A 138841-nucleotide genomic window follows, 5' to 3' on the forward strand; every position below is an offset into this window, starting at 1 on the left:
TTCATAGCTAGAGAGAAGTCAATGCCTGGCTTCAAAGCTTCAAAGCACAGACTGACTCTCTTGTTAGGAGCTAATGCAGATTGTGACCTAAAGTTGAAGCCAGTGCTCACTTACCATTATGAAAATCCTAGGTGCTTAAGAATTATGCTAAATCTACTCTGCCTGTGCTTTACAAATGGAACAACAAAGCCTAGATGACAACACACCTGTTTTAAGCCCACTGTTGAGACATACTGCTCAGAAAAGAAAGACTTCTTTCAAAATATTCCTGTTCGTTGATAATGCATCTGGTTGGCAAGACCAATGATGAAAATATATAAGATTAATATTGTTTTCAGGCTTATGAACACAGCATCCATTCTGCGTTCCTCTCCCTCAGCCCCTCCCCTCTCACCCCACTCATGCTCTCTTTCACTCTCTCTCAAATGGATAAATAAAATCTTTTAATTATTTTTTTTAAGATTTTATTTATTTATTTGATAGAGAGACACACAGCAAGAAGGAACACAAGCAGGAGGAGTGGGAGAAGCAGGCTTCCCACCAAGCAGGGAGCCTGATTCGGGGTTCGATCCCAGGACCCCGGGATCATGACCTGAGCTGAAAGCAGACGCTTAATGACTGAGCCACCCAGACACCCTTTTCTAGTTTTCTAAAAAAAGATTTCATTTAGGGGCACCTGGGTGGCTCTGTCAGTTAAGTATTTGCCTTCAGCTCAGGTCGTGATCCTGGAGTCCCAGGATGGAGCCCCACATCTTTGGGCTTCCTCCCTCTGCTCCCTCTGCCCCTCCTCCTGCTCCCTCTCTAATTCACTCTCTCTTTCTCAGATAAATAAATAAAATAAAATAAAATAAAATCTTTTATTTATTTATTTGAGAGAGAGAATAAGAGCGCAAGAGAGAGTGAGCAAGCGTGAGCGAGGGGTGGGGGGTGGAGGGAGAATATCATGACTTGAGCCAAAAGTAGATCCTTAACTGACTGAGCCACAGGTGCCCCTCCAGTAAATTTTTAAAGAGGAATTGATTTTATCATTTACAATAGCCAAGATATGGAAGCAATCCAAATGTCCATCAATTGATGAATGGATAAAGAAAATGTGGTATATTTGGGTTATGGACATTGGGGAAGGTATGTTCTATGGTGAGTGCTGTAAAGTGTGTAAGCCTGATGATTCATAGACCTGTACCCCTGGGGCAAATAATACATTATATGTTAATAAAAAGAATTTTAATAAATAAATAAATGGAAATAAAAATTTTTTAAAAAGAAAATGTGTGTACATATATATATATATATATATATAGAGAGAGAGAGAGAGAGAGAGCGAGCAGCATTACTCAGCCACAAAAGAGAAAGAAGTCTTGCTATTTGCAATGACATGTATAGAGCTAGAGGGTATTATGCTAAGTGAAGTCAGAGGAAGACAAATACCATATGATTTCACTCATATGTGGGATTTAAGAAATAAAACAAACAAGCAAAGGGAAAAATAAGAGAAATACAAACCAACAAACAGACTTTTAATTATAGAGAACAAACATGGATGAACCCATGATAGGGATTAAGGGATGTCCTTATCGTGATAAGCACGTTGTATGAAAGTGTTAAATCACTGTATTGTACACCTGAAGCTAATATTACACTGTATGTTAACTAACTTGAATTAAAATTAAAACTTTAAAATGATTAAAAAAAAAGAAAAAGGAATTGATTTAACCAGATCTGTGTTTTTCTGGTGCCTGAATAGAGAATGGCTTGGGGAATGGGAGTCAGGCATGAAGTTACAAAGACCAGAGGGGTTTGTAGTCTTCAAGAGAGAGATGATGGGGGCGCCTGGGTGGCTCAGTGGGTTAAGCCTCTGCCTTCGGCTCAGGTCATGGTCCCGGGGTCCTGAGATCGAACCCCGTGTCAGGCTCTCTGCTCAGCGGGGAGCCTGCTTCCCTTCCTCTCCCTCTGCCTGCCTCTCCCTCTGCCTGCCTCTCTCTCTGCCTGCCTCTCTCTCTGCCTGCCTCTCAGCATACTTGTGATCTCTCTCTGTCAAATAAATAAATAAAATGTTAAAAAAAGAGAGAGAGAGAGATGATGGAATAAATGTCTTCTATTTGTCTCTCTGGATCCGCTCCTCCTAGCTCTCTAGAGCCCTTAGAGATAGACCTACATAGACCACATTAAAGTTCCTATACCGTCTACCCTCTGGTGGTGTTCAGCCAATGGCAGGGGGATAAATGAGAATATGTTGGGTATTTATTGCTCCAGTTCAATTTCATGAGGTCACCCAGGGCTGGTCGGGCCCCTTAACAGAGATCCTGCCAAGACCTCTCTAAGTAATTCTCTGTTTTGCTCAATCTCTTAGCTAGGGAAATGGTAAAAGTTTCCTATCACTAGTCTCAGGGACTACTTAGTCCCTGTATTTTCCTTATACCATGCCCACACCTTTGTAACTAGTTCTTTCATTAGGCTTTTCCCAATTTACCCAGATTTGATGTTCTATCCAGTTTCTACTGGGACCCTGACTAATATGGGTGACAAGGGGCCATTGTTTCAGTATTTACCTTTTTCCCTATGTCACTAAAATTTTTGTTTGATTGCTCTTTTATAATATTTCTGTTACAGAATAGAGGAAACTTGCCCTTCAGTGCCCCAAAGGAGAAAGGAAAGTGCTAACTGGATGTCACCTCTGTCACTCATCTTGGGATATAAAAGGAAGCAGTCACTTCAAAGGGAAGAAGCAGGAAGCTGGTGCAGTTCAGAGTATAGTGAGGAAGAATTTTTCTGTCTAAACATCCTTTAAAGTGTTGAATTGTACCCCTGCAAAAGATACGTTGAAGTCCTAATCCCCCAGTACCTCAGAATATGACCTTATTAGGAAATAAGATTTTTGCAGAAATAATCAAGTTAAAATCATGAGGTCACTGAAACCATAAAACTTCTAGAAGAAAACATAGGCAGTAAGCTCCTTGGCATTTGTCTTGGCAAGGATGTTTTTTGGATTTGACACCAAAAGCAAAGGCAACAAAAGCAAAAGTAAGCAAGTGGGACTCTATCAAACTAAAATCTTCTGCATAGCAAAGGAAACCATCAACAAAGTGAAAAGGCAATCTATGGAATGGAATAAAATATTTGCAAGTCATATCTGACAATGGATTAATACACAAAATATATATAGCATTCCTATAACTTGAGAGCAAAAAACTATGCAAACCATTAAAAAGTGGACAGAAAATCTGAAAGGACCTCTTTTTTCAAAGAAGACATACAAATTACCAAACGGTCCATAAAAGGTGTTCAATATGACTAATCATCACAGAAGTGCACATCAAAACCACAATGAGATATCACTTCACACCAGTGAGAACAGCTAGTTCAAAAAAAAAAAACAACCAAAACCAAAAAAACAGGAAATAACAAGTGTTGGTGAAGATGCGGAGAAAAGGGAACCCTCATGCACCATTGGTGGGAATGTAAATTGGCTCAACTACTGTGGAAAACAGAATGGAAGGAGAAGGGCACCTCCCAGTCCAGAAACATAAAATCTCTCTCCTTTAATCTGAGACTTTCTTAATTTCTCAGCGCGATATTTGTTGTTTCCAGTGTCGGCAGATTTTCTTGAGGCTCTTTGAACAAGGCTTTCTTCTCCCTGGTACTCTGCCCTCTAAATCCCAGCCATTTGCTAGCCTCAAACTCCAGTCTTTATTTTCTCTGCACATTCTATACTTGGGTTCTATACCATGCCTCACAGTTTGAAGTGTCCTCAGGAAGAGGACCATTGTGAATGCGGGGTTCACGTTGTAGGCTTCTGTCTTCAAGAATCATTGCTTGTGGGGCCCCTGGGTGGCTCAGTCAATTAAGCATCTGCCTTTGCCTCAGGTCATGATCCCAGGGTCCTGGGAGGGAGCCCCATGGTAGGCTCCCTGCTCAGTGGGGAGTCTGCTTCTTCCTCTCCCTCTTCCCCTCCCCCACCTCATGCTCGTTCTCTCCTGCTCTCTCTCTCACTTTCTAGGGGGAAAAAAAAGAATCATTGCTTGCATTAGCTACTATCCAGTGCTGCAGCTAACATTGCCTAGTTTTTACAGTTACGAATGGTGAGAAGCTAAGACTTAACACCAGCTACTCCATCACAGATGAATAGTTTAGAAATGTTGCTGTAGCAGCTACTGTCAATGCACTGCCATATCTCTAGGTACTCATTGTTCCTTTTAATGCCAACAGCTTCCTACTGAAAGTCCATGGGCTTCCTCTGGGCACAGAAGCACGCCTATGTCTGTTCAGAAGGTTGATGTGCCAGGGAGTTAGTACTCTAGAAGCATCCTTCATCCAATTTTGACATGGTCTTCCAGAAGTCCCCGGAAGAACTGAACCTGTTTCCCACAGCAACCATTTGCTCATTAATGCATTCTGAAATGGCCTTCTTCTTTTATTTCACTTCTCTGTTTCTCTATAGGTTCTTTTTAGGGATCACTTCCTCATTGAACTACTTGCACTTAAACCTTTGTCTCTTGGACTGCTTCTGAGAGAACCAAAACTATGGCATTTGGTCCTGGAAACAAGCCCGGGAAACAGATCTTCAGGATAGTGTTAACAAATTGTATGCGGACGAATACCCCATTGTTGATGTGAAAGGATGCTTTGTCATGCGGTAGCACCATGATTATACTTGCCTGTAATGAATTGAGATGGAATTCTAGTGGAAGGTAGTGCACTAGCCTAGACAATAGCTTCAGTACTTGGAAGATAAAAGGCAGTTGTAATAATAAGGACCAAGATATTATTTGGCTATTTTTCATTTCTATAGAAGCTCTGAAGAAAGAAAATAACAAGCTCAAGCCAGATAAGCTTTGATACATACAAAAGCCAGAGGGCCTTCTTGGTAGTACCTAAAAAGATCCTCATTTTCTATAGTGAGAGGCCAGACTGTGCTGAAAACCAGACCCATGATTTCGTTAGGTGGAAGAGTTAAAAAGAAGCTAAATTCCTATCTCTGAAAAATCACCTTCACTGAAGTCAGGAACCTTATAGGAAAGGGGTAGACATTAAGATGTAGACATTTAGGGGCACCTGGGTGGCTCAGTGGGTTAAAGCCTCTGCCTTCAGCTCACATCCCAGGGTCCTGGGTTCGAGCATTGGGCTCTCTGCTCAGCGGAGAGCCTGCTTCTTCCTTCTCACTCTGCCTGCCTCCCTGCCTACTTGTGATCTCTGTCCGTCAAATATATAAATAAAATCTTCTAAGAAAAAGACAAAAACAAAAACAAAATTTATATGTTGAAATTCTAACCCACGATATGCTGGTATTAGGAGCCTTTGGGAAGTAGTTAGGTCTTAAGAGCAAAACCCTCATGAACAGGATTAGTGCCCTTATGAGACACCCAGTGAGCTCCTCTGCCCCTTTCACCATGTGAGGACACAGCAAAAAGATAGTCTCCATATATACCATCAGGAACTGAGAGAACATGTCAGAGAATGGACCTTGAGGTTTCTAAACCAGGAAAAGATGACTATTAATTAGGAAAGAGAGGCATCTGAGTGGCTCAATTGGTTAAGTGTCTGCCTTCAGCTCAGGTCATGGTCTCAGGGATGGAGTCCTGCAGTGGGCTTCCTGCTCAACAGGGAATCTACTTCTCCTTCTCCCTCTGCCTCTCCCTGCTTGTGCTCTCCTCAAATAAATAAATAAAATCTTTAAAAAATATATATAGGGAAGAAATTATAGGTAAGAAGGTACTCTCCCATGATTTAGGAGTCAGTATCCTAAAGTCTATCCCACTCATTCCATGGGATCCAGAGAACACATCAACCCCTTCATGAGCATAACTATGACAACTCCCCTCCCTTTCTAGCGCATAAGCTTCCTGAGTTCACCCCTTCCGGGAGCACTCAGGGACTATCTTCCCTGCCTGGCAAATAAATACATTTGGCACTTGTTTTGTTGATCATTGTAATGAACTTTGTTTTCCATCAATGGTTGCCTCGACAAAACTTGGCCATCACTGCCCTAAACACCTTTTTCAGGGGTAGTTGGTGGCCCAACCAACTTTATGAAGTTTGGGGGTTTTTAGATGAGAAAAATAACAGAAGGATGTATTCTGAGGCAGGAATACAGAATGAATTTGTAGGGATGGGTTGAGTGAACAGTAATCAAGAGAGACAATGGCCTAGAAAAAGTGAATGGAACTCGCACCTGTCAGGAGAAAGCTCATCCCTATTTGAGCTAAAATAATTTAGATTCAGGATTCTGGGTGTGTTTGGCATAGTCCTGTGCCTAGAAAACCCGATAACCCCAACTTGTTCTTTTTACTACAATAGCACTATTTTTCAGCCCACTAAATTCTGAAAGAGCCAGGCAATCTCCAGTGGGGATGTTAACTGGACCCTGGTTAATGGCAGTGTACGTCAGGGACACCCTGGGAGCCTAGAAAAATGCAGGCTCTTGGGACCCAATCCTGGGCTCCATTTGATTGGCCAGGTGTGGGGTCCAGGAGTCTGCAATTTTTTTTTTTTTTTGATTCAGAACTTGAACTCACGACTCTGAGATCAAGACCTGGGCTGATATCAAGAGTTGGACGCTTAACCAATTGAGCCACCCAGGCATGTCTGGCAATCTGCAATTTAAACAAACTCTCCAATCAGCTTAATACAAGCATCATGTTTCAGAGAAAATTGCTTTCACATACGAATCAGGCAGTAAGTTGTTCCAGGTTGCTCCAATGTAATCTCATCGAGAGGAAGGAGAAGGTCTTATTGATCCCTGTATCCCAGCCTCCGCACAAGACTTGTCATAGATCAGAACTCTTGAAGAATGTTTGATGAATAAATGAGCTGTGGTCCCTGCTCAGTTAGCCCTAACACCACAGGATTGGCACCAAAACAAGATAGTGCCCAGAGAAAGAGCGTGGGCCCAGGTCTAGCCTCCTTGGACTCAGAGTTCCACTACCTTAGCTGTGCGCCCTTACTTCATACTTCATACTTACTTCATACTTCATACTTTTCATGCCTTGATTTCCTTAAATAGCTTTCCTTAAAAGCAGAGTCAATTAAGAAGAAGCAAATGAGTTACCCTATGAAAACATTACAAATAGTGCCTGACATGACACATAAGTATGTACATTCTAGATGCAAGTATAAATTATTAATATCATGATTAGTACTCTTTCGGCAGCTTCGGCAGGCACCACATATTGGACACCACTTACGTTTCAGGCATCCTGCTAAATGCTTCACATACATTGCCACATATTGTCTTCCTAACCATATGAGGCAGAGATTACTATATCTATTCACCAGTGAGGAAACAGCCTCAGGGGAAATAACTTGTCCACAGTCACATATTGATGGAGACAGACATCTGCCTCATGGCTATGCTATAGCAGCAGTTTTCAAAGTGGCGTTCCTCAATCAGCAGCAGCAGCATCACTGGAAATTTAGAAATACAAACTTGGGGGTCCAACCCATCTCCCCCACCCTCTTCCTTCTAAAACCCTCAGGTTGTTTCCCAGAGTCCATAGTCTCTTATGGTTCGTCTCCCCCTCTCATTTCCCACACCTTTCATTTTTCTCTTCGTTCTCCTGTCCTCCGTGCTATTCCTTATGCTCCACAAGTAAGTGAAACCATATGATAATTGACTTTCTCTGCCTGACTTATTTCACTCAGCATAATCTCCTCCAGTTCCATTCATGTTGATGCAAATGTTGGTTATTCATCCTTTCTGATGGCTGAGTAATATTCCATTGTGTATATAGACCACATCTTCTTTATCCATTCATCTGTTGGAGGGCATCTCGGCTCTTTCCACAGTTTGGCTATTGTGGACGTTGTTGCTCTGAACATTGGCGTGCATATGGCCCTTCTTTCCACTACGTCTGTATCTTTGGGGTAAATATCCAGTAGTGAAAAAAATCTTAAAAGCTTTCTTCAGAAATATTACTAAAAATTTCAAGTAATCTGAATAGGTAACCTTAACTCATTCCATCTGTCAGAAACCAATTTGGTTTCAACTTTTCTTTATAATGGGAGTTTTGCATTATCACACCTGTCTCATGACTAAAATTTTAAAAACAAAAGCTGCAAGATCTCTGTTTCCATATACATGGTTATGCATGTCTGTGTAAGTATGTTATAGATGTGTGATTTATCTATCTCTGGATGGTATTGACAAAATTGATTTGTAGACAGTTCTATTTAATTGACTTAAAGAAAATCAAACATTTATATAAATCAGAAATCTCAGAAATATAGAAAACTAACCCAAATGTTTCTTTCTTTAAATATTTTATTTATTTGAGAGAGAAAGAAAGCACAAGCAGGGTGGAGGGGCAGAGGGAGAGGGATCCTAGGACCCTGAGATCATGACCCAAGCCAAAGTCAGATGGCTAACCGACTGAGCCACCAGTGCCCCTAACCCAAATGTTTTCAAGTTCACATGATCTAGATAACTTTGGGGAGCCTAAACTAGTTTAAATTTGTTGGTTTAGGGGCAACTGGACAGCTCAGTGGGTTAAGCCTCTCCCTTTGGCTCAGGTTATGGTCCTGGGATCGTCATGGTCTTAGGATCTTGGGATGGAGCCCTGCATCGGGCTCTCTGCTCAGCAGGGAGCCTTCTTCCCCTTCTCTCTCTGCCTGCCTCTCTGTCTACATGTGATCTCTCTGTTAAATGAGTAAATAAAATCTTTTAAAAAATGAGTTTGTGGGCGCCTGGGTGGCTCAGTGGGTTAAGCCGCTGCCTTCGGCTCAGGTCATGATCTCAGGGTCCTGGGATCGAGTCCCGCATCGGGCTCTCTGCTCAGCAGGGAGCCTGCTTCCTCCCCTCTCTCTCTCTCTGCCTGCCTCTCTGCCTACTTGTGATCTCTCTCTGTCAAATAAATAAATAAAATATTTAAAAAAAAAAAATGAGTTTGTTGGTTTAATTAAAAGGTATCGCCTTTAGAGTTATGAGCATTAAAAAGAACGTAGACATACAATTTTTATTCCACATAGGCTTACCAAAATCAAATAAGCTCATGTTATCTCTGTTACAGAACTTGTCAGCAAGAAAGATAACTGGGGCACCTGGGTGGCTCCGTTGGTTAAGCAGCCAACTCGGGATTTCAACTCCAGTCGTGATGTCAGGGTTCTGAGATCAAGACCCATTTAAGATCCTCTCTCTGCCTCTTTCCCTGATCCCCAGTCACAGGTGTACACTCTCTCTCTTAAAAAAAAAATTGAAATCCTGCCATTTGCAACATGGATGGAACTACAGTATATAACGCTAAGCAAAACAGGTCAGTCAGAAAGACAAACACTGTATGGTTTCACTCATACCGTGAAATTTAAGAAACAAAATAAACAAAGGAAATTTAAAAGTGAGGGGGGGTGGCAAACCAAGAAAAAGACTCTTAATTTTAAGTAGAGAACAAACTGATGGTTACCAGAGTGGAGGTTGGTGGGGGGATGAGTGAGATAGAGAAATAGGATTAAGAGTATATTTACGATGAGCAGTGAGCAATGTATAGAAATTGTTGAATCACTATACTGTATACCTGAAACTAATTTAACACTGTATATTAACTATACTGGAATTAAAATTTTAAAAATTTAATATAAAATAAGTATCTGGTACAAAATAAGTATTTGGTTTTCTCTCTATTAAAAGAATTAAGTTTTGTGGGACGCCTGGGTGGCTCAGTTGGTTAAGCAGCTGCCTTCGGCTCAGGTCATGATCCCAGCGTCCTGGGATCGAGTCCCACATCGGGCTCCTTGCTCCGCAGGGAGCCTGCTTCTCCCTCTGACTCTGCCTTCCACTCTGTCTGCCTATGCTCGCTCTCGCTCGCTCTCTCTCTGACAAATAAATAAATAAAATCTTAAAAAAAAAAAAAAAAAAAAAAATAAAAGAATTAAGTTTTGTTAGATTATTGGTCTTTAGTAAGAAATCACAGAGGTTTTACTTTTTCTTTTACTTTTTTTTAAAGATTTTATTTATTCATTTGATAGAGATCACAAGCAGGCAGAGAGGCAGGCAGAGAGAGAGGAAGGGAAGCAGGCTCCCCGCAAAGCAGAGAGCCCGACGTGGGGCTCGATCCCAGGACCCCGGGGATCACGACCTGAGCCGAAGGCAGAGGCTTCAACCCACTGAGCCACCCAGGCGCCCTGAGGTTTTTCTTTACCTTTTAAATAAATCTACCTGGGAAACAAAGATTTTGTGTCTTACCAAAATAATTTACTGTGCTTCATGTCATCTCTATCAGGTCTTTGATTACTAAAGAAAACCTAGTTTTCTCAATATTAAAAGAGCTAAGGGTGTTTTTTTTTTATATATAAACAACTATATAACTTTCTGTATTTGCCTTCAAAGTCTTTAATCACCACATTGATTAAATGGATTTTTCTCAAAATAAAGCTTTACTTGGAGTACCTGGGTAGCTCAGTCGGTTGAGCACTGGACTCTTGATTTTGGCTCAGATTATGATCTCTTAGGTCCTGAGATGGAGTCCCCTGTGGGGCCCCACGTTCAGTGGAAGTCTTCCTGAAGATTCTCTCCCTCTGCCCCTCCCCCTCTCCCACTTGCATGCTAGCATATGCTCACTCTCTCTCAAGTCAATAAATAAATAAATCTTTTTTTAAAAATAAAGTTTTACTTATTTAAGTAATCTCTACAACAAAAGTGGGCTCAAACTCATGACCCAGAGATCAAGAGTCACATGTTCCTCTGACTGCGTCAGCCAAGCACCCCTAAAAGGATATTTTTTACAAACTTCCCCCAAATCAAATTCTAAAGGAAGTTTTTTTTTTTTAACTTTGAACTACCTTTGAGAATTTCAGAGTTCCCTAGAACATCTCAAAAGATTTGTTCACTCTTCCTATAACAAGGGAAAATGTTAAACTAGGTTTGATTTATTAAATTACAAAGGAAGAATGCCAAATAGGAAGTGATGTTTAATCTGCTTAGTTTATATTTGTATGGGTATGTTACTAACGTAAGTGTTTTGGAGCTTGTATAAAGTTCCTAAAAATCTGATAAGCCCTGGCTTAATGTTATCAATTGAAATTTCAGGTGTAGGTGCACCTGGGTGGCTCAGTCCATTAAGCATCTGCCTTCAGCTCAGGTCATGATCGCAGAATACTGGGATGTATCCCCATCCCCAGTATCAGGCTCCTGGATCAACAGGGAGTCTGCTTCTTCCTCTCTCTCTGCCCCTCCTCCCTGCTTAAACAACTGAGCCACCCACTCACCTGGGAGCTGTTTTTAAAGGGGGAAGGTAAGGAAGTGTGGCAGCATATGAAATTTTCCCTTTTTTGGTAACTGTGTGTGGTTTTAAGCAGCCCACTGGTTAGTTAGGGCACATGGATATTTTGAGGTGTGTTCTCTGATGGGCCTGTCTGTATTCTGTCAGGGGGTCCCTGTGGTCCCTTTCTATATTCCATTGCTGAAGCCTATTTGCCTAAAAGTGGCCTCTACATTTTATGATTCTTTTCTCCATCTTTTCCCTTCCTCTGACCTGTAAAGGTAATGCCATTGTGCACATATCTCAGGCCATTACAAAGGAGGGTGAATCAGTTGCCGGGTTTGCTATGCTGCTGGTAGTCCTACAGTTCTTTCTGCTTGTGACCCATTTCTTTCTGATGTCCAGTGCCTCAGTTTCTCTGGAACAAGCTTGCTGGATAAACACTTCCTGGGAAGTGGAGACATAGTTACAAAAAATACAACAAAATACATAAACAAGTCAACTGGCTTAAAGAAGTATTCTCAGTATTCTAGTTGGTTTGGATCATGGATATTGTTTTGGGGGTGTTTAAAAGATTTTATTTATTTATTAACAGAGAGAGAGAGAGATCGCAAGTAGGTAGAGCAGCAGGCAGAGAGAAAGGGGGGAAGCAGACTCCCCTCTGGGCAGAGCCACTTCCTGCTGGGTTGAGCCACCAAGGCGCCCCTGATTTTTTTTCTTTTTAAATTCAAGAGGGGGATCAAAAAGGGGAATAGGTGAGGCACCTGGGTGGCTCAGTGTGTTAAACCTCTGCCTTCAGGGGCACCTGGGTGGCTCAGTGGGTTAAGCCGCTGCCTTCAGCTCAGGTCATGATCTCAGGGTCCTGGGATCGAGTCCCGCATCGGGCTCTCTGCTCAGCAGGGAGCCTGCTTCCCTCTCTCTCTCTCTCTCTGCCTGCCTCTCCATCTACTTGTGATTTCTCACTGTCAAATAAATAAATAAATAAATAAAATCTTTAAACAAAACAAAACAAAACAAAAAAAACCTCTGCCTTCAGCTCAGGTCGTGGTCTCAGGGTGCTGGGATCGAGCCCTGCGTCGGGCTCTCTGCTCAGCCGGGAGCCTGCGTCCCTCCCTCTCTCTGCCTGCCTCTCTGCCTACTTGTGATCTCTCTCCTGTGTCAAATAAATAAATAAAATCTTAAAAAAAAGGGGGGGGGGCGCCTGGGTGGCTCAGTGGGTTAAGCCGCTGCCTTCGGCTCAGGTCATGATCTCAGGGTCCCGGGATCGAGCCCCGCATCGGGCTCTCTGCTCAGCAGGGAGCCTGCTTCCCTCTCTCTCTCTCTCTGCCTGCCTCTCCATCTACTTGTGATTTCTCTCTGTAAAATAAAAAAAAATTTTAAAAAAAAACATCTTTAAAAAAAAAGGTGGGGGGAACAGGTGAATAAGTTTTTAGCCCCAAGATAGAGCCATTCCTGACTACCAGGTTAACAAACTGAAACTCAGATAACTTGTAAATGCTCTGCCTGAGCATTTACACAGAAGCTTTAGTCAGCCAATCCCCAAACACCACCCCTGAAAGAGGACTTCAACTCTCTCCATTGTGACCTCAAACTTTCAAATTGATTAAGTTCTTCTTTCTTTTTTTTTTTTTTTAAAGATTTTATTTATTTCTTTGACAGACAGAGATCATAAGTAGGCAGAGACGCAGGCAGAGAGAGAGGAGAAACCAGGACCCTGGGTTCATGACCCGAGCCCAAGGCAGAGGCTTTTAACCCACTGAGCCACCTAGGTGCCCCTAAATTCTTTCTAGCTTATTTCTTAACTTTCAAGCAAAAGATCTTGAGGACAAAGTATCAGATGGTGGGAACTGAAACTATCTCCTCAAGCCATGATGACTGCCCTAGCCAGCCAGACCCCCACCCATGACAATGATTGACCACACCTTTACTGTCTTAGGTACCCACTGACCTTTGTCCTACATTTCCTTTATATAAACCTGGAAGTATATTTTTTTGGCATTTTGGAGAGTCTTTGAGATGTTAGTCGGCGGTCTTCCCTGTGTTGGCCTCGCTGAAACGAATTCCTCTCCAGTTTCGCTACCACTGTTGCTCTGCCTTTGGATTTTGTCAGCAGGGAGTGGCTGATCCTAGTCTGGGACCAGCAGAGTCTGGCGCTCTTGCATCCCTATGCCCTGGCTACAAGCCAACTCCAGGCTCTATACTTATTTCCCTGTTCCTTATTCATTTTCGATTTTTCTCTCTTCCTATAAAAGCGTCCTGTCTCCCGCCCCATTTTGCAGTTCTTTCAAACTTTGGACCAGAGACTGCCTGCTTCAGGAGGTATTAAGTAGAGTTTGGTTTTTTAATCACCTGTTAAAAAGAAACAACAGGCCCCAAATGGGGTCACTTTCGCTAGGCACCTTCAAGACTTAAAACCTAACCTAGCTGCAGTTTCAGCCTCTCCCAGGAGTGTAATTTTAAACCAATTATTTAGGAATTTCCTGATTAGCACTAGTGAGGTAATCTGCACTTCAATAAAAATCCCTGTTTCCCCTACGGAAAGGTAAACTAATGAATGATCCAGTCTTCTAAACTTGTCTCACCTTCCCACCATAAAATCCTTCCATTTTGTACAGTTTTCCAGAGCTCCTTTCTATTTGCTACCTGGGATGCTGCTGGGTTCATGAACAGTTGATTAAAGTCAAATCTACTTGAATTTTCCTGAACACACCCATACTGACTTAAAAAAAAAAAATCTTAACCCTACTAATCTTTTAGAGATAAATACTGAAATATTCACAGATGAAATAATGAGATTTGCTTTAAAATTATTCTACTGGCTGAGGTAAAGACTGATGAAGATAGATTGGCATATGTTGAAATTTACTAACGTATGCATGAGGGGGTCATTATACTATTCTCTCCACTTTTGTGAATTTTTGAAATGTTCCAATAACAAAAAAGAAAAATATGGTGCTTTTCAATCACAGAATTTCTACAGAAATTCTCCCGTTTCCTTCTTTGATAACACAGGTTTACTATAAGAGTACTATAATCATAGGGATGTTGTAAGGAGCAGTGTAAAAAAAAAGTGCCTTATGAAATGCTATTTTATTTTTACTTACTATTATTACTACGATTGCCGACACTAATTAGTTGCCTCCAAGCGTTCCCTTCTTCTCTCCCCGTAATGGTTTATTCCACTCTTCCTCCGGTTATTTCCCATAGTTTCTTCCTCCTAGTTCCTGCACTAACACCCCTCCCGCAGTCCAATGGTTTAGCCCGGCTTCCCCAGGGGAAACCCCGAGGGGCGGAGCAAGAGTTATCTGCTAGTGGCCCCAGCTCCCTCTCCCCGGACCATTTGGATCGCTCCACATTTGGGGGTGGGCCGGTAATCACGGGGCAGGGCGCGAGTCCCGTGCTCCGATTGGTCAGGGCCGAAGTAAACATCCGGTAGGGTGGGGCGGGGCCGGAAGTGGAAAGGGAAGGCGGTGGCTGAGGCTGTTCCGGAGGTTCCGGACTCAGAGTCGGTACTCCAGGTGCCATGGGCAGGGCTGGAGCGCGCTGAGGGAGACTTCGGGTGCTGAAGGGGACGTGGGGTTGGGCCATGGCGGGTGCTAGGGCCGCCGCCGCCTCGTCGGCGGGGCCGTCGGCTTCTTCGGGCAACCCGCCGCCGCAGGAGCCGGGGCTCGGGGAGCTGCTAGAGGAGTTCTCCCGGACTCAGTACCGGGCCAAGGACTGCAGCGGGACGGGCGGCTCTAAGGTGAGTTTGGAGTTGAAATGAGCACAAAGATAACTCCTTGGCTTGAAAAGTTACGGAAGAAAGGCGGAGATCAGGGGTTAGAGAAAGGAGAGAGGGAAGTTTCCAGGGTCTGGACCCAAAGAGTAAGGGTCGGGTTCAAGAACCGAAAAAGTAAGAACTAAGGTCCGAATGAGCCAAGAAAGGACGTCTTTTGGTTTGAGACAAGGCGTTTGGAGGTCAAGGATCAGAGCTGAGAGTCCATGTTCAGACAGTAGAGAGGGGAAGCTGAGAAGGGTTATTCCCGTGCATCAGGTTGTGGGTACAAAACCCCCCAGGTTGAGATGATTAAAAAAAAAAAAAAGTCTAGAGGATTGCTCTAGGTCAGAAGTCAGAATGGAACCAAGACATGGACTGAATGTGTTGCTTCCTTCCACAGTGTGAGTGTGACTTTAGACTAGGCCCATCTCTTTTCTTCCCCTACAGATCAGGAAAAGAGCCCACATCTCCCTCTATTCCTTTATCAAAAGCAGGTCTTAGTTCCCGTCAGTCTCCTTATTGCTACACCTGGAAGGCATCCAGCCTGGTAAGACCATTCCCTAGGCACTGTTTGGCAGTCAAATGGGAATCTTGCGGATCCTCCTATTTCTTATTCCCCATGTGCTTTTGGCAGGTTTAGCATCAGGCTTTCCAGTGGGATTCTTTTCCGTTCTGGGCCATGAAACTCTGGTTTGGCTCCAGGGGATACTTGCTGGAACATAACTGCAGTTGGCATCCTGCTACTCTCTGGAGTAACCTAGGGAAGACTTCAGTAATGATGGGATTTCCCCACTCTCCAAACAGCCAAGTGATTTTCAGATCTTAGCCTGAGGACCACTGTTTCAGCATTGTCTGGGATGCTTGTTAAAAATAAAGGTTCCTTCATCCCATCCAGTTCTACTGAGTCAGAATTTCTGAGGTTGGGAACCTGAAATTTGTATTTTTTAATAGGCTTCTTAATGACATTCATGCATCTTAAAATTTGAGAATTCCTAGTTTAAGCCACTATGAGTTTTTTTCCTCTCCATTGGTCTTTTGAGTGGCTGTGAAGGGTTTGCTGATATCCTCTTCCATCTTACACCCCTGAAGATTAGGGTTGTCTTAAGTTATAGCTGACTTTCACTGTAGCCAGCTTTAAAGCCTCTCCAGGCTTCCTGATCTCTTGTAGATTTCTCAAGATATTACACGTCTTATGCCTTTTTTCTAGTGGACCTTTCCCTGAATTGTGAACCAAATACGAGCAATGTTAAGGGGAGTTCATCCTTTTATTTGATAAATAAATGGAGTGTGGGGAGACAGCCTTGTCTGCATCTTTTACTCATTACACTAACTAGAGTGTCTGGGTATTTGTGACTAGAGAATGGGGAGTAATCTGGAGCCAGGGGAAGATAATGGATTAATCTAGAGCAAGAATTCATAATATTTTATGGATTGTGGACTGCCTTGAAAATATATTGAAACTTGTAGCCCTTTCCTTCAAGTGCTTAACAGTTCACTGCAACACTGAGGGGTTCAGAGACCTCCCAAAACATACTGCATATAGATTAATAAAGTACACATCTAGGGCCTGTGTCCCAGCAACGTGTCTCTTCCTAGCATTGCATAATAATCACAGAGGCCCATGTCATTGCCAGTGACCTCTGCAGGTCACAAACTGCCTAATTCTCATACTCAGAATCCCAGAATCTTCTTTATGCTCAGGTCTCCTCCTCTGTGCAGGTTGAGCGCATTGAGAAGAGATGTCTGGAGCTGTTTGGCCGAGACTACTGTTACAGTGTGATCCAAAATGTGAATGGGGATATCTGTGGCCACTACCCCCAGCACATCGTGTTCCTGGAGTATGAAAGTTCTGAGAAGGAGAAAGACACGTGAGCATCTTGTAACTAGAGTGTGCCTGTCTGGGGAGGCTCTGACAGCTCATCCCCAGAGTCAGGAAGTCTGCAACTGGGTGGGAAACTGGGTGGGGTAGACTCATTTTCCCCAGGTGTGAAACCTTATCAGACTTTTTGTTTCATTCAGGGTTTGATAAGTTAGATTGACAAAGTAGCCTGGCCCGTAGAATGAGCGGTTGGAAATCACTATCCTGGACTTCTGTTTCTCCCCTACCCTAGGGTTCACTTACCTAAGACAGCTTACTTTACATCTCACCATTCTGAACCTTAGTGCCCTTTTTTAAGAGAGTGGGGTGGGAGCTATGCTATGTTGTTGACATCTTATAATCACCTAACCATTTATAGGGCTTAAGAGCCTGATGTCTGGAGTCAGACTGCTTTGAGTAACTTGGGCAAATTATGTAATCTCTTTGTCTTTTGGTTATCTCATTGGTCAGTCTCTGTCTCTGTTTAGAAAAGTGGCTAGTGTAATTCCAGATGATAAGTGGGGCTATTACAAGCCTGGCGTGGGTACTGTAAGATAGAAGTAAGAGCTACCATTTATGGAGGCCCTCCTAAGGCCCAAGTATTTTCTCTGGGTAACAACAGGTCATATACGAGAATATATATGGATACAACTCAAAGGTAGTCAGTAAATGGTGGCAGTTGTTTGACACTAATAAATCATCACAGCATGGAGGCTCCAGGCGATGCTTTATGTTGATTTCAAAGTTTGTTCCCTTAGTCTCCATGCTTGCTGGTGATTTTAAGAGAACCCAGGAGCTGTTGTCCACAGTGTCTGTGAAAGCACGGCCCTGGGATGTGATATTAAGATGAGTGCAGTAGGCCCTCACAGTTGAAGTATGCCCATCCGGAACCAGCTAGAGATTCTGAATCTCTGGCTCCAGAACCACTGAATCAAAATCACAGCCTAACACAATGCCCTAGTGATTCATATGTACATTAAGGTTTAAGAAGCGCTGCTACAGACAAACCAGGGAGAATGGTTAATTCTGCTTGGAGTGTGTGCGTTTAGAAGAGCCTGTGGTAGAGGTCCTCTTCAGCTGGAACTGGAAGGATGAGTAGCAGTCCTGACATGTCCTAAAAGACCAGTTTGTACATGGTCTTGATCATTAGGCCAAGGAGTGTGGACTTGTGGGTGTCAGTGGTTTTATTGTGCTAGTATCCCCTGAGCATTCATTAAAATCACAGATCTTAGGACTGCTGAAGCAGAATTTCCAGAATCTACATTCTTAGAGAGCTCTCTAGATGAGTCTTAACCTATAGTATAGCCTGAGGACCACTGCTATAGGCCAGAGGGAGCCAGAGAAGGCTTTGAAGCAGAGGAATAACCAGATGAGAGGAGTGTAAGAACTAAGCCTTGGATACCTTATCTGTAAAATGTAATCTCTGGAAGTGTGCCATCTCATGAGGTTGTGGTGGGGTTCACTGAGAAAAAGAAAGGGATTAGAAAAACAAATTGTATGTGGATCATAGAAATTATATCATATCCTCAATCATATAACTTAAGAACTCCTGAGATCTCTAACCCTAAAGATTTGGGGTTTGTTATACCTCCGTTATATATGGTTTCTAGCTCTTCCTGACTTCTTCCCAAATTAGGTAGACTCAGCATCTGTAAGCCCTTAAATAAAGTTTCTGAAAAAGATCTCTTCTTCCTTGCCCTTGCCCTCCTCTCCACCCTGTTCAGTGCTGGCTGATGGTTTTATGTTGGTGCCCTGAAGGCATTCTGATACTAAGCTCAGCTGTAGTTAAGATGGTGCTGCTTCAGCTAGACTATGAGTGAATCACCTGTGTTTTAGTGACAAAACAAAATCTGACTCAGTAGGTCTGGAGTGGGGCCCGAGCTTCTGCATTTTCTCACAAGCTCCCTGGTGCTGCCACCCCAACCTATAGTAGAAGTACATTAATGGACTCGGTCTTGGTTGCCCCACAGAAGCTTTTCCTGGAAGGAAACCAGCTCAGTGCTGATGCAGTCGAGCCCTTAAAGAAGGGGAAAGGAATGTTTGCCAAGGGCATACCGTTTGGCGGGTGTTAGGGTTTCACACACTAGCTCCCTTAAGTCCTGCAACTAGCTAGTGACGTAGGTGGTATCACTCCCATTGTAACAAAGAGAAAGCGAAAACCCAGGGAAATAACTTGCCTTTCATGAAGATCACAGAAGTAGTAAGCAGGGTGGGTTTAAAATCCGAATCTTTCTCACTCTGCTCTGTGCACCTGTTTGTCTTTTCTATCTGTCACCGTCACAGTTCTTCCACGAGCAGGATCACAGCTTCTAGGCCAGGGCCACAGTGGCATATTCGTCACCCTAGAGGAGTTATTGAATTTTTTTTTTTTTTACTTTTTACTTCTTGTTAGGCCTTGAAGTAATTCTGAGTGGGCAGTGCCTTTCAGTTGAAGTGAAAGTAGTATATGCATGTGGGAAGAAACAGAACTTTTTGCTTCTTTACATGCCTGGCTTTGGTGTTAATAGGACACTAATTAGACCACATTACACAGGATAGAAGTGGATTCAGGAAGTGGTTTAGTTCTGTTAATCCACCCCCCACCCCCAGTTTAGCCCATCATCTGGGAATAGAAGTCTGGATGGGGTCTCTGAACAGCCAAGACATGTGTTTATTTACAAGCGTCCATTGAGCTGCTGCCATGTGGCAGTCCCGGTGGATCCAGGTGGAAGCCCTACCAGAGAGATGAAGTCCCTGCCCTTAGGTCTTTTGGATAACACAGACCAGTAAATAAGCAATGACCGTGTAACAAGAACCAGAATTAGGGGAAGTACAGATGAGGCACTGGGGGATAATGGTTAAGTTCTGCACCCAATTCCAGCACAGGAGGGGTTGAGGGGTTCCCTCACATCACCAATTCTCAGCCACCAGCGGGTATCCTACAATTCAGCTCTATTTTGACACTGTCTACCCAGAGATAGCATCAGATTCCACAGGTTAACAGCTCAGTCCAATAATACAAACATAAATACACAAGCCTACATTTATTCATTCAAATCTGAGTATCGTGTCAGGCATAGCTCAGTGCTTAGCACTGTAAGAAAAAGAGCCCAAGGCCAAGAGATAATAAAAATAAAAACAGGAACTACAAAGAATGGAAGCTGAATTGGTTCTCTGAGTACGGGAACTAGCAAAATAAACCACCAACTAGCCTAACCAGAAGTATGCCTGCTGCCACATTAAGAGACTGCCCAAAGCTCCTAAGACAGAAATACTGGCATGTTTTCCATCTTGGTTTTATGGAGTTTGCTGAATGGAAGCTCTCAGCCTGGGAGAATCAAACACAGTTTCAAGGCATTTAGAACTAGAGGGAGCTGCTGGTGTGACTAAGTGAGATCCTGTTGCAATAGATGATGCTGACCAGATCTGTGAGAATGGCCCGGGGCCACCAAAAGAGCAGAGGAAGAGTACTGTGGACAGTATTGTGTGCACTCTCTGTTTTTATTCTCCTGGCATCTGAGTTGAATTAGGAGATTATTTTGTACTGAAGTGTCTTTATTTCATGGAGAAACTGAGTGAGGGGGAATGGCAGAACTTGGTGTTCAGTGAGCCATGGACTTCCTAGGGCATGGCTAGGTGAACAGTGCCACTCTATAGGCACCTTGAAGAGGCACTCCAACCTCTTTTTGCCATTCTTCCTGTCTTAAAAAAAAGAAAAAAAATTGACTTCAAAAGTAACATCTTAAATCAGACCTTTCAGAAAAATATACCATGGAAAGTGTAAGATCTGTTTTTTATCCCCTTGTTCTCTTTCCAGATTTAGCAAACTGTTGGCCCAGGTTTTTATTTGAAAATCTCTTTTTAACTTCAATTTCAGCTCCCCACTTGATAGTAATTATATTTTTAGTAACTGTGGCTTATGAATGTATCTATGAAGACTACTAAGAAATCAGTATTTTTCAAAGACAGCATCCAGGTAGACTTTTATTTATTTATTTGACAGAGGTCACAAGTAGGCAGAGAGGCAGGCAGAGAGAGAGGGGGAAGCAGGCTTCCCGCTGAGTAGAGAGCCGGATGCGGGGCTCGATCCAGGGCCTTGAGATCATGACCTGAGCTAAAGGCAGAGACTTAACCCACTGAGCCACCCAGGCGCCCCAGCATCCAGGTAGACTTAAAAAGTTACCACAGATGTGTAGGAGTTGCCGAACGCACTCATTTAGAAACAATTATTTATATGCATTTCCTGTGCAAGAACACATGGATGCCTAGAAGGATTAAGATGTAGAAGAAATTAAATGCCCTGTAAGACTTGACCTGGAAGCTCAACCTTATAAGGAGGGAACATGAACATCTTCCCTCTCTTCTGCTCATTTAGTTTCCCACCCTTTTAACTTTCCTGCCTCTCCTTTCTCATGCAACCAGAACCTCTGCCTGGCTGATTTGGGGCATTTTGCTCAGGACTGGTAGGTGAGTCTATAAGAAAAGCCATTGTATTTAGGGTATACTGATTTGATTATGGCTTTGACTTGCTGGAGCTCATCTCTAAACCTGACTCTTTCATGTTCTGGAAGCTCCCTTACCAAACCCAGTGCAGTAACTACTATATTTCTCCATGCCATGAATAGCTGCTTTTTTTTTACCTCATTTGCTCCAGCATTCCCCGCTCTATTTGCTGTTTGGACTGTTAAAGATAGTTGAAATGTTGATGAAATATCAGAAGCTTATTACTTTCTTCTTAGCCTGCTCCCTGCAAGATCACAAAGATGGCCCTGTGATTTCCATAGGGTCCCCAGGGCACCTATCGTCTTACTCCAGGAGTAAAAAAAATGTACACTCCAGACTTGCTCAGCATCCAGTTTGCTATGTATATTTCTGTATTTTACATACCATGTCTTCAAAGTAGCTCACTTGCTTTTTCATTTTAAGGATTCTAAAATCAGGATGACTTAATTTTATTACCTATAATAGAGGTTTTTTTTTCTTTTCCTGAAAAGCTTAACATATCCATGATCTAGAATTTAGGGATTAAAGCATTTCCTAAATTTCAAATGAGTATTCACACACACATCTGTAGACCTCTTATGCGGTCTTTGTGAACACACACACACATATATACAGAATGCCCACTTAGAAGCCAGCCTGACCTGTCTCTTGTCTGTGCCATAGGTTTCAGAGCACTGTGCAGGTGAGCAAGCTGCAGGACCTCGTCAACCGTAGCAAGACGGCCAGGTGCAGAGGACGGTTTGTCTGTCCAGTGATCCTGTTCAAGGGCAAGGTAAGAATATACCATAGCCTCACACTCCCTGAGACCCTCTTCTGGGGTAACTGACTTAATGCAAAGTGTGTGGTCATCTTCTTCTCGGCGTTTGCCAGCCAAGTGTTGGGTGATTACTGGGTGCCTGGTGCTGTGTAAAGCAGGCCAGAGAAACAGACCAATTCTTATACTAACTTCCAGGAAGTCTCTCCCCTTCCAGGGTATAGTCACACCGGAGTACCCCACCCTGTGTGTGTGTGTGTGTGTGTGTGTGTTTTAAGATTATTTATTTATTTGTCAGAGACAGAGAGCAAGCAAGCACAAGCAGGGGGACTGGCAGGCAGAGGGAGAGGCAAGCTCCCCGCTGAGCAAGGATCCTGATGCAGGGCTCCATTCCAGGACCCTGGCATCATGACCTGAGCGGAAGGCAGATGCTTAAACTGAGCCACTCAGGGGTCCCACCCAGCCCTGTGTTCTGGAGCCAGTCTGCCTACGTTCAGATCCTGGCCCTGTTACTTCCTGCCTATACAAAGCCGCAGTGTCCTTCTCTATAAAATGGGAATAATAATCATGCCTACATCAAAGGTTTATGAACTAGATTAGATCAAGTAATTTAATACATTATTGTTTGTTCGTTCTTTCAGTCTTATAATTTACTAAGTGTTTACTGAATGTGTATTATGTTTCAGGCCTTAAGTAGGCCTAATACATCAGTGTGTAGACAAAAATCCTTACCTTCATGGAGTTGATACTCTAGTGACATTCGTTAATTTGGCTCCCCAGTGTGGTCTCATTTACCTATCTTTTTTATAATCCTTTGATGTAACTGATGTTCCCATTTTGCAGATGAAACAAAGTAAGTAACTTTCCAAATTTACCAACAGAGCTGGGATTTGAACTGAACCTAGAATTCCCTCAGGCTACTACACTGAAAGATAGGGTCCTCCGGTGTGGTGTAAGAGGAGCTTGGACAACAGTGTGGAGTGACTCACCAGTGGCCTAATTAAGTGAGCAGGCCATGGCTTGAGAGCACTGGAGGAAAAACAGAATGCTCACTGGCAGACAGGGGAGTGTGTTCCTAGCAGGTGGTGCAGCATGGGAAAAGGCATGGAGACAGGAACCAAAGGGGCCAGGACACCTCCCTGGCTGGTGTGGAAGGTGTGTGCCAGGCCAGAGAATGGAAGGGATTGAAGACAGGAAGCCAAATGCTGACCAAGGTGCTTGCATTTGCCAGTAGAGCAGTGTGATTTTTGAGCAGGGAAATACAGGAGGAAAGTAGCTTTTTTAGGAGGATTAGTCTGTGAGGAGCAGATGAAAGTAGGGAGAGCCTGGAGAATGGGAGGGGAGCAGATGCGGTCTCTCTCTCTTTGGTTGGCAGGTACACGAGCATGTGTGCTGTAGCCCCAGTAACATGCAGAATCCAGCTGTGGTTATCCAGTGTGGGTTGTCGAGTATCTGGGCAGTAAGGAGGAGAGATATGAGGCTTGCCCCCTTTTGCCTTTCTTTCTATAAAATGGGAGAAGGGCAAATGTGAAAGGGGAGTTAGGAAACGGGACTTGAGTGAAGGCTTTCTTGGAGAGGTTGATTATAGGGAAGAGCTTATATGGAAGTTCCTGTAGCTGATCATCTTATAGCTTTTCTTTTTCTTTTTCTTTTTTTTAAAAAGATTTTATTTATTTATCTGACAGAGATCACAAGTAGGCAGAGAGGCAGGCAGAGAGAGGACGAAGCCGGCTCCATGCTGAGCAGAGAGCCCGATGCGGGGCTCGATCCCAGGACCTTGGGATCATGACCTGAGCCGAAGGCAGAGGCTTCAACCCACTGAGCCACCCAGGCGCCCCATTTACAGCTTTTCTTTTCCCCTCCCACTTTGGAAACTTTTCGTGTTCCTGCAAGTTATTGGAACTCCAGTTTAAAGACCACTGCTCTGTGGAGCATAGTGCTTGTCACTAGAAATCATATAGGTAATACTCAAATCAGTATTTGCCCAAGTGTGTTCCATAGAACAGTAGTTTTAAGGATACACTTGTGTAAAGCATTCCCTGTCCGTGAATGAGAAATTCTGCGTAGCTGAGTTGGCCTGACCACAGGCCCCACTTTCATAAAGTCCATTGGTCCATGTACACTGATCTAACAAAGGCTCTGGAATGTCTTAAAGCAGAGACACCTGTGTAGCTTTGTCAGGTCCGTTGTTTCTCCTTTGTCTGTACACTACAAGTAGGGGACTTTCCTGAATGTGTTTGAGAAGGGCCACACTGAAGAGCTGAACAAGTGGGGTTGCTAAATGGCAGATTGTTCACTTACAGACTAGGCAGGCCTGTGAGAAAATATTCCTAAGCCACTTGATGTCCGAGGAAGACCAGTGAGTTAGAATTATTCTGAGGAGTCCTTGGCATTCATAAGTGTTTATGAGGACTTTCCCATTAATCCTGCTTTCTTCTCCTTTTACACCTTCTTGTCTAGGCAGCATGATACCATTTCATACCTTTTGGCTTCCCCTGACACAATCGGTGTTCACTCACTTTTTACTTCTCTCCATGTGCTTCATTCTAATTGTGTGTTTGATATCTGCCATTTCCTCTCTCCCCTAATCCTAATCCCTTTGAGGACAGGGGCCTTGTCTGACTGTTGTCCTGCCAGCACCTAGCAAAGTACCCACCTGGCTTAGAAGTGGAAACTCAGTTCCTGCTTTTGGATAAAGCAGTAGTGGGCCCTGTGCGAGTGTCTGGGGTGACAGAGATGAATAAGGCGGTCCTTGTCCTCATTGAGCTCAGTGAGTGGCAGACAAGTGAACAGGCAACAGAGAGGGAGATTAGAAAAGGTGGGAGAATGTGTTGTGTTTTGAAATGGGGATCTCATCCTTAGATGTGTGGCACACGGCAGGCACTTGGTAACTAGTGCGGTGATAGCAGTGTGAATTACCAATACTTCAGAGGCAATACCTCTGCTAGGTTGGGGAAGGCAGGTGTGTTAGGAAATGCTTGCTTCCTTCAAAACTCAGTTCAGTATGGCTAGTGCGACTGAGGAACTAAATGTTTGATGTTATTGCAGTTAATTATAGCTGTAACAATGTGGAATTTTTTTTGTTAAACAGAGGGCTACTTTTTTTCCCCTTTAAATGCTAAAAGTAAAAGGACACCTGGCTGGCTCAGTCAGTATAACATGTGGTTCTTGACTTCAGGGTCATGAGTTCGAGCCCCACATGGGCACAGAGATTACTTAATCTTAAAAATCTTTTTTAATTAGTGTAAAAAAAAAAGGCTAAAAGTAAACCATTCTAGTTGAGATGATGTGCTGAAAGTGTAAAATACAGATAGAATTTTAAAGATTTAGTACAAAAAAAGTTAAATATTAATGATTTTTAAAGTGATTATATGTTGGCATAATATTTGGGATATAATTGGGTTAAATAAAATATAATATCAAAATTCTTTAAAAACTCAGTTCAAGCATTTAAGGGTAAGGTGTTCTCCTCTGCCATTTTCTACCCCTTGTATTTAGCTTTCAGATGATTAAAATTGGGACAGGTCATCTTTCTTTTTTTACTCCCTTAAGAGATGGAGAGTAAAGGTCTGCCACTTTTATTGGTGTGTCCAACTTGGTTACTAGATAGGCAAATCCTACAGAGCAGTAGTCCTCATGCAGAAGTAGAGGCCACTCACAATTAGATAAATGGAGAGCATTCACAGTGCATCCTGTTTTCTCAGTCAAGAGCTAAGCTTAAAGAAAGAAATGATGGGGCTCTGGTTTAGAGCCATGAGGCTAAGGAGCAGGTCTCAAGTCTGTAGTACAGTAGAGCTTCTGCCAGGTACTGCCTGAGGACCTTGCTTCAGAGGAGGCTAGTGCCTTACTTGGGGAATTAGCCAGCTTGCCTTTTCAGTCTCATGAGTCCTCTGGGCCCATGTCTTGCTGCCTGACTTAGCAAAAAGGCAGGACGGATCTAAGGAATATGGGAGGTCTGGGACAGAAAGAAGTATCTGAACCTAGGAAGGAGTTCAAGAAACAGTCACAAAATCAGGAGCCAAAGATAGTGTGTGTCTCTGCTCTGAAAAGATTTAACAAAATAAATAAATAAGTAAATAAATGCAAAGAGTGAGATTTGGTGTTAGCAACTTAGATGATGGGGATGGGTGGGCATGATAACACACGCCAGTCAAACTCAAACAAGCTTTCCCACATGGATGCTGAAGATGGCGGAGGGGCAGGTCCCTTGTTCAGTGGCAGAGGCTACCTTCTGGGCTGCTGGGTGGCCATCGTGGCCAACTAAGTATGGCTAGACTTGAAGTCATGTGCTGTGAGGGCATCAACGTATCTGGCAGTTTCTACAGAAAACAAGTTGAAGTAGCCGGACTTTTCTCTTCAAGTGGGTGCACGTCAACCCATTCTGTGGCACCTACCACTTTGAGTGCCCTGTCGCATCTTTTGGTGGACAGTGCGAGGCCTCCTGCTCCTTCAAGACCCAGTAAGGCCAGGCTGTTCTGGACCGCCTCAAGGGATCCTGCCACCTTATGACAAGAAAAAGCAGGTGGTGGTTTTTCCCTGTTCCCAAGGTTGTATTGGAAGCCTACAGTAAAGTTTGCTTGGTTGGAAGTACCGGAGAGTAGCAGCCACCCTAGAGGACAAGAGGAAGGAAAAGGCCAAGATCCATTACTCGAAGAAAAAGCCACTCCTGAGGCTATGGAAACCGGCTGAAAAGAACCTGAAGAAGAAAATTGACGAATGCATAGAAGTCTTCAAGACCCACGGACCACTGGTCTGGTCCCAATAAAATTGATTATTTATTTCAGGGGTTGGGGGACCTCAAAACAAGCTGTTGCACCTCTGTTGTATTGCTGTCAGAAATCAGACTTCCCTCTTAACGTGAGAGTTTCTCAGGTCTAACCCTGGGGATTGACACTTCCCTGCTATAGTTTTCTACTTCCCTGTTCTCCATTCCTGGGATGGTTCCCTTAGAGCAGCTCTTAACAGGGGCTTGAGGTGGGTCCATGGACGGACTTGGGAGAGTCCAGGAACCTCTAAAATGTAAGTTAACTGTGGTGCATACATTTTTTTTCTGGAGATAGTTGATCGTTTTCATCAGATTTTCAAAATGCTTTTGGACCCAGAAAAAATTAAGCAGCTCCCACCAGAGTGCATCCTTCTCAGGCCAGCAGGAATCCCAGCCCACATCCTACATCACAGGCTGCTGGGACAACCTTCCCACGAATCTCTTCTTGCCCCCAGCCCTGAAAAAATATCACACCCTGCCTTGGGTTGTATGGAGGTTCCTTTTCTGTTATCCACCCCTCCCCCAAGCAGTCATTACTTCAAGAGAGCTAGAAGGTGACCTGGTGATGCCTACTCACATCCCTTTCCTGTAGCAACAAAACCTTGTTTCTCTTATTATCTAACAGATAGAGAAGAAAAAGAAGGCCTTAGGCAGTATTTTGCACTCTTTCGGGGACCTGCTTTACATTGCCGGTCTGTGTGACCCATTGAGAAATGTACTTCCCCCCTCTCTGTCATGCAGCTGCCCTCCTCTTTAATATAAATTCACAGCCACCTCACTGCCATCCTTAGCCTTTAGACTCTGGGTTAGTTGGCCTACCCATTACCACCTATCTCCTCCCATACCCCCAACCCTACTGGATCTCATCACAGTTTAAAAATACATTCTTTCTTTCTTTCTTCCTTTCTTTTTTTTTTTTTAAAGATTATTTATTTATTTACTTGACAGAGAGAGAGAGAGCACAAATAGAGAAGCAGGTGGGGGGTGGGGGGGAAGCAGGCTCTCCTCTGAGCAGAGAGCCCGATGCGGGGCTCAGTCCCAAGACCCCGAGATCGTGACCTGAGCCAAAGGTAGCGGCTCAACCAACTGAGCCACCCAGGTACCCCTAAAGACACAGTCTTAAAATTAGATTTTGAAGTTCAGTCCAGTTGCCTGGTTTCTAGGAGTCTAGCTCTCAAAGTGATCTTTAAGTAATGAGGCAACGAGTGAAAAAAAAAAAAAAAAAGCTCAGTTAAAACTACAGCATTTCCTTGTTGAGGAGAGAAATGTAATGTAATCAAAACAAAACTAAACCAAACCCGAAGGTTTCTCCCTTAATTGATTCCTGTTTCCGAGGTTGCTCATCCCAGTGCTGAACAGTTCCAAATGATGATTAACACAGGCTTTGGAGGTAGATGGGTCTAGATCAAATCCCAGCTTACCCCTCCTTGTATGGCCTTATATATCATGTCACCTCCCTGTGCCTTCTGTGAAGTGGCAGCAGTGCATGCCACCTGCCACATCTACCTCATGGGCTCGCTGAGAATTCACTGAGAAGGTAGTGTAAATGTCTCAGTGCCATGCCCAGAACACACACATAGTAACACCGAATCCTACACACATACACATGGGACAGCCCCTCAGTCTGACTGGTACTCTTAGTAGCATTCTGGTGCCTCTTGTTTGGGAGAGACGCTCCCTTGACAGGGTGTAGATTAATCTGCAGAGTCCTGGGCGTTTCTTCAACTGTGCACACTTAAGAAAATCATCTTGGCCATTGGCCTGAGGGTACAAACTTGAGGATCTCCTGTACAGCCGAGTGATTATAGTATTAATATTGTATTCTGTGCTTGAAAGTTGCAAAGAGAGATGATCTTAAATGTTTTTTACCACATGAAAGAAATGATAATTGTGTGACATGATAGAGCTGTTAGCTAACGCAATGGTGGTAATGATTTTACAATTTATAAGTGTATCAAATCAGCATTTTGTAAACCTTAAACTTAGACATTTGTATGTCAGTTATATCTCAATAAAGCTGGGAAAAACAAGAACACAAAAAAACCCAGAAAAGCATCTGAAAATGCTGTTTCTCTCCCAGCACATTTGTAGGTCGGCTACCCTGGCTGGATGGGGGGAGCTGTATGGACGCACTGGCTACAACTATATTTTCTCAGGTGAATATTGAGCTACCTCCTCTGACTAAGAACAAGAGTCCAGATACCGAGAATAGCCACCCACGCTACAGTGGCATAGGTAGAGAGTATGAGCAATCTGGGGGGAGACCGGGACCTTCTCTTCATCACTCAAGGAGATGCTGGGGTAAAGAAGACTGCCAGGCACACAGGACATCTGGTGCCAAAGAGAGGAGGGCTGTCCTTGGGGGTGGTGTCAGAGTGGGGTGGGAGGAGCCTGGTCAGGAAGCCCTGGGGGTGGAGCCCTGTGCAACAGCCTTGGTGCTGACAGGTTTCTCTGGCAGGGGGTGCAGATGATGCCTGGGCAGATTCAGAGGACATCACCGAGGAGGACTGCGCTCTTCGGTCAGTGCCAGATTGTTATGGATCTGGGCTTGTATGGGGGTGGGATATCTGATCAGTGATGGGCATTTTCATACTGTGTTCGTCAGTGGTGCAGGTGAGTGCTTTGGCTCCTTTCCTTCCACTGCTAACTCCATGTCCTGGAAATAGGGTCATTAAGGTCCATCCCATAACTTCTCACCAGAGCTGATTTTAATGGCTGGCTAAGCAATCTCTCTCCCTCCTGGGCAGTCTCTCAGCCCCAGGGTCAGCAGGTCTGAGACAAGGCTCAGACGTCTGTTGTCTGTTTGTGTGTTCAAGCCCTGTTGGTTACAGGGTGTGACCAGGATGCTGACAGCCAGCCTGCTGGGTATCATACAGCACACCTGGTACCACGGTACAAGGCAAGGGCTGTAGTCCCCATGGAATAGCCTAAAGACTATAGATGTTACACAATTCATCAAGTTGTCTTTGATTCCATAATAGAACTTGATACAGAGAAGTATTTTAGGCCCCCTTAAAGGGAGGAAATGGGTTGGTTCACACTCTTCTACCTCCTTTCCAAACGTTTTTAGAAAATGACCCCCTAGGATATTTTGGAAAAGCTCCTTTGGATGGTCTGTATGGTGGAAAGTCTTTAACTAGTGTCAGGCATCTCTGGAATGCTCACAAGCACCTTAGTAAGATCAGTTGCCCCAAATCATGGTTTGGTGCATGAAAAGGCATCTCACTATGCCCAGTTCTGTCTGTCTGTTCCAAGAGCTGCAGCCCTGGCTTGTGCTCAAGAATGTTTGGCTCTTCCCCTGAGATCAGACAACCTCTGCCTCAGCCAGGCCACGTTCCATAGCATGCACTGTTCTTGGTGAGGAGACTGCTGTGGACAGCAAAGCAGTGGGCATTGAAAAATTAATGGTGACTGTGTATTCGTTCCGCTTTTGCCTTTATCTGTATGACTGATCAAAAGACAGCCTGGGGGGATTTGGAAAAATTTTATCTCCTTGCTTCTTAGACCTGCTAAGTAGAGGGAATTCACTTGCTAGTATTTCATGATCAGTTGCTAAAACAGCTCTAAAAAATCCATCTCCAAACAAGCATTTCACTCTGTTACATTATGAGCAAATCATGTGGCTAAAAGTGGTCAGAAATGGGAAAAAGGGGGGTGGGGTGGAGGAAGATAAACTCTAATGGAAGCTCAGAGACTCTATCAGCCACCAGCTTGCTGCTTTTTAGAACTCAGATTATCTAGTCTTCGGGCTTAATGTCAAGCAGTGCCAAAAAGCTCTTTCCCAGTTCCCGGCTGCAAATTGCTCCTCTTTGAAATATGTCCCAGAGAGCAGGGTAATCTCTAGAAAGTCACCTTCCCTGAAGCCAGCTGTCCTGTCTTGGCCCTCCCTCCACCTTACAGAGAAGGGAAACAGAAGTTCTTGCCAATGACATCTGTACTTCCTTGAACACGTTCCCTACCCCTCAAACTTCTCTGAATGAATGTGCAGTATAGCTTCTCCCTTCGGCTCTTTGTTTCAGAAGTTCCGACACACATCTTTTTGATAAGGTTAGAGGCTATGACATCAAGCTGCTTCGGTACCTGTCCGTCAAATACATCTGTGACCTGATGGTGGAGAACAAGAAGGTGAAGTTTGGCATGAAGTAAGTACAGGCCACCTCCTGAAATAGGCAGAGGTGATACGTTCATCACTCTTCAGGTCAGTGATGGTATATAAAGTTACCAAGGGCTTGCCACATGCCAGGCCTCGTGCCGAGGGCTTTCTGTACATCTTCTAGCTGTATCTTCAAACATTCTTGCAAGGCAGGTTCTACTGTGCCCCTCTTGCAAATGAGAAACTAAAGTACGGAGAAATTAAGTAACTTGCTCAAAGTTATGGAGATAAGTAACTGAGGGGCCGTGAGTCTCTAACCTGTGCTCTGCTGCCTCCTCCTCTTAGATGTTCTTGAAGATTCATCCCTTGGCTCCAGGTTCTGTACCACATCTGATAGATTAGAGTCTGCTTCAAGTAGAACAACAAAAACAGAAATCAGTATATATATATACCCAATTTTTACTTTACATATGGACCAGATCTTGATATTTGATAAGGCAAAAATGGAAAATAATGGAAGCTGGGTTGAGGGGATGAGATTGTAGAAGTCCCCCCCCCCCAATTTTTTTATTTTTTCATAATATTGGCGTTATTTATGCTGAGGTTGTCTTAGAAAATAAGGCATACTGTGGCCTTACAGCTCAGCTTTGTGTAGATACCTGAATATTCCCTTCATCTATCAGAATGTCCTAAGTCTTTCCCTTTCAGATGCCATTTGTCTACCCTGTTTAGGAGTGTCCTCAGTGAATATTGGAGAAGACAGTAGAGGCGACAGTCCCCCTGAAGCCCCCTTTGGACAGTGTCTCAGTTACTTGCTGTCGTGTCATTCCACCCTCTGGGTTGGGGTGGTTGTGCTGCCTTCAATTGTGGGACTCAGCGGGAAGGTTGTTGTGGGTGCCACAGAATTGGAGGGTAACCTCTCTTGCTTGATGAGTTAGAGTAGGGGGCAGAGAAGTTACATTTCTTTTCTTTACTTTTTTTTTTTTTTTTTAAGATTTTATTTACGCACTTGACAGAGAGAGATCACAAGTAGGCAGAAAGGCAGGCAGCGAGAGAGGAGAAAGCAGGCTCCCTGTAGAGCAGAGAGCCCGATGTGGGGCTTGATCCCAGGACCCTGAGATCATGACCTGAGCTGAAGGCAGAGGCTTAACCTACTGAGCCACCCAGGCGCCCCCAAGAAGTTACATTTCTTAATTGTTCAAAGTTAGCACTGCTACAGGGAATCATTCCTAGTTCTGAAGACTAGTTTCTTTAGCAAGAGGTTCATTTTACGTTGTTGTAATACTCATTGGGGAATGGTGCATATGTGTTGTGATGCCATAACACATTGTGTCCTGTCTTGTAGTGTAACCTCCTCCGAGAAGGTGGACAAAGCCCAGCGCTATGCCGACTTCACTCTCCTCTCCATCCCGTATCCAGGTAGGGAGCTCTTTTCAGGGTCTAGTCTAGTGACAGGTTTCCTAGGACTGGGGGCTCTCAAGAGGCCATCTCTACTTAGGTACATAGGTATCCTAGAGCTTTCCTGGAGGATCTTATGTTTTGTGTTGTCTTGTTTTAAAGTTTTATTTCTTTGAGAGAGAGAGAGAGGGAGAGAGAGGGAAACTAAGCAGACTCCTTGCTGAGCACTGAGCCCAACATGGGTCTCAAACTCATGACCCTGAAATCCAGACCCGAGCTGAAACCGGGAGTCAGACACTTAACCGACTGAGACCCCGGCACCATGCTGCGCCACCATCTGCCCTCTCCCCCAGTGCCCCACCCCCCCAGAGGATCTTATACTGATCAGCATAGGACACCATGGCTCTCAGTTTTAAGCTTTCACACTTAGGGTAGGACACTGTCCTGGAAGGCACTTTCTATTTGGGGTCCAGGGATTAACTCCTGGCTCAGGTACTACTACTGCTATAACCCTGAGCAAGTTACTTCACCTCTCCAAGCCTCAGCTTTTCTCAGGTGTCATTTGGTACTTGGAAGGGCTTAAACTCAAGGTTTTGTTGTGAAGCTTAGATGGGATCATGTTTGTGAAAGTACTCTGTGCAGATAAAATACTATTTCAGCATTAAACATTACTGGCTACTCTGTGTCAGCAACTAATGATGTTGCGCTGGCCTTTGTGGTTGTGAACCTTTGAATGTCTGTCTTGGGGTGATCAAGTTATTTATGGAAATTGCTCTAAGTGAGGCCCTAGGTGATGAAGAATATGATTGCCGTGTCCCCAGTTGTACACCATTGGTGACCTCACCATGTTGTAAACACTTTGGTGTACACAGAGCTAGCTGCATTTGTCTCTGGTGCCCTGATATGTGTGAGACCTGTGGCCAGGGCAGTACTGAATGTACTGGATAGTACATTAGTCCAGTTGGTAACATTGAAGCTTTCTGACAATACCTGCTTGTTCAGCAAGGGAGGCCAGAAGAGCCCTAATGTCAGCACAAGACTTTGTCAACAGCAGGAAGTGTTCTTTCTCTCCTTGACATCTCTTTTCTGCTTCTCAGCATCAGCATCTGACTTCCATCCTATGCTGGACCTCTAGCGCCATAGAGCTAATAGCAAAAGCTGGCCAGTGACAACAGGTTGTTGTACAGCTGGGTCTTCTCATTAGAACTACAGGGTTATCAGTGCCTGGCAGGAGAGGGTATCCTCCCCATTGTGAGCTGGTGGTATTCAAACCATGACCGTTGATAGCCCAGCACTCTTACTGTAGTGGCCTCTCCTGGAATCTCTTTTCACTCTTCTCTGCCAGCTTAGTGGTTAGTGCCATATAGAGCAGGGCAAGAGTCTCAGCCTTATAGTTCTGTGTGTCTTTGAACAAGCACCTCAGCCCCATCGCGCAGTGGCTTCATCCTCCATAAAAATGAAGATAATGGTGCTTATTTCAAGGTAAAGTCCCAAATTTATCCCTAACACATGCTCAGTAAACACTAGGCTAAATGATGGGTACACAGGGAGGAAAGGCTCAGGGAAGTTCCTCTTTCCTGAAAGCTGCTGGGGCAGAGGCAAACCATGCTGCTGCTGCTGTGGGCTTGACAGTCTCAGAGCCACACTGTGACAAAGTGCCCCCCCCCCCCGGCCCCTGCCCCCTGCCCCCCTCCCCACAGAGTGTCTGTGCTGGAGCAGTTAGATTTTCAGACCCAGCTCCCAACTCCCAGGAGATGTTTTGGGGGTCTGCAGGCCAAAGTACTCTGCTGAACAAGAAGAGTCAGTGCTGTGTGAGGAGCCACGCATCGCTTTCTTTGTTTATATTTACATTTTAAGTAGAGCTTGGTTTAGAAAAAATAGTTTTGCTAGAAGTTTGCATACCACTGCCCCAGAACTGTAGCACCATATCCTTTCTGCTGTAGTGTGGCAACTTGCCAGAAGACTCCCCAAATCTTAACACCCGTTGACCCCGTGATGCAGCGGGCCTTAAGGCAGCCAATATGAGGCTGAACATGTTCATCATGATGTCTGTTCATACTAGCAGAACATGAGAAGAAGCATTCTCATTAGTCAGAATGGTGATTACATAGTCATAGAAAAATGCTTAGACTTTTTGATATAGAAAGATGCTTAAGATGTGAAGCAGGACACAGAATTTTATAGTACAATGTCAGTGTCAACAATGTAAGGGAAAAAATGCTTTCACAAAAGGGCCAGCAGGAAATAGCCAAAATGGTAAGATGCTACAACCTGTGAATTTTTTTCCCTGTTCTTCCCAAGGTTTCTATGTACTACATCTGATAGTTGTGTGTGTGTGTATTAGTGGGAGGGAAATCAATAGGGTCCAAATCAATAGAAACCATAAAGCCAGAGGTGGGGGAGATGCCATCACACATCCGGGTAAGGGGATGGGGGAAGCACTTTTTACCTGCTATGCTTATGTTCTTGAATTTCTTTACAAGTCTGGATTACTTCTTCTCAAGGAAAAGAAACAGTTCGCATTACCGAAACCCCAGTCATGAGCCGCGCTTTGTAGCTGTTCATGGCATCTCAGCTGAGTCCTCTGAAGACCGTGAGGCCAGCCAGGTGCTCTGATGCTCTCAGTTCTAACTCTGTCAGATGAACTTGGATTTGGACTGGCCCTTGACACGGGGAAGTGTTCTGGGAGCACTTCCTTCAACATACCAAAATAGCCGAAGACTCAGCTGCACAAGTCTGATTGGTTTTTTCCTTGAGCCAGTGGCTCTTTCCACCCCCGCTTTTGGTCTTATCCCTCTTGTCTCTCAGTGGGTTCAGGAGCCTGTTCAGGTAATGAATGTCAGGCATTTCCCTGGGTACTGAATCTATTTTAAGTCTATCCATTTCTCCCAAGAAATTGCCTCTGCATCACAGGCTGGCCGGAGCTCAGCCCTGAGCCTGCAGTGTTGATTTGAGTAGGTCGAGTTTGGGGAAAAAAACAGTCCTTCAAAGGAGCTCTGATCAATAATTGGTGGCTTTTCTAAAGCTGGGCTCATAAGCCCAGGGCCTCTGTCTGATATTTGTATTTCTTCTTTCTGCCAGGAGGGCACCCTAGAATAGACTGGAGTGTTAGAGCTGAGGATGGTTTCCTGACTTCTCAGTCAGCAGTGAGGCCTTGAGGGATTAGAGTGCAGAAATGTGTGTGGAATGGAAGCCCAGGATATAGGACATGGGCTGCATTTCCAGACCTCCTTCTCCAAAGGAACCTTTCCTATCTTCCCTGGGGTGGCCTCACACAGGAGGGGAGGTTGGCCCAAGAGTAGCTGGGGAAGTTTCATGTGAATTTCTTTGGCCTGTGGCCCCCTCCCCAGAATTCCAGTAGCTCTTTATTACCATTGGGTGGGGACCTCACTACACTTGGACCTGTGGCCAAAGGCATGTGGCCTCCAAAGTTTGTATTGGTTCTGGTTGAGGAAGTGAGAATAACTTCAAGAAGCTACGTTGAAGTGCCTTCTCCCACTCTTAAGGTCATAGCAGCCCCAGGATGCTCCCCGTGCTATGGTGGATGAGTGAGCCTCATTGTCTGTGAGGCAAGCAGTTGACCATAAGCAGCAGGGCTGGCCGTGTGGGCCCTTCCTGCAGCAGCAGCAGCAGCAGCAGCAGCAGCAGCAGCAGCAGCAGCATGGTATAATCAACCACCATTATTTATAACACTAATGGCTATCATTTGAAAGACATCTGTACCTGTGCTTGCTAGTGTTTTATATGTTATTGTTTCATTTTTAACCATTTCATAAATGAGAAAATCAAGGCCTAGGGAAGTTACACCACCTGCTTGCAGTCACAGAGCTAAGTGAAAGGCTGAGATTTGAAGCCGAGAATGTTGCTGAAACCCTTTCTCTCCACAGTTCCTCTCTGTATTCCTGAGGGCCTACTCTGGCAGAGTTTCTTACAGTTTTCCTAGAGAATGAGACAGGAAAGCACCTCTCAGTGAGGTCTTTTGGCGATGGATATGTCTCTTGAGCACCTGTCACATTTCAGGCACTGTCTGTGGTCTTTTCCACTATGTCACCAGAGGCCTGTGAGGTTGGTGGTAGGAGGGAGAATGATCCTCAGTTACTAGGGAGGTGGCTGAGAAAAGTACTGTTGACACTCAGATCGTAAACCACGCTTTGTTTGCTGGCCGTTGGCACTTCAGGGACAAGTAGGACAAAGGACCTGAAATCAGGGAGAAGTGACCAGTATCCACTGAGCCCAGATGGAGAAAGATACAAAGAGGTCTGCAGGCTGACAGTACCTTATCAGGAAGGCTTGTAACTGGAAACCTAAGGAGCACTAGCTCTTCCCTGTCCATGCCGGTCCATAGCCGTGTCAGCTGTGGTCACATATGGGGCCCACCAGTATGGAAAAGCTTATGACTTGGTAGCTGCTTTGGTCCTTTAGCATCTCAGGAAACTGGGCTAGCAAAGGTGATGTCTTAACTCTGCCCTTCTTTTCCAGGCTGTGAATTTTTCAAGGAATATAAGGATCGGGATTACATGGCTGAAGGGCTCATTTTTAACTGGAAGCAGGTATGAGCAGTAACAATCATCAACAATCATCTTAACATTTCTTTGCAAAGGGAGGGCATGGAGAACAGGTTGCAGTCTTTTTGAGGAAAACAGCTACCTTTTCCTTTCTCTTCTCTGCCATGGATGAGTATCATTATTTTCCCTCCCTCTTGTCTTTGTGTGTACATGTTGAAGTTCTCATATATGCTTTCCTCTCCCCTTTTAATTTATCCCTTTCTTCAAAGGTTTTTTTTTTTCAGGGACAGGATAGGAAATATCCTTCCTCTCTGCTCTACCATCTGCGTAAAAAGTGGGACCAGCATTCTGTTCCTTTCCCAGTCGGCAGAAGCCGGCCACGGGAGCCTGCTGGATGCTGACTGTAGATTCATCATGTCTGTTTTGGCAGCAAACACTAGAATGGCCCACTGGAAAACTCCACTTGGAAGCAGTGTCTAGTCCCTTTGATTTTAAAACTGTCCCTTCGAGGGCAGCATATGTTTCTGGCCCAGAGAAGGCAAGCACTGTGGAGGGATGTTGTGCCTGCCTTTGGTGGCCACAGCTTCAGGGTTATGACCTGCCTGTCACCATGGCTTCTCCTGCTCGCCTCTTGCATCTCACAAGTGTCTTTATACCCCCAGGACTATGTCGATGCCCCACTGAGCATCCCTGATTTCCTGACTTCCTCTCTGAACATTGACTGGAGCCAATATCAGGTGAGGGGCCTGACTGGAGCAGGGCAGGATAAGGGAGGGGGATGGAGGGGATCCCTGATGCCTGCCCCAGAAGTCCTTCATGCAGATACCAGAAGGTCCAGCTGGTGCCCTCTGACCTCTCACACACAGCCTAGGAAAGAAGGAGCTGCTTATCCATTTAGCTCTCTCCCGATTTGCTCTTGGCCCAGAAAATCAAAGCTTTCTGATCATGACTCACTCAAAGGTTTATGTCTACCAGCAGCTTCTGTTTCCAGAGGACCTCATGGAGTCTGTTTTTCCAGCTCTGGGCTTTAGTGACTTTTTTCATTTTTCCTTTTAAATGCATGTTCTGCCAGAGGAAGTGCAGAGCTGTCTGACCTCGTTTGATTATAGAAACTTTAAAATTATTTCTATTGTGCTCCTCTCCCCTCTCCCCATGGAAGGAGCCCCAGTCTTAAGCATGTTTAGCCCAGTGTAGAAACCTAAAGGCCATCAGCAGTTTCCTTGTCACTTGCCTCAGTCAGAACTAGTAGCCTTGCTCTCCCCACTGCCTTCTCCATGTCTATTCCTTCTGCCTGACTGCCACGTCTCACCTCATCTTATCTGGCTGCCACACTGCCTTTAGGATTCAGCTCCAATGTACACTCCAGGTAGACTTCTCCAGTGTACCTCCCTTCCCCTCTCTCCAGAGGGTTGGATGCCTATATCTGCATTTCCATTGACCCTGGGCATATCTGTCATGGAATTTTCCACTGATTTGTAATCACTGATGTAGAGATCTGCTTTTCCATCTCTGGTAGACTGAGCTCCCAGAGGATGGGGAACCATGGGTTGGGCATCCTCAGCATAGAAACTGGCGCGGAGCCTAAAGCCAGACAGGCCAAGCCAGCGCCTACTTAGGAACAAATCTGTTTCCCTCCCTTTTTTTGCCCCTGGGTCTGGGCAGTTCCCATCTAGCCTTGAGGTCTCCCTCTGGCAGAGAGGCCAGGAACACCAATTAGGCAGCTGGTCTGGTCTGTAAGTGGTCTGTAAAGGCAGAGGCTGTGCTTATCTTTTACACCAGCCCTTGATTACAAAGTTGATAACTGCATAACTATTCGAATGAGTTAGAGTGGTATCAGATGTTCTCTATGCAGGTACTTCTGCAAGAGGGAACTTAGGAAGAAGAGCAAGCCAGTTTTTTGTTGTGCCCCGGAAGCCTAGAGAAGAAATGGTTTAGGGGACCCTATCCCCTGGTCTCAAGTCCTAGGTAGTAGACAGATTGAGTGGCCAAAGGAACTGGCAGATTTCCTTCTTAATTTGTTGTATGCAGAGGTGTCAAGTGGGCCCGACCCCTGGCCACCCTTACTCTTCTTTCTGGCACCATTCTGTTTTTTTTGTTTTGTTTTGTTTTTAAGATTTTATTTATTTATTTGACATTGACACAGTGAGAGAGGGAATACAAACAGGGGGAGTGGGAGAGGGAGAAGTAGACAACACCCCACCCACCCACCCCCGCCGAGCAGGGAGCCCAATGTGGGGCTCCATTCCAGGACCCTGGGATCGTGACCTGAGCCGAAGGGAGATGGTTAACGACTAAGCCACCCAGGCGCCCCGTGTTTTTTAAGATTGATTTATTTTAGAGAGTGCGCAAGCATGTGCATGTGCACACTGGGGACAGGGGGACGGAGGAAGAGGGAGAGGAGAGACAATCTCAGGCACTCCCCACTGAGCACAGACCATGACACAGCATTCAAGCTCATGACCCTGAGATCATGACCTGAGCTGAAACAAAGAGTTGGATGCTCATTCCGGCCAAGCCACCCAGGAGCCCCTCTGGCAGTATTCTTCTGATGCATAAACTGGGCTTGATGAACTACTTCACTAAAGGTGCGAATAGGGGTTTAATGTATTGACACTGCTTAGGATGTCTGTCTCTTTAGGAAGGAGTCCTTTGCATATGAGGAGTAGTTCTGCTTAGTATCTCAAGGCCCTGGATCTAGGCCTGAGCTTGCTTGGCCCTTCTCTCCAGGCTTTGTGGTTTTGAGCAAGTCGTCTCACTTTCCTCTAAAAGTAGAGTTGACAACACCCATTTCAGAGTTGTGCCAAGGTTCAAGTATGGTCCTTCTATGAAAGTGAATCTTAACTGAAATGCCAGATCAATTTTAATGATGATAATTCAGAAGTGGGCTGCTAGCCTGTTAACTCAAGGGCATGAACACTAATAAAATTCTAGGCACAAAAGTAGGAAGGCAGGGCATTGCTCAGCCACATGGTCTCACTGGGCCTCCTACCATCCTCTTCCTCAGCCAGGTATGTGTTGCTCTGCCTTGTCAGCCCCTTCAGCGTGAGTGTCCAGGACTCCCTGTTACTCCTCCTTATCTCCCCCAGGTGACCTCATCTACTGTCCACTCCGTCAGCCCATTGTTATCACCTGACCCAGGATTCTGGGCCAAGCCTTTCTTGGGGATCCACATCTACATCACCTCTTACCAGTGTCCCTTCATTCATCCACTTTAAACTCAAGCTGTCTGAAATGGAATTGGCCACATCTGACAGCATCACAGGCCCTCAACCTTTTACCTGGATGCTCAAAGTCAAAACTTGAGTTTTTCTCCTCCCATATCCATTGCTAGGTCCCATCAGTTCTCTAAATCTCTGCCCTTGGTGAAACTCTTCACATCTTCTTGCCTTCATTTCCTGTACCACCAGCCTAGTCAGGGCTCCTGTCATTTGGGTGCATCTCATGTCTGAACGGGCGCCACATTGAGGGGGAGCTGGAAACTGTGGACGTAAAGCATTTGAACAGGCCCTGGCAGATAGGAATACTCAAGTGATGGAACAAGATCATCACTGTCACCCCTTCCTGAGACTGCACTGACTGACTTTCCTGTTTTCCTCAGAGTATAGCCAAGTGACCCTTAGTGAGCCACTCAGCTCCACACAGTCCAGCCTTGTGCTTGTGACTAGCCGTCTTTTCCCTCTTCTCCGGCCACACTGACCTCCTTTCAGCCCCTTAGGGAAGAATGCCCTCCAGGTTTGCATGTGCTGCTTGATCTCTCTGCCAGTAAAAGCTTTTCTCCTTTCCCTCCCCTCTTATATGGATGCCACTACCTTCAGGAAGCTCCCCTACTGGTCCCTGTGGTTCATAATAGGCTCAGCTTGCTGGTTACATGATCCTACAGGATCCCACAGGTCTCCTTTTAGTCAGCACACCTGCAGAAGTTCACTTCTTCCCTCTCCTACGGCCATTTTAGGCTGGGGCTATCGTGGACACCGCTGTTTTTCAGGAGCAGGCCCTCAGTGATGTTCACGAGTGCAGGAACACTTCTGGCAGTACTTGTATGTGTTGCTGCCCTCCATGTAACTGGCGTGAATTTCTTAGAGATCTGCTCATTCTTTTGGTGCCATAAGACCCGATTCCAGTGTCTGCTTCTCCTCAAGCTGGCCCCTGGCCGTGAACAGTCAGAGAAGTAACATCCTACACATGCCTTCTAGTCCCGAAGCTCTAGGCCTTGTAGACGCAGAGATTCTGAAACAGCCTCCGCCCTCACTGGGCTCAGTTTAGGAAAAAAGGCAACAGCATAACCATCACCTGGGTAGTAGAGGTATTGACCAGTGGCTTCTGAATTCTCAGTGGAAGATAATAGGGCTGGGCGTTTGAAGGATGAATAGGAGTTTGCCAACCACAGGGAAGAGTACTCTAAGCATAGACACGTAAGCAGTGGTGTGGTGCTGAGTTCTGTCCCCAGAGACTTGTTCGTGGAGCACTTAGGAGGAGAGAATTAGTGCTGAGTCTAGATTTTAGTGCATTTCTCAGATCTTCCTTACTTTCTGCAGTCCCCTCAAACTTTAGTTTCATACTCTGCTATCAGAGAAGTCCCTTCAGTATAGCATGTGACTATAAATGTGAATCTCACAGTCTGGCAGGGCTGGATTCTGCCCCAGGTCAGATTAGCTATATGACTTTGGGAGCCTGCGGTTCCTACCCCAACACTGGGCACAGTGTATCTGCTGCCTCTCCTTGGTCCTTGATGTCCCCTTCCAGTAGCCACCATGGTTATTGGAGCTCTGCAGGCCACAGCTATTGGTCACTTCCTGCCCTCTCCTGGCTGCTGCAGCCTTTCCCTGGCTTACCTGACCTCCCTGGGCTTTGTGCTGCTGCACAGTTCTTGCCTCCCCCCAGTGTCTGCTCCTGCTTTTCCACACCTGCAAGATTCACAGCTCAGAGGAAATTTGTTGGCAATGGTGTGTACGACAGGTTGAGCCAGATGAGGGACAAGACCCCTGTGCTACTATGGGTAATGACTTTATTAGTGCAGTGCTGCAGCGGCCGTCTCTAGAGCTGCTGAAAGTAGGTCATAACTCTCCAGGGACTGTGGGAGGGTCAGGTAAATGAGCCTGTTTTAAATTCCTGGGAAAACCATTCCAATTACAGGTGCCGTGTTCACCTTCCCCCAGGAAATGCTCTCTCACTGGCACGAGCTAGCGTCTCCACATAGCCCCAGGACACTTATAAGCAGTTATGTTGGGAGGCTGTCCCCAGATGGGGGTAAAGGAGCCTCAGAACTGGGTCAGGCCCTTCCATGGAATTCCAAATTCCAGTAGACTTTTTCAGAGCATCTGGTTTAGACTTTTTGTTTGGGCTAGTACAAACTACTATACTATACGTTTTTTGCAGTTTTTCTTATTTTTCATTCTCCGCCCCCACAACTCATGGGCCTCCTGTTTTAAAAGATTTTGTCTGCCAATCAGATTGCAGTTACTGTTCATTAAAAGACAAGTACAACGGGGCGCCTGGGTGGTGCAGTTGGTTGAGGGTCCTATTCTTGGTTTCAGCTCAGTTTGTAATCTTGGTCGTGAGATCAAGGCCTGCATGGGGCTCCATGCTTGGGATTCTCTCTTCCTCTCCCCCTCCCACTCATGCTCTTCTCTCTGTCTCTGTCTAAAATAAATAAATCTGTAAAAAAAAAAAAAGAAAGAAAGAAAGAAAGGAGTATATAGTAAATAGCAGTAAAAAGTGAATGAAACATGGTTGATGAGGAGGTTGAAGGTTGATATTTTCTGTGATGTGATAGCAGGTAAAAGAATGGCTCTTTCCATTTGGCACCAGTGGTCACGGGCTCAGGACTCTCTGTTTGCCTCTATCAACTCCCTAGACAGCCTGCTGGGAGCCCAGGGCTTAGATGAGGCTAATGTGTGTCTACTGCTGCTGGGTGTGGGGCTCTGAGTTGCCCAGGCCCCTGCATGGCTTCCTACTCCACCATCACATCATGTTAGAATGCAGGGTAAGGGTGGTCCACAGGGTGAGGGTGCAGAGAGAGGAGGGAGGAGCTCTTGGAGTGGGAGTGAAATCTCAGATTATCTGGGATTTGGGGTCTATGACTTGTGACCAAGATGCTGGGGTACTTGTTGCCCAAGAATAACCCTTGGATTTTATTTTTTAAATACCTTAAGTTCTCAGTCTGAGTTACATATTGATTCCAAGACCTCTTTTATTGTTCTTTAACAGAGTTGGGACCTGGTGCAACAAACACAAAACTACCTGAAACTGCTGCTTTCCATAATTAACAGCGATGGTGAGTCTGCCTGTGCCTGAGGCCTCAAGTATTGGATCTTCTGGGTATTCCCATGTCGTGATACCGTGAATATGTTTTTGGGGGGTCACACACCTACCTTTTGCTTTATGGGAGAAGGATTTAAGGATTCCCTTGTCCATTGGCAGCTTTATTCCACGTCCTCAAAACCTAATAAAACAAAATTGTGAGCTCATTACCATCTGAACTATGCATGGTGTTTCTACACTAGGTCAGCTGACCTTTGATCATCAGTGTTGTGTGTGGGGCCAGAATTACCTCTTCTAATTCAGGAAGATGAGAGAAAAATCAGTTCTGGTTTCTTAATGGGCATATACAAAAGTCCCTAGAGGGCCTGATCTCTGGCGCAGCTGTTTTGGGTGTTTTGATTGGATGGGTCCATCATGCTCAGGGTCTCTAGGGTGGACTGACTAACTCATCGATACCAGTCAAGACTTCTGTGGGGTTGCTCTTGCTTAAAGAAGTGGAAATGTATTAAGCTTACATAACCAAGAAAGCCCCAAAGCAGAGCCAGGTGCTGAAGAAATTTCACAAAGAATCTTCTTGTTTCTCATACCCACTGTCTCATTAGCTTTGTAACCATTCTTGATTTGTTTCCTGCCATCTGACCTCCCCCAGAAGAGAGATAGAGCCTCTCCCAGAGCTCATGCTCATTGACCCAGATAAGGTCAAGTGCCCATCCTTGAAGCTGTCGCTGTGACCAAGTACAAAAAGGGGCACATGCCTACCTCTGGGGTTAGGCAGTGGTTCTCTACCTGGGGTGGTACTGCTTCTGGGGAACAGGGTGTTGTAGGAACTAGAGGAAGGGGGCTTCTGGAAAAATGGGTGTTGTAGGAACTGGAGGAAGTCTGCTAACATTTGGTTCATGTTAGCCAAGAGTCCCAAATGTCCTGCAGTTCCTGGGACAGCCCTGCACACTGAAGAATTGTCTTCCTCCAAAATATCTGTAGGGACCCCTGAGAAATGCTGGGTAGGGATGTACATGTCAGCCCCACCTAAATGACTTGGGCAGTACTATCCAAACAGTACTGCTTTTCTAGAAAGTAGCCAGAAAGAAGAAATGGTGTGCACAGAGACAAGTGCCTTCTACCTACCCCTTTCTGGGAGTAGGTGGTAGAAGACTCGTGGGGAGGCCCACCAGGAGGAGGGAGACTGAGGGTGGTATGGCTCTCTGATACCAGACCAGGGTGGTGGCATGCCCTCTTTTCATGCATCCATATTTGCTTTTCCTCTGGGTTTCCTGTTGTGTGGCTCCTGAATAGATGACAGCGGGCTGCTGGTACACTGTATCTCAGGCTGGGATCGGACCCCCCTCTTCATCTCTCTCCTACGCCTTTCCTTGTGGGCTGTGAGTATGGATGGGCTGGGCCGTGGGGTCAAGGATCTACCAAGATCTACTCTGGGAGCAGTAGGACTATCTCCAGAAGTTAAGAGATTTGGAGTGAGGAACCCCAGGTGTTCAGAGCACGTGTTAGGTTTAACACTATTTTGGGGACTGTTGGGCAGCTCGGTTGTCACTGGGTCTGTAGTTGCAGTTCAGCTCATGGGACTAGAAGAGGGCTTTGTCATGGGGAGTCATTTTTCTAATCTTAGCATGTCTCTCTGGTCTCTTCCAGGATGGACTTATCCACACATCCCTGAAGCCTGCTGAGATCCTCTACCTAACCGTGGCCTATGACTGGTTCCTCTTTGGGTAAGCCTTCGGGGAATGTTAGGTTGTTGGGTGGGCACAATGCCTTGGGAACAGTGTTTCTGTGTGTATGTGGGTGTGGTGGCTCCTGTGACAGGGTTAGAGGTAAAGACAATTCTACCTCCTTGGGAAAGACAGAAGGTGCCTATCAGGCCCCATCTGAGATTGTGGTGCCAAAGCCATGGTCTGTCCCCGTAACTCCCTTTTGTCCCCTTTTGCCCTCCTGTCTGGTGCGCTGTTCGCTTTGACCTCCTTGCATTCTTGTTGCAGGCACATGTTGGTAGATCGGCTCAGCAAAGGAGAGGAGGTGGGTACCATGAGCAAATGCTGAGGCTCTGAGAGCAACAGCATGACATCCTGCTTGGCGTCCACACATAGTGGGCAGTTCCTTGCCTAGTGCGTGCAGGGATCAGGCAGCATGGCCACAAAAGCATCAGCACAATAGCCCCCTTTCTGAGCCTCTGTTCCTCTCCTGTGCAGTAGAGAATAACGCTTTCCCACATGGCTGCCTTGACCTCCAGCTGTCAGTCCTCTTCTCCTTGGTTTTGCTGCCATCTTTCTCATATGGATGATCTTGTTTTCTGCACTCAGTTATGGAATGAAATTACAAGCCCTTCCTGGGCTCCTCAGCCCTACAGTTACAGCCCAGAGGCTCTTCCCAGTCTCTCTTTCCTATTCACACCATTCAGCAACTTTTAAGCCCCAGGGCTAGCCAAGCAAGCAGGGTCCTGCCCAGCTGCTCCCCGTCGGCCCAGGGAGCAGATCCACACCAGTCACAGACCCAGACCAGGCACAGCCAGCCAGCCTCCAGGATCTCCTTACTCTTTGGGCACTGTCCCCTCTTCCTCTCTCTGCCTTCTCTATACCCCATCCTTTTCTACTTTTTGCAGTCTTTGCCTCTTTGGTATGCTTATTTTTCAGCCTGTTTTCCTTGCATGCAGATCTGGACTCAGACCTGAGTTTGAACCCTGCTTGTCCCACCTATTACTTGGTGACCTTGAGTAATGTGATTCACCTTGAGTCTCCTGGTGTTGATCATGCTTCCTCACAAAGAAGAATGAGTCTAGGTGCCCAGAGTGGGAGCTGTCACATAGCATTAGCGCTTTCTCTTCTGCCCCCTGTCCATCCCCACCCCCCGCCCTGTTTTCCTGAAGCATCTTTCTCACACTACTAAGGCTGCCTTCTTTCCAAGCATCTTATCTTGTGCCTCCTCCTTTTGTTCCTCCCTCTCAGCAGCTCCTCTCCCCTTCTAAATCTCTTCTTCTGAGTGCTTATCACATCTGCCAGGGCTGCAGAGCTCATAAGCCTGTTCCTCAGAGGCCTCCATGAACTCTGTCAGAGGCAGTGACTTTGGCATTGAAAACAGCACATAAAGCCCCTTTGCAGCCTCTCATTTGGAGACTGACTGGCACTCCAGAACATTCTGCCCTCCATACCATCTCCCCGACTCTCAGAGCCAGCCAGATTCTGCCTTCAGAAACTGGACAGAGGATGAGGCCAAGTCCATTGGGCTCTGGATTCAGACCCTGGCCACCTCTCAGCATCAACAGGAGGGTCTCCTCAGCTGGAAGGGTTGGTTTTCAGGGTGTGGGCTTTTCTCTTACCTCTACCAGACACTAGATGCTGATGCTTTAAAATAAACAAACAAACAAAACAGTTAAACGGCACTCTGTCCTCTTCCCTAGCCCTTGAGGTTCACAGCACGCTAGCATATTAAAGATTAAAGAGTCTGTGGTGAAGACACCTATTTAATTTTATGTAACCCAACATTTTTATACTGACCTAACCTGGGGTACCCTCCCTCCCTTTTGATGGTGGGGGTGGGGGGTCGGTGTTTGTTTGAGAAAATCATATGGGGCTCTGCGATACCATGTTTGTGTTTATCCAAGTGAGGGTTTGATGGACCACACCTTTCAGAATCACTGGGAAGTTTGTTTAAAAACTGTAGAGACTGCTTTGTGTGCACTTCGTGGGGGCCCATTTGATAGGGCACTGGCTGGAAGGGAGGAGAGAGGTGGTGGGACTGCAGCTAGAGGTCAGGAGCTGCCTCTTGCGCCTGCCCATCTCAGACTCTGAGCCAGACCTTGGCTGCCCCTCACCCCTGGTTCTTCTGAACTACTATTTCTGGGTGTTCCTCTTACAAAATCTGATCCCTTTCCTTTCCATCATGTTCAGTGCCCATTAATCTCCTCACCCCCAAATAATCTCTCTCCCAGCTGTTCTTCCCAGTTAACCTCTCTCCTTGGGATTCTTAGGAAAGGCTGAGCGGGGAAAGCTGCCTTCTCTTTATCCTTTTCAGTGGCTTGAGAACATGCATGTTGAATTTGAAGATGTTTGAAAACTCACTGGCTTACCCTTGTATATTTTTCCTTCCCTCCTTGCCCTAACCCAGGCACATTACCCTGCCTGCCAAACACTCTCCCACCCATTTATACCATTTATAGAGCAGAACATCCATCAGGGTCCCTGAGGCAGGCTGTTGTCCATCAGGGGCTGACCAGGTGGCTGGCTCCCCTCTCCTGGGAGCTGAGTCACCTAGATTTCTCTCCTTGGAGAAAGCTGTCTTCTCATGTGTGCTGCTTTTTGGTTTCTTCAGATTTTCTTCTTCTGCTTCAATTTTTTGAAGCATATCATCTCTGAGGAGTTCTCTGCTTTGAAGACACAGAGGTGAGGAGACACCTGTTCTCTCCCACTGGGCAGGGTACTCTGGGAAGGGCCACTATGGGAAGAGTAGGCAGGGTCTCACTCACCGTCTGATTCCCTGCCTGGCTTCCCCGCATGCTTGGCAAGTTAGCGTCTCATCCCTGCCTTCCCTCTGAGGGTAGGGATTCCTGGTGACAGCCAGTGGGGAAAGAGGCTCTTCTGCCTGTGAGGCAGGGCTGGGGTCAGCCTGCACTCATGTGAACAGAAAGGCTTTGGGACAAAGGAGTGGTCTCTGGTGACTAGGAGAGCAGGGCACATTGCTGCAGTGAAAAGCCAGCCTAGGGATAGGAGGACTCCCAGCACCCCAGCTCTGGCTGAGACAGCAGATTCGTCTGGCTGTCCTCCTGCTGGTCCTGCAGAGGTGTGTCTGCATCTCTTTGCAGCCCACCACCATGGAACAGAGTTTGCCTCCAGCCTGGGAAACACAGGAGTCTTTTTTTTTTTTTTTTTTTAAAGATTTTATTTATTTATTTGAGAGAGACAGTGAGAGAGAGCATGAGCGAGGAGAAGGTCAGAGAGAGGAGCAGACTCCCCGTGGAGCTGGGAGCCCAATGCGGGACTCGATCCCGGGACTCCAGGATCATGACCTGAGCCGAAGGCAGTCGTCCAACCAACTGAGCCACCCAGGCGTCCCGAAACACAGGAGTCTTATCTGGAAGTTCCCTTACAAACTTTCTGAGAGTTGGTGTCTTTGAATTGACCTGCCTTCCAAATCCAAGCTCCTAGGTGTGTTGGGTCAGATTGAATGCCGAGGGGCCAAGGTGAAAGGAAGGAGTCAGGCTTTGCTGGCCTTTCAGTAGTGGCCTGACATTTTGCAGGACTTTAGGTAGGACTTGATTTGCCAGTGAGTTGGAGCTTCTTTCCCAGGCACGCAGCATGCTGGGCATGGAGACGACAAAGAAGACCCCAGCCCAGAATGTAATTCAGTATTCTGGTTTCTGTTTACAGGAGGAAGAGTTTGCCAGCCCGTGATGCAGGCTTCACTCTGGAAGATATCTGTATGCTGAGTGAGTTTTAGGCCCCAACAGATTTCCTTGCGTATGTGCATCTTTCTGAGTATAGACCATGCAGGAACTGTTTGTTCTAGAAACTTCTCTTTCCAGCTGTATGGTGTGGAAGAGCTAGGGGACCAGTAGTTTGAGAAGATAATGTGATGACTGATGACACTTGCTTCTTTCAGGACGAAAGGACCGTGGCAGCACTACCAGCCTTGGCAGTGACTTCTCTCTGGTCATGGAGAGCTCCCCAGGAGCTGCCGGGAATTTCACCTATGAGGCTGTGGAGCTGCTCCCTGCAGGAGCACAGACTCAGGCATCTTGGTGAGGGGCCAGGCTGGAACTAAGCTTGCTCACAGCTGTGGCCCAGGGCCACGAGCTCCAGGGAGCCCCAAGTACAAAGGGAGCCCCTGACAGTAGGACTGAGAGCACAGCTCCATGCCCTGCTGTCTCTCCTAGACCTCAGAGGCCAGCCATCTGGTTGGTGAGGGGCACTGTCTGTGGTGGCCTGGGAACATAAAGGGCTGGGGCTCCCTGTGATTAAGAAAGAAGCCTCAAGGCTGGGCAGACAGGGTGGGGTGAGAGGAAGCTGGTGTTAAAAGAGATTCCCTGGGGGAGCTCCCTTGTATCATTTGCTTGGGGGTGTGGGGCCAGTTAGAAAAAAGAAGAAAACAGTGAGTTCAATATGATGATTATGAATTGGGAACTTGTTTGAGGGTGAAGTCTTCTGAGAATCTGATGACTCTGTCTCTAGACAGATGATTCAAACTTTTGTATTACAAGGAGAGGCAGTTACTGAGCTGTTAGGAATCTAGTGTGTTCTCCGAGGCCAGTAGTATAGTGTTTTATTTGGATGTAACATTCCCTCTTATGAAGACCCAATCCTTGCTGCTCATAGCTGAGCCTGAGGGAATGCTAATGTGTACCCATCTCCATATGGCATTTTCCCAGTGGAGGTAAGGACTGGGCCCTGACATTTGGTAAAAGTGGGCAGAGGGCTTGCCTGGGGTTGCGCCTTGGCTAACAGCCCTACTCTTTCTACTGCAGGAGGAAGAGCCACTCATCCTCTCCACAGAGTGTGCTCTGGAATCGGCCACAGCTCTCGGAGGACCGCCTGCCTTCCCACCAGGGGCTGGGGGAAGCCAAGTCTTCCAGCTCCTCATCCTCAAACCATTCTGACTTTTTCAGGATGGGTAGCAGTCCCCTGGAGGTCCCCAAACCCAGGTGAGGAGCTCCAAAGCCTCTAATGGTGGAAGTGGTTAGCCTTACCTTCTTAATAAGCCTGGAGAGTGGGGTTCCGGCCCATGAGCTGGTGTCTAAGATGGTGTCTTGGGACAGAGTTCCTTGGCATGCAGCCTGGTGGGGAGTGTACCCAGGAGGCAGAGGGGTTTAACAAGCTTGCAGGCCTACCCCTGTCCAGAGGATGCATTAATCTTTGAGTAAGAGCTGGTTTGTAGAATGATTTGAGACTCCTTCCCAGAGCCCTAGCAGATGAGGAATCTAGAAGGTGTACTGATGGCAGTGTGATGGGCAGAGGGTGAGGGCTGCCTCCCCCTATTGCCTTTGATGGGTCTCAGCCTTCATGGCCCTCACATTCTGCTTAACAAGATGGATCCAAATCCTCAAAGTCCTTGGTTCTTGAATTCCATGTCTGGATTGGCGAAGCGGTGAGGAGAAAAGACAGGGAGTTAGGCTAGATATGTGTGGTTCAGGCAAACCTTGGGAGACTCTGTACACCTGAGAAGTGCTCAGTCAGATGGACAGGTGTGGCTGGAGTGTGCTGCAGGAATAGTGTTCCCTAAAAGAGAATAAAGCTGAATACTGGGCAGGGCCTTAGGGTTGAGGGATGGTCTGGCACTTGGGAAAAGCATTTCCTGGCTGACCCTGTACCACTTTTTCTATGTGATACCCACAAGGAAAGAATCCTGTGAATTGCTTTGTTTTCTCAAGTCTTGAGAATGTCTGCCCCTTCTGGAGAGAACAAAGCAGTCTGTGACTTATGAGTCCCTTGATAAATTCCAAGGAGAAAGAAGCATTTAGCATAAAGAGTATGAGCTGTGAAGTCTACCTCAGTTTGAACGGGCTCTGAAATGGACTGTTCCAAAAGTTTCAGGTCTTTTCCTCGTAGCAGGTCTATTAACAGTGAGGAAACTAAGCCCCAAAGTCATAGGCCTATTACAAGAAAAGACCTGAAATTTCTGGAACCCTCTCCCTATCCCTACCTTCTGGCTTTTCTCCATGGGTAAAAGCAGGCAGCGGAGGAAGCGCACCCTCCCCATGCTAGCAAAGCAGATCAACTCTAGGCCGGTAGGAGTCCCACTCAGTGCACTGACCAGGGGAGTCCTGTGTGCTCACCTCTGAAGGTGAGCCCTTCAACCTGGAGTGCTGCTGTGTCTGCCAGTGGTGTAGATTAGTCTACTAGATACTAAACAAAGACCATGACCCCTCTGGCCCCACAGGGGGTTTGATGAAGACAGCTGGGTACATATGGTGCCAGGCTAACAAGGCCACATGCCTGTGCTCGGTCCTGTCCTCTGTGTGTGCCGACTGCCATGCCACCCTTGTCTGCATGCCTGGCTTTCCTCAGGGCTACCCTGGGGCTGGGGCACCATGACCTAACCCTCGCAGTTCTGGGCTGGAACTCTTGTTCAATGTCCCCATCTCCTTTCCTGCCTGAGCAACATTGCTGAACAGTGGGGAAGGAGTCTGGAGAGTCCTCCTATCCTCTTGGGTCCTGCTGTAGCCTTAACTGTCCAACTGCTAGGGCTTCCCGCTAAGGCTGTACTCACCTCTTTGCACACCCCAGCTTTTTATTATCGCCAAGAGATCCTACTTCCTGCCAAGAGATCCTACTTCCCAATCTTGTGATCATTTCCTTCAGTCTCACCAGTGGTTCTCTGCCTGCACTGGGTGGCTCAGACTCCTAGGGTTGGCCCAGGAGAGCTACAAAGGCCCCTGCCTAAGAAGACAGAGGAGAGTTGGGGGTGTCCTCTGGCCTTTCAGCCCTGTGTGCTTAGCCTAGTCAAGGCTGGGATAGCTGGACCAAAGTGGGGCACAAGGCCTTGAAGAGGCGTGGGCTGGGCTGCTTTGAAGTGTTTGGCTCTGCCTGTCTATTCTGGGAATGCCCGCTTGGAGCCCGGCTGGTCTGGCCAGGCAACAAGGTTCTGGACTGGCTGCCTGTTTGCCAGAGCTTCTGAAAGACAAGATTATTCAGATTTGGAGCATTCTAATTATGTATTTCCATTAACATTAAAATTAATTTAGTCTCTTTTATCTTAAAGTGCCTGAGGGATCCTGTCATTAGCTTCCCTGCCTCTCTTAGGTAACAACAGCCAATCAGCTTTTTAATGCAGTAGGGGGAACTGTTATGGAAAGAAACCTTTTAGTAAAGCTATCTGTGACAGCTGAAATTCCCCTCATTATGTGAATTCTTGGGGTTTTGAATGCTCCAAATTCTATAAGCGGATCTCTCTTAAAGCAGGACTTCCCTAGGAAAGGAGCCAGTAAAGCTTTATTTGAAGTTAAGAAGTAGGTGTTGGGCTGGGAAAAAAGTTCTGTGGGGTGCTAATTCTTATCGAGTCCCAAGCTCATCCTCCTCTATGAGAAGGCTGGTGGCTTTTTGCTTTATTAGCTGCTACTGCGACAGCTTCTCATTGAGCTGCATTTCTGGACCATTTTAAATCTCTAATCAGCTGCAGGACAGGGGGCTGAGAAGAGGCAGGGCCAATGCTCTGAGCTCACATGCCTCCCAAGGTCCTGGTTAGTAAGTGGCTCAGCCCCGTGTGGCCTTGGTCTCTACTCCAGAGTAGACATCTTTAGGGGTGGGAGGTTGCTAGCACAGCACTATTCTTGCCTGAGGAGGGATGGTGCCACCACTGAGCCCAGCTTGAAGCTAAGCTGCCTAAAGAGCAGATCAACTTGGCTAAGGGACACCTAGCAGTCTGGTTGAATAGCTAAGTAGAAACACAGGAACCAGCTTCTGTTGCCCAGCTAACTTCTCTTTCCCCATCTTCCACCACACATCAACTGCTAATTATAAGCAGTGAGCTCTGTCCTAGGTTGTGTTTAATGAGGCAGAGAAACCAGATTGCTTTCTGCAACACATAGGGTTCCTGTCCCATGTTTGACATTGTCTTGCATAGCATCATGGCTTCAAACCAAGGATGAGTGGTAAGAAGCCTAAAGGCATTGCTAGCTTAAGACCCAGAAAAGGACACTTAGAATCCTAAAATATTTCTTGAGCTGCTGTGGGAATGCAGATGTTCCCTACCTCTTTCTCTCTCTCCCTCCCTTCTTTCTCTCTCTCACACACACATACCAGTGTTTAAAGGTTTAAAGTCTGGGCTGGGGAAAACTGACATTTTTTCCTTTTTTTTTTTCTTCCCAAATGTGATAAGAAATCCTGTCCTAACCATCTCTGAAATCAGTTGCTCTGTGAGTTCAGGAACTTGTTGAATTGAAGGAATCTTCCCTAAAGCCCCATTCCTGGAAGCATTCACTTAGGCTTGGGGGTTGGCAGGTATAAGTGTAGATTAGAGGTGATATCCAGGCCCCCTCAAAGTTTGGGATTTTAGGTCTTGGATCAAACATTCATTCCTTACATGACTTCAGACATGTCACTTGATGGCTTTGAATTTTTGTTTTCTCATCTATGTAATCAGAGGTTTAGACAGGCAACTTCCACGTTCTTCCTAGTTGTGTACCTTCAAGCCTTCTGTGTCAGTTCAGGTACTTCCAGATGCAATTAACAAAAACCCCATCTCAAGAGGTTTAAGTAGTAAGGGAACACTGTTGGTTCTTATGGAAAAGTCCAGTGGAAAATACGACCTTCAGGTGTAGTCTGGTCAAGGTTCCAACTCCATTTTCCTGTGGTTCATTTCCCTTGCCTCCTTCCACATGCTAGCTCTGTCATCTGCCCAGCTTCCCTAATGGTGAACAGCCACTCCCGAGTACCCTGCTTCCTTTCTCACATTCAGGGATCACATGAGGACCTCCCTTCTAACCACGAATCACAAGTTCTGTGCTTTATGCCAGTTGAAAATTATGTGCCCATTCCTGAACCAGTCCCTGAAGCCCCTACCACCCCTTATCAGGAAGGAAGATCAGTATACTTTGGGGCTAGTTTGGGCCAAGTTTCAGTCCTAGCTTTGCCACTCCTAGCTATGTGTGACTTGGAAAAATCACTTCCCTCCTGAGCTCAGTTTTTTCATTCCACCTTCAATGATCAAGTGATTGATGATCCTGGCTTCCATAAATTTGGGTGTAAATGAGTTAATAGAACTAAGTATCTGGCACATCGTAAATACTCATCCTTTCCACAAATGCTCAGTAAACTGTAGTTGTGGTGAAGGACCTGTCCTTATTCACCTGTCTGAGAGCCATTTCAGGGCACTAGGCATCTGGGTAAAAGGCCAGGCCAGGCACTGAAAGACAGACCTGTTTATTCATGCCTCAGCTCTGTGGGTTGGGACAGCTCTGCTTGTGTGGGTATTCTTGTATCTTTTTCCATAAAGGACTAACTAAAAGATAACCTGCCTGAGTCCTGTCCACACTGGGTATCTGGCAGGACATGGTTTTGGTGGGGGGGAGGGGAGTGGGAGTTGCAGCTCTTTTGGTGCTATAAAGAGGGGCCTAAGCAGTATCCAGATAAGGGAATGAAGTGTTGCCAAAAATCCAGTCTCCTAGGCAGAAGTGTGAGCCCTCCAAGCCCTGGGGATGTGGACAAATGACCTTGGAAGCACCATCAGCTCCACAGTTCTCCAGTTTGAGGGAAGCTTGGCCCTATGTTCTCTCTGGCTCTATAGATATATTTAGGAGCTAGAACTCAGACCTCTCTCTCTCCCTTTTCTTTTTCCTGCCTTTTTTGTACTTGAGTAAAGACACAGGGCAGTAGAATGTGGGGTCTTAAAAAGCTGATGAAGTTACCTATGTACTGAGACTATCTTGAAAGTATTCCTTCTTTCATTTGGCAGGTGCAGGTACTACTTCTGGTGATTGTTGCTTTCTTTCATCTTTAGGTGTCCCCTCCAGACAGCTAATCCAGACTGGCACTTAGGAGCACCTCTCTGCTTAGCATAGTCCCTTGCTGTCAAACCCAGGAGCTGAACAATTGCTTTGCAGCCCTTTCTTTGACAAAAGCCTCAAACAGGAAGATTTGTCTGCAGCCAGTTGCTTGCTGAGATGGCTTTATGTCCCCTGGGATCACACACCCTGTTGCTATCTGTGCTGCCTACTTCATTCCACAGTATCCCCTGGCTCCCCCAGATGTATTTCTTGCCTGGTGGTGCTAACTTCTGGATGCTAGGGAAGTGACTAGCCTAAGGGAACCAGGAATCCTCATATCCCATCTTTCTGTCCTTCTTCCATTGGTAGTTTGAGTCTCTAATAGCCTGGGCAGGGGTTGGTGGAGAACATAAGAAACCTCTATGTTCCCAGCCCCAGGAGTGCCCCATCCTACTCAGCATCCCTTCCATTCCCTCAATACTCTGGTGTTTAGCCATTGTTTTCCTACAGACTGCTAAAACTGGAAGAGGAAATCTGCCCTTAAAGTTTGAACAGTAGATGAGATTTGGGGAGCTAGGGTGACCTGGGTCGAGTTATGGGGACTGAAGGCCCAGCAAAACCTGGAGGAAGCACAGGGAAACTACCAGGCTGTGGATGTGATTTGCCCTCTCCTGGGTAGCTGTCTCTTTGATTTACAGACTGCTTAAGTCCTGCCAAGTTTAGAAACAAGGAAATCCTGCTTTGTGGGACCTGAGGGGGCTTCCACCAGGTAGCAGACCATGTCCTATTTTCCTCCCTAATGCTGCTGTTGCACACCTTCCAGAGTTTAGCAGGAATGATGAATGTGGAAGTCTCTGTGTTGCAGGGGGTTCCTATTCATGGCAGCTTTAACATAGAAAACCATCTGTTTTCCCGGTCTCAAGGTGGTTCTGTTGTAGGACAAATCTGTAATCAAACTTGGCTTTAAAAATCTCTTCTTGCACTCACTAGCTACGGGACCTTGAGTAAGTGTCTTCACCTGTCTGGACTGTCATTTTTCTCTGTCTCTAAGATAAGGGTGGTTAAAGATTACCAGAGATGTAGTACTTGGTCAGAGCATCACTCGGGTGGCAGCTGCTTGAGGATGAGGCTGGGATGGCTACTCATGAGGGCTGTTGCCTCAAACTTGGAGACATTGATGCCAGCTAACTGGGTGGGCCAAGGTCAATGAATGTCTTTCTCTATTTCCGACCCCCTGTACCACTCATGCTTCTGTGTTACTGGGTTCCTATAGAAGTACTTTCTGCTATTCTTGAATTAAAGAATAAAGGGTCAAACATCAAAGATGCTTTACCCCTGGGGATGGAGACCTGGAGTAGCCGACCAAAGGGCCTTGTTTGATGTTTTACTATCTCCTCCCTTCCTCCTCCACCCCCAGTGACTGGGCTACTGCCCTGAGACAGTAGAGAGAGGTTAGCTATCAGCCAGAAGGTGATGGCAGCAGTAGATTACCAGTACAACTTTCCTCTCCCTGCACTGCCCAAACTTCCATCTGAAAAACGCCTAATAAAGCTGTCAGGTTGCCTGCCTGATTCATCCCTTCCCTTTAGGGTATAACCATTAAGGTCACTGGGTTGATGCATGTGAATACAAACTATGGCTTCTGGAAGGTGCTGCAGAGAAAGCATATGTGTGTGGGGTGGGAGGTGCCTCAGGGCTCCCATCACCTCACTTTTCAGTCTAGGTCACCACCCTCCACTGTCCCCAAGAAGCTTATTCTCCCATTGCTCTGATAAGAGTTCAGTGGCCCCAGAGTTGTGCCTTGCCCACCCAGCCAATCTGCATGCCAGGGGGTATGCGGTGATCCTGTCTCCCTGTTTCCTGGGGCATCCAGCCTTGTTCCTCCTTTTGGTGCTGCTGAGATTGTACTTGCTCTGTCAGCCACCAGGGCAGGCTTGCCCTGACCTGAGGCTTTGGTTGATGGCTCACCTCTTCTCATTCTGCTTTGCTCTTGTTCTTTTGCTTCTGTAAGTCTTTGCATAAAGCATTGTCCTCACAGCTGAGCCTGCCTTATGGTCTATACTCTTTTTTCTCAGTCACAGCCTATCCAGCTGTTTTGGTACTTTTGAAGAAAGTGGTTGACTTTACAGAAGCTCCACCAACAGAAGCTTGCGGCTATGGCCCACGACCAACATAGCCCCACCCCCACAGCCCCACCCCCACCCCTCCAAAGGGCCTCCCCTGTCAGGCATATGACTGACTGTGCATCATCTCCCCTCTCTCTCCTCTCTGCCCCAGATCAGTGGACCATCCCCTGCCCGGATCCTCTCTCTCCACAGACTTTGGCAGCTGGCAGATGGTAACAGGCTGTGGCAGTATTCAGGAACGGGCTGTCCTGCACACAGACTCCTCTCTCCCTTTCAGCTTCCCGGATGAGCTCCCTAACAGTTGTCTGTAAGTGTCTTGCTTGAGAAGGCAGGATACTCCCCTGCCCATATCAGAAGCTGGTGAGCAATCAAGAGTGTTGGTTAAGGAGTGAAGCAGCAGCTGGCTCGGAATTCCTGCCCCTCCCCAGTCTCAGCTAAGTATACCTCACTGTTTCTGGACTCCTGAGGTATGGAAGAGGCTTCATGGGCTGTTCAGGATGTGTGTTGCAGTGTGTGTTCACTCTCTTGAGCCTCCAAAACTCATCCACAGGTGCCTTGGGGCACACCCTGAGGGAAAGCTGTCGGACTGTAACTATAGAAGGTTCTATTTCTGTCCAGGGCTTTGCCTGACATGAGAATCCTTTGAAATCAGAACAGTGGGGTAGTGAAGGTAGGTGTATGGTCGAGACCACAGCCAGAATGGAGCTGGGTCAGCTCAAGGGATGTGCTCCTCTGAGCAGAACCAAGGGTTCCTTGCCATCCCCTTCTTCCTTTTGTCTTCTGCTTTTGCCTCTAGTCAGGAAAGAAAATTGGATGGGGATACCAAATCTCAGGCCTGTAAAATCCTCTTGCTTTAAGGCTCCAGTACTGGGCTTCCAACTCTTAAATGTATCTGCTTGAGTGGCTGCCTCTGTGGCAGCCCCCTGCCCCCTGCCTGCTTTACTGCTTCATGGATGTCAGGCAGGGTAGAGCCTCTAGTGGCCTGGGGAGCAGGGCACGCTCCTCCCCAGGATGGGCTGAATGAACTTCAGGTGCTGGGGGTTCATTGTCACCACCAGAATCTGGCTTATAGCTACCAGAGCTGACTGGCCAGAGGTGAGTTGCCCTGGGCAGTTAGGAAGGATCTGGGGCACCTGGGTGGCTCAGTTGGTTAAGCAAATGCCTTTGGCATGATCCCAGGCTCCTGCGAGGGAGCCATGTCAAGCTCCTTACTCAGCAGGGCGCCTGCTTCTCCCTCTCCCTTTGCCTGCTACTCCGCCTGCTTGTGCTCTCTCTCTATCAAATAAATAAAATTTTCAAAAGAAGAAGAAGGATCCCTACTGAGGGCAGACAGAAGCCAGACCTTGGGATTACAAGATGGAATAGGCCTAAGAGTCATCTTTGGAGGACACAAACATCTCTGCCCCTGCTTGATAGCACCCCTCACTTAACTGGCATTAGCCACTGAAACAGGCAGCTCTCTGAGCTCCTAGCCAACCCTCAGGATCTGGCAGGTTGCCAGAGGAAAGCTAGGTTCTCTGCGATCTCAAGACCTCCAAAATTGCAGTGTAGGGATGGAGTCAGGGTTGATTCCTGCTGAGGTCATACAGTATGTGGATTTAGTGCTTGGACTTTGTTATCAGAGAAATTTAGTCAAACTCTTGGCTGCTCTGCCTTACCAGCTATGTCTTGTGGTGTCAGCCCTGACTTCTCCGAGCCTGCTAATTCATCTCTTTGAGAGGGAATGGCACTAGAGTATCTCTGACTTCCTACTCCTTACCTGCTGTGTATCCTCAGGTGGATCACTTATCCTCTCTGGGCTCCAGTTTTCTTATCTCTAAATAGGCTGATTCCTCCTTCTGCCTCCCAGAAATAAGGGGCAGTGAGAACACACACGTATGGACCTTTGGATATTCCCTGTGAATACAAACTACTAATCTGAATTTCTCATTACATGTTCTAAGGAAAAGCAGAAAAACACATGGCCTCCAGCCTATATGAAATCCAGTTAGAGAGTAAAGAAGATCTAGGGCCATGTGTCTCCCCCAAATGGCAAGAGAGACTTTGGAGTTCTTCATGGTATTGCAGGACTCCAGTATCAGCTCCATTTTCCTGCTGCTGCTGCAAGAGCTGCTCACCCTAGTACCTGCTGCTTCTCTCTCTTCCACACTTAGTCACCCACTCATACCCACCACTCCCACCAGTCTACTTCCCTTCAGTCTGTTCTCCCCATACCTACCCCAGGACTGTCATTTATCCTCATATCTCCATCTGTTTCCCCCAGGCCCTGCAGTACAAGTCATTTGCACTGGGGAATTAGAGACATTGCTGCTACTTTCACAAATTCCCAGGAGGGATTACACAGGAATTGGTCTGTTGGGGGAAGTTTCGGTATAAGTTAGTGGTCAGAGTTAGTCTTAATTTTTAGGTAGATGGGAACCTGAGGGCCTGAGTCATATAGGTTTGTGATCCCTGGAGAAAGCCCTCCAGGGGACAGTTAGGATGAATACCATGTGAGTTCCTGACCTGTCCTCTGATTCCATGTCCCTCTCACCCCCAGACTGTGTACCTTTTAGCCATAGGTTGGGTGTGGCTGGTATCTCAGGTCTCTTCTCCTCTTCTGTTAAAGACCTTTCAAAGTGTCAAATAGCCTCATGGAATTCATTCTTTGATAAGCCTGAGTTTTCATGCACTTGTCACTTTGGGGTTTTTTTGTTTGTTTGTTTGTTTGTTTTACTTGTTCCCCTTCGCAACTTGTATTTCCAGGCGAAGGAGAGAAGAGGGACTTCTCGTCTTCTGTGATCAGTTTCTGTAGAGGCCAGGGAAGGAAAAGCAAATAGAATCAGATCAGGAATCCTGCTAGAGAAGTCAGCACCCTGATAGCTGTTTCCCTGGGGATGACAGTTGACTAAAGATGTAGCTGGACCCTCAAGGGTTTCTGGTTGAGGACCCTGGCCTCTTTAGGACATTGCCAAGAACTTTCTCCCTGAGTGCTCCAGGTCCTGGCCTCAAGAAGGTGGAGGTCTTTGGTCAGCCAAGGCTTGATGTCTCATCTTGTGGTCTCTCCTTAAGTCTCAGATTTGCGCCTCACATTATTCTCACGGAGGAATGGAAGCCAACAGTTGGCAAACTCCTTCCTGCTCACCTTCTCCCCCCACCCCAGTGTGCCATTAAAACGTGCTGGTTCTAGGTAGGAACAGTAGCTTGAGATCTGAGAGGAATGGTTTTTTGAGGGGAACAAAGCCAAATGTTTAGGACCTGAACTGCAGGGGTAGTATGGCCACAGGACATGTGCTGGCCTATGCTAGCAAAGGCAGAAGGATAGGTAGTATGGTGAGGATGAGGATGTTGGATTCTGCCCCAGGGTAATGCATTCATTCCATTCTCCTTCCTTCCCTTCCTCCCCATAGGCTTGCAGCCCTGAGTGAGCGGGAGACTCGGTTGCAGGAAGTACGCTCAGCTTTCTTGGCCGCATACAGCAGCACAGTGGGGCTTCGAGCAGCAGCCCCCAGTCCCTCTGGTGCCATTGGAGGCCTGCTGGAGCAGTTTGTCCGTGGTGTTGGACTCCGAAGCACCAGCAGCAACAGCACCTTATGAAGTAGCCAGCCCACAACAATTTCCTGTTCCTCTCACCTGAGCCCTGAGCAGAATTAAAGCCATGCCCAGACAAGGGTGCTTCAAGATAGAAGAGAAATCTCCTCACTTCTCCTTTTCCATCATGCACCTGGCCAGCCCCAAAGCAGAGCAGGTCTAAGGACAGGGTTCTCCAACCCCCAGCTTCCTGACTGGTGACCACCACCCCTCCTGCCACTGCCTTTCACCGACCCTAGTCTTTGTTGGGATTCCCATCAACTTTCAGAACTGTTGGGGTTTCCCTAGGGCCTTGTGGAGGCTGAGACCTCACGAAAGACTCCCCTCTTTCCATTCTTGTTTCCTGGAGAGGAGGGATCACCTGCACTGAGAATGAGGCAATTTGACACAGATCACAAAATAAAATCTTTTTGAACAACTGCTGTCTTGCATCCTCATTTGGTTGCTGTCTTTGTGGAATTGTTTGGAAGCTTCTTACTGTTCTTCCTTGTGCCAGAAGGGGTTGGGATGGGGGTCAGATAAAGCAGAAAGACAACTGAAGACTGGGTTGTGCCTCTTACCTCTTGAGCCATGACAGTGAGATGGTGACAACTAGTCAGAGGTTGTTAAGGTGGGAGCAGTTGTCCTCCTGTGTCAATGGGCCTTAGTCACCTAGGAACCTACTTATTCACACGGATTCCCAGGGCTGCCTGAAATTTAGACCTCAGGTTGCTGAGATCTTCATTTAGCTAAGAAATGGCAGAGGTGGTGGGGGATACTTCATTTTTTTTTTTTAAAGATTTTATTTATTTATTTGACAGAGAGAAATTACAAGTACACTGAGAGGCAGGCAGAGAGAGAGAGAAGGAAGCAGGCTCCCTGCCGAGCAGAGAGCCCGATGTGGGACTCGATCCCAGGACCCTGAGATCACGACCTGAGCCGAAGGCAGCGGCCCAACCCACTGAGCCACCCAGGCGCCCTCATTTTTTTTTTTTGAAGATTTTATTTATTTATTTGACAGAGAGAAATCACAAGTAGATGGAGAGGCAGGCAGAGAGAGACAGAGGGAAGCAGGCTCCCCACTGAGCAGAGAGCCGGATGCAGGACTCGATCCTAGCACCCTGAGATCAGGACCTGAGCCGAAGGCAGCGGCTTAACCCATTGAGCCACCCAGACGCCCCGGGATACTTCATTTTTAACAAGTTCTGCAGGTAGCACAGTTCTGGTACAGGTGACTTGCAGCCCTTAGCTATGGAGCCCTGACTTTGGTGGAGGGACTGGCTTCTGGGGCTTTGGAGGCAGTAATTGGTGTGGGGAGAATGGATCTGGCTGACTACCACCCTCATCTGCAGTGTGACCTAGATAGGACAGATTGCATCCTCACAGTATGTCTGCATCTCTATCACCATAAGTCAGAGTTCAAAGACATGGGCAAAGGGCTTTTCAGAGTGCTATCACAGCTGCCGTTTTGTGAGTTCTGGCTCAACACAAAAGAGGTCATCGATGTGATTGCCCAGAGGAAGGAAATAATACTGGTGAACATTTCTTTAGTACTTACTGTGTACAATCTCCCTGAGCTAAGCCCTTTATGTGGATTATATCAAAATTTTACAACACATCAAGTAGATGCTATTCTGGCCTTTCACTGATGGGACTGAGCCGCAGAGATGTTGAGTAACTCACCCAAGGTCACACAGCTAATAAAAATAAACGAAAAACTCTTTCTATTTGGAGACCTAGGTAGGGCGGAAGTGGGAAGAGGAAAAAGCAGATTGTTAAGGGAGCAGCTCAGGAAGAGGAAGTGTCCCCAACGCCCACCAGACGCCCCAAACCCTTCAGCACCGCGGACAGTTCTGGGGGGGTGTTTGTTTTCGCCAGGGTGAAACGGGCTGGGAGGAGTCTCCCAAGGTATGGGCTTGATTTAGGGTTGGGGTAAGGTTCCCCGCCGGCTGAGGCTGCTCCAATGGGGCGGGGGCCGCCTGCAGGGCCGGGCGGGGCTAGGTTACCATCTGGAGTCGCTGCCGCCCGGCGGCCACAGTCAAGGCGCAATCCGCGGGAGTGCAAGCAGGGCTGGAGGAGTGCAGACGCCGCCGCTGCCGCCGCCACCGCCGCCGCTACTGCGGCGGCACCTGAACCAACCCCACCACTGCCGCCGCCTCTAGCCCTGGCAGCCCCTCTCTCACAGCCTCCAGCAGCTCCGGCCACTCGACCAGCCATGTCTCTCAGTGGAGCCTCTGAGCGCAGCGTCCCGGCCACCAAGATTGAAATTACCGTGTCCTGCCGGTGAGCCACCACGCTGGGGAGGGCGTAGGCACTGCCCCTGCCCCAATTGGCTCTGGGGCTTAGAGCGGGCAAGGGCCAGATCCCAGGGGGAAAGAAGCATCCAGGGCCGGAAAATCTCAGATTCAGACTTAGGGGAGACTATGGAGGGTTCAGGGAGGGGGTTTCTTTGAACAGCTCCACCCGCAAATAAAAGCTCAGCCTGCGGGTTCAAGGAACGGGTCGCGGGGATCCAATAGGATCTAGGTTCCAGGAGGACAAAGTTCTGGGGCTAACCCTCTTTCCTGGACCCTTGAAGACAGTGTGGAAGCATAGATAATAAGTCTTGAGCCGATATTTTTTGGTGCTGTCCAGGGTGCTGACAACGCGGACCACCTCCCCATCCCACCCCTAACAACTCTCCACTGGGTATAGTAATGGGTGAAGGAGATGCGATTTGAGCCCCATGTCTCCTTCGGATGCCCGGCTCAGGTCAGAGTCCAAGCACTGGGCTCCAGAATGACCCATCCTCTGTCCGTCTGTCTGTTGCCTTTTCTAGGAACCTGCTGGACCTCGACACCTTCTCCAAGTCTGACCCCAGTAGGAGGCGCCAGGGAAGGGAGGGGGAACTAGGGTCCGGGCGCGACTGAGGGGTGGGGAGAGGTTCAGGCCAACCTGACTTCCTACCTTCCCTGCCTCCACTCTCGCCTGCAGTGGTGATGCTTTACACGCAGAGCCGGGCCAGTCAGGAGTGGCGAGAGGTGAGTCCAAGAGCCCTCTCTTAGCCAAGAGCTGCCCCCCACCCACCCCATCACTTGCCCGCTGGTTGGCCCCATGCTTACTCTCCGCCCCCTATCCAGTTTGGCCGGACAGAGGTGATCGACAACACGCTGAACCCAGACTTTGTGCGCAAATTCGTCCTCGACTACTTCTTTGAGGAAAAGCAAAACCTGCGCTTTGATGTGTGAGCCCCGCCCAGAATCCTGGGTTGGATTTCCCCCTCCCCCGAACCTGGATCTACACAAGATTCTGGCAGGCTCCTCCCCAACCCTGCCTCCCAGCCTGGCTCCTCCGCCAGGCCTTTAGTCCCACTCTGAAGGCCTTCACTCTAGTCTTAGCTCTGTCCCCAACTCTAGCTTGGCCCTGTCCTTAGGTCAGATCCAATCCAGTTCACTTCCCAAACCTGGCTGGGCCCAAAGCTTTGCACCCTAATTTAGCTCAGGCTCCATCAAGAGGCCCTGGTATAACTCCATCCCCAGCAGGCCCCAGACTTAGCCTTGTCCCTGACTCTCTGTGACCCTGACTCCTGCCCTAAAGGAGAACCTGACTGAATTTGGATCCAAGGCTGCCCCTCACAATTTTAAACAGGATTCAAAACTCGACCACTTTTCTAGACTGTCTCTCACCAGCCCCGGCTTACGCTGGTTCTACTCTCTTCCCAGATACAACGTTGACTCCAAAACCAACATCTCCAAACCGGTGAGCGAACATCCCCTCGCAGACTGGCCACGCACACAGGAGGCGCTCAGTGTGTTAAACGACCTTCCTTAGAACCCTCCTACACCTCAACCCCAACTCTAACTTCTTGGGCCCCAAATCCAGCTACCTGCCCTTCCTCCCCTGCTCTTGCCTCTTGGTTTCCCACCCATGCCTTTTACTCATTGTTCCTCTTCCCTCTTGGCCACCTTTGGAACACACAGAAGGTGAGGCTGAACGGGGCTGGCTTTGGGAGGGTGGGGTGTGGAATGGAAGGTGAGGTGTGGGATGGCATTGTGGAGAGCAACTTAAACTGACAGCAGAAACAAGAAGCAGAATTGGCCTGGGGACCTCCTTCCCTCTTCTTTAAAGCATGGGCAGGGTGATGTTTCTAGGGTTCTGCCATCCTGGAACACACTGGTTGGTGCAGCAGTATCACCAGGGCTAGGCTGGGACTCTGCATCCCCAGCCCCTCCTGGCCTTCTTGACTCTATGTCCTGGTGCAGGATTTCCTGGGACAAGCATTCCTGGCCCTGGGAGAGGTGATCGGAGGCCAGGGCAGCCGTGTAGAGCGAACCCTCACGTAAGCTGAACAAAAAGGGGTGCTGGGGAAAGGGTGGGTGCCTCCAAATTTTCCTCCCAAAGATGCTGCTGACCCAATAGCAGTGAAGGCTGAGACTCCCCCTGGTCAGGAGCCTTCAGTGGCTCTCATCACCCTCCTGGGAAAGACCAATGTCCAGAGCTCCATTCAAGTCAGTCTCAGGACTGATACGTTTTGTTTTGTCCTCTCTCTGTCTCTGTCTTTATCTGTCTGTCTCTGTCTCTCTCATCTCAGTCTTTTTCTAAGTCTGAATCTACCCTTAAGGTCCACTTCTAAGCTTTTTTCCTCTGGGAAGCTTACTCTCACTTAATCAATACCCCTGGAATTTCCATTACATTTACTCACTAAATATTTATCAACATGTTTTGTATGCCATACCCTGTGCTAGGCACCAGAGACTCATCCATTCCATAAATACTACTGGGCATATATTCTATGTCAGCGACTGTTCAAGGGACTTGGGTTGTAAAGATGAACATAACAAAGGTTCCTGCCCTCAGGGAACTTATACTATAGAAGGTGGGGGAGAAACTGTACAAAATTGACACAACAAGTAAGTAAATTATATAATATATTGGAAGACATCAAGTGCAATGGGAAAAAGGCAAAGTAGAGCAGAATTAGGAAGATCGTAAAGGCTGAGTGGTGGGACTTGCAATATTCTGCAGAGTGGTTGAGTAGGTTTTATGGAGAGGTAACTTTAGAGCAAATACCTGGACGAAGTAAGGAAATGAGCTATGCAGATACCTGGATATGGGATGTTCCAAGCAGAGGAAGCTGCCAGGGCAAAAGCCTGATATGTTCAGAGAGCAGCACAGAGGCCAGTGTGGCTATACCCAAGTGAGCAGGAGGAAGGAAGAGATGAGATTGGAGAGTTAACAGTTTAGGGCCTTGTGGCCACTGTAAGGATTTTAGCTTTTACTCTGAGTTGGGAGTCACTGGAAGGCTCTGAAGAAAGGAGTGACATGATCTGACTATGTTTTCAAAAAATGAAAATGCTGGATTGAGAATAAACCTTGGGCAGGTGAAGAGAGTAGCATGTATCCCACTGGAAAGCCATTACAGTAATCCAGGGTGGCAGCAGTAAAGGAGAGAAATGGTCAGATCTGGATATAACTTGAAAGTGTAGCCAACTGATTCCTGGCAGGTTGAATATGGATGTGAGAGGAGAAGAGGAGTCATGGATGACACCAAACCCTTTGGCCTGAACACCTGGAAGGATGGAGTTGCCATAAATGAGATGGTTAAAAAGAAAAAAAGAAAAGAAAAGAAAAAAGGAGGGAGATGTATATTGTGGGGGGATTTAATCAGGAGTTCAGTCTGACTCCTGTTGAATTTGATAATTTTTTTAGACATCCTGTCAGATATGTCAAATAGGCAGTAAAATACATGAGTTGTAGATGCTCTTTCAGACCCGGAGACTAGATGAAATCACCAAGGTAGTGAGCAGAGAAAGAAAGGACCAAACACCAAGACTCCATGAAATGGAACTAGAAAAGAAGACTGAGAAGGAGCATTTATGAAGTAGGAGGAGGACCAAAAGAAGGGGTGTTATCTTGGAGGCAAAGTGAAGGTCGTGTATTGAGGAGAGAGTGACCAACCATGTCAAATGCTGCTGCAGGTCTGAAGTTCTGAAGGAAGAGGTGGGGGTGGTCGCCTGGTTGGAGAGGGTTAGAATAGAGTGGAAGAGAGGAATTGAAAGTCAAGAAATCTTTCAAGGGGTTTTGCTGCAACGAAAAGAGAAAAAGAGGTGTGGTTAGGGAAGGAAGTGAGGTCAGAATAGGTTTGCATTTTTTTTTTTTTTTACGATTTTATTTATTTATTTGACAGATCACAAGCAGGCAGAGAGGCAGGCAGAGAGGGAGGGGAGACGCAGGCTCCCTGCTGAGCAGAGAGCCCCATGCAGGGCTTGATCCCAGGACCCTGAGATCATGACCTGAGCCGAAGGCAGAGGTTTTAACCCACTGAATCACCCAGGCGCCCCTAGGTTTGCATTTTTTAACATGAGAAAAATTATACCACATTTGTATGTTAAGGGGAATGACCCAGTATAAACTGAAAAAATTGACATAATAAAAAAAAAAAGGAGAGAATTGCTGGAATGATGTCCATGTACAGGCAAGAGGGTGTAGAATGTAGCACACAGTAGAGGGATAAATAGGCACACGGATAGTCATTTATAGCAACAGTTGCGTGGGTGAAGATACTGAAGGCAAGGTAGGTGTGGTGGTAGGTCTGTGGACATTCTCTTCTGGTTGCTTCAGTTTTGTCAGTGAAGTAGGAAACAAGGTCACTGGCTAAGTAAGGATGGGGGAGGAGGCTTTCCGGGTTTGTGGAGAGAGGAGGAGTGAAACTGCCCTCTAGCAGAACCGGAGAGTAAAGTATGATTAAGGACCCTCTTGAGGTTTTCGGTCATGCATTTAAAATGAGACCAGTTGGGGGCGCCTGGCTGGCTCAGTCAGTAGAGCATGTGATTCTTGATCTCAGGGTCATGAGTTTGAGCCCCATGCTGGGTGTAGAGATAACTCAAATAAATAAGAAGTAAAAAAAAAAAAAAAAAAAAAGAAAGAAAGAAAGAAAAAAGTGAGACCTGTTAACAAGATTGTGTGTTTTCCTCTGGCCTTATTCAGCTGCACATGTGCAGTACAGGTTAGGCAGAGAACTGGATTTAACTAGGGCTGTGGTTCTGCCAATAAGTATACTGAAGTGACAGAAAGGCAGTAGATAAAGGGTAGGTTGCAAAGAAGCAATTATAATCATTGACTGGAACTCACACTGGGTAAGGAGGTGAGGGAAAACATTAGGGAGACAATAGAGAGAAAGCAGTAAGACTTGGTCCTGGGTGTGCAGGTGAAGAGTCCCTATACTCCTCACACTCTTTTTAAAGCACAAGGAGTCAAAAATTAAAGTAGTGAAAGAAATAGTTCCACAATTCATGTCAAAGATGAGAAAAATCACTTAGTAAGTTGGAACCAGGTCTTGAACCCAGAACACTCCTGACCTAGCTTCCTCTCTGCCACACTTGGGACCCTTTGGAGTCAGGATTCACAGGCTCATATCAGCAAGGTTCCTGACCACTTGGAGATCCAAGGCAAGGCAAGTTGGGGATGAGTGTCCTAATATGTACTTTTCAAATACATGGAAGTGTCCCTTCTTGGGTCAGGAGAGGATAAGGCTTCCCTTGTCTTTTTTATTTCACTCTTCACATTTTATTTCACTCTTCAGAAAGCACATCATCTTTGATCTAACAAAACAGCCTTTTGCTCTGGGTCTGATTAGAAATTCTTCCTCATTCAGCACTGCTACATCATACTCTACTTGCCTATTGCCTTGGACATCCCACCTCCCTCTGGAAGCTCCCTGAGGGAACAGTCTAGCAGAAATAGAGTGCCAACTGGCTAGTTCATACCTAACACAGTGCCTGACATATAGTAGATACCAAGGTCTGCTTTGAGAAATTTAATCACCTTCATATCAATAACACTTCCCAATTGCTTGTCCTTCCATGCACTCATTCAGATCTTTTCACAACCCCAAGAAGTTGGCGTGATTCCCATTTCATATAGAGGGAACTAGGACCCCCAAAGAGGAAATAAATTACTCAGGACTTTAAATCCTATGTCTTTCCCACACTACCATTATAACATATCCACCTAGGCCAGATTAGCCCCTGTCTTTCAGACTACAGACCCCTTCCCTATCAAAGTCAGGCCCTTCCCCACAAGGAACCACACAGGGCAGAAAGAGATACATTTAGGAGAATGTTAGGAAACAGCATAGTGAATCCCCTGTCCCACCTAATCCCAGATTGGCTACCCCATTCTTCATTGCCTACTCTCCCTCCCCTCACAAAGAGGCTTTTTCTGCTTCCAGGGGTGTACCAGGCAAGAAGTGTGGGACCATATTGCTGACTGCAGAGGAGCTTAGCAATTGTCGGGTTAGTAAGGGCCATATGCTAGACCCACAAGGCTTCCTTCTCTCCTAAACTATCTTTAGTGGACTGTTTGAGGCTATGAGCAATTTGGGTGTCAACAGCCAAATTTCATCCCTAGGACATTGCCACCATGCAACTGTGTGCAAACAAGCTGGACAAGAAGGATTTCTTTGGGAAGTCAGACCCTTTCCTTGTGTTCTATAGGAGCAATGAAGATGGCACGTGAGTTGATGTCTCCTCCAGTGGCACCTACCCCTGCCCTACTGTGCCCATGGGCCCATTACGGCTCTCAGGCTGGAGGTGGGGCGTCTTAGACTCTACTAGGACCTGAATTCAGAATTTACTCAAGGCAGCACACAATATGTGCTCAACAAGTGGGGAAATCCCAGGAATCTCCAAGAGTATGAGGTCCTATCTCTGGGCTCAGTCCTGCCCCCAAGGCAGGTTCCAGTCCTCTTGTTCCTCTCCAGGTTCACCATTTGCCACAAGACAGAGGTTGTGAAAAACACACTGAATCCTGTGTGGCAACCCTTCAGCATCCCTGTGCGGGCACTGTGCAATGGAGACTATGACAGGTCTGCTTCAGTGTAAATTAGGGAGTAAGGGAACAAGGGCATGAGAATGGGATTCCTGAGGCCCAATATGCTGGCGGAAGTGTCACAATAGTTTTGGAGGATCCTTCTTGGTGAGACAGAGTTTTAGGCATAGAGATAGGTAGATGGGGAAGCAAATAGATGGCCACATAGATGGATAGGATGGATGGGTTGATAGGTAGATGAAAGGGCAAATGAACAAAGGAATACACAAGATACATGGATGGAGAGTCAGATGGTTGGATAAGCTGGTGAATGGATGGATAGGTATATGGAGGGCTGTGTACAAGGACTGGTGAATGGGTAGAAGGGGAGATGGATGAATGGATAACAGATAAGTGGATAAGTGAACTCATGGGAAGATCATTACATGGACAAATGATGGATGGATTAATGGATGAACAAACAGATGGATGGGTATATGAGAGATTATTAGATGGTTGGAGAGGCAGAGGGATGACTGAAAAAGCAGGAGGATAAATAGGTAGAGCAAAAGGTAGATTTGTAAATGGATGGTAGATGGATGGAAGGATCAGTAGATTAATTAGTTGATTAATGAAAGTGAAGTAGATGGATAGGCTGACCATATGAATTAATAAATGGACAGTATGAAGACAGGTGAGTAGGTGGAAGGATGGATGGGCACACAGATGGATGGATATTGTAAATGAATGGATGATCATATGGACAAATGTGATAGATGGGTATTTGGTTAGAGAGCTGAATGGACACAGAGATGGATGCTTGGGTACATCAGTAAGTCAGTGAATGCCTGGACGTATAGTTAGATGGGTAGATAAAGAAAGGGATTAAAAGGTTTTTAGATTGGCAAATGTATGGGTAAATGGGTGGCTTCATGGATAGAGAGTTGTAACTGCAACACAGATATATGGACATACAGGAGGACTTAGGCATAGTACTTTAGAACAAAGTCTTTGGAACCAGAATATCTGAGTTTAAATCTCAGCTCAATCATTTACTAGTTATGGTCCTTAGTCAAGTTACTGGTTTTTGGTATCCCAGTTTCCTTATCCAAAAATAAGAATAAAAGTACTTACTTTATAGTAAGTACTTACTTTATAGGATGGTTCCTAAATCAAATGAGTCAATCTACACAAGCACTAGTAGCAATGCCTAGAATATAGTAAGACTCAACAAGTAGTAAAGAATAGTAATAGTGGTACAAAGAGCAATAGAAGAAACAATGGCAGCAGCAATATAGTTGGGTATGTGCAGGGACTGATGAATGAATAAACAGGATGGATGGACTGGTGGGAGAAAGGTTAAAGGAAAAACAGGTGGGTGTATGGAAGGATGATTTGTGTGTGTTTAAGTAGGTGAGGGTGTCTCTAGGATTTATCATACACGCTAGCCTATGTTTATCTCCTGCATTGCAGAACAGTGAAGATTGATGTGTACGACTGGGACCGGGATGGAAGGTAGAACTGCCCCACATAGTACTGTCTTCTCTTGCAGTTAATTCAAACTGTTTTCTCTAATACATAGTACATTCACTAGGAACCCAAAGTGGCCTTAGGAGTCAAGAAGGGTGATAATAGATGCCAGGACCTTGAGTACAACTGACCCTCTCAGTTACATCTTCCTTCTTTCGCCCTTAACTTGGCCTCTCTTCTGGCCCCAACCCCAGTGCCCTGCAGCCCAAGTAGAGGCAGGGGATAGTGGGAACAAAAGACTAGTTTCAGGGCTGGCTCCAAGTCAACAGTAGCTACTGCTCACCCACCCCTGGCCTCACTGCAGCCATGACTTCATCGGTGAGTTCACCACCAGCTACCGGGAGCTGAGCAAGGCCCAGAACCAGTTCACAGTGTATGAGGTGAGAACTCCAGCCCTGTCCAGGTTGCCCAGGCCTTCCATCCTGGTATGCTTAGTCTGTAGTTCCCTTCCTCTGTTTCCCACCTTCACTGTTCTCTTCTTTACCTAGGTACTTAATCCTCGGAAGAAATGTAAGAAGAAGAAATATGTCAATTCAGGAACTGTGAGTACTCCCTGGAGCTCTGGCCCTCCCTAGATCCTTCTGTTTCTATTCCCATTGACATTACATATGACAAATGTTGGGGGAAGGCTGTGAGCACGGATTACTTGGATATAGTAATGTTGGGTCCAAGGACTTCATTTAAGTTTCTTTTTTCTTTTGATTTCTCACCTGAGGAAAACTGTTTGCTTATTACTGTTTTGCAGAATTAAAAAAAAAAAACTTAGGTTGTATTTCCCAATTTAATACACTTTTGGAAATCAAAATCTGCTTCTGACAGCTTCCTCTTTTTTGCCCTTTCAGAAATTAGATAGGGTTGGGGAGTGTGGGGTAGGGGGTGGAATCATGTGCCTCTCTGCCTTCTGCCACCCAACTGCCCTTTCCAAAATAGCAGGGCTGTCTCTTTGTTCCAGGTGACACTGCTCTCCTTCTCTGTGGACTCTGAATTCACTTTTGTTGACTACATCAAGGGAGGGTGAGTCACAGGCCAAGTTCTGGGCTGAAAGATCAGCATTGAGTTACTTCCAGTTCCAAGCCTCAGTTTTCTTATTTATGAATGGTTAGGGTCCGTGGAGATAAACTTTTAAACGTTTGGCAAACTATAAAGTGCTCTGTAAAATGAATAATGTTCACCCTCTTAGTTTTCTTCATGAGGCTGACTTTTATACCTAGCTTCCAGTCCTCTTCCCTCCCATGGGAAGATGCGGGACAATGGCCCCAAGAACCTGATTGTGGTCCAGATAAAAATCATGGCCAGGCAACAGGAAGAGTGCAAGAGAGAGGGAAAACCCAAGCAGACCAAAGGGGACATTCCATTTGGCTCAGTAGTGGTAGGCAGGCCTGGCAAAAGTACTTTGCTTCTCTGAAGCTCACTTTTCTCTGATGCAAAATGGAGATGTTAAATACTACTTCAGGGCTATAGTAAGGATTAAGTTAAATGACGTAAATTACAGACACTTGTCACACAGTAGGTTCTGCTACTGATAGTGTGTGCTTTATGGACCATAGGATCTGCATCATCTGGGAGTTTGTTAGAAATGTAGAATTTCAGGCTCCACACAGACCATCCAGATCAGAATCTGCATTTTAACACTATCTCCAGGTGATTCATATGCACACTAGTGTTTGAGAAATCCTGATATAATATGTATTTGCCCCTCACTTCTCAATCCATCTATTTCCCCAACAGAACACAGCTGAACTTCACTGTAGCCATTGACTTCACAGCATCTAATGGTGAGGCATGGATGGGGGCGATGGCGTATGGAGGAATTCTAAGGAATTCATTAGAGATTGGCCTGGATTCTGACCTGGGGATAAGAATTCACCTACCCAGTGGCACCTGGGTGACTCAGTTGGTCAAGAGTTCACCTACCCAGTAAGCCCAGGCTTAAGGCAAAGCCTAGCCAGGCTGGTACTGGGACAGGAGTTTCAGGGAGAGATTATTGGGTATAATAGGGGATGGAAGGTAAAAGAAAATAGGGCTTCAATTTTAAAAAGTTGAAAGGAGAAATACCTCAGGAAGTGGATGAGTAAATGAATGGATGGGAGATAATAGAGGTATAAGGAGAAATGAAGCAGTAAATGAGTGAGTAATAACTGGGTAGGTAAATAGATGAATAAAACAAGTAGGTAGATGGGTTAGTGAGTGAGTACAGTAGGTTGAACAAGTGGATGAATGACTAGGTATGCAGGTGGACAAATGGACTGATGATTAAGTTGGAGAAATAACAGGTAAATAGAATAATGAATGAGTGGATAGGTGGATGAATCCATTTGAAGACAGAATGACAGACAGAATGAATTAAAATGAATAGTAATGATGGGTGGGTGGTAGTTGGATAGATACTGGATATGAGAATGGAGAGGAAGATGGACAGAACTAGGTCAGTAGATTGAAAGATGAATTTATGCTCAGTGGATGGGATAATGGATATGTGTGTAAGTGGATAAATTGATGGATAGATATAGGGATTGGTAGATGGATAGAGGGGAAAATGAACATACGGATGACTGGGAAAAATAATGAGGGAGTACATTGGGTAAAGAGTGAGTGAATGGATAGGTGGATAGACATATACATGGACAGGTGAATAGATAAATGATCAAGGTGACCAAAAGGCTGGGGGTCCTCTGTCCCTACAGGGAATCCTCTGCAGCCCACCTCCCTGCACTACATGAGTCCCTACCAACTCAGCGCCTACGCCATGGCCCTCAAGGCAGTAGGAGAAATCATCCAGGACTATGACAGTGACAAGCTCTTTCCAGCTTATGGCTTTGGGGCCAAAGTGCCTCCAGAGGGACGGATCTCCCACCAGTTTCCCCTGGTATAGTATAGGCCAGAGCCTACACTCCATGCCTTGGCATCTGGTCCACTCAAATTGGTGAATTTCTTCTCAGGGTCAAGTACCTGCAGAGGACCAGGAAACTATGAGAGGGGAGCAGAGCAGGGAGGGGAGCAGGACTGGAGTTTGGAGGGGAGCATGAGAGAGAAAGATGGGGAAAAAAAGGAGTGAGCTGGGATCAGAGTACTCCTGTGTATACCCTGCATGGCTCAGCCCAACAAAGCATCTTCCCCGACAGAACAACAATGATGAGGATCCCAACTGTGCAGGGATTGAAGGTGTGTTGGAGAGCTACTTTCAGAGCCTGCGCACAGTGCAGCTCTATGGGCCCACCTACTTTGCTCCTGTCATCAACCAGGTGGCCAGGTAAGGAAACTGGGTGGGGGCTGGAAGGAATGAGGGGACCCAGGCAGGGGACTGATTTTCCAAGGACAGTTAAGACCACTCTTGGGTGAACCTGGGCTTTGGGGAAAGAGTAAAATTTTCAGTGTTGTCCAGGCTCTGATAATAAAGAGATAAATGCCTTATTCTGGGGTAGTAAGGTGTCAACAAACTACACCAACTCCACTCTCTGGCATCAACAATTGAGGCCTCAAGTTTGGGGCAAAGAAAGATGGTCCTATAGCATAATGGTTAAGGCACAAGCTTTGGCATCACACCTGGCTCCACCCCTCACTAACCATGTGACCTTAAGCAACTCAGCCTAAGTCCCCATTTTATCCCTATAAATGGGTATAATAATAGAAAACAATAGCACTTCTTCATAGGATTATTGGGAGGTTAAAATTAGATAACAAAGTAAGAATTATTAGCACAGTGTCTGGCCCATAGTAAGTGCTCAATAAATGGTAGATTTAAAAAAATAGAAAAGTAACTTCTAAAAATAGAAGACTAACTCCAGGGTTCCTGGATGGCTCAGTCAGAAGTATGTGACTCTTGATCTCAGGGTTGTGAGTTTGAGCTCCACGTTGGGTGTAGAGATTATTTAAATGAATAAATAAATAAAAGCTTTTAAAAAACTCCAAATTTTTAGAATAAAAAAAACAAGATCACATATCAAGTCACTTTTTAAAATGCAAATAAAATAAAATGACAGAACTAAAACTAAACATATGTCATTAAATATAAATTGGGTAAGTTCACCTATTAAAAGAAATAGATTCTCTGATTGAATAAAACAATGAAATAATAAATAACCCCTACAAAATGCTGAATGGAAGAGACCCAGCTACAACAAAGTACTTCAGAAAGCTTGAAAGTAAAAAGATTAAACAAAAAAAGAGAATACAAATGGAAGGATTTCAAGGAGATTTATATGCCTATAGACTTCCCTTTTCCCTAATAAAGATTGTTTATGTAATTCATAACAAGGATAATAGTTTCTTTCAATTATGAAAGTAACATAACATTGCTGTAAAAAAATTTTCAAGGATGGAGAAATGAAATAAGAAATCACCCAGAATATGGCTCATGGGAATATGGATGTATATACAGTTCTTGACAGTATTTTTCCTTATGAATCCATAATTGCAGTCAAGTTACATGCAAGGGCGCCTGGCTGGCTCAGTCAGAAGAACATGTGACTCTTGGCCTCTGGGTTCTGAATTCAAGACCCACACTGGGTGTAGAGATTACTAAAAATGTTAATTAATTTAAAAATACATTTAATATTTCACTACTGATCTTTTCACTTAATATTGGAGATCAAGCATATTTTTGTTATTATCAAACAGATTTATTAATTTTATCTTAGTTCATTCATTCGTTCATTGAATAAACATTCAATAAAGAGGCAATGTAGCATGAATGTGGGCTGTGGAGCCAGATTAGCTAAGTCAATATACCCACTCTACCACTCCCTAGCTGTGTGAATTTGAGCAAGACCCTGAACCTCTCTATGCCTGTTTCCTCAATTGTAAAATGGCAATAATAATAGCAATATCATAGGGCTCTTGTGAGGGTTAACTAAGTTAATATATGTTAAGCACTTAGTGCCTGACACATCAAAACTGCTATAATCGTTAGCTGTTACTGTTACTATTATTATCATTATTACTATTCAAAGGGCATCTGCTGTATGCTCAGTTCTCTGCTGGGGCACTGGAGACTTACAGATGAATCACATCTAGTCTCTGCCCTTGGGAGCTCCTACCTTGGAGCAGGAGACAGAAATATAAATAAATCATTACTTTCCATAGGCTAGAGCTTCCCAGACTTTTCCACCAAGTTGCCTGTTGGCAAAGGCAAGTGATTGCTTCCCTCAGGGGACTCTTAGGGGCACAGCTGAAAGCAACAAGGCTGAAAATGTCTTTGAAGCCACCATATTTATCTTAAAAATCGGGCAAATTTTACATTTTCCTCATTCTGTGTCCATGTGTGCTTTAATTTAGAGGGGGAAAAAAGGTGTTTTAAGTATATGTCGAGTCATCTAGCTTTATCCACCAGATCATACAGCAGAATGGATGCTCCAGGTATCCTGTGAACTTGGGTCTCCCTGGGCACACGTGCTGGTACCCTCATGGATGTGAAAACCCATGTGGAAGGGCTGACAGCCTATCTTGGTGGGTGGTATCCTAGAAGGCAGAGGGAGAAGAGGGGTGGGTATAACCTAGTCTGAAAGACCCAAGGAGCCTAACTTTCAGAGGGGAATGGGTCTAGAGGGCAAGTTGGACTTTATCAGAGAAAGAGATGCAGAGTAGGCCTGGCAGAAGGAACAGCATGTGAAAAACACAGAGTTACAGAAGGGCAAGCTCAGGAAACAGTAAACAGTATATTACAACCAGAATGTACAATGTCTATGGAGTGTATCCAAAGAAAAGGCCAGGAACTGAGAGTGAAGGAATCAAGAGCTCAGGCTTTAGGCTTAGTTGTGTTCTTTTACTGAGCACTTGAAATGGAGCTTGGGTCAGCAAGAAACCAAATATTTACTTCTATTTTTTTAAAAGATTTTATTTATTTATTTGACAGAGATCACAAGTAGGCAGAGAGGAAGGCAGAGAGAGGGGTAAGGAGGCTCTCTGCTGAGCAGAGAGCCCAATGTGGGGCTCAATCCCAGGACCTGACTTCATGACCTGAGCTAAAGGCAGAGGCTTAGCCCACTGAGCCACCCAGGTGCCCCTATTTACTTCTATTTAATGTAATTTAAATTTCAGTGGTCCCATATGGCCAGGGTCTGCCTTACTGGATAGTGCAACTCTGTCCTTTCCAACCTAAGGGCCTAAGACTAAAAGTTAAGAGACCAGGAGGTACCATGACCTTTGTGCTCTCTGAAGGTCTCATTTTTCTTATATTTAAAATAAGGGACTGAACTTAATTACTTCTGAATCCTTCTCAGATAGACAAATCTTGGATTCAAAGATTAATGGTGAGAGAAGGAAAAAGGAGCTTAGGAGCAGCTGTTAGTCTGGCTAAGGACCCAGCAGCATAGGCAATGGGAGGTGGCCAGCAGAGAGGAGAAGGAAGAAAGAGGAAATGGGTGAAAAAGGGAAGAAAGAAGGCCTTTAGCCTTTGGTCTTGCCCTTGTATAAAAACCAAATCTTTCTAGGGTCTGTCAAAGCCCTGTGTGATCTGGCCCCTACCCCATCTCAGCCACATGGTCCACTTTGCTTTCTGGGCTCCAGACACAGTGGGCTTCCTTCAGTCCCATCACAAGGCCCTTTTCTGTGCTGTTCCCTTTGTTTTTCCCCTTTGCTTAGCCTCTCCTTCATCCTTAGACATTATTTCCTTAAAGACACCTTCATTGACCTGCTGGACAATGTCAGGACCCCCTACTAGACACTGTTATAGCAGTGTTCCTGTCCATTACAGTACTCGTCACAAGAGTAATTACAGCTATTTCTATGATTCTGGGATTCATGTCCTCCCTCAAGATGGCTGGGATGAATTTGTTTTTTCTCATTGTGTACCTCTGGTGCCTACTATAACACAGTAACTACCATAGTAAGTTCTCGATAAATGTTACTGGAGGGATATCAGATAGGGGCAGGCGTCCATGTCTGGGGAAGGAGCATGAGCTTCAGAAACCCCAATCCTTGCCTACTGCTTATACACTGGTGGTGGAAGGTTTAGGAGTAGGGTGTTCCCTTGGCCTGTCTGGGCTTTCAGCTGGATTCTGATCATGGACTCTCAACCAGGGCTGCAGCCAAGATCTCTGATGGTTCCCAGTACTACGTTCTACTCATCATCACCGATGGGGTCATCTCTGACATGACACAAACCAAGGAGGCCATTGTCAGTGTGAGTCTAAGGAGGAGGGATTGGCAAAAAGGGGCACTGTTAATAACTGTGAACAGTTTGAGATTTTACTCTACTTGCAAGCTAACAAATTAGCCCTTTAGTTTAATGGATGCTAGCAGAAGACATAAGACTCTTGGATCAGAGACAAAGAACTGTGTTATTCTCAGACATAGTAGTAGCTCAATTATCAGTATTTACTTTGATTGTAAGTCCCAGTTCCCACAAAATGATGTGAAGAGGGTTGAATGACACCTGGACCCACAGTGGGATGCATTATAGGTCAGAAATCCTAGCTTAGGGTATCTGAATCTTTTATAATGGGCAGTAAGCATGCCTGCCTTTGTTCTAGTGTGAGAAACAAAACTGCCCTTTGTTCCAAAGGAAGACACTATATCTTTCAAGGCTGTTTGATATGCAGACATCCTTGAAAAGATAGTTTGGAAAAAAGGGAATCAGTGCTTCCGCTTGCAAGATGTGCAGAAACATGATACATGCACAGAGAATTGTCCCCAGCAGGTACCTCCATTGTTATGACTGTTCACCCCAACCATTCAACCTCTTTCCCTCACAGGCCTCCTCACTGCCCATGTCTATCATTATTGTTGGTGTGGGACCAGCCATGTTTGAAGGTGAGTAGGATCAATGGTGTCCATGAATGAGACCAAGAACGGGGGAAAATATGGGAGGATCTGGGCACCCAGGTCCAAATCACATAAAGGAGAAAATGGGTGCCTGTGTTGGACCTTGGCCAAGTCAAAGACCTTCTCTGAACCTATTTCCTTATTATAACCAAGGCTGTTGATATGAATACTTCCTTCTTGGGGTTCCTTGGTGGGTAGAATGCATAGTAAGGCATAATAACAACTCCATAACAATGCCTAAAATTTGTTAGCACTCAAAAAAACCCACGAACTATTCCATGATGACCCCAAAGTAGAGCTAACAAGGAACGGGGTAGCATGGGCAGGAATGGGAGAGGGCGATCAGTTAAAGGGTGTCTTCTCTGCAGCAATGGAAGAGCTGGATGGCGATGATGTGCGCGTGTCCTCCAGGGGACGCTATGCAGAACGGGACATCGTTCAGGTAGATCTAACCAGGGAGAGGAAGTCATGGAGCCAGAAGGCACAGTGGGAAAGACAGGCTAAGTTGGAAGCCACTCTTCCATACTGTCTCCTTAGTCATCCACCTTTCTCCCCATTACTCTTTCAGCCGTTCTGCATTCATTGAACAAATTGTTTTTGAGGAACAGGCAGGTTGCTGCAGCCTTTCTGGATCCATAGTATAGGAGATCCTCAAAGCCCCCGCCCTCTAGTGGAGACAACTAATAATCACACAGCTAAATAGCTTACTAGATTGTGTTAAGTGCTCCAGAGGAGCAGCAAATGCCAATATGAGAGCCTATAACAGGGACCTGACTTAGCAGGGTAGTCAGGGAAAGCTTCTATAAGGAAATGACATTTGAGCTAAAACCTAAAGGAGAGTTGCTCTACCTAACATTGTAGGTAGAGAAGGAGCACATGCAAAGGCCCTGGGGCTCAGAAGAATTAGCCCAAACATGGAAAAGGCAATAGGCCAGGGTGGCAGGATTCCAGGAAATGTGAAGAAGAGGGGGCCAAGGCCTTGCTGGTTATGATGAAGATTTGTAGTTTTGTACTAAAGAATTAGAAACCTCTTGAAGGATTTTACCTAGGGGACTGAGATGGTCAGACTTGCATTTTAAGAGCTCTGCTGCATGGAGGATCAATAGCAGCAGGTTGAGAAAGAAAGCAAGTAGACAGACCTGTCAGTGAGGAAACCTCTGAAATAGTAGAGGAGAGATGACAGGGATCTGGACAGGAATGGAAGCAGTGAGGATGGAGAGAAGAAGCAGTTTCAGCAGATTGTTTAAGAAAATTTTAAAAGAGTTGATGCTTCGATCAAATTGTTATGGGGAGGGAGGAAGACTGCAAGGATGACTCTGTTTTCTAGCTTGAGCAACTGACTGAGTGATAGTCCCACTTAATGGGAAAGGAAAGCCTTCCCTTGGGGAGGGGGAGGAACAGATTTGGAAAAAAGGGCCAGTTGCGAACTTTGAGATATCTAAGACAAGTGAATGGAAATGTGATATGGGCAACTAAATATGTGGCTCTAGACCTTTAAAAAAAGGCCAGGGATGGGAGTATAAATTTGGAAGTCATCAGAGTACAGTTTTTAAAGTCATGGAAGTATATGAAATCACCCAGGAGAGAAATGAGAGAAGTGACCAGGTTTAGGATCAGGTAGACCCAGAGGAATGGGGGTGAGGGGGAGGAGCATCCAGAAAGGAATGAAAAAATCCAGAAGAGTGTGGTATGTCAAGAGTGGGATGTGTCTAGGAAGATTATAGTCAAATGTAATGAAAAGCTAAAGAGGAGTCAAGCAAGACGAAGACTGACAATTATTGCCCACTGGACTGATTTGGTAACATAAGGCCAATTACATTGGCGAGAGCAGTGTCAGTACTGTGTGAAGCCAAACAGGAATGGGTTGAAGGTATATAGAAGGTGAATAGAAAAGGGATGGGGAGAAAGCAAATGTAGAAAGCTGTCCGAGATAGGGGTGGGAAGAGATAGTGTTATATTTGGAAAGAGATGTTAGGAGTCAAAGAGGAAACCTCCTTAGTGCTCCCCTTCCCATTCCTCTCTTCCCTGGCCATTACCCACACCTGATTGTCTGTGCCTGTCCCAGTTCGTCCCATTCCGAGATTATGTTGACCGGTCAGGAAACCAGGTGCTGAGTATGGCCCGACTAGCCAAGGACGTGCTGGCTGAGATCCCAGAGCAGCTGCTGTCCTACATGCGCACCAGGGATATCCAACCTCGCCCCCCACCTCCTGCCAACTCCAGCCCAACCCCAGCTCCAGAACAGTCCTGAGGAGCCTACCTATTCAGTAACTAGCAGTCTGCCTACCTGCCCACCCACTGCTTCTGCTGAAAGCCAGAGGCACCTGGAGCCCTGGACCTTACTGAGTCCAGCTTGAAGGATCAGTGCTAGCTAGTTGAGCCTTCTGTCCCCTCACCCACAGAAAGGCCTGGCACTGTCACCACTTCCCTGCCTTTGTGCCAATAATAAAGTTGATCTTTACTCCACTTCTGTCTCATGGTTCTCAGGGAAGGAGCCTGGGGGAACTGGGGAACTGGGGCCATACCAAGAGAAGTGTGCAAAAACTGCTTCAGTTAAGGTCCATCCCCATCCTATCACCCATCCATCCAATTACTTCTTTTTATTTTTCCCATCCAATCACTTCTTCAGACATTCTTCAAGCACCTTAAGAAATGATAAATGAAACTTTGTGCACTTGTTTTTTTCTGAAGAGAGGCCCATAGCTTTCGTCAGGTTCTCAAAGGGGTTCCTGACCTCAAAAGGGGTCAGCTTTACAATGACTCTAACTCTGTTCTGATCCATGTATTCTGAATATTTTGTTTTGTTTTTAGATTTTTATTTATTTATTTGACAGAGAGAGAGAGAGAGGGAGGGAGGGAGCACAGGAGCAAAGAAGCACACAAGCAAGAGGAGAGCAGACAGGGAGAGGGAGAAGCAGGCTCCCCACTGAGCAGGACTCAATCCCAGGACTCCCAGATCATGACCTGAGCAGAAGGCAGTCGCTTAACAAACTGAACCACACAGGCACCCCATTCTGAATATTTTAATGAGGATAATAAAAACAGCTAAATACTTGAGTATTCGGTACATATGGAGGTGATTTACAAGCATACTCTTATTTAATCCTCACAAAAATCCTGTAAGGTAAGCACTATATTTTATCTCCACTTTATAAATCAGGAAACTGAGGCTCAGAGAGGTTAAATCACTTTTTGAAAAGAACTCATCAGTTTCACTCCAGATCCCAAGATCTTAACCAGCAAACAGCTTCCTGGAGTGTTGCTTCTATTAGGATGTTTTTCAAAAAACATTACTTATGAAAATTCATACATTATAGTAGGTCGAATGCAAGGTTTGCATGAAGATATAGTAGAAGCTTCTACTTACTTTGAGCATTGCCCCAGAATCCTGGAAGACCCTTTCACGCTCTTCTTTGGATGGCAAAACTGAAGAGGCTCAACAAGCATTGCTTAACAAGTGGACTCTTCCCAGGACACAAGTTCATCAAAACCCCCAAGAACTGACAGTAGTTTTTGAGCTCTCTTTTATAAACATGGAATTTTACGTAGGAAGAATCTTACAACTTGCTACTTGTTCACATAGCTATCAAATGGCCCAGTCATATTAAAACCAATAATCTGTATTGAGTCTTCCAACTTTCCACCCACAGCCATGAGCATTTCCCCGCCAACCCTACAGGGTTCCCAGCATCTGAATCCCATTTTACCGTGCACAAGTCTTTTCACCAGCCTTTTACACCTCCCCAAATTCGGTCCCTTCCTTCAGATCCATACCTTTCCTTCAGTCTGCTCCTTTGCCTTGCCCAAGCTCCTTCCCTTTCTTTCAGCCCCTCCCGTTATACTTAACCTGGTCCCGCCCTTTCCTTTCAGCCCCGCCCCTTTACCTTCTCCACGCCCCGCCCTTTCACTTCAGTCTCGCGTCGTTTTTCCCTGCTCTGTACTTTCTCCCCAGCCCAACGCCTTCCAGGCCCAACTAAAGCCCCTCCTTTTCTTTCCTGAGGCCCACTCTTCTGTTTAGCCCCACCCTTTCACCCCTGTTCATCCTCTCTTCTTCTTACCCGGGCCCGCTTTACAAATGTCCCCGCCCATTCCCCCGCAAACTCCGCCCCATGGACTGGTTTATTCTTTGCTAGACCCGCCCCACCCCTACCCATAACTCCAAGCCCTTCCTCAGGCTCCAGCCTGCGTCCCTCTTGCTCCCGGCCCTGCCCCCGGCCCCGCCCCGTGGCTCCAGCCCCGCCTCGCCGCCTTTCTCGGAGACCAAGGCCAGGTCCCTACTGCAACCGCGGCGCCAGCAGGAGGGAGGGAGGAGGCAGAGGGGGAAGGGAGAAGGGCGGGCTCCTCAAGCCCAGCCCCGTGCTCACCGTCCGTGTCCGCAGATTCGCCACAAACGGCCCGACCACTCCGGATCCCGAATATCGCGTCTTCCGTCTATCGAAACTCAACTCTAAGATGGAGGTGCTAGAGAAGCCATGTGGGGTGTCCAGGAGCTCTTCTGAGTCTCAGAGAATGGCCTCTCGAGACTCAGCAGACGGGCGGGGATCTGTGGCGAAAGTGCAGCTTGACAGCGCCGAGGCGCCGAGTTTACCCTGCGCAGACGCCGTCGCCGCCGCTGCCGCCGCCGCCGCTGCCACTGCCTTTGCCGCCACGGTCTTCGCCGCCGCCGTCCCCGCGCTGCCTCCGGGAGGCTCCATTGTTTCGGCGGTGTCGGGTCCCGAGGCCGGACAACCTAGTGGCTTTCGAAACGCGCGGCGGCCGACAGACTTGAGACACCAGGGCGCCGGCGGGACCGGGAGCGGCAGGGGTCAGCGCGGGAATCCCGGGGAGCCGGGGCCAGAGCGTGGGGCGGCAGGGGGCCGGGGTGGCGAGATCTAAGGTCTCCGGAGTTGGGGCTCTCTCTCCCCGGCCCGTCTTTCCCCGCCGGCCTCCCCAAGTGGGGTCGGAGCCCCGGCGGGCGCCCCCGGCGATGAGCCCGGACTCGAGGTGGCCGGTAAGTGCGGGCCTGGGACCAGGGCGGGAGTGGCCAACGCGAGAGGACTAGACTACTTTCGTGGGGCGTGCACTGAGCTGCCTGGCCCGGCTGCCCCTTGGGCTACTCCAGCCGGGAGAACTGACAGTGCATTAGCTCCCAGCCCGCGTCCCAGGGCAACAGATTATCTTCCACGGTTGCCTGGGCCAATAGCAGGAGGAGAGCCTTGTTTAACATGTTACACTTCGACAAAAGGGAAACGTCGCCGCATCCGGGAGAGGGCTGCGGGCACCGCCTGGGCCGGGCCTGATCGCTCCGGCCCCCGCCCTCTACTTCCTCCAGCCCCCTGAGCTCTGCCGCCATACCCCTGTGGGCCCTGGGGCTTCCTCACGGGCTTCCAGTCTAAGTTCTTGTCTCCACCCGTGTGCCTCTGGCGCTTATTCCCAGCGGGACATCTGCCCGGGGTTCTGTGCTACTTTGAGAGCCAGGGCCACAGAGCAGCAGCATACACCAGGGACCCATCACTGAAAAGGAAGAGCTTGCTTGTTCCTCTGATTGGTTTGTGTTTAAAGACACAGCTGCAGGTAAAGGAAGTAAAAGTTGGAGTAGTTTTACCAGTGCAGAAGTCAGGGGCTTTGACAGAGGCTGGAGCAGCCCACTTGGCTTGGCTAAGTAGCTGGAGAGAGGCCAAGAGGGGTCACTGTCTGGGAGCTCAGGGTTGCTTTGCCTGGAATGATGCCAATACCCTAGCTGAATTGTTGAACTCAACTAGGCCTGGAGAAACTGGGGCAATCTCTGACCAAGCTGGGCTTCCTGGGGGCTGATGCCATCGGCTGTCACTACTCACCCAGGAACACTGGAGAGGAGGAAGGGGAAGGCCCTGAGGACCATCATGGAGCTGAGTGTGCCTAGATTGTCATGTTCCTATTTGTACCCTTAGTACCTAGTATCATTCCCAGGGTCAGGGTCTGGTACCTCTCCCAGAGCCAGGGCCAGGGCATAGCCTTCCCCTAAACACCTCAGAAATGAACTGCTTGTTTCTGTAATGGAATGATTTCTGCTGGTGCCCAGGATTAAATTGCAGGCTGCCCATTCAAGCAAGCTTCCATATGGGTTAACACTAGCCTTCATCCATCTGTCAGCTCCAAATCTGATGATCCTCTCATTTAGCTATTTATTCAATAAGTTCTTCATTCATATGCCAAAAACTGAGTGTCCACTACATGCCAGGTACTGAGGATATATAGAGGTGGGCAGGCTCTGATGTCTGCACCGCATAGCACCTAGTCTAGTGGGAGGAAACAAAGAACTTCCAGTGTGGTAAGTGCCATGCAACTATGATGGAATGATGAGAATGGAATGCTGTAGAAACATAGCTCCCCATGGGAAAGACAGATCATAACAAGAAGTGGTATTTGAGTTGGGTTTTGAAGAATGAGTAGGAGCTCGCCAGTCAGGATGGAAGCCATTTCAAACAGAGATCATCTTGCAGGAATGAGACGTTATAACATTCAGGGAATGGCAAGTTGTCCTGGGTATACAGAAGCACAGCTGTAACTAGTGAGAAGAGTCTGGAAAGGAGGACTAGGGCCAGAAAATGAAAGGAGTACCTTGAATGTCATCATAGGGAATTTGGATATTATCCTGAAATAAGTGGGGAGCATCAGGAAGTTTTAAAGCAAAAGACTGATGTGATTGTTCCTACTCTGGCCACATTATGTGAGATTAGGCTAGAAGAGTCGAGATATAGGGCAGGATGATCAGGCAGGAGGTGATGAGGTCCAGACTGTGGCCATAGTGTAGAGCTGATGGTATTTGAAGTCACTGTAGAGGTGAGCTGGCCAGGCCCCTTGAGGAGAAGGAGGGCTGGAGAGAATAGAGTGGATGGCCAGGAGCTTGTCCTCAGGCCTATGCTAACTGATCTGTACATTCTAGATGTGACAGCATGGGGGTGGACTTTGATGTGAAGACTTTCTGCCACAACTTGCGGGCAACTAAGCCACCGTATGAATGCCCTGTGGAGACCTGCCGCAAGGTCTACAAGAGTTACAGTGGTATCGAGTACCATCTATATCACTATGACCACGACAACCCACCGCCCCCCCAGCAGACTCCACTCCGTAAGCACAAGAAGAAGGGGCGCCAATCACGCCCAGCCAACAAGCAGTCACCCAGCCCCTCAGAGGTATCCCAGTCACCGGGCCGTGAGGTGATGAGCTACGCACAGGCCCAACGCATGGTGGAGGTGGACCTGCATGGCCGTGTCCACCGCATTAGCATTTTTGACAACCTGGATGTGGTGTCAGAGGATGAGGAGGCCCCTGAGGAGGCTCCTGAGAATGGCAGCAATAAGGAGAACACTGAGACACCGGCTGCTACTCCCAAGTCAGGCAAGCATAAGAATAAGGAGAAGCGCAAGGACTCCAACCATCACCATCACCATAATGCTTCTGTGAGCACCACTCCCAAGCTGCCAGAGGTGGTATACCGGGAGTTGGAGCAGGACACCCCGGATGCCCCGCCCCGGCCAACTTCCTATTACCGGTAAGGCTACCTCTACCTGCCCATTCTGGAAAACTGTTCAAGCAGGGCTTAGGAGCTGGAGAGGTAATGGGCACCAGAGAGGAGAGTGGCAGAGATAAAGGGTAGCAGAAGTACACTGGTCCTGTCCAGGCAATAAGAAGAATAGTGCCCCAGCTAATGATGGTGGCACTTACTATGTACTGCCACATGCCAGGCCCTGCACTGGGTACTTTACAGCCATCCCTTCCATTTTATTCTCACAATTCTCTCAGGCAGGTATTTTTCTCATTTCGCAGATGAGGAGCCCACAGTCCAGAAAGGGGACCCAAAGTCACATGTTAGTGGATTTGAACTGGGATTCAAATCCAGGTTACTCTGACTCCAAAGCTATACTGTTTCCACTGTATCAAAACATCATGTGTCTGGTTGCTGGCCCTCCACTCCATCACTGTGTAGCCTTGAGAAAAGCTTCAGGCTTTCTAATGACCTGATCTGCAGAGCATGTATAATATTCCTTTGTCAGCCTAGAGGAAGAAGACTAGGCACACTGATTTTATAAGGTCCTGAAAGCAATTGGTAAATCTGCAGAGGTAATTTCCCCATTATTCTGTTACTGTCACCCATCCTTTAGCATGTATAAGCAACATTTTCATCACCTATGTTTTGTACTCTTCTGTTGGCCCTTTTATTTATTTTATTTAATTGTTTTTTTGGCATCCCATGTCCTTCCAAAATTAGTCACGGTGGCTCCTAACAAAGTCACGGGCATAAAGCTAAATTCCTTTAACACAAGGTAAAAAATGAAGGGATGGGACAGTGTGGTGGTGAAGCTACACAGAAACCTTAGCTGAAGGATTGTACAAAAACAAAATGTAAAGCTTCTGAGTCTTGGCATTCAAGGTAAAGAAAGCATTTGGAAAAATTAAGGAACAGTGTTCAGTGTCCGCTAATCAGAAGGCTTGATCTCTTATAAATGTTTTTATATAAATGTTTTTATATAAAAGGTGGTTTTTACAAAAAATGCAATCATGTGATGGTATACTGAGTCTCGGTTCTTTAAAATCAAGTCTGTGGGGGGGGTGGAATATATATATATCTAAAAAAAATAAAATTAAGCCTGAGGGAACTCAAGCAATTTGGCCTAGTAAGACACTTTGGTCTCACCCCTGTTCACATGTTAGTCAGTCTCCTCTTCCTCTCTTCTTTTAACTGTCCAGCCCAGCTCCACCCCCTTCTGGCTTTCTACTGCTTCTCTTTTATGTTAACACTCACTGCTGTGCCCGCCCCCCAAAACACAGACCCCTATCTGGGCTCTTCAGCACTCTCTGCTCTGATAGGCAGTTTAGACCAGTTCATCCCACCCCATTTCTTCCTCCCTCTGCTTTTTCACTCTTTCTTCCTGGCGTTCAAATTTGTTCTCCAGGGGAGCAGTTCTTAGCTAGGTGCACTGCATCATCTGGGGAGTATTTTCCATGTCATTTATTACTACTGTTAGCAGAACTGTCCAAGTTTTGTAAATGATATATATATATATATAGTTTTTAAAGATTTTATTTATTTGACAGAGGGAGAGAGATCACAGGTAAGCAGAGAGGCAGGCAGAGAGAGAGGAGGAAGCAGGCTCCCTGCTGAGCAGAGAGCCTGATGCAGTGCTTGATCCCAGGACCCTGAGATCATGACCTGAGCTGAAGGCAGAGGCTTAACCCACTGAGCCACACAGGTGCCCCTGTAAATGATATTTTTTATATATAAATTTGAGAAGATTTGAGGTCATCTCTCTAAGAACACCATTTTCTCTTTCTTGCATCTGATATGCTTTCTTGAGGGGGAAAGCGGGTGGAGTGTAGGCTGGTGTGCCAGGAATTGTACATGACATGCAGCCTACATTATCTATCTGTGCCACAGCCTATAATCTGGGTACACTGTGGGAGTGTGTTATGCACCATCGCGTAATGTCACATGTGTTGTGGCAGAGAAAAGGTTGAGAATAGGTGCAAAGGCCTGGAAGTGGCTGGATGGTTCATACAAGCTCTGAGCCACACCCTTTTTCAACGATGAGGACATTATGGTCACTTTGGGGAAGGAGTAAAGGGCTAAGAAGGAAACTGCTTCCTATAGACACAGTATTTTAGTTTCTCTCCTCCATTCCACCCCCAAAATGCCTTTGAAATGAACAACACTGTGCCTGTTTCTGCATAGTGAATCAGACATGGTCCTTGCCTCTAGCCTAGAGTGGAGGAGTTAGACACATAAATAGTTAGAATACAAGGCAAGATAGGTCAGGGCTGTACAAAAGCTAATACTAAAGCTAATGTTTATTGAGTACTTGCATCATGCCAGGTACTGTTCTAAGTTCTTTACCTGTATTAACTCATTTAATGCTCACAACAGCTGTGTGAAATGGGTTCAAGTTAGCATCACCACTTTTCAGATGAGGAAACAGAGACCAGGGAGGTCACCTTATTTACCTACTGGCGTACAGAGCATGACTCCAGAGCCTGTGCTCACCTGGCCTGCTCTTAGCATCCAGAACCCCACTTCCCTTTGGGAGAGGGGAGGAGAGGGGTAGAAACTAACATTGATGTAGGGCCTGCTATGTTGTGCAACTTCATTTAGCCCATTCATTTTTTAAATTCCATTTAATACTGATAAGTGTCTTTGGGAGAAAATGGTAGCATCCTCATCTTATCATCAATAATACTGAAGTTCAGGAAAGAGCAGTAATGACTTGAAGATCACAAAGTGGTAGAGCCAGGCTTTAGATCCATGTTTGTCAGAAGTTAAAGCCCCATTCTTTCCATTGTAGCTCCCTGTAGCTTTGTAATACCAGAGTCCAGGCAACCTAGAGCATAGCAGGGGGCATGGGGAGCCTGCTCTGTGTGCCAGGAACCTGGAGCAGCCCTCGGCTCTAGTCCTGCCGGTCCAATGAGTGCTGTAGGGTAGAGTATGAATTGTAGCTTTTCCACTTCTGGTTGTATGATCTATTTGCGTTGGGCAGTTAATTAACTTCTCAAAGCTTTGTCTTCCTCATCGACAAAATAAGGCCAATAAAAACATTAATACTATGGCTATGGTGAGAATATATGTGTAACAGTAAATGCTCAGTAAATCTTAGTTCTGTTATCTTCCAAGGCTATCCAGAGAACAAACACAGTACCTAGAGTCTGAGGGAGTCCTGAGCTGCACCAGCTGACAGAAGGCCCATGGCAGCTTGATTCAGGACACTGCCAGCTGGTGCTAAAAATGATATATAATTTGCAAGTGACACATGAGGATCTTCCTTCAGACGCTTTGCACCATCATCCAGACCAATCCAGTAGGTCCTAGCTGCCTCACCCTCCTCCCTTCAGGAGTTTGATTGAGCTTGTGCACCTCAGAGGAGGTGGTGTAGTAGCTAGTACACAAGCTTCCTAACTCACTAAACCTTAGGTTTCCTTTTATGCAAAACCAGAATAATTATAAAGCCTGGGGTTAAGATTACAGTGGAATGAGACAGTAATAAATAAAGGCACAGGCCTGGCATTGAGTAAGTATCCAGCAATTGTAGCCCATTGTCTTCAAAGGAAGAAAGGCTCAAGCATATGCTGAGCTGCCTATGTGCACTGCAGGTACATTGAGAAGTCGGCAGAGGAGCTGGATGAGGAAGTAGAGTATGACATGGATGAGGAGGACTACATCTGGTTGGATATCATGAACGAGCGGCGGAAGACCGAGGGTGTGAGTCCCATCCCACAGGAAATCTTTGAGTACTTAATGGATCGGCTGGAGAAGGAGTCCTACTTTGAAAGCCACAATAAAGGTGACCCCAATGCACTAGTGGATGAGGATGCCGTGTGCTGTATCTGCAATGATGGTGAGTGCCAGAACAGCAATGTCATTCTGTTCTGTGACATGTGCAACCTGGCTGTGCACCAAGAGTGCTATGGTGTCCCCTACATCCCTGAGGGCCAGTGGCTATGCCGCCGCTGCCTCCAGTCACCCTCCCGCGCTGTGGACTGTGCCCTGTGCCCCAACAAGGGTGGTGCCTTCAAGCAGACAGATGACGGGCGCTGGGCCCATGTGGTGTGTGCCCTGTGGATCCCTGAAGTCTGCTTTGCCAACACAGTCTTCCTGGAGCCTATCGACAGCATTGAGCACATCCCGCCAGCTCGCTGGAAGTTGACCTGTTATATTTGTAAACAGCGGGGCTCAGGAGCCTGCATCCAGTGCCATAAGGCCAACTGCTACACAGCCTTCCACGTGACATGTGCCCAGCAGGCTGGCCTTTACATGAAGATGGAGCCTGTGCGGGAGACGGGTGCCAATGGCACCTCTTTCAGCGTCCGCAAGACGGCCTACTGTGACATCCACACACCCCCGGGCTCAGCACGCCGCCTGCCTGCCCTGTCCCACAGTGAGGGTGAGGAGGATGAGGAGGAGGAGGAGGATGAGGGAAAGAGTTGGAGCTCAGAGAAGGTCAAGAAGGCCAAGGCCAAGTCCCGGATCAAGATGAAGAAGGCAAGGAAGATCCTGGCAGAGAAGCGGGCAGCAGCACCTGTGGTGTCAGTGCCTTGCATCCCACCACACAGGTATGTGGGGAGTGGATGGATAGGCTGGTAAGGAAAGAAGAAGCCTGCATAGAGATGGATAGTCCTGAGTGGAGTGACAGGGCTCGGTTATCTTAACAGGAGCTATAAAGATGTTAAAAAAAAAACAAAAATCACACCACATTCCAAAAGAAGTTAGCTCTAGCAGGTCACCTCACTTTTACATTAGGAGCCAGAAATGTCAACTTTTATCTGGTAGATCCAGTAAGTGTTTCCAGCTGCCGTTCATTTTAATGGTTTGGTTTAAGTTAGGAAGAAAGAAGATGGAGTAGCAACCAGCCATAGTAGCAGAAATGGTCTGACCCGGAAGGGAGAAAGGGAACGAAAAATGGGGAAGGAAATGCTTAAGAAGTTGCAAAGTGGTCACTGCCCCTAATGACTCCAGATGAGGGCTCCATCATTAGTTATTTTTAACTCTCTTGTGCTATCTAGTTGATTTTCTATAGTTTACTGCTTTACAATTGTACTTTGTCCTAAAACCTGCCAAGGCTCAATCTGAGCAGGTTCTCCAGGGTCAAATAATACTCCAGGCTGCAGTGACAAGAGCATTCTTAGGGGCCAAGCTTCCTGATATCCCTCCCCCACCCAAATTCGTGAACAAGGTTGGGATCTGGCTTCATGCTGGGAGCTTGGCTTCTTGTCTGGTACCATTTGCTCTTCTTTGCATTAAGCCAAGTGTCGGGCCTTTTTGACGATAGACTTATTCCCGATTCAGCCCCATTCAGGAATTTTCCCTAGCCAGAGACCCCTGTTCTGCTTAAGAAAAGCATGGCTCAGTGGGTTTTTCTCTTTATTCCCCACTTTCCAGACTCAGTAAAATCACCAACCGCCTGACCATCCAAAGGAAGAGCCAGTTTATGCAGAGGTTACACAGCTACTGGACGCTGAAACGGCAGTCCCGAAATGGAGTCCCACTGCTACGTCGTCTACAGACACACCTGCAGTCTCAGAGGAATTGTGACCAAGTTGGGGTACTGTATCAGATTCCCTGTGGGCTCTGGGAGGGCCAGGAACACAAGGACTGAGATTTGTGACTACTGCTTTCAGCGTCCGAGGACTTAGGCTATTTCCTCCTTTAAGCTAGCCCTCAAACCAGGCTCAGGATGAAATCCTTATAGATTATCTGCTCACAAGAAGGGCACTGTTCCTGTGTGTTCATTCATCCATTCACTCAACAAGCATATACCAAGCATTGATTCTGTACCAGGCCTGGGGTCACATATGTTGAGGAACTCCCACTTTAGCTAGCAAGCCTGCCAATAAATGACTGTGCTCCCTCTTTAAGCTTTAACTGCCCTTGACCCAGGCTTCCTGGGCTCTCCTCTTTTTGGCCTTTCTTCTGGCTCCCTCATCATCTCCTGATCTCCTTTTTGCCTCTACAGAGAGATTCTGAGGATAAGAACTGGGCCCTCAAAGAACAGCTCAAGTCTTGGCAGCGTCTCCGGCATGACCTGGAGCGAGCTCGGCTGTTGGTGGAGCTTATCCGCAAGCGGGAGAAACTCAAAAGGGAGACGGTGAGTGCTCCTCGGCCAACTCTATCTTACATAAGAAAAAGCAGTCCTGGGACGAGGAAGAGCATGTATCCCCTGGCCAGAAAGTAACAGGGCTGATGCTGGAGTCAGGTTTCCTGGCTCCCAGTGTGTTCTCTAGCTCACTACAAACAATGTCACAGAAGAGTATGAAAGAGACCCTAGATTATGTGATATAGGTAGCTGGCACTGGAAGTTCAAGGAAAGAAAAGGCCAGCCAGAATAGATGGGCCTTTTTATAAGTTGACTTGAGTGAGTACACCCAGCTGTCGGCTGGAGAAGGAAGGCAATGTCCCAAACCAGCTGCTGCCATCCCCTCAGACCTCTGCCAAGGGACTGGCACTGGCCTGGCTGATTGGGCCTTTATGTGTGTCAGATCAAGGTCCAGCAGATCGCCATGGAGATGCAGCTGACCCCTTTCCTCATCCTTCTTCGCAAAACTTTGGAGCAGCTCCAAGAAAAGGACACAGGCAATATCTTCAGCGAGCCGGTCCCTCTGTCTGAGGTAACCGAATTGGACGAAGTAAGAATCCCTTCCCCTCACTCCACCTTCTTTCTGTTCCTCTCCCAGTTGGACCCCTGCTGCAGGTCTGGGCCAGGGACTAGGAGGGGACCATGAAGAGAGGGGCTGGTGGCTCTGGGGCTCCAGGATGAACTGGAGCCATATGCATCACCTGGACTCTGTCTTGTCCCTGTCATATCCCAAGGGCCCAGAATGGGAGGCAATCTGCACTCCTTCCCCAGAGGCAGGGACTGAGTCTGCCAAATGAATAATCCCAGGGCAGGAAGACACTTTCGGGGTGCTGAACCCTAGAACGGAGACTTTAGAAGGCTCAGCACCTAAAGAACCAGCTCTGAAGCCCTAGGTCCTGACTGGCAGACTCTTCTCTCTAAAAGGTATAAAATGAGAGGCCTGAGGCAGTAGCCTTCTTAAAAGTCTTAATGATAGGTAAAAAGAACTATAGGAATGCAAGATGGTGTTCTTTCCAGAGGATTGCCGTAGCCATTTTCTTACTGAAGCCTCAGATGGCTGTAGGAAGTAAATTTGACTGTAATTTCATCACCGTTTTCTAGGCGAGAAAGAGAAGGCCCACAGAGGTTAAGAGACTTGCCATGGTCACACAGCTTGTGACTGGTAAAGTCAAGACTAGAATCCAGCTTTCTTTTCCCCTGTGTTATATGCCTGCCTCTAACTGTGGTGGGAGGAGATTGCTGGATGCATTTCAGAGGGTGGGGGTGTTAGGAGCAAGGGTTCAGGGGCAATGAGGAGCATATTTCCACTTAGCCACACCTATCCTACTCTCCAGGTACCTGACTACCTAGATCACATCAAAAAGCCCATGGACTTTTTCACCATGAAGCAGAACTTGGAGGCTTACCGCTACCTGAACTTTGATGATTTTGAGGAGGACTTCAACCTTATCGTCAGCAACTGCCTCAAGTATAACGCCAAGGATACCATCTTCTACCGGGCAGCAGTGCGGCTCCGTGAACAGGGTGGCGCTGTGCTCCGCCAGGCCCGGCGCCAGGCAGAAAAAATGGGCATTGACTTTGAGACGGGCATGCATATCCCCCACAACCTGGCTGGAGATGAAGCCCCACAACACGTTGAAGATGGTGGGTGATAAGTCATGCTACACACATAGAGGCCAATGCCAGGGATGAACAGCTTTCCAAAAGTCCCCTACCGGGAACAGGCAGTGTAGGCAGGAAGTAGCTAGGCTGAGCAGTGGCAAGCTATCCCCAGGAATGCTCCCCAAGAAGCCAGACTGGGTGAATGGATAGCAGTGCCCGCCATCCCACATCTTGGTGCTGCTATTATACAGCTGTTCCTGGTGAGAAGCCCAGGGGAAAAGAGTGGTTTCTTGCTGCCTCCCAGGTTCAGGAGGCCCAGAGGGCTGCACTGAGTCTGACCTTTCCCCAACCCCCATGTCCATCCCTAGCAGCAGAGGAAGAGCGGCTGGTCCTGCTGGAGAACCAGAAGCACCTGCCAGTAGAAGAGCAGCTAAAGCTGTTGCTGGAGCGGCTGGATGAGGTGAATGCCAGCAAGCAGAGTGTGGGCCGTTCACGGCGTGCAAAGATGATCAAGAAAGAGATGACAGCACTGCGGCGAAAGCTTGCCCACCAGCGGGAAACTGGAAGGGATGGGCCTGAGCGGCACGGACCCACGAGCCGGGGCAGCCTGACACCTCACCCAGCAGCCTGTGACAAGGATGGGCAGACAGACAGTGCCGCTGAGGAGAGCAGCAGCCAGGAGACAAGCAAAGGTCTGAACCCCCTAGCAAGGTGGACTCCAAAAGCAAGCCAGACTTGACTCTGCAGCACACATTCAGCCCCTGCCATTCCCCAGGCAGAGGTTTCTCCTACACAGCTAGCTGTACTTTCTCCCTCATTCCCCATACAGGGACCTCTCAGCTGCCTCTCTGGCTATTTGTATAAGAGATGATGTTCCCAATTCCATACCCCCTAGATCATCTCCCAACTCTAGCTGAAGTAATGGTCCTACAGATCCAGGGCATACCCTGGGCATCTACCCTTCCCACATCAGGCCCCTTACCAACTCTCCTTCTCTCTTTCTCTGCTCCAGGCCTGGGTCCCAACATGTCCTCAACCCCCGCACATGAGGTGGGCAGGAGAACCTCAGTTCTGTTCTCCAAAAAGAACCCGAAGACAGCTGGACCGCCCAAGAGGCCGGGCCGGCCCCCCAAAAACCGGGAGAGCCAGATGACCCCCAGCCACGGAGGCAGTCCTGTGGGGCCCCCCCAGCTCCCCATCATGGGCTCCTTACGTCAGCGCAAGCGGGGTAGGAGCCCCCGGCCCAGTTCGAGCTCAGACAGCGACAGTGATAAATCCACAGAAGACCCCCCAATGGGTGAGCCTCACCATCACCCAGCACCCCTGCCCCAAGAGAGTGAGCTAAGCTGCCATCATCCCCAACATAACTCTCACCTATCCCTTCATTTGCCCAAAATATATCAGAGCTGGAAGCGCCCTTAGGGATCCTTTAATTCAGTCCCCTCATTTTACAGATGGGGAAACTGAAGTCCAGAAACACTGACCCAGCTAGATTCCTGTCCAGGATCCCCTCCATTATATCACTTCACTTTTTCTCTTCTCCCCCTCCTTGGGGATTTCCTGCCCTTTAAGCCATTTGTGTCTTAAGGCCAGTAACTGCCAAGGGAAGTACAAGGGGTGGGGCAGGACTATGGCCAACTGTGGCAGACACTGCCCAGAGTTGGCTCTGTTGACCATAGTTGGAGGAATATTCCAGCATAGAAGGGAAAGCTAACTAAGCTCCTAGTCCCCCTTACCCCCATGCCATCTCTGATCTACATCTTCCTGACGGATTCCTTCCCTCCTCCCCCTCCCGCCAACCAAGACTTACCAGCCAATGGCTTCAGCGGTGGAAATCAGCCAGTGAAGAAGAGTTTCTTGGTATATCGTAATGACTGCAGCCTTCCCCGGAGCAGCTCTGACTCTGAGTCCAGCAGCAGTAGCAGCAGTAGCGCTGCCTCCGACCGAACCAGGTACCAGCCCTCCAGATCAAGGCCTGTCTGCAGGATCCCCTTCCAGGTTTCCCAATGGGAAGTGGGGTGGCAGCCACCTCAGCCTAGATTAAGATGGCTCAGACCCAAGGTTCTCTGCAAAATAAATGGCATATATAAGAATGTCACCGTAATGGAATATGGGAACCATCCTGGGTTAAGCTGACATAGAGCAGAGTATAAACTGATGCCTTGGGGCCTGGATTTGGCCTGCATACATACTTTGTTCGACCAGCATGGTGTTTTTAAAAAAATGAATCTAGTACTACCACGTAAAATTCCTAGTGTCTGTATTCTCTTTAAAAATCAGATCTGGTAAATCTAGCTAGTGCTTCCTTTAGACGGGGTGTATTCATCACTACCACAGCTAAATCCAGCCCATGTCCATTATGTCACTGCCAACCCTTTGAAGGCATTTGGGTTTGAAATTTTTCAAGTGACCTCAGCTTTCAATGATTCTTGGACCCCGGGGACCAGTTTAAAGAGAGGACGTCTACCATGCCATTACCTACTCTTCCCCTCCTTTAAGCTGAGTTCTTATTGTCTTATCCATAGCACAACACCCTCAAAACAAGGCCGGGGCAAGCCCTCCTTCTCTCGGGGCACATTCCCGGAAGATAGCAGTGAAGATACCTCAGGCACTGAGAATGAGGCCTACTCCGTGGGCACTGGCCGCGGCGTGGGCCACAGCAGTAAGTACCCTCACCCAAGGCCAGGGATGCCGGGGGCCCAGTGTCAGGGCCTTGCCAGCCCCCTGGCTGCTGATCCGCCTCCTCTCTCCCATTCCTGTGAAGTGGTAAGGAAGAGTCTGGGACGGGGAGCTGGCTGGCTGTCAGAGGATGAGGACTCGCCCCTGGATGCTCTGGACCTGGTGTGGGCCAAATGCCGAGGGTATCCATCATACCCAGCTCTGGTAGGCTTCCCCTTTTCTTATCATACCCCTTGTCTCCCAACACCAGCTGGCAGACACAGTTTGTACTGCAGAGAACAAGGGTCTTTGGCAGATAGACACTTAAGAGGTTCCTGGTTAGTTGTTCCATGTCTCCTTTTTCCTTCCCATTGCACCCTGGGGTCTCAAATAGTTCATCATTAGAAGCAGCCAAGGGTCAGCATTGCAGCCTTGTGGCATAATAACCTTTCTCTGTCCCCACTTTAGAGATAGCTCCCAATTCTTAGGTAGTATAAGCTGTGCAGAAGAAGGGGACTGAACCAAACAAAGGTCTTATTACACCCTCAGATAATTGATCCAAAGATGCCCCGGGAAGGTATGTTCCACCATGGGGTTCCCATCCCTGTGCCCCCACTGGAGGTGCTGAAACTTGGGGAGCAGATGACCCAGGAAGCCCGGGAGCATCTCTACCTCGTCCTCTTCTTTGACAACAAGCGAACCTGGTAAGGGAGGAGGGAAGCATCTGGTGTGACTCACAGCCACAGATGCAACCCTGGGTATAGGGGCAGGCTGCCAGGAAATTCCAGCAACAGACAGACTGGGCTATCACAAATCAGAGGGGGAGGGACTTAGATCTTTGAGCAGAAGGGTTGTGTTGACCATGAGTCTGAGTGGGCAGAGGCTGACAACCAGCTGTAGCTAGATGTCAAAGGGCCATTAGTGACTGTGACAAGTGTGCTCCCCACCCAGATTTAGATGGCTTCTAGACTTCATTTTCCTACCTCTGCCTTCATGGTGACTAGATGGAGATAAAACAGGCATGAATGTTCACGCCTGAGTCTCTGTTCTGTCACATGTGGGTAATATGTTTTTGTGCATTGTCTGCAGAGGATATTTAATGTCAAGTCTGCCAGGAGCCTATGGGACAGGGTACCTGTTTCAGGTTAGGTTATGGCTCTGCCTATTTTGCACTCAGAAATACCCTGTTGTTACCCCGTAGTAGGTCTTTTGGCTGGACTCTTTTCATCACTAGATTATGAGCCATTCCTTGAGGGCAGGGATTATTTCTCTTAGTCTCAGTAACCCCACTGCCCACGAGAGCCTGGCTCAGAGTGGGCACTCAAGAGGTGTTTTTGAATGAGTGTGTGATGAAGGCTGCTGCTTGTCGCTTTCCCAGAGATGACTTATGTGACCCTCACCTTGTCCTACAGGCAGTGGCTGCCAAGAACTAAGCTGGTTCCTTTGGGCGTGAACCAGGACCTCGACAAGGAAAAGATGCTGGAGGGCCGCAAATCCAACATCCGGAAGTCAGTGCAGATTGCCTACCACAGGGCTCTGCAGCACCGCAGCAAGGTGCAGGGCGAGCAGAGCAGTGAGACCAGTGATAGTGACTGATAATGCCCAGCACAGCCCAACCTACAGTGCCCTGCCACCTCTCTCCTCCCCCTTTGCTCACTGTCCTGGAGTGGCACCGGCCTCTGCACTGACTCATTCCTGGTCTTGGGGCCAGTCTCAGGGGAAGCTGGGTGGGGGAGGTCCCTCCCGCCCTGAGTGCAGCTGGACTGTACAGAACACTCCAAGGGCCCATAGTGGCTCTGTGCAAGGAGAGGGGAGGTCCCACTGGCCAGAAAGCTCCAGAGACCTCACAGCATTGTAGTGCAGGATGGTGGGCCAAGGTTAGGACACTGCATAAAACTGGCCATCCCACCACCTCTGCCTGCTCTGCTTGTTCCAGGAGAATCTGTAACTGCCTAGTGGCCTGAGGCCCCCCGCAGGTGGTGAGGTGAGCGGGCATCTGCCCAGCCTAGCAGTGGGATTAATGTCTGTCCAGCCTGGAAGAGGGGCACTAGGTGACCCCCTCCCCTGCTGTTGTAAATACTGTAATTAGCGGAGAATTTAAATTATTCTCATTTGTAACTGCGTTTCCGGGTCGCGCCAGAGTCATTTGGTACTAAAAAAGACTGGGGCCTGTCCCCACTTCCCTTTTTCCCATAGATTCCCCCACCTTTCAAACTGGTTTGTATTTATTTCAAAGGAAGAAAATATATTGATTCTTAGAAAATAAATGTCTGTTTGGAATTCTTGGGTTCTTACCTCCTGCCAGGGAGAGGGATAAAAAGGGAAGCTTCGTCCCCCAGGAATGGTAAATAATTGGGCTCGAGAGGTTGCTGGTTGCTGTGCCTGCTGCATTTGTAAGACAACAACAGAGAGAATATAACAGCTCCCATTTCCGAGGCACTTAACTGAGTGGCAGGCCTTGTTCTAAGCATTTTTAGATACATAATTTCATGTAATCTTTGCAGTAACTCTGGGGCAAGTTAATAATAGGATGTTTATCTCCACAAGGACACTAAGGTTAAGAAAAACTAAGTAACTTGCCTAAATTTCCACAACTAGGAAGTCGCAGAGCTAGAAATGAACTCAGGTTATTTGTCTGCCAAGCTGGCTCTTTAACCAGTATGAACTGTTGGAGGAAGAGTCTATACTGCCCATCCCTTCATCAACTTCAGATGCTTCAAAGTCTTTTGCCAGTACAATAGTCCCAAGTGTTTCAGAGTCACTTCAGCTGTGACCTTCACCCAGAGCAGGCCTGTAGAGAGGATTGTTCTTCACTCATTCTCAACCTTGGCACCCCCTTTACAGATTCAAACAGTTATTGAACGAATGCCTTCCACGTGCTAGGCACCTGTGGGCTGGACTGTCTAGAGAGAAGACAGGCACAGGCGGTAGTTGCCCAAAGGGCGCTGCAGCTGTTGAGGAGTGGAGCAGACAAAAATACCATTTGATGATAACCATGCTTCTGGTGCTCCCTACCAGGTACTGTGGGTGGGACACAAAGAAGTCAGCTGCAGATCTTGCCCTTGAGGAATCTGCAGTCTATTCACTCAGACAAAGTAACTCCCAATCAATCACTGCACTACAAGGTAAAAAGTGGCCCAGATAAAAGTTCCTCCTAGCTCCTTGCTCAGGTCTTCCTCTGCAAGGAAGAAATGACTTAAAACATTTTTCCTCGGCCCAGGCAGCCAGCCCTGGAAACTGGGCGAGGCAGACAGGCCACCTGAGGGTCACAGACCCCACTGGGCACGAGTGTGACATGACGGCGTGCTGCTGAAGGACTGAAGGGAGCAGCTGGGAGGCGCCGCCGGCGGGCTGCGGCCAGGGCGCGGCAGTCCGAGGAGCCCGGCCTCTGACGGAGTGAAGTCTGTGGGGAGGCCTGCGGAGTCGAGGCTCCGTGAGGCCTTTTGGAGGGGAGCGGCCCAGACGGCGAGTGCGAAGACAGAATCCGCAGGCGACAGACGCTGTGGAGACGCCTCACGGGGCCTCGCACGGCCCGAGCTGTGTTCGGGTCGATTCTCGGTCAAGAGAGCGAGTATCTGACTGGAGAAGCTCGGTGGAGAAAGGCTTTCTGAGGACGGTGAGGGACAGGATTTGGCTCTGCGGGCGGGCAAGAAACCACGGGGCTCTGAGGAGATCTGGCCGTGAGGATGGGGCCCGAGGGCGCATTCTGCGACCGGTCCGCGGGGCGCGGAGATTGGACACCCTGGCTTGCCGAGCGCAGACATCCACAGAGCAAAGGCCGAAAGCCGGCAGGGAGCCCAGCGCGCGCCAACCGCTGCCGAGCCTCGCAGAGGCCCGCCCACCCGCCACCACACCCTGTTCTCATTGGCACCTCTTCTCCGCGGATTGGCTACCTCCGGATCCAATAAACCAGGCCTGAGTCTTACTTCCGGGGAGAGTGAGGTCGGCCTCCTGAGAAGCCGGAAGAGTGCGTTTGCGCGCGCTTCCCAATGTGTCTTGGCTTCCTGGAGGACCTTGGTGCGCGCCAGGAGGCGGGGGCCGGGGAGGATACGTAAGGAGGAAGGGCGGAGGGTTGGGGGTTCCCTGGAGGACCGTAAGGGGCGGGGCCTACGGGGAGCGGAGGAATTAAAAGAAACTGGGCGGGCCTTAAGTAAACTTGGGGGCTTGGGCTTGGTGGGCGAGGTCTTAAGGAGCAAGTAGCAGGTGTGGGAGCGGTCTTTTGGCCGCGCGAGAGCTGGTACCGAGTGGGCGGGGCCATTGTGAGGGGAGACCGGCGTGGAATTGTTAGCTCGCTCACTTATGCTATGCAGCATGGAGCATCGAACTCTAGCTTCTTTCCCGGCACTGTGGGCCTCCATCCCCTGTCCACGTTCTGAGCTGCGCCTGGACCTGGTTCTGGCTTCCGGACAGTCTTTCCGGTGAGTGACCCTGACTCCTGAACCCTCGACACTGCAGGTCTGGAGTGTAAAGGAATGTTGGGGGTGATGGAAGAAACCTCAGGGTGCAAGAGAGGAAACTGAGGCACGGGTGGTGAGCCTGTTTACCTCCTTTCTAAAGTGGAGGTAAAAAACCAGTGCAGGGGCACCTGAGTGGCCGCGTCGGTTAAGTATACGGCTCTTGATTTCTGCTCAGTTCTTGATCTCAGGAACGTGAGTTCAAACCCTGCGCTGGGCTCCACGCTGGATATGGAGCCTAATTAAAAAAAAAAAAAAAAAAAGCCAGTGCAGTGTTGTGACGATCAAATGACTCTGCATTTCCTAAGTCAGTTTTGTGTATGAAGCTGTTGTAGAATGGGAGGGCCCCAAAGGGTGCAAGAAGGAAAATTGAGTACCGGGGCTGCTGTGTGCCTGGGGACTCAGGTGGAGGGAACAAAACCCGGCGCATTGGACTGGCGTGCTGGCGAACCAGGTATGGACACTGACTCAGACTGAGGAGCAGCTCTACTGTACTGTGTACCGAGGCGACAAGGGATGGGTTGGCCGACCCACACCAGAAGAGCTAAAGACTGTGTACCAGTACTTCCAGCTGGATGTCAGCCTGGCTCAACTTTATCACCATTGGAGTTCCGTGGACCCCCACTTTCAAGAGGTGGCTCAGAAATTCCAAGGTGAGTTCACTGTTGGAGTTCTTGTAATTTGGTTAAATTACACAGTTTCACCATCTATAAAATGGGGATTATATCCACCTTATAGAATTTTACAAGGATTAAAGGAGCTAATATGTGTAAAGCTTTGCTTACAATAGTGCCTGACACAGTAATTATTATTACTATTATTGTTCTGCTGCTTACCACGGTGTAGTGACAAGGATATTGAGCCAAATCCTGGCTATGTGACCTGGGGCAGGTGACATCATTCATTCTGTAAATATTTACATAGCATCTGCTATGTGACTGGGGATATAGCAGTGAACAAAACACGCAAATCCCCATCCTCATAGTGTTTACATTGTGGCTTCTATATCAGTGGAATGTAATGTTAATCCAGACCTCACAGATGCTGTGAGGAATGAGAGCTCTGGTGTTGCCCTCTCTAACAATGCTGTCCCTCATTCCCCTGGGATCCTTCTAGATCTTTGGTGCCTAGGATCTAAGAGGCCACTCCTGACAGCAGGTCTGTATCCTATTCCCTACCTTTCCTCAGGTGTGCGACTCCTACAACAGGACCCCATCGAGTGCCTTTTCTCCTTCATCTGTTCCTCCAACAACAACATTGCTCGCATAACTGGCATGGTAGAACGACTCTGTGAGGCCTTTGGACCTCGGCTCATCCAGCTTGATGATGTCACCTACCATGGCTTCCCTAGCCTGCAGGCCCTGGCTGGTGAGTAGATGGGTCCCAGCCCTCAGACCCTCCAATAGCTTTCAGGGTCTCTTCAGTTCTCCCCTGGTCACCATCTTCCATCTCAAAGCTTTCTGCCTTCTTTTGTGTGTGTGTGTGTGTGGTTTTAAATTTTTTATTTTTTATAAACATATATATATATATATATATATTTTTTTTTTTTTTTTTAAAGATTTTATTTATTTGACAGACAGAGATCACAAGTAGGCAGAGAGGCAGGCAGAGAGAGAGGAGGAAGCAGGCTCCCCAGAGCAGAGAGCCCGATGCGGGGCTCGATCCCAGGACGCTGGGATCACAACCTGAGCTGAAGGCAGAGGCTTTAACCCACTGAGCCACCCAGGCGCCCCTATAAACATATATTTTTATCCCCAGGGGTACAGGTCCGTGAATGGCCAGGTCCACACACCCCACCTTTTTTTTTTTTTTTTTAGATTTTTATTTATTTATTTGACAGATCACAAGTAGGCAAAGAGGCAGGCAGAGAGAGAGAGGAGGAAGCAGGCTCCCCACCAAGCAGAGAGTCCGATGCAGGGCTCAATCCCAGGACCCTGGGGTCACGACCCGAGCGGAAGGCAGAGGCTTTAACCCACTGAGCCACCCAGGTGCCCCGCTTTCTGCCTTCTCAAACACTGTTCTCTTCCAGAACCACCTTGCCTAGTCTGATCCACTCCACCAATTCCTTCCCGTCTGTCCCTGAAATGTCAACACCTCACTAGTCTTCACTTTGTACCCCAGGGGTTCAGTGCTTCATCAAAAAAAACCAAAAAACAAAACCCCACAACTATATGTAGTATGCAGTACTTTGGCATTAAGAGCACTCATTGTGGAGACAGACTGCCTAGGTCTGAATTCTGCCTTTGGCACTTGATGTCTAGCTATATGACCTTGAGTGTGTTATTCAGTCTATGTCAGCGTTTTCATCTGTGGAACAGGATAATAATGGCACCTACCTATCAGAGTTGCCACAAGAGTGAAGTAGAGAAATACACATGCTGCAACTAGGTCAGTATTTGACATGCAAGAATTATGCAGAAAATCTAAGTTCCCTTCTCTACAGCAAACCCAGCAATTTTATCTCAGGTCTGTTTCCAGTTTAGGCGTCATAAGACCAAAAGCATTCATTTACCTATCCAAGCTTCTCTTGTTTGTAGGATGGGAATAAGAGTTTCTATCCAGAAGGGTTTGAGTGATGAATAAAACAGTCATGAGGCAGGGTGATCTAATGGTCTAAGAGCACAGGATTTGGTTTCCCAGCCCTGGGTGCAAGATCCCATTTCCAGCATGTCCTTTCTTGAGCCAGTTATTATCTAAATAAGAGTACTGTCATCAGGGTCCTTGAGAAAAGCATGATAGGGCACCTGGGTGGCTCAGTGGGTTAAGTTGCTGCCTTCAGCTCAGGTCATGATCTCAGGGTCCTGGGATCGAATCCCGCATCGGGCTCTCTGCTCAGCAGGGAGCCTGCTTCCTCCTCTCTCTCTCTCTGTCTGCCTCTCTGCCTACTTGTGATCTCTCTCTGTCAAATAAATAAAATCTTAAAAAAAAAAAAAAAAGAAAAGCATGATAAAGTACCTAAAGCACTTTGCCTGCACCTGATGCCTAGCACTTAATAATAGAAGCTATTGTTATTATGGTTATTATTTGAGATCATAGGTGTGAGTGCACTTTGGAAAGGTTAAAGAACTCACCTGGGGAGTTCCTCCACAGCAGCAAGTCCTTCTCAGTCCCTGCTTCAGTGCCCAACACTGGGTAGTAGGTGGTCAGAAAACATTTGTAGAGGGGTAGAATCCAGGCTTTAGCCCTTACCTTTGTATAAGCAAATGCCCTGGGGTCTCCCAAAGGGCGATGAGATGGGAGAGAGATGCTCAGGGAAAGCATTCCTCTGGGGCAGAGAGCTCACACAGTAGGTTGAAGACAGGAAGTATTTGAAGATGACTGACCCCTACTCTCCCTAACCCCCAAAAGGGCCAGAGGTAGAGGTGCAGCTCAGGACGCTGGGCCTGGGGTACCGTGCCCGCTATGTGAGTACCAGTGCCCGAGCCATCCTAGAAGAACAGGGCGGGTTGCCCTGGCTGCAGCAGCTGCGCAAGGCCCCCTACGAAGAGACCCACAAGGCCCTCTGCACATTGCCCGGGGTGGGCACCAAGGTGAGGTCCCAAGGGAATAGGAGCTACCCTCACCACCCATGCACAGAGTAGCAGGGAAGGAGACAAGGCAGGCCTCAGAGCTGGGTGCATGCAGAGCAAGAGGAGAAAGGATACACACAGATGTTTTATTAGGGAAAATGCGAAGTGCAGAAGGAATATAAAGGATATGGTCCCTTGAGTGCTTTTTTTTTTAAAGGCTATTCATTCAGATGCCCATAAACACTGCTCTATGTATGCAAAAATTTCCAGAAGGAACCACGGGAAACTTAATAGTGGTTATCTTTGGGAAGACAAATGGAAAGATGCTTCTCCTTTTCATGTTCTTATCTTGAAATTGTATGTACTTATAAAAGTTTTTGTTTAATATCAATAAGGTTTGCTAGCAGTAAGATGATTGGGGATTGAGCATTTATTGTTTTCTTCTTTATACTTCTCTGTAGTTTAAAAAAAAATGGATTTTTGTTTAAAAAACTTTTTTTTTTTTTAATTTTATTTAATTTGACACACAGAGAGAGATCACAGGTAAGCAGAGTGGCAGAGAGAGAGATAGAGAAGGGAAGCAGACTTTCCGCCGAGCAGAGGGCCTGATGCGGGGCTCGATCCCAGGACCCTGAGATCATGACCCGAGCTGAAGGCAGAGGCTTAAACCACTGAGCCACCCAGGCGCCCCTAAAAAACTTTTTTTAATGGGCTCTGAACTTCAGCCTAACAGTAAATCTTGGCTCTGCCTCTACTTAGCCGTGTAATCTTGGCCAAGTCATTTCACCTTTCTGAACCTCAGTTCTCTTCTTTACAGAATGGATAGAGTACTCCCTTCTTCCCAGGTTATGATGAGAAGCTGGCCCACATAGATGTTTGTGCAGTAGAAATCTCATCATAGCTATTTTTAAAGTTATTACAAGAAGGTATATATTGATGGAGAATAGAAAATAATAGTAACCTCAGAGTGGAGAAGAAAACAGCCAGCTTTGGGACCAGAAGCAGACTGCTGGCTTCCTCTTCTGTGGCTCGTTCTTTTTCTTTCAAAGGTGGCTGACTGCATCTGCTTGATGGCCCTAGACAAGCCCCAGGCCGTGCCTGTAGATGTCCACATGTGGCAGATCGCCCAGCGTGACTATAGCTGGCACCCCACCACATCTCAGGCCAAGGGTCCAAGCCCCCAGGCTAACAAGGAACTGGGTAAGGAGAGAGGGGGGATGCTGGAGCCGGTAGTGGGCTGAGATGGTAGAAACTTTTCCCACCTCTCCATAAAATCCCTCTCCTGTGGATAGGGAATAGGAGGGCCAATTAATTTCACCTTATCACTTCTGGCATAGGAAACTTTTTCCGGAGCCTGTGGGGACCTTATGCTGGCTGGGCACAAGCAGTAAGTGCACTGTAGCTTCCCCTCCTCCTTCTCCTCTGGCCCCGACCCCTTAGGACTCTCCCCAACCCTCACCCAAGCCCTGACCCAGTCGTTTCCTCCACCACCACCGCCATTCCAGGTGGTCCTTCTGGACTCTTCACCCACCCCAGCCCTGACTCCAGTGGGTGCCCCTTGCCCTGACCCTGCTCCCTGTGAACTCTTATACCTCTCCACACTGCCACCAGCGTCACCAGCCCTGACTCCGTGTACCCTGACCCCCCAGAGTAACCTCCCCGTTGCCCCTAGGTACTGTTCAGTGCTGACCTGCGCCAACCTCACCGAGCTCGGGAGCCACCAGCAAAGCGCAGGAGATCTACAGACCCAGAAGTCTAGGTGGGGGGTACTGCACAATGGGGTTCCCAGGTAGTTTTCCCCACTGCTGTCCCCCATCCAGTCTTGCATTAGGAAGGGGGCTTCTTGCAACTACCTCAGGGGTCAGGTACTCTAAGATTCAGTAATTTGCACAGCAATGTGGGGTGGGGATTATCTGGAGAGACAGAGCTACCTACGTTTTTATCTCTTCCCTTTATTACAAGAAAGAACAATAAAATAGAAACATTTGTATGGAAAATGCAGTGGAGGAGTGATAGGGAAAGGGGTGGGGAGGTGGCAGGGCAGAGTAACTCTCAAATTCAGGGAGGGAAGGGGAGCAGGCTGCCCCAGTGCCTCCCACACAAGGGGTTTGGACCCTGGATCTGGGGCCCTAGAGCTGTGGGGGCAATGTAGGGGACAGTTCCGGGCCTGGCTCCACGCAGCCGTCTCGACAGCAGCAGCCAGCCGCAGGCCCTACATGGGGAGAGAGAACCGAGTTGGCCATAGCAGACCATCACTCCAGCCTGGCTGCCTCTTCATGCCCTTCCACAGAGGACAGGTCCTCACCCCCAGCTGCCGGTGTCAGCAGCTCCCCGTGGCTCGCTGTTGGTCCTTGCCCCTCCTGGCTGGTGCCCAGCTGGAGCTTCCTCATGTGCCGCACCACGGCCGTGGCATTGAACGCTTGCTGTGGGGAGGAGGAGGAGAAGGGACTTCTGAGAGTGGGATATCATGTGACAGGATCTAGTGGTGGGATTCTTGCAGTGGTTTTGTTATTTTCATTCAGGTGTTACTGGTTGATCGCCTAAAGCCCCTGAAACCTCTACAGGACTTTATTAAATGACACCCAGCCATATTATATATTTATGCAGACATACATGCATATATATAAAATGTGTATATGTGAACAAGTATATATAACCCTATATGTATAATTAATTTCTGTTCATATCATTGCAAACACCTAATATAGCATTATGTATCAGGCACTGTTCTAAGCACTTTATTTAACAATTTATTTGATCTTCACAAAGGTCTTTGAGGTGAGCACTGCTAGTGTCACCATTACTACAGGAGAAAACTGAGGCAGAGGGAGGTTGAATAACTTGCCCACATGTGTGTGTATCATTCTCCATTTAACATACCCACCAAGGTGTTCCGCACATCCCTCATATCACCATGTCCAAAACCAAAATCATCCCCTGCCAAGACAAGTGTATATGCCTGGGATCCCCATCTCAGTGATAGTACCACCATTCACCATTTCCCCAACCAAAATATTGGGCCAGCCCTTAACATCTCTCTCTGCCAACATCTCTCCTACCATCACTTCTTGTCAGTTCTACCTCCTAAAGGACTCCTGAGCCATCCCCTGTTCTCTGGTCCAAGCCCTCACCATCTCCTGCCCACATCTCTGCTGCGGCCTCCCAGCCATGAGTCCATGCCTCTCTCTGCACCCTAAGAGCCCCTTCTGGAAGGCAGGTTACTGCTGAAAATCCTTCTGGGGCTTCCCCAGTATCTTCAGGGCTGAGTCTGTTCTGTGTGGCACTTGAGGCCTCTACCTGCATTTCCAACCTGGGCTCCTGCTCCCACAGCCCCTCGAGTCCATCCGGGCTTACTGAACACTTGCACTTCCCTGAATGGCCACATTCTCTCTCTCTTGCCCCTGGCCTGTGGTATGCCAGTTCCCTCTGCCTCAGACCTGATTCTCTGTACCTGGCTAATTCCTACTCAGCTGTCGAGTCTGATAGGTCTGTCAGGCCATCAGCACCTCTACGCCTCTTCTAGGACCCATAGATTGGAGCAGGTGTCCCTAAGAGTTATACTGTTCTCCCTCTAGACCTGGAGGTCAGGGCCTCTCACTGGGATAGAGTAGGTGTCAGGGAGCCTTGAATGAATGAGTGAATGAATGAACGAGGTTTTTTAGTAAGCATCCCTGAGCAGTTACTGTGTGCTTGACTTGATGTTAGGTGCTATGGGATCTGAGGTCTGGAGTAGGGTGGGGAGGAGGTCTGGGGAGGCTGGGATCCAGGATCAGGAACATGTGCTCACCTTCCATTTGCTCTTGGCAAAGTTCTTCTTGATCTGCTCGCTCACCGACTGGTGAATATTCTTATCTAGAGCCGTATCTCCTGCAATCCTAGGATGGGGTGTGTGGAGGGCTGTCTGTGAAGGCAGAGGCAGGCTTGAGACCCCCAGACCCCACCCCAGCTTGCACCTTGTGGGAGCTCTCACCATGGGTGCTGCAAGGCTTGTTCACAGGTGAACCTCTTTTCTGGATCTTTCTCCATCAAGTGTCGGATGAAGTCTTTGGCTGAGCCCCCAAGACAAGAGCAAAGACAAAAACAGCATGGTGGTACCTGTGGACACCCCCAAGACAAAGCCCACCCCCTCAGGTCTGGCTTGGCATTTCAGCAAGACAAGAGGCCAGATCTGTCCATGCACCACCCGACCCTACTTGTACTCTTTCTCTAAGCCCCCCGCCCACCACAGCCTTCCAGCTCTTTCCTTTTTCTCTTATGAAAAACTTGTTCTTAAAGAAGATTCTACTCAGTGTATTCACACTGATGTAGAAGTGACTGATCATGGCTTCACAAGTTTGCCTCCTAATAGGAGGCACAAAAGGACAGATGAAAACCTTTATGATGTTGTTTTAGGTGATAGGAAGTCAATGGATGAGGTATTTTCAAAAATGCTATTTTTGAAGGCTGAATGAACGCATGCCTTCAAGCTTCTCAGACCAGGGGCCAGGCAGAGGGAAGCACCTGGGGTGGGATGTCTGATCTTAAAGACAGCTCTTAGTTTGGGGCTGGAGAATCTGACCACAGGCAGGCAGTAAAGAGACCCCAAAGCAGATGTGAAAGGCACCAGAGGTAGGGCCCAGGGGAAGAAGGCAAAGCCTCAAATACCAGAGTCAGAGATGTCGTCCCAGTAAGGAGAGTCAAACTCGTACTCGGCCTTCAAAATCTGTTCAAAGAGTTTGGCATCATTCTCGTCATAGAAGGGGGGGTAACCGCAGAGCCTGGGCAGGGAGAAACTCATCCTCATATCCACTTTCAGTGCACTCATTGGCTCCAGGATGGAGCTTTGGGGCAGTCTCGGATCAGGCAGTACCCACAGGAAGGAGTTCCCCCTTTTACAAAGAGGGGAAATCTGCCCCTCTCTGATGTTTTTCATTCCTGTCCAGCCTTTCTGTTTCTTAATTTGCTACCATCTTTCCTTCCTCAACGCCTTTACACTTGCTGTTTCTTCTGCCTAAACCATTCTTCCCCCACACCTCAAATGTCTGGCTCCCTCACTTCATTTAGAAGGCTATTCAGATGTCACCTAAGAAAGGACTTTCCTGACCTCCTTATCTAAAATGGCATCCATCCCCTTCTCCCTACCCTGCATGATTTTTCTTCATAGTTGTTTATTACCTCACATTATTTTATGGATTTATTTACTTGTTTATTATCTATTTCCCCTACTAGAGTTTTTGCTCCCTCAGGGCAGGCATTTTGTTTTGTTCTCTGCTAAATCCCCAGTGCTTAGCATAGTGCCAGAAACATGGCATGTATTGAATGAAGTAATCTTACTCATTAGTTGGTAGATATAAACATGGATGGCAGGAAGGAAGAAATAGCAGAGAGGAGGAAGAGAGCAAAGTAGGGGAGAGGAGAACGCTGGAGCCACATGCCCCAAGGGCCAAGTCCCCACTCACAGAATGTAGGCGATGACCCCAATGGACCAGCAATCCACGGCCTTGCTGTAGGGCTTCTGGGCCAGGACCTCAGGGGCTATGGAGGGAAAGGGACATGGTGGTGACAAATCTCTGCCCCACAGCTCCCAATTCCTCCCCTACCCATGCCCCCAGCCTAGGATGCTCCATACCCACGTATCCTGGGGTTCCACAGGCTGTGGAGAGCACACTGCCAGGGTCCTCCATCTTGGAGAGACCGAAATCGGAGATCATGATCTTGGAGTCTTCATCCAGGCTGTAGTACAACAGATTCTCTGGCTTGGAAGGGGGAGGGAAAGGAAGAGGCAGAGATAGCCAGAGGCTGGCAGAACCTTCTGCCTCCCCAAGCACCACCTCTTAGAAACTGGAGCCTCACAAGAGCCCCTGGGCCTCATGACTACCATCTTGGTTGAAGGCACATGAAACTCAAGGAAGTTCTTAAGGAGGTTAAAAGTACCAGAAAGGACAAGGGCCTTGGGAATGAGAGAGGGAAATTTCTATAAACTTCACGTTTATATTGTGAAGCCCTAAAGGATTTTTGAGGACATACTGTGTGCCAGATCCTGTGCTAATGCTTGCTTTCATTTTATCCTTACCACATGCCTGTCAGGCCAGTCTGAAAAATCCCACGTTATAGATGAGAAAACTGATGGCTTGAGAGGCAAAGTGACTTGCCTGAGAACCTAGGGACAGAATTCAAGCCCAGATCTGTCTCACACCAGCACTTTTCTAGACTGAAGGAGTTGTAGTACAAAATGTGAATCCATCATAGTCTCTGAGGTGTAGGATTTCAGGGGTTTCTGGCTTCCTTCTTCATGTTTTGCTGTCCCCTCCAACTTTTCCACAAAGAGCAAGGGGGCTTTTATTATGAGAAAAAGACCTAGATGTTTATGAATTAAATACTAGCACCATTCACCTCTGTATCCATTTGAGTGTCCAGACTGGAAGGGGAAGTGGAGGAGGCAGTTTAGGGTTTACTGGGTATATTTTGCAGATGGGAGGCCAGAGCTCAGGGAAGGGCTAAGAGTTGCCCCAGGCTGTACAGTGAGGGGTTTGCCCCCCCCCCGGCACCGCAGCTCACCACACACCCTCCCAGCCCACCTTGAGGTCTCGGTGTACAATGCCCAGATCATGTAGGTACTTGACGGCATCCAGCACCTGGAAGATGAGGCGGCTGGCATCCCGCTCTGTGTAGAAGCCTTTCTCCACAATGCGGTCAAACAGCTCCCCGCCGGACACCCTACAGCCAGGGGACAGGGCAGTCTGGCCACAGAGGCTAGGGAGGGGCAGCAGGGAGAGGTGTGAGCAAGGGGTGAAGCCACTCACAGCTGCATGATGAGGTAGAGGTGACCCCCACTCTCATAGATGTCATTCAGGGCTACAATGTTGGGGTGCTTGATCCTGAAAAGGAGAAATGAGATAGTTCAGAGCTGAGGACAGCTCAGCTACTTTCCTCCCCTTACCTTGAAGAACCACCACTGCAGACCTGGGCAGGACAAACCAGAGTTCTGGGTCCCAAAAGGAAAAGCCAATTTACCACAATTTATTGATAGAATGGAAGGTAGGCGAGCACAGAGATAAACAACACTGGGCCCTGACCTCGGACCCATCAGGCTGGGTCTCACCTGCCTCTAGTGCATGCTATTTGGGGACAAATCTTCTTACCTCTCAGCACTGTTCAATACACAATTTTAAAATATTTTTGTGTTTATAAGTCTGTCAGCCTCTGCCACCAGAACACCAGTTCTGGGAAACCAGGGGCTTTATCTTACCATTGTTCCTGCCACACCTGGTGTAGAGTAAGTGCTCACTTATTCACTGAATATTAAGCCTCAGGTTCCTCATCTCTTAATATGAAGCCAATGATCTCAAAGAGTTGGGCTAAGGATCACGTAAAAAATATAAGAAAGAATCTCAGCACAATGCCTGGTACACGGTGAATGCTTGGTAAATGAACCAATGATGGTGACTGAGCTTGACAGAAGCCATGGCTCTGCCACAAAGTTGTTGTGTGACCTTGGGCAAATCCCTTACCCTCCCTGGGCCTCAGTCCCCCTCCCCCACCCAGTAGTGGAACTGATCATTTCATCCCTGCCCACTATCGTTGGAAAGCTCAGGGGAGAGAATGGAAGTGAAGATTCTCTATAAGCTTTCCAATGAGGGCAGCAGATTTCACATTAGGGTGAGCAAATCATAGACCAGTTGGTTATTTAGTCAAGGGATCCTGAGACAGGCATTTTTAAACTTCCGGAGTGGCTTTAATATATGGGGGGAACTGGAGGTACGTCTATGATACATAGCATCAGTTGAGATACGTTGTTTTGAGCCACATTCAAGGATTGGCTTTTAGATCTGACTGAACAGATTAAACCACTCTAAATAAGCTGTGGCATTTCAGTCACATTTGTCATGCTAGCTGCTGCACCAGACACATTAAATAAAGGAGCCTCTAATGCTCCCCACGGCCCTACCAAGTGGAGATTACCCCATTTTATAAATGAGCAATTTGAGGCTCACAGGTTAGAAGATATGCCCAAAGCAGAGGTAGGAAGAGAATGGGAGGAGTCAAGGCAGGGTCACCCTAGGCAGAAACCCTGTGGCCTACGCACTTGTGCAGGACAGCGATCTCATTCTCCATGCTCCCCTCCTTGCCCTCCAGAGCCTTCTTGGCAATGCATTTGATGGCCACCAGCTTGTGTGTTCTCTTATCTTCTGCCAGGATTACCTCTGAGAAGGCCCCCCTGCAGAGAGAGTGTATTCATGAGCTGGGGAACTGGAACTTTAAGTTCCCTTCAACCCCGCCTCCATACCCCGATGGGTTAGGTGACCACCTGTGAACAGAAGGATGTGGGACAAACCTCCCTCCACCACTCTTCCACCCCCTGTCTGTGCGGTGGTCACATTTCCCAGGTCCAGCCAATCAGTGTAGTCTATCCCTGGTCACAGTAATTGGGTCTTGTGATGCAAGCCAGGTGCCTCGTACTTTGAGAATGAGCTGCTCTTTCCTGCCAAGCTGGTAAAATGCGAGCCTAGAGCTAATGGTGGTTATCTTTGCCACTGCTTGAGAAGAGCCTGCTTGAGAATGAAGGTAACACAAAGGAAATCAGAGCTAAGAAATTCCTGATGACAATTTCCTGATAACATCATGTGAGTCTCTGAATCCAGCTATGCCTGACATTTATGCCCTCGGCTTTTTGATTTATACATAATTGATTCATTTCTTTTTCTGCTACAGTCAACTTGAGTCATGGTTTATTAACACCTTTTATAACCTTGAAGAACCATCAGCATCACTTGGGAACTTTTTAGAAGTGCAGAATCTCAGGCCTCAAACCCAGACCCACTAAATTAAAATCTGCATTTTAACAAGATCTTCAGATAATCTGTATGATCATTGAAATTTGAGAAGCAATATTTTACAACAACCTCTTAGAAAAGAACAAACTCATTTGCATTTGAGCACTGATAAGGAAGATTTATTGGAGTATTTTTTCTAGGACTTTGTGCTTTCTCTAGGATAAGAGGAAGTCATAGGTCAAAAGAATCTCTCGTGGTGAAATCTCAATAATCAGAATAACTAGTGACCGTGGGGGTGCCTGTGTGGTTCAGTTGGCTGGGCATCGCCTTTGGCTCAGGTTGTGGTCTCGGTTTCTTGGGGTCAAGCCCTGTGTCAGGCTCCCTGCTCCATGGGGAGCCTACTTCTCCCTCCGCCTCTCCCCCAGTTTGTGCTCTCTCTCTCAAATAAATAAATAAAATCTTAAAAAACAACAACAACAACCTAGTGACTGTGGTAGCCTTATTGCTGGTTTCCAGTCTTGTTCTTCTCCAATTTATCCTCCATGCTTTGGCCAGAGTAACCATCCTAAATTGCAAGCCTGTGAAAATGTCTTAAATGCCTTCCTTTGGCTCATGAGATAGCTTGCTTTCAAGGCCTTTCATGACCTGTGCTCTCTTCTCAGCCACCTCTTCCACTGTTCCCCCAGCATCTGATTATAAGCTGTATCATTCTTTTTTTTTTTTTAAGATTTTATTTATTTACTTGAGAGAGAGACAGTGAGAGAGAGCATTAACGAGGAGAAGGTCAGAGAGAGAAGCAGACTCCCCATGGAGCTGGGAGCCTGATGCGGGACTCGATCCCAGGACTCCAGGATCATGACCTGAGCCGAAGACAATCGTCCAACCAACTGAGCCACCCAGGCGTCCCAAAGCTGTATCATTCTTAACCTCTTTCTGCACATAGCCTGCTTCTCAGCCTTTGCCTATGCTCTTCCTTCTGCCTGGAATGCTCTTCTCCCTGTCTGACAAGTGCATTTCTGCTTATCCTTCAGTCCCTAAATCGAACACCCCCTTCTCCAGAAAGGTTTCTCCAGGCAGAAGCCAGCATTCTGGGCTCTACAAAGTCCTCATTCCTGACTCTAATGGAAGTGCACCCTACACCCTGCTGTCATTTACCCTGGGTATGTTTCCCTCACATGTTTAGGATCAACGTGAGGGGCAGAGATCAGGTTTGAGTTATTTCTGGGTTCCCACCACTGAAAAGAGAGCCATGCCCAGCATCAGTTCCTAAACCTAGGCCAAAACCCCCAGCTCTTGGCCAAAAGAGCCCCTTCATTCTCCCCTACTTTGTTCTCTTCACAGGAACCCAGAGCTGCCACCAAGAGCAGTGTCTGTTCCACCCACTGTTGGCCAGAAGTGAAAAGATGGGCCAGACTGGACTATGGCAAGTCTGCCACGGGGCTGGAACTCTAGGAAACAGGAAGCAGTGATCAACTGACCAGAGGAAGTACCACCCTGGATTCAGCTTCCCCAGCCAGCCAGTCCCAAGAGTAAGAACCTTCCCAACCCACACCCCAGCTCAGGGACAGCCTCCCCATCCACCCTCTGCCCCACCACGTGCCCAGAGACTCACGTTCCCAGAACATCACGGAAGTCGTAAATGTCCCTAATGTCCTCCACCTGCTTCCAGCTGGGGCCATCCACTGCCCCCGGCATGGCCCACTGCCCCCTGGCCACAGCCAGGGCTCCTAAGAAGGGGAATGGGGGGAAAAGACTCAGTAGGGCCCAGCCTTCCATGTTGGAACTTGGGGAACTGAGGCCCCATTCGGTCATTCAGCCTGCATTTATTCATTCCTTGGTTCATTCATTTGACAAAGTTATTCAGCAGATTCATTCATTCACCAGTCATTTGTTCCTCCCAAAGTCCTCATGCCTAGAGGAAAATCCTTCAAGGTGGCAGCAGAAGTCTTTTTTCAACAAAGTCATTCATTCATTCATTCATTTATTCAGCCTGCCTCCCAGTTTCTCCCTCTCCAAATTCAAACACTCAGGCTGACACTGACTCCCAGGAGGACAGCAGAGAAGACCCCCAGAGCAGACTGTAGAAGCACATGGTCCTGGAGGGTCCTCCTATCCTCAGAACCAGCAATGTCTCAGCCCCACCTTGGGAATTGCTGGGGTGTCTCCTCTCCTTCCTCTTTCTTCTCCCACCCAGCCTCTCGGAAATCAGGTTTCCGGCAGCCTGGGCTTCCAGCAATATCTCAGCCACGTTTTAAAATAGCTCCTTCTGCACTGTTACCATGGCAACAGCAGCCACAGCTGGAGCTCCCCAGGCCTCCTATTACCCCCTCTTCCTCCTGGCTCCCTGTTTGGGTCCCAGAAGCCTGAGAAATTGTACCACCCAGCCTGGCCCCTCCTGGCTTTTTCTCACTCTGATCCAGCCTGTACCTTTCTCCACTGAGACCTCTGTCTCACCCTCAGTAGGAGGGTGGGCTTTCTCTCCCCATTTATCAGATGGACAATGGAGAGACTGAGGTTAGCGATGGATAGGACTGGGTCCATCTCTGCCCAAATGATGATTGTATGGGGTCCAGCTAAGCTAGCTAAAGGCAAAGGATTTTGATGAGTCCCCCTCAGCTTGTCTTTCCAACACGCAGTCAGACTGGGGTCCATTCAGAGCCCACCATGCTGTGTGACCTCAAGGAAGGCACTTTCCCTTTCTATTTCTTCTGAGGAAGGATGAGAGATGGTGTCCTGCCTAGAGGCCCTGGTGTGAGATCCCACTCCTTGGATTGGACCTGGTTCCCAGGAGGGGCCTGACCACCCATCCCAGAGGAAGAAACTTCTAGGAAAGGAGACATGGTAAGCTCTAGAGGCAGAGTTTTAAACCACACCTGGAGGCTTGGCAAATAAAGCCCTCACAGGTCCACTGACACACCCAGACACACTAATCTCCACCCTACCTCTGAACCAAAATACCTGCCCCCAGATTCAGTATATTCAGTATATTCCATACCCACCTCAACACCTGATCATACATGTACACCCAGACATCAGCATACATGTCCACACACACACTCCCCCAGATAGCCTCACAGCCAAACATCCCTCCCACAGTTCCCTCTTACACCGCTCCAAATCACACACCTGCACACACACACACATTCCTCACCTATGTACCCGACATCCCAGATTCACTCATACCCTCCATCCTGTTTCTGTATACCCTAGAAACTCCTGTGCTCCAAACCGCACCCCAACTCCTTACACACCTAACTTCGGACACCCTCAATACACAATCATATAGCCTCAACTCTTAGTACCCTTGAGCCAGATACCAGCATGCCCAACACCTGGACACACATTTAAAACAAAAACACTGACTCCCAGACATCCCCACCCATAAAGATGCCCTTATACTGCAACTCCATATCTGGTCTGCATGCCAGTGCTAAGATATTAGCACAATCCAACATAGCCGCCACACATCTCTAGCTCCAAACACCAATCCGTCCATATTCAGGCCCAGCTGAGCACAGGCGTGGGTGTGGGTGTGTACGCGCGCGCGCGCGTGTGTGTGTGTGTGTACACACACACACACACCCTTCCCACCTTCCTCTAGTACCCTCTGGGTTCCCCACAGCCGCCTGGCACCTGCTGGGCCTCGGGTCAAGGCTGGAGAGAAAGGCCCTCTCCTGCCCTGCCCATGCAGAGTCCAGCCCGTCTCGGCACCCACTCGCATTCTTGGGGGAGGGTATCCAGCGACTGAGGGGATCTGGCCACCCCTCCCCGGCGCCCGGGGGCACCGATGGGGCGGCCCCTGGGCTGTACCTGCGGCTGCCCCGCCGCGGGGCTGGCTGGGAGGCCCGAGGTGTCTGGCGCCGAGCTCTGGCTGCTGGTTGCCGACCGCCACCGTGCCGCTCCTGACTCGCCAGCCCGCCCGCTCTCTAGCTGGGGTTCGGCTCGGGCTCTGCTGGCCCCCTCCGCCCGCCTGCGGCTCTGATGTCAGTGGAGGAGGAGCCTGCGGCGGACGGACGAGGGACTGGGAGGCTCCGCGGCGCTCCCGGGCTGGGGAAGGGGCGCGATGGTTGAGGAGGAACCCCGTAGTTCAGGTCAGGTCCTCTTCTGGACTCTTCCCTCCCCTCCTCTCTCCTGGGGCCCCCACTGCACAGAGGGGCAACTGAAGCCCTGAGAGATGAAGGATTCAAAATCAGCAAGTGGTCAGAGGCCAAATCGAATTCGAGGCCAGGTTTGTGTGATGTCAGAGTGTGGCGGGTTCCGCCCAGTCGTCTTTGGGAGTTTCAGACCAGTTCTGGGAGCTCCCTTGGGAATCTTGGGCTCTTTCTCCCTATTCCCACTCACCCCCCGCCCCTTTCCCTCACTGCCCAGAAGGGAATTAGGCCCTCAAAAGGCTCAGGAGACTGGGGGGGGGGGGGGAATGAAGGGGTAGAGAAAGGGCAAAGCTAGAGTAGATATTGAAGATAATGGAGGCAGTTAGAGGGAGGTGGCCCCAGTTGACAGGCAGGAAAACAGACCCGGTGTCCCCTGCACCAGCCCTTCAAAATAGGTGTGGTGCCCTGAGGGACTGGGAGGAGTGGGAGTTAAATCGGGATCCGGAAGGAAGCCGGCCAAAGAAGACCAAAGTGCCACGTGACTGGGCGGGTGCCAGGGGCAGATGGCAAGGGGCCAGGTTTGGGGTGAGGGGGGAGAACAAACTGCTCCTGGGGTGCAGGCAGGGGGCCAAGGGATCTGACCGAAGACCTCTTGCACAAGTCTTTCCTTGGGAAGAAATTTGGCGCAGGGGAAGAGGGGGAGCAACTCAAAGGAAGTGCAGTTGGGCTGGACTGTGGCCTGTCAGAGGAGGCACATTGCTGTGACCCCCACTCCACCTCCATCACTTCCCACTGCCCAAATTTCTGCATCTTTCAGAGGGACACGGGAAAAGAACAGTGCTTACCCTAACTCAATTTCCATTGGCTTTTTACCTCTTTTATCCTTGGGACTAGATCCCAAGGGGTGGTGGTTGTATTATGCCCATTTTACAGGGAGAAGATGATGGCTGAGGTTCCTAGAAAGGCTTTAAAAACTGACTTACCTGAGTCACACTTCACTTCTCTGAGACTCAATTTTTTCATCTGGAATATGGGAATATTGATGACCAACTCAGAATTCTCCTGAGAATTCTATGAGATAATGAATGTGAAGTGTCTGGAATATTGTAGGGGTTCAAATATGAGAGCTAGACTTAGTGTAAACGGAGTCTCTGAGAAGGGACCTGATTTGTCCAGAGGCAAGGGACTAAGAGGCAATTTCCCTCCCCTGAATCTCAGTATCTCAGACTTCCTAGTTCATGGAAAATCATATTTCCTGCCCAGGGCTGAGCCCCTACTCTTCCCAGTACCAACCCATTGAGCTAGAATTGTTTCACCACAAATTGCTGTCTATCTCATTGACAACATTCCTGAGGTGATAAAGTGGCCTCTGTCCTGAGGACTCGTACAACTGTTATGCTCTGTTTTACATTTTGCCTGCTTTTGATCATGTCCGAGGGCACTTATACTTTTCTTTTTTAAACAAATAAATTCTGTCTCTTTAAAAGAATATCTCTACTAAACCAATAATTACGTCCGATACTAAAAACACACAAAGACCATCCTTGTCACTAATCAGATTCTTTTCACTTGCCAGGTAACAGAATCCCAACCAAAGCCAGCTTCATCAGAGAGGTAACTGTGACTCCAGCAGCTGATTGCAAGACTGAAGGAAGAACACCATGGATCAGGACCTTGGCATAGGATTTGCTTTCTTGCATCTCTCCTTGTCTCGATTTCTCTGCACGTTGGCTTCCCTTCTACTGCAGGGTGATCACTCTGCCTGGCAGAAAACATGATGAGAGGCAGACCCAGCTTTCCAAATGAACCCAGCAGGAGAGCTATACCCAGTTTCATGTATCAGTCTCAGGGAAGGACTCTGACAAGTTGTGTTAGAGTAACATGCCTACCGCTTGGCCCCAAATAAACTATTGCCAAGGAAATGAGATACTATATCAGGCAAATGTACTGCCATGGGCAGCCACACTGTGGGATGAAGAACGATATCTTGCCAAAAGGAAATAAGGGTGCCGGACACCCTTTGAATAACAAATTCATCCCAGCCCTACTCCCATCAACTGGAAATAACCAATATTAGTATTTTTGGTACATATTTCTCCAGACTTTTTGGGACACATATACATATTCACATTTCCTACCAGAGTACCCACTCCCAAAGAGCATATTTTAAGGTACTAAAAAAGTGAAGAAAAGTCAAATGTATGAAAGAAAAAAATAATTATTTTTTCTCATGAAGGAAAGGTACTAAAAAAGTCAAGGAAAGTCAAATGTACAAAGGAAAAAAATAATTCTTTTTAGGTCCCCTTTGTTATTAAAAAGATGACAAAAAGCTCAGACATCTCCATCAGTTCTCGAACCTGACACTGGAGGTTTTCTGTGAATGTTTTTTTAAGATTAGAGAAAATGAAAGAATTCTTACTCTTTTTTTTTTTTTAAGATTTTTATTTATTTGAGAGAGTGACCAGAACAGGGGGATGGGCAGAGGGAGAGGGAGAGAGACAAGCACACTCCCTGTTGAGTGGGGAGACCGATGTGGGGGTGGGGGTTAGGGGGCTCAATCCCAGGACTCTGGGATCACAACCTGAGCTGAAGGCAGCTGCTTAACCCACTGAGCTACCCAGGTACCCAAAAATGGAAAAATTCTTATGGAAAAGATGGACAGGTTTATTTACAAAACAAAAACATTCTTTAACTTCTATTGTTAGAAACAAACCCCCAAAAACCTATCCTACTCCAAAATCATACCCAGCATTAAAAGGCAAACTTCAGACTAGGAAAATGTCTTACAGACAATGGGTTAATTCTTCTATTATGTGAAGAACGCCTAACATTGATAACAGACTAAGGACCCAATAACTAGTCAGTGGAGAGAGATAAAACACAATAAACACGGGACATTTTCCACCTCACAGGAGTAATCAAAGCAGTGCAAACTAAAAGGCCATTTATAGTTTGTGAAGGTGATCTGGCTGTGACATCTGTCACCCCATTGATTGCCAGGGTTGATCTGGCTGGCTAGGCGGGTGTCCCCTTCCTCCCTCACCGCTCCATGTGTGTCCCTCCCGAAACTGCGAAACTGCGTGCTCGGTGGAAGAGGATGATCTTCCCCGATAGAGGAGAGGACTGTTCTTCGGTCAAGGGTATACAAGTAGCTGTGCTCCCCTTTTATAACCTCCTCTGCTATAACAAGCTCTTAAGGTCCATTTGTAGGAGAACATCGGGTAGTCAAGCTTCCAAGACTCCAGACACATCCAAAATGAGGTGCTGCACATGGCAGTCTGCCTTTCTTAAAAAAAATATTTAAAAAAGGCCATTTATAGCTTTTTTTTTTTTTTTAAAGATTTTATTTATTTATCAGAGAGAGCGAGCACAGGCAGACAGAATGGCAGGCAGAGGCAGAGGGAGAAGCAGGCTCCCTGCTGAGCAAGGAGCCCGATGTGGGACTCGATCCCAGGACGCTGGGATCATGACCTGAGCCGAAGGCAGCTGCTTAACCAACTGAGCCACCCAGGCGTCCCCATTTATAGCTTTTTGATTTTGAAGTTTAAAAAACTGGTGACACAAGACTGTTGTCCATGTGAGCAACAGATACTTTTACATATCTGGTGGAAAAACAACTTGCTAGAATTTTTTGGAAAGCCATTTGGCAACATGCACCAAAGACTTAAATAATGCCCAGATCTTTTTTTTTTTTTAAGATTTTATTTATTTATTTAAGAGAGAGATCACGAGCAAGAGTGGAGGGGTAGAGAGAGAAGCAGACTCCCCACTAAGCAGGAAGCCTGATGTGGGACTTGATCCCAGGACCATAGGATCATGACCTGAGCTAAAGGCAGATGCTTAATTGATTGTCCAGGCCTTTTGACCCAGACATTCCTCTTCTGGGAACTAACTTAAGGGAAATAGTACTAAATTAAGACAAAGATATATGCTCCAAGATATTTGAAGAAATATTTTTCTAACAGCAAAATTTAGAAGGAATCACAAAGGGAACGGTTAAAAACACAAGGTACACCTATGAGATGTAATACTTAATTAACAGTTCATAAACTGATGACAATGTAACTTAATAAAAGGATAAAGATGCTTGTAATATTAAGCAGGTACACAGTTTGGTAACTTTAGTGTAAAATGTGAACCACACATTATTCATAGCAAAGAGCAGAAAGGAACACCTTAAATTATAATAATGGTCCAAAAATTACCCGATTTTGTTTTGTTTCTTCTATTTCTCTCTATAGGTCTGTATTCTCCAAATTTTGTTGAATATGTTCAAACTTTCTGGTCAAAAAGTCACTTCAAAAAAACTATGCTAAAAGACAGTTGGGCGTGTACCAGCTTAGTGTTCAATTTTTTAAATTTTACTTAAAAAATAACAACACGGGGCGCCTGGGTGGCTCAGTGGGTTAAAGCCTCTGCCTTCGGCTCAGGTCATGATCCCAGGGTCCTGGGATCGAGCCCCACATCGGGCTCTGCTCGGCGGGGAGCCTGCTTCCCCTCCTTCTCTCTCTGCATGCCTCTCTGCCTGCTTGTGATCTCTGTCAAATAAATAAATAAAAATCTTTTTTAAAAAGTCTGAAAAAATAATAAATAATAAAAAACAACAAAGAAATAGAATGGATTTAAATGTCATACCCATCAACTCTTTTCTCTCTTACTACTGAAACCGTGATGGTGCATTAAAGGAAGTTTTGGAGTCACACAGACGGAGTTTAAACTCTGTCTCTAACCTTTACCAGCCTTACCAGCTATTTCACTGTTCTGAGCCTCAGTTTCTTCATCTATAACATGGCATAATCATGCTGATAAGCATACCTACTTTGTAGGTTTATTTTGAGAATGAGACAGAAAGTGACTTTCAGCCATACATGGGTTTCCAGCATGTATCTGGTTTTTCATAATAGATGCTCAATAAGAAATGAGACAGAAGAGAGGAGGTTTCTTCTCCTTTTATAGACATCAGCTGCCCTGGGACAGCTGCTTTTAATGTTATTTTTCCTTCCATTCTTGAAGCCCCACATGTTCCAGTCAAGCTCCAAATTTGGGGGTTTCCTTTTTGCCCTTATGGTGCCTACCACTACTTCTCATCCAATCAGGAGGAGCCCATCTCAGGAGACTCAGAGGTCCCTCCAGTATTTACCAGATCTCACTGATTTCTCTTGGCTAACAGGCATATTCTGGGGCAATGATTCTTGTGCTTTTCTCTGATAATCAACCTATAATTTTGTATGTGGTAGTGCTGGCAGGCCCAGAGGGGGACACTTAGAATAGGGCCTCTGGAGTCTAAAACACTGGCTTACAAAACTGGCTCCCCACCAGCTATCTGATCTGGCACTTCCCCTTTCTGTATGCTAGTTTCCTCATCTGTAAAACAAGGTAATGGCCTTGCCTGCTCTGATACAGAGCTGTTGAAAGGAACAAATGGGAGAATTCATGTAAAATGCTTGGTGCCACCCTGTTTGGTCCCTTGCAGAAGTACCCTCCCAGGGTTGTGTTGTAACAGTGTAACCTGAGCTTTCATCAAAAGTTGTGATAAGAGGGGCACCTGGGTGGCTCAGTGGGTTAAAGCTTCTGCCTTCGGCTCAGGTCATGATCTCAGGGTCCTAGGATCAAGCCCCACTTTGGGCTCTCTGCTCAGCAGGGAGCCTGCTTCCCTCTCTCTCTCTGCCTACTTGTGATCTTTCTCTCGGTCAAATAAATAAAATCTTAAAAAAAAAAAAAGTTGTGATAAGAAATCGCCATGTGAGGGGCGCCTGGGTGGCTCAGTCAGCCTTCTGCTCAGGTCCTGATCCCAGGGTCCTGAGATCCAGCCCCGGATCAGGAACCCTGCTCAGTTGGAAGGCTGCTTTTCCCTCTCCCGCTCTCCCTGCTTGTGTTCCCTCTCTTGCTGTCCCTCTCTCTGTCAAATAATAAATAAAATCTTAAGGAAAAAAAAAAAGAAAAGAAATCACAAAATGAAACTCAATTTCTACTTGTCAAATGTGTGGAGAATATTATCAATATATGACTTCAGTGGATAAATTTTTCCAGCATGAGAAATTACTGGAATTTTTGTCAGGAAAACTGGAAAATGCCCTTTCCTTTGATATCAAATGTTCTGAGACGGATTCATCTTATCTCCATTTTTGTCTTGGCTTCCAGGAAGTTAGAGCTACATCTGTTGTTTAATGACAACAGCTCCATTAAACCTGATGGGCTTAATTTTATATTTGTATTTCATGAAACTCACTGTACACATCCTCAATTATACGCTTTCTCAAATTCTTTTGAGGAAGGAAGAGGGAGGGAGGAAGGAAAAAAGAAAAGGAAGGAAGGAAAGAAGAAAGGGAGAGAGAGAGAGAGAAAGGAGGGAGGGGGGAAGGAAAGAAGGAAGAGAGAAAAAGGAAGGGAGGAAAGAAGGGAAGGAATCAGGTATACTTTGAAAAGAGTACTTGGTTCACTGTAGCAGCTAAAATATATGTTTGGTTTCTCTAATAGAAACTCAAAATAGTTGTGATTTTTAAAAAAATGGAAGTGTATACCAATCTGGCCATCATAAGTAGTCTGAGGCTAGCATGATGACTATAAGATAGGAGGTATCTTGGCTTCTTCTTACCTTGTTGCTCATTGTTCCCATGGGGTTATCTATGACCACAATGTTTCAGGATGGCTTGCCACCATGTCTCATCCCAGCCAGGGAAATGGGAACACAGAAGGTATACACTTTGAGACTCATGACCTCATAGTTACACACATTTCCTCCACTCACTCCATACTGGCCAAAACTTCATCACATGACCACACCTAAGTGCAGGAGAAGGTGGGATATTTAGTCTTTGAGGCATATGTCCCAGTAAAAACCAGGGACTCTATTAATTATCCAGGGAGAACGGATTTTGGAGGACATCTACCAGTTTCTGCAGCATCCACCGTCTCAAATGTATTCTTTTGCACATGAGTCCAGTCTGCCCTGTTTCATTCTCACCCTCCCAAATCAGTCTGGTTTCCATGTTGCTATCAATGTGCTTTTCAATTCAGAGTGCTATTATGGCACTCCTCTGCTTGCACTCTACCCCTGAATCCCTACTATGTAGAAAAGTGATTCTCAAATTTTAATATGCATTAGGAATCATCTGGAGAGCATGTTAACACAGAGATGGCTGGAGCCTGGACCAGAGTTCCTGATTCAGTAGGTCTAGGACCCGAGAATTTGCATCTTTAGTAAGGTGCTAGGTGATGCTGTTGCTACTGGCCCAAGGACCACACTTTTTTTTTTTTTTTAAGATTTTATTTATAAGTAATCTCTACATCCAATGTCAGGCTCAAACTCACCACCTTGAGATCAAGAGTCAAATGGTCTACCGTCTGAGCCAGCCAGGTACCCCCATCCTCCAAGGACCACACTTGGGAGAACCACTGACCTTGAGAATAGAGTCCATGCTCCTTAACCTGCCATTCACAGCCAGCCTGGTCTCAACCTACTTTCCAGCTTCATCTCTTATCCTTCCCCTCCCCCTCCACACACCTAGGTCTCCAGTCACAGTGATGTTCTCACCTCTCTCTAAGCAGGCCAGCTGTTCACACCTCTGTACCTCACTGTTCCTTTTGTCTGCAATGTCTTCTGCCTGGCATCTTCCTTTCCACAACCTCCCTGAAGCTCTTCTGACCCTATAAACTGTTGGTAAATCATTCTGTGCACCAGGTCCCTGCAGACTATGTACATTCTTCTCTTATTGCTGTTAGCGCCTTGTGTTTTGTCTTTCCAGCTGTCTCCCCGTCTCTGGAGACTTAGTCATGTACAGAGCTCTCAGCCATGGCAACAGGGTCACTGAATGAGAAAACAAAAGTCTGAATGAGGAAGGGAGACAAGTCGATGGAATAAAAAAACAAAGGAGGTGAGTGAAGAGAAGAAATGGTCAATTAGTATGTGAACGAGTGAGTTATATGGTCCCTTTGTGTTTGGTTCGCTCCATTAAGTTCTGAGCTCCATAGTAGGAAGGGAATTTATTCTCTGACCACATTGCCACAAAGTTCCATCCATAATTTCCTTCTTAACAGGAGTTAACTGGGACCCAGCATCCAACAAGTCAATTCTCCCAAGCCCCCACCCCTGGAATGTTCAGGAGCTGAGAGGGGCTAGAGACCTATACTGGATTACAATCCTGACATCAGGGTTTAACCTTCACTCAATTCTCCCTGTTCTCATGCACACTGGTGTTTCTGAAAGTCAGTTGTAAGACATTTGGGAGACTGGAGAAATAAGGATGGTGGATGCCCCTCGGGGCCTGTACATAGTCTGCAGGGACCTGGGGCACAGAATGATTTACCAACAGTTTATAGGGTCAGAAGAACTTCAGGGAGGTTGTGGAAAGGAAGTTGCCAGGCAGAAGACATTGCAGACAAAAAGCTTTTTCACCCAACTAGTGATAAGGTGTCAGGATTGTTTCACATTAAAATTTTAAGCTTGAGGTACTGAAACTACTATCTCCCCTCCTCATAGGGAACCCAGCTTCCTCCAAACCACATAAAGGAGGCCTCCTCTGGCTCCAGAAGACACAGATGTGGCATAAAAAAAGACTCAGCCATGGTGCTGTCTCAGCTGTTCCTGCATCAACTTTGTATAGTCTCAGAAGCCATTGCACTTCTGAGCTTCATGTCCTGTTCTACAGGGTAGGAATATTTCTATTCACCTCAGAGGTGTGTGGTGCACATCAAATAAAACATGGGAGTACAGAGTCCAGCACAGTACTAGGCAGATAAGCAGGTGTGCAATAGAGAGTAACTAGTGTTCTCACAACTGATCCTTGAAAGTCTTTCCCCTAATGAATCAGGTCCACGCAGACTTCAAGGGTTCTTCCCCCACCCTTTAAAAAAAAAAAAAACTTTTTAAAAAAGATTAATATATAATGTATTATTTGCTTCAGGAGTACAGGTCTGTGAATCATCAGTCTTACACAATTCACAACACTCACAATTCACAACAGCACTAGCACATACCCTCCCCAATGTCCATAACCCAGCCACCCTATGCCTTCCCCTTCACCCCCTAGCAACCCTCAGTTTGTTTCACGAGATTAAGAGTTTCTTATGGTTTGTCTCCCTCCCCTGTCCCATCCTGCTTCATTTTTTCCTTCCCTACCCCCTACAACCCCCCACCCTGTTTCTCAAATTCCTCATATCAGAGAGATCATATGATAATTATCTTTCTCTGATTGACTTATTTCACTTAGCAAAATACCCTCTAGTTCTATCCATGTCTTTGCAAATGGCAGGATTTCATTTTTCTTGATGTCTACATAGTATTCCATTGTATATATATATACCACATCTTCTTTATCCATTCATCTTTGATGGACATCTAGGCTCTTTCCATAGTTTGGCTATTGCGGACATTGCTGCTACAAATGTTCGGGTGCATGTGCCCCTTCAGATTACTACATCTGAATGTTATAGTGTCGAATGTTGCATAGCAAATGCTGGGTCCTAGGGTAGCTCTATTTTCAAGCTTTTGAGGAACCTGCATATGCAGTCTTTTGGTACCAGTTGAGACCTGATTTATGACCCAGGATGTGATCTATTCTGGAGAATGTTCCATGTGCAGTAGAGAAGAATGTGTATTCTGTTGCTTTGGGATGGGATATTCTAAATATATCTGTGATGTCCATCTGGTCCAGTGTGTCACTTAAAGCCTTTATTTCCTTGTTGATCTTTTGCTTAGAAGATCTGTCCATTTCAGTGAGCGGGGTGTTAAAGTCCTCTACTATTATTATATTATTGTCGATGTGTTTCATTGATTTTGATTTTGTTATTAATTGGTTTATATAATTGGCTGCTTCCATGTTAGGGGCATAGATATTTAAAATTGTTAGCTCTTCTTTTTGGAAAGACCCTTTAAATATGATATAGTGTCCTTCCTCATCTCTTATTATAGTCTTTGGCTTAAAATCTAATTGATCTGATATAAGGATTGCCACCCCAGCTTTCTTTTGATGTCCATTAGTGTGGTAAATTATTTTCCTTCCCCTCACTTTAAATCTGGAGGTGTCTTTGGGTCTAAAATGAGTTTCGTGCAGACAGCATATCAATGTGTCTTGTTTTTTGATCCATTCTGATACCCTATATCTTTTGATTGGAGCATTTAGCCCATTTACATTTAGGGTAACTACTGAAAGATATTAATTTAGTGCCATTGTATTGCCTGTAAAGTGACTCTTCCTGTATATTGTCTTGGTTCCTTTCTGTTACTTTTAGGCTCTCTCTTTGTTCAGAAGACACCTTTCAATATTTCCTGTAGGACTGGTTTGGTGTTTGCAAATTCTTTTAGTTTTTGTTTTTCCTGGAAGCTTTTTATTGCTCCTTCTATTTTCAATGACAGCCTAGCTGGATATAGTATTCTTGGCTGCATATTTTTCTCATTTAGTGCTCTGAATATATCATGCCAGTCCCTTCTGGCCCTTCTGTGGATAGGTTTGCTGCCAACCTAATTTTTCTACTGTTGTATGTTACAGACCTCTTGTCCTGAGCTGCTTTTAGGATTTTCTCTTTGTCACTGAGAATTGTTAAGTTTTACTATTAGATGACAGGGTGTGGACCTATTCTTACTGATTTTGAAGGGGGTTCCCTGTACCTCCTGGATTTTGATGCTTCTTCCCTTAGCTGAATTAGGGGAATTCTCTGCTATAATTTGCTCCAATAGGCTTTCTGCCCCCCTCTCTCTTTCTTCATTTGGGATCCCAAGTATTCTAATATTGTTTCATCTTATGTTATCACTTATCTCTCAAATTCTCCCCTTGTGGTCCAATAGTTGTCTCTCTTTTGCTCAGCTTCTTTATTCTCCATCATTTGGTCTTCTAGATCACTATTTCTCTCTTCTGCTTCCTTTATTCTAGCAGTAAGAGCCTCCATTTTTTTATTGCACATCATTAATAGCATTTTTATTTCAACTTGGTTAGATTTTAGTTGTTTTATTTCTCCAGAAAGGGATTTTATTTCTCCAGAAAGGGATTCTCTAGTATCTTCCATGCTGGACTCTGGTCCAAACATATTACTAATGTCCATATTGATTAGGTCCCTAGCTGCCAATACTGCCTCTTGTTCTTTTTTTTTTTTTGAGGTGAGGTGAGTTTTTCTGCCTTGTCATTTTATCCAGATAAGAATAGATGAATGAGAGAACAAGATACTGAAAGGGTAGCAACAGCCCCAGAAAAACATGCACTAACCAAATCAGAAGAGACCCAAAACTGGGGAGGAGAAGAAACGGTGGGGGGATATATATATATATATGAATGACTGGTGAATAGAACAAAGCACACTCTTGATTTTCGGTATATTTTTGGTCCGCTAGAAGAAACTGCCTCCAAAATGTTTAAAGAAAGAAAAACATATATATATATACAAAAAATAAGGGTAAACATGATGAAGGGATGGAATATGACTATAAAGTTGAAAATTTAAAAAGATTCTAAAAAAGGAATTGATAAGATAAGAAGTTGGTTGGAAAAGGAAAAAAAAAAAAGAGCAAAGAATGTGATCAGGCTGGAGACTAGAAAAAAGCCGTGCACTAGATTTAGGGTATATTTTGATGTTACAAGAAACTGTATCCCAAAATTTTAAAGAAAGAAAAACCCATATGTGTACAAAAAATAAGATTAAATACAATCAAGGGATAGAATATGACTATAACAATGAAAATTTTAAAAAGATTTTTTAAAAAGGTATTGATAAAATGTTCAAAAACATTAAAACAGGAAAGAGGAAAAATTTTAAAAATAGAATAAGAAAAAAATTTTAAAAATTTAACTTTGAAAGACTAAAGAATCTTGGGAAAAAAGCCATCAATTCTATGTGCTGTATTCCTGTAGCTCTGAAGTTTTGCAGTTCTCATTGATCGGTGAACTTGGTCTTGGTTGTTCAAGAACAAGGATGTTCTTGCTGATCTTCTGGGGGAGGAGCCTGTTGCCTGTGATTTTCAAATGCCTTTGCACAAGGTGGATTGCACTGCCCTTGCCAGGGCGGCAGGCTAAGTAATGTGCTCTGGTTCGCTCTCAGAGCTTTTGTTCCTTGGATGCTTTCCGTACAGCTTTGGAGGATGGGAATGAAGATGGCGGCCTCCCAATCTCCGGCCCAGAGCAGCTGAGAGCTTGGGGCCCCACTCCTCAGTGCACCCTTAGAGAAAAGCAGTCAATCCCTCCTGTCTCCCTGGTCTCCCACTGTGCTCTGAGCTCACTCAGCCTGTGACCAAGCATTTCTATCTCTGGCGCACTGCCCCGTTTGCAGGGACCTGCACTGCACTCCCGTGCTGCTTCTCCTGGAGGAGGAAGGGGAGTCTCCCCTGATCTGCCACTTGTGGGGTCGCTGCTCCAAGAACAGTGGCCTGACTGTGCCTCAGATCATGGTTTAAGGTAACCCCGACCTGAGAGCCCCCTCCTCGGCTCCATCTCTGCAGCCAGCTTCCCCACTCTGTTACCTGGGGATTCTGCCACACTTACGCACCCTGGGTCTTTGTGTGACCCCGTGGGTCCTGAGATCACACTGTCCCTGTGAGGTCTCCACCCCCCGCTTAGTCTCTGGAGTGACGTCCCTCAGTGGAGCAGACTTCTAAAAGTTCTGATTTTGTACTCCACTGCTCTACCGCTTGCTGGGAGCTGGCCTCTCCCCCTAGGTCTATCTTCCTGTGTATCTCCTCAGATTCGCTTCTCCACACACCCTACCTTCCAGAAGGTGGCCGCTTTTCTGTTCCTAGAATTGCTGCTCTTCTTCTCTTCGATCTCCTGTTGGTTTGTAGGTGTTCAGAATGGTTTGATGACTATCAAGCTGAACTCCTGGGACTGGATGATATTTAGGTCTCCTACTCCTCCACCATCTTGCTCCTCCCCCCAACAACCTCCCCCAACCTGCCTCTTTTTTAAAGTAGGCTCTGCCCCCAGCATGGAGCCCAACATGGGGCTGGAACTTACGACCCTGTGACCAAGAACTGAGCTGAGATCAAGAGTCAGACCCTTAACTGACGGAGACACCCAGGTGCCTGTAGGGTTCGTCCTTCTGTTTATAATACCTGCCTTCCCCCCTCACAATTCTACCTACTTTGGGGATCTCAACTCTCATCCTACCTCCTCCACAGAACTGTCTCTGCTCCTGGAACTTGCTACCAATGATGCCTACCTTACTTGTGGTCTGGCTTAATAATGAACATGGAAGTGAATGGCTAGTCAAAAGCAAGGGGTCTGCAAACAGAGTGGTGATGTATGGCTGCACAGGTTGTACAGTGCCCAAACCTAGGAGTACCCTTCATATATAGACTGCAAGGGAGTGGGTCCCCGATGAGTTGCATAATGAAGGGGCTCTGTCTGCAAAGGAAATAGACTAAGTTGGAATCTTGGCTCAGCCACTTATCAATTGTTTGACCAAGCAAGGTATGTAATCACCTAAGAGTCAGTTTCCTCATCTGTGAATGGGATGTTATTAGTATCTACCACATGGGGTAGCTGAGATTTGTTAAACTGAGGAGTTTAGAATGGCACCTGGTACAGAGCTAACACTTACTAAGCACTTAATTTCATTAATTCATTAATGAAATTAGGTGTAGGTGTTTTTTCTGAGAAGGTATGAGTTACTGGAGAACTGCAATGACTAGGTTCTGCACCTAGTGGGAGGCAGGGCCTCTGCTGTCTTCTCTCACAACTCCACTCCAGCCTTCTTTTGGCCGAAGTCCACTTTCATCAGTCAGCCTTTTTTTAGTTGACAAATGATGAAACTCCAAAGGGAACCAGATTAAGCCAAAAGCAGCACTTGTGGGCTGATATAACTGGAAGGTCCAGTGGAGGATGAGGCTCCAGCTACATCACGAGGACTTTGCCTCCTTTTCCGTCTCCTGGCTCGGCTCTTCTGAGTTGGCTTTGTTCTGAGGCAGGTTCTTCCACATGGCAAGAGAGTGGGTCAGCAGGTAGTCTAATTATGATTACATTCTCAGGCTTTTGATCCAAAAGAAAAACCCTCCTCTGTCAGCATCACTACAGTAAGCTTATGGAAGGCCTCTGATTGACCCAGCCTAAGTCACATACATGTCCACTTTTTGGACCAATTATCATGGCTAAAAAATAGTGTACTGTGACTGGGCAAGCTGGGGTCATGTATCCATCCTAGTATGACAGCCCCACTAAGAGCTACATGGAATGGGGAAGGGGCAGTTCTCTTAACACAAGTGCTGCACATTTAAGAATGTTGGCTGTACTTGTCATCTTTATGGCTCAGTTCACAGGTCACTTCCTCAGGGAACCTTCTCTTCCCTTCTCCCATGTGGACTTCAACCTTCCCACAGTAAATTGCAGATTATTTTCCGACTCCCTGACTAGTGTGGGAACAACTTGAGGTAGGGACAAGAGCACATTTGCTCATCTGTATCGCCTAGGCCTAGTTTCTCGCTCGGGTTGAGGAAGGGCTATTACTGGTGGCCTATCCAGCATCCACTTCCCCTTCCTACTCAGATTTTTGTTGGGTTCCCCCATTTCTCCCCACTGCCTTGGGCTTGGTGGAGCAGACTCTACTCGCACCAGTTAAATGACAGTAGAGGCATCCCTTGCTTCAGTGACTGGTTCAAGAATGGACATGCAGGCCTTAGTGTGGGCCAGGTGAGACATAATGGTATTTGGGAAAGGCATTGTGCTCTTGTGGGTGGGCCAGGAATGCCAGCTGGCTCCTTCCTGCTCTCTCCTGTGCTAGACATCAATTTTGCCTCTGTCCGCTGCTACTGGCTGCACAGCTGGAGGAAAACCTATTTCAGGCAAAAGCTGATACGGTAGCTTTCTGTGTCAGGCCTGACACAGTACAGAGGTAGCTGGACCCTTGATGGTCCTGTTGAGTTGCTGGCTTGGCCAACCCTGGAGGCCACCCTGCCCCAGGACCACCAAGACCCCAATCAACACATTTCCTTGTTATGAATCCACAAGTATCCTCAGGGAGTTCTTCCTGAATAAATGACATGGGTGATTGGCCAAAGGCTGAGAGCCCCCAAGCATACCCTCCTTTGCCACCCACACCAGTTCTTTTCTACCCCACAATAACAGACATTCAAAGATTCTGGATACTTTTTAAAAAACCACAGCAGTCACTTTACTTTCAGGTTTGCACTTTACAAAACCACAAGAGAGAAGTCCTTGAGGGAGAGGGAGTGGGAGTGGGGGATAGTAAAGAGGGGGGAAGCACAGACTAGGCCAGCCCAACAGAGCTTCCCATATCCTAGCTCTACAGAGCTAGGCCAAAAGAATTCAGGGAAAGGCCACAGTCCTCTAGAGACTGTCACAATTTGACATTTTCAGGCAGCCACAGGCCTATGGTTTGGGTAGCCCAAAGAAGGAAGTGGGCTTCCCACCCCTCCTTCCCCCAGGCCAGAGGAAGGCAGCTTGAGGCAGGAGTGAGGGCTACCCATCCAGCAGCTTTAGGATGCTTTCACGCTCCTTCAGAGTCTTCCAGGCCTGGTCCTTCTCCTTCTTGGTGGGGGTCCGCTTCTTTTGCCGGGCAGCCATGATCTTCCGGAAGGCATCCATGACCTCATTGTCTGCCATGCGGACCCGCTGCCTCAGCTCTTGCCGGCTAACCTCCTCCTTTGCCAGCCTGTGGGGACCAGCCAGCCAGGTGCCCTGGGAAGCCCACCTCCACAGTGGGGCCCCCCTCCCTCTTCCAGACTGAACCTACACACCACCCCAGGCTGGCACTCCTGTGGATGCTTCATACCAAAAAGCAAAGTTATTGAACCACATTTGTATGGTACTATACACTCGGTACAATCTCAAGCTCTTCAAACATGTCAGCAGAATTAAGCCTCATAACAGCGATGTTACCAGTGATGAAATGGAAGTCAAGAAGAGTAAAAAACACCCCAAAATCCCACAAGTAGTGAGTAGGAGACCTGAATTAAGGCAGGTTGGCTCCAATCTTCTTTAAAAGGTATTCTAGTGTCAGCAGACCTCCTTATTTCCGTATCCAAATTCCAAAGCAACCTAAGTGTCTAGGCAGCCTGAGGTCTACATGAAGAACACAGAGGCAGAACCAACCCCTGTAAATGGAATCCGACCTATAAATTCCACTGTTGGTGGAGCTGGAAGGCGGTTCAGAGATCTGACCTAGTCCAACCTGTTAATTTTCCAGAAGGGAAAGCTGTTGCTTGGGGAAGGAGATACCTTACTTAAGGCCCGGTAGCTGGTCCACAGCAGGACTGAAGGCTGGATTCTGGTCTCCTGACAACCCCAGCTAGTTCATTCACTGTCCACTACCTCTATATCTGCATATCCTTGCTTTTCCCTATCACTCTCTCCCCTCTACCCTACTCACTCAGTGCCTCTTTCATCTTTTATTTTCCTCTTTTTGTTCTTGCATGAAATGGAACTAGAAAGAGGCTGTGCATTTAGCCTTGGGCTCAAGTTGCACCTTGGCTCTTTACTGGCTATATGACCTCCAGGAGAGCACTCACTTCACTGGCCCTTTACTTCCTCATCTAGGAAACAGGGAAAATACCAACTATCCCCTGGGATGTAGTCCAGATTAAACAGCGTAGTGTATACAAAGCCCCTGGTACACTGTAGGCACTCAATGTACCCTCATCCTTAAGCACCCCCTTAGCAGCTTGTCAGCAGTTTCCTCTCCTTTTAATGGCGCACCAATCATCCACCTATAGACCACAAGCCTTTTGCTCTGCCTCTCTTGCTAGCCCCCAGTACAACGTGTAAGAGATAGGCAGAGCTGGCCAAATGAATGAGTACACCCAGCCCTGTTGGGGCTCTGTGAGGGGAAGACACACCTGTCAGTGAGGCTGCTTCCCTACTTTTCCCCGAAGATGGCAACAACATAATCTCCCTCTAGATGTCACCTATACTTTTGTCATGACCAACTCAGGGCAAGATGGTTGGGAGCAAATATAAAAGGAAAGATCTTGTGACCAGTTCCTTAAAGAACTGATACTAAAATGCTGGGCAATTTCCAGTGAAGGGCCAGTAATAACCACAGATGTCCAAACTGTTAATAGCTGATAAATCCAGTTAGGTAGTGTATTGGTGTTTATCATACTACTCTTTCAGACACTCTATGTTTATGAAATTTGTTGTAAAAACATATTGGAAAATGAAAGTAAGTATGAACATTTAAAAAAATAAATCACACAACAATGTGAATATAGTTAATACCACTGAACTGTACACTTAAAAATGACTGAAAGAATCAATTTTATATGTTTTTTTGACAGTAATTCCAAATAAGTCAATAAATCAATCATAGGTGCCTGAGCCCTAGAGTCTGTGGTGCCTGGCAATGGTAATTTTTCCAAGGCTCTCCAGGTGATTTAGAGGCCCCACAGGGTTTGGGAACACTGTTATAAAGCCCCCAGAAGGCAACCAGCAGCGGCCTAGGCCTCCTCAGCCACTCCCTGACCCACATCACCTGTCCACACTCACCTCAGCAGGTCATGCTTCTTGGTGCGGTTGTGGGCACTGAGCGCCTTCAGCTCGGCCTGCCGTTTGCGCAGCTCTGCGAGGACCTCATCCTCCGAGTCCTCTGCAGGGCGGTCCTCTGACTCCAGCAGGCCCTGGGCAATCAGCTCCTCCTTGATGCGGCTCTCCAGGGACTTGGTATGTGGCACACTACAGAGTAAGGGAGTCATTTGCTCAAGGCCCAGCTTAGAGGCTAGTGAACACATTCTTTTCTCTTTGGGCACCCCCTATCTATCTAGGTATAAAAATACAAAGAAAATGTTAAAAGCTAAGCTCCTTGACATGGGTCTTGGCAATGACTTTTTGGCTTTGACACCTAAAGCACAAGCAACAAAATAAAGCCTAAACAAGCGGGACAACATCAAAAAATTACTTCTGCATAGCAAAAGAAATTATCAACAAAGTGAAAAGATAACTTATGGAATGGGAAAAGTATCTACAAATGATTTATCTGATGAGAAGTTAATACCCATCATATATAAAGAACTCCTATAACTCAAAAGCAATAAACCCACCCAATTAAAAAAAAGGGCAAAGTTCCTGAATAGACATTTCTCCAAAGAAGATATATAAAAGGCCAACAGGAACATGAAAAGATGCTCAACATCCCTAGTTATTACAGAAATGCAAATTAAAGCCACAATGAATTATCACCGCTGGCCTGTTAGAATGGCTATCATCACAAAGATGAGATAACAAATGTTGGCGAGGATCTGGAGAAAAGGGAACCCTCTTGCACTGTTGGTGGGAACATAAGTTAGTGCAGCCACCGTGGAACACAGTGTGGAGGATCCTCAAGGAATTAAAAACAGCTACCATACGATCCAGCTACTCCAATTCTGGGAATATGCACAAAGGAAATGTAAATACTAACTTGAAAACACATCTGTACCCCCATGTTCACAGCAGCATTATTTACAATAGTCAAGATATAGAAGCAACCTTGGTGTCCATCCATGGAGGAAGGAATAAAGAAATTGTGGTATAGGGGTGCCTGGGTGGCTCAGTGGGTTAAGCCTCTGCCTTCGGCTCAGGTCATGATCCCAGGGTCCTGGGATCGAGCCCCACATCGGGCTCTCTGCTCAGCAGGGAGCCTGCTTCCTCCTCTCTCCCTGCCTGCCTCTCTTGCCTACTTGTAATCTCTGTCTGTCAAATAAATAAATAAAATCTTAAAAAAAAATTGTGGTATATATACAATGGATTATTATTCAGCCTTAAAAAACCAAGGAAATCCTACCATTTGTGACAACATGGATGGACTCTGAATGCATTATGCTAAATGACATAAGTCAGAGAGAGAAAAACAAATAACACATAATCTCACTTATATGTGGAATCTAAAAAACCCACAAATTCATAGAAAAAGAGATCAGACTTTCCATTATCAAGGACGAGGAGGGGGGCGCAGAACTGGAGGAAGGTGATCAAAAGGTAGACTTCCACTTACAAGATAAGTCCCAGGATGTTCTATACAACACAATGACCTTAGCTAACACTACTGTATGATACAAAGTGTAAATCCCAAGAGTTTTCATCACAAGGAGAAATATTTTTCCTTTTTTTTTATTGAATCTATGTGAGAAGATGGATGTTAGCTGAACCTATTGTGGTAATCATTTCACAACATATGTAAATCAGACCACATACATGTTTGTACACATACACCTTAAACTCATACAGGAATATATGTCAATTATTGCTCAATATGCTGGGAAATACAGAGACAGACATATCTGGTCTTATTTCAAACACAAGCCAACACATATCCACTGTCAAAAAATATAGAAAAACCTGTAATGCCAACAACTCGGAGAGAACCATGATTATTTTCTGTTACTACTAAAAATACTACTGTTATTTTGCTGTTAGTGACATTACACATACAAAAGCATAAATATTTTATATTACTTATATGCTATACACATTACAGATTTTGTTACATGTTATTTCCAATCTTTTATTACACATTATTTTGTTTTTTCCCCTACATGCACAAATTTAAATATATACTGAGTAAAACCAGGATCATTTGTATCATGCTCAACTGATATTTTCTCCATTTAACACTCTACTGTTTCCATCTTTTTGTGTCAATTAACTAGGTTTCCCTAAGATGATTAATAGTTACAGGTTATTTCATCATGTGGAATTACAACTGTTTAGCCAACCAATCCTCTTCAGTTGTTCATTTAGACCATTTAAAGTAAGAACAGTGCTATGATGAACAACCTTGTACTTGAGTCTGTGCATGTAGAAATGCTGGGTGAGCATGCATGGTTGAAATTTTCACTGGGCTTCATCAAAATGCCCTCAATCTCTCTTTTAATGAAGACCTCCCATGCTGGGATGGAAAGAAGTCAACAGAGGCAGGGGCCAGATAGTAGGATATGAACAGAGTTGTCACTTACCTGAAGGGCTTGTTCTGGTTGCGGGGAGAGGTGCTTGCCCCATCGGCCCCTGATTCTTTCCCAGACATGTCAGGAATAGGAGAGTCCTCCATAGGGGAAATAATATTTTCCTAGAAAACCACAGGAATGGGATGGAAGGAGTAAGAGCCATAGTATTTCCATTTTCTTGCTCCTTTCTGACCTTCAGTCAGAATCTTCAGTCTTCACAGACCAGAAATACTCTTTTATTATTCCCATCCCTCTGGGAAGCCTTCCCAAACTGATTCCAGAAAACTCTGATCATCTTAGGAATCCTTTTTTGTACTGATACCAAAAGAAGGGAGCACAGAAGAGCAATGATAATCTCAACAATAGTAAAAAGAAGAGCTAAGCGTTTGCATTGTACCGGGCACTGTGCTAAGCATGTTGTGGCAAGGGCAGCTGGCTGTCCAAAAGCCATTCTCACCTTTCTGTAGCTGGCTTTATGGCTGCCCAGCTATTCTATAATTCCCAGCTTCCCTTGTAGTTATATGTGGTCATGTGACAAATTCTCTCCAGTGAAAAGTGATCAGAAGAGATAAGAGCCACAGGCAGTCACAGCCCATAAACCTTCCTTCACACATTTTCCCTTGCTCTTTCTCTGTGGGCTTGGAGTAGCAATCATACCCAGAATGACCCTGTGCAGAGTACATGTTTAGGGTGGCAAAGCCACCACAGCTGGGGGTCCTTGTTTGATGGTGTGAGGCTGAGATCTCCCCTCACTCCCACCTCAGCCAACTCGGAACACGAGTCCCCAGATTATTACATGAGAGAAAAACACTACTGTATTTGAGTCAGGGAGAAAACTAAGACTCAGGGAAGTGAAGAGATGTGCCTAAGGCCAGATAGTAGGCATTAAAAAAAGGGACTCTGTACCTAGGGTTTGTGTCCTGCTTCTATTTATTAGCTATACAACCTCAAGCAAACGGTTCTCTTTTCTGAGCTTCAATTTTCTAGTATGCAACACGGGGCTAACCACTGCCCTTGCCTCCAACAAGAGGATGTGTGGAAAGCCCTTGCACAGAGCTCAGCTCTTAGCTAATACTCAACAAAATTAACTGTGTGTAGTGGCCACTTTGGGGGGAGGTTAGAATCTGGGAGGGGCATGAAAGGCTTTAAGACACTGGCAACACTTTGTTTTGAGATCATAAGGCCAAATATACAAGTGTGCTCAGATGTGAAAATTTATCAATCTATACATCCAAGATCCGTATAACTTTCTAAATGTATGACATATCTCAACACAAAATAAAACATCAGAACAGAAAGTAAGCGTATTTCCTGTTGAGTTAGGGTGCTCACCTCCACCAGGGCCTGTAGGAGGCGCTGCGTCAGAGCACCAAAGGGGCACCCATCTTCTGGCTGCTCATGCTGGGCCTCAGACTTCTTCAGCAGGGCATCCACATCTAAAGTGGGCAGAGAAATGGTAGACAGGTGGGCTGAGAGCTGGGAACTCAAGTCCTGGCCTGTGGTGGGCAAGGAGACAGGGCCTACCTTACCTTTAGTGTCCAGTTCAGTCAGTGGTCCCATGAGACCTTTCTTCTTGTCAGCCACAGCTGCTGCCCGGGCCCCGTCCTTTTGTTCCTCCAGCAGGTCCTCTTGTGCCCATCGCTGGGAGTAGTGCTTCCCCAAGGGTGGGATCTGTGGGGAGATGCCACCCGGCCAAAAGGGGGTAAACACTGGCAAGCCATGCCTGGGGTGAGTGGGGGCTCTCTCTGCACTTGGACACTGCGAATAGGCTCATCATTCACTCCTTCACTTATGGGTCTCCCAAGTACCCACCCCAGGGCTAAGGCCCATGCCGTGCATAGGTAGGAAGAAATAAAGGAGATAAAAATCTCTATGCTCACAGTCTAGTAAGGGAGACAGGTACATAACCAACTAAGACACACCTGGGAGCCAGTATGAAACAATTTCCAAGATAGAGGTGCAGAAAGATGTATGTACCTGGACCATCTCAGGTCATAGGTGTGGTCCCTAGAGAGATCTAGGAGCCTTAGTGTCAGGAGAGGAAATTCTCATTTGTATTACCTGAATTTACTACTGCCTATATGGATTAACTCTTCAAATAATTTTTT

The 138841-nt window shown here is 46.9% G+C and overlaps 6 protein-coding genes across 34 annotated transcripts in view; 4 read left to right on the plus strand and 2 right to left on the minus strand.

Moving 5' to 3' along the window:
• Window positions 1-14629: 14629 nt before the first annotated feature.
• MTMR14 (myotubularin related protein 14) lies at window positions 14630-60595 on the plus strand. 6 transcript variants are annotated; one of them, XM_004738456.2, is made up of 19 exons: window positions 14630-14928; window positions 16663-16811; window positions 21947-22055; window positions 28883-28958; window positions 29261-29321; window positions 30822-30944; window positions 32241-32314; window positions 36773-36843; window positions 37461-37535; window positions 43006-43072; window positions 44353-44438; window positions 44707-44783; window positions 45051-45087; window positions 47377-47447; window positions 48432-48490; window positions 48664-48802; window positions 49526-49702; window positions 56759-56914; window positions 59997-60595. In XM_004738456.2, exons 1-19 carry the CDS (start codon window positions 14773-14775, stop codon window positions 60181-60183), a joined length of 1950 nt encoding a protein of 649 aa, XP_004738513.1. In that variant the 5' UTR covers window positions 14630-14772; the 3' UTR covers window positions 60184-60595. The 6 variants fall into 6 exon arrangements, with proteins under 6 accessions (XP_004738513.1, XP_012909686.1, XP_004738514.1 ...); XM_013054232.1 differs by having other exon boundaries at window positions 56885-56914; XM_004738457.2 differs by having other exon boundaries at window positions 30825-30944.
• Window positions 60596-61935: 1340 nt separating this feature from the next.
• Window positions 61936-80718, plus strand: CPNE9 (copine family member 9). The gene is made up of 21 exons (XM_004738460.3): window positions 61936-62439; window positions 62975-63015; window positions 63130-63176; window positions 63276-63379; window positions 63858-63894; window positions 64116-64118; window positions 64398-64474; window positions 68366-68429; window positions 68545-68648; window positions 68897-69001; window positions 70417-70458; window positions 70778-70853; window positions 70962-71015; window positions 71426-71487; window positions 72202-72248; window positions 73158-73339; window positions 73596-73723; window positions 77491-77593; window positions 78165-78222; window positions 78603-78676; window positions 80300-80718. Exons 1-21 carry the CDS (start codon window positions 62120-62122, stop codon window positions 80483-80485), a joined length of 1914 nt encoding a protein of 637 aa, XP_004738517.1. The 5' UTR covers window positions 61936-62119; the 3' UTR covers window positions 80486-80718.
• A 2118-nt stretch (window positions 80719-82836) lies between these two features.
• BRPF1 (bromodomain and PHD finger containing 1) lies at window positions 82837-98341 on the plus strand. 12 transcript variants are annotated; one of them, XM_004738463.3, is made up of 14 exons: window positions 82840-83224; window positions 85139-85747; window positions 89335-90294; window positions 91121-91283; window positions 91695-91826; window positions 92218-92364; window positions 93149-93458; window positions 93785-94108; window positions 94429-94713; window positions 95221-95368; window positions 95942-96078; window positions 96181-96299; window positions 96624-96778; window positions 97487-98341. In XM_004738463.3, exons 2-14 carry the CDS (start codon window positions 85149-85151, stop codon window positions 97668-97670), a joined length of 3663 nt encoding a protein of 1220 aa, XP_004738520.1. In that variant the 5' UTR covers window positions 82840-83224; window positions 85139-85148; the 3' UTR covers window positions 97671-98341. The 12 variants fall into 12 exon arrangements, with proteins under 12 accessions (XP_012909728.1, XP_044919212.1, XP_012909722.1 ...); XM_004738464.3 differs by having other exon boundaries at window positions 93788-94108; XM_004738465.3 differs by having other exon boundaries at window positions 92218-92346.
• Window positions 98342-99980: 1639 nt separating this feature from the next.
• OGG1 (8-oxoguanine DNA glycosylase) lies at window positions 99981-118806 on the plus strand. Of its 11 annotated transcripts, none has more exons than XR_006601548.1 (10): window positions 99984-100125; window positions 100385-100492; window positions 100934-101181; window positions 101717-101896; window positions 103877-104058; window positions 105087-105237; window positions 105375-105424; window positions 114132-114319; window positions 115508-115631; window positions 118458-118806. XR_006601548.1 is itself a non-coding variant. In XM_045063278.1 (9 exons), the coding sequence occupies exons 1-8, from the start codon at window positions 100064-100066 to the stop codon at window positions 105794-105796; spliced, it is 1068 nt and encodes a 355-aa protein (XP_044919213.1). In that variant the 5' UTR covers window positions 99988-100063; the 3' UTR covers window positions 114132-114257. The 11 variants fall into 11 exon arrangements, 4 of the variants coding, with proteins under 4 accessions (XP_044919213.1, XP_044919214.1, XP_012909759.1 ...); XR_006601551.1 differs by having other exon boundaries at window positions 99990-100091; XR_006601552.1 differs by lacking the exon at window positions 103877-104058 and having other exon boundaries at window positions 99981-100125; window positions 105118-105237.
• CAMK1 (calcium/calmodulin dependent protein kinase I) lies at window positions 105970-117069 on the minus strand. The gene is made up of 12 exons (XM_004738469.3): window positions 116601-117069; window positions 114403-114517; window positions 112103-112234; window positions 110820-110894; window positions 110595-110733; window positions 109646-109772; window positions 109476-109551; window positions 108682-108794; window positions 108008-108086; window positions 107825-107912; window positions 106343-106460; window positions 105970-106249 (listed from the first exon to the last, which is right to left on the minus strand). The coding sequence occupies exons 2-12, from the start codon at window positions 114483-114485 to the stop codon at window positions 106167-106169; spliced, it is 1113 nt and encodes a 370-aa protein (XP_004738526.1). The 5' UTR covers window positions 114486-114517; window positions 116601-117069; the 3' UTR covers window positions 105970-106166.
• A 13134-nt stretch (window positions 118807-131940) lies between the features above and the next one.
• Window positions 131941-138841, minus strand: part of TADA3 (transcriptional adaptor 3) — an 11280-nt gene continuing 4379 nt past the window's right edge. For all 3 annotated transcript variants that reach the window (XM_013054388.2, XM_013054377.2, XM_013054372.2), the window contains 5 exons: window positions 138263-138404; window positions 138066-138169; window positions 136746-136855; window positions 134302-134487; window positions 131941-132469 (listed from right to left, as the gene is read on the minus strand). In XM_013054388.2, coding sequence (XP_012909842.1) covers window positions 132277-132469; window positions 134302-134487; window positions 136746-136855; window positions 138066-138169; window positions 138263-138404 — 735 coding nt within the window. In that variant the 3' untranslated portion in view covers window positions 131941-132276. The remainder of the gene's footprint in view (window positions 132470-134301; window positions 134488-136745; window positions 136856-138065; window positions 138170-138262; window positions 138405-138841) is intronic.

This window comes from Mustela putorius, unplaced genomic scaffold (assembly GCF_011764305.1).
Source record: "Mustela putorius furo isolate JIRA1106 unplaced genomic scaffold, ASM1176430v1.1 tig00003850_pilon_pilon_pilon, whole genome shotgun sequence".
In the NCBI taxonomy this organism is placed as follows: domain Eukaryota; kingdom Metazoa; phylum Chordata; class Mammalia; order Carnivora; family Mustelidae; genus Mustela; species Mustela putorius.

Excerpts from the sequence above, each read along its gene's own strand:
- MTMR14 (XM_004738456.2), top strand. The coding sequence starts at position 14,773 with ATGGCGGGTGCTAGGGCCGCCGCCGCCTCGTCGGCGGGGCCGTCGGCT. Across the intron at positions 29,322-30,821 it reads GAGGAGGACTGCGCTCTTCG|AAGTTCCGACACACATCTTT; the intron begins GTCAGTGCCAGA and ends TCTTTGTTTCAG. Across the intron at positions 36,844-37,460 it reads TCATTTTTAACTGGAAGCAG|GACTATGTCGATGCCCCACT; the intron begins GTATGAGCAGTA and ends TTATACCCCCAG.
- OGG1 (XM_045063278.1), top strand. The coding sequence starts at position 100,064 with ATGTGTCTTGGCTTCCTGGAGGACCTTGGTGCGCGCCAGGAGGCGGGG. Across the intron at positions 100,126-100,384 it reads GCGGGGGCCGGGGAGGATAC|CATGGAGCATCGAACTCTAG; the intron begins GTAAGGAGGAAG and ends TATGCTATGCAG. Across the intron at positions 100,493-100,933 it reads GCTTCCGGACAGTCTTTCCG|GTGGAGGGAACAAAACCCGG; the intron begins GTGAGTGACCCT and ends CTGGGGACTCAG.
- CPNE9 (XM_004738460.3), top strand. The coding sequence starts at position 62,120 with ATGGGGCGGGGGCCGCCTGCAGGGCCGGGCGGGGCTAGGTTACCATCT. Across the intron at positions 62,440-62,974 it reads GAAATTACCGTGTCCTGCCG|GAACCTGCTGGACCTCGACA; the intron begins GTGAGCCACCAC and ends TGCCTTTTCTAG. Across the intron at positions 71,488-72,201 it reads GTTGACTACATCAAGGGAGG|AACACAGCTGAACTTCACTG; the intron begins GTGAGTCACAGG and ends TTTCCCCAACAG.
- BRPF1 (XM_013054243.2), top strand. The coding sequence starts at position 85,149 with ATGGGGGTGGACTTTGATGTGAAGACTTTCTGCCACAACTTGCGGGCA. Across the intron at positions 91,284-91,694 it reads GGAATTGTGACCAAGTTGGG|AGAGATTCTGAGGATAAGAA; the intron begins GTACTGTATCAG and ends TTGCCTCTACAG. Across the intron at positions 94,109-94,428 it reads CAGCCAGGAGACAAGCAAAG|GCCTGGGTCCCAACATGTCC; the intron begins GTCTGAACCCCC and ends TCTCTGCTCCAG.
- CAMK1 (XM_004738469.3), bottom strand. The coding sequence starts at position 114,485 with ATGCCGGGGGCAGTGGATGGCCCCAGCTGGAAGCAGGTGGAGGACATT. Across the intron at positions 107,913-108,007 it reads CAAGCCTTGCAGCACCCATG|GATTGCAGGAGATACGGCTC; the intron begins GTGAGAGCTCCC and ends ACCCCATCCTAG. Across the intron at positions 106,250-106,342 it reads GCTGACACCGGCAGCTGGGG|GGCCTGCGGCTGGCTGCTGC; the intron begins GTGAGGACCTGT and ends CTCCCCATGTAG.